The sequence below is a fragment of the Medicago sativa genome, chromosome 5 (genome assembly GCF_051527215.1).
Source record: "Medicago sativa cultivar Bolivia chromosome 5, Bolivia_mono, whole genome shotgun sequence".
Lineage (NCBI taxonomy): Eukaryota > Viridiplantae > Streptophyta > Magnoliopsida > Fabales > Fabaceae > Medicago > Medicago sativa.
Genome location: NC_140753.1, coordinates 77,905,524 through 78,049,702, shown reverse-complemented (window position 1 = coordinate 78,049,702; position 144,179 = coordinate 77,905,524). Strand labels below are relative to the sequence as shown.

Below are 144,179 nucleotides of genomic sequence, written 5' to 3'. Positions count from 1 at the left end.
TTAAGTAATTGCCTACACTCCTCCAACAACTCTTCTTCCCACGACCACAATCTTCTCCTCCAACTCCACGCCCCACCCCCTTCCTCCCAACCTAACTCAAACATGTCAGCCACTGAAATTAACTTATTGTTGAATTTGGAATGAATGTATGAAAGATATTTCCGCAATTCAGGGTTTATATAAAGATTCGAGAGGATTGTGAGTTGGCAAGGAAGCCTTAGCTGTTGATTAGAATTTAATCAAATGATGATCATCAACTTGCGTAAAATCAAATGCTCTAGCTGCATTTGTTGTTTACACACACTACAAAAAGAATTTGGAATATCATATATGGAGCAATAAATGGATGTGAATTCCACTTTGAACTCGAGGGATTGTCTTACGAGTACAATTATGTGTGACAAATTGTTTGCGTTAAGATGCTCACAAACTAATACCTATTATTCCAACAACTTTAAGATGATTCCTTCTGTCATATCTTTTGAATAAATTATTGGCTCTGGTTACTTTGTTCCTGACTACAACAAACCATTTCGGTTTGAAGGGGATCACTTCAAAAGATGGTATTAAAAGATGTTATTTTTCTTAACAATGAAAAATAATGTTGCTAATGTTTTGAAGGATGATATTCATGTACTTCTTGAGACAGATGAACAACCAATGAAGGATAAAAAGGTTAAAGAAATCCTCCGATGAAATGAAAATGACTACCTCTGTAAGAATTTTATTCTTGATGGTTTAGCTGATGATTTATATATGTTGGAACATGTGTGAAAATTGAGTTAAAAGACTAAACACAAATTCCCATGTTGGGTAGAACTAGTATTGTGTGAATTGAAAAAAGTGGAAGTCCCACATCGGATGGAACACACACATTAGTAGTGTTTATATAGTGGGGGTGTACCTCTAATTAATGGGGGTACATAAGCACTAGAGAAAAAATATATATTGATATATATTTTATTATTTGGAAATGATAAATTTAATCATTATTAGAAAGTGCTTTCTTAGTCCCCAAGTTTTGCTAAAATATTTTGGTGCATAATATAATATATTTTTGTACTAAATTTAATATATTTTAGTACTCAATTAAGATATTTTTGTACTAGATCTAATATGTGAATTACTTAATCGCAAAGTAATATGTTACTTGTTTCCAAAGTTTCTCATATTACTTGTTCCCAAAGTTTCTTACTTATTAGTTGTGAGTTTTCCCTATAAATAGAGAACTCACATAGTGCATTCCACACATCGAAAAGAATTTCATTGAGTTGTCGGGAATTCTTTTCTTCTCTTCTCCCTCCGACTTGTGTTAACAAGTTTCTTCTGCTTCTACTCCTTTCTGTCCCTTTCGGTTTCAAATAGAGCGGTTACGTACCGTATCGAGTGGCTTCGATCAATCGATTGAACCGTACCGTATCGAGTGGCTTCGATCAATCGATTGAACCATATTTTTAAGAGTGTTCTTAAGACCATAATCCCTTTTCGGTTTAATGTCCCTTCGGAATTAAGAGTGGTCTTAAGTTCATAGTCCCTTTCGATAATATATGTCCCTTCGGAATAAAGAGTACTATTAAGATCATAGTCCCTTTCTTAATAATAATGTCCCGTCGGAATTATGAATGATCTTAACAGTATATAAATTATTTAAATATTTTTCTATTTGAGGAGAAATGGTGGTATCACCATATTTGAGTGGTCGTAGTACCATATTGAAAGTTTGGAGAACTTAAAGGTTAGAATGGTGGAAACACCATATTTGAGTGGTCTTAGCACCATAATAGAATGGTAATAATACCATATTAAAGTGGTTTCAGTATTAAAGAGTGGTCTTAGTACCATATTTGACGGTGTAATTCTCGAACGATTTTCTACAGTGCAGTAGTTAATCGAACAGTTGTAGCTGGGCTTGTTTTATCCTGGAGGCGGCGTGGTTGATAGTCTACCTTGCACAATTTTGGGTAGTGCCACGAAACGTCTTAAAGAGAGCGACCTGGTCGTGACTCAACCTAGTAACAACTTCGGTAGATAATAGAATTTGGAAATCCAAATACAACAGTTTGGAAATCCAAAAACAACAATATATACTTACACAAAGTCGCAAAAGACAAAAAAATGCAGGAAGACACCAAAATAAATAGAGAGAAAAACTCCAACCCAGAACAGATAGAAGTCCACTACACCCCCATCACCACAAAACCAAATAACAAACAACCCTGATGACCAAATAGGCCAAGTTGCATGCACTAGAAACTCAGCTGCTACGATACCAGATGAAGACAAACCAAAATTGGGACAAGTTAATTAGTTCACTATGAAAAAAAAGTCAAACCAATAGTCCGAGAAACTGCAGCCACCTTAAGACAAAAACACAATTGCCGACTACGAAGCACGAATACAGACACAGACAACGGACACGACACAGACATTGTCAAGCCAACACCGATAACAATTTCAGAAAATCACATAATTCAATAGAATCATATGTGTTGGTATCATATCAGTCTCAAACACCGACGCGTGTCCGACACCGGGGCAGGCCTAATCTAAGAAGTGTCCATGCTTCATAGACTGCCGACTGAGCTATTGACCACAAAAGTGGAAGAATACCTTTCAACAACTGCATGTCCTTCAGAGTATGCCACTTAATTAGCAAAAACACACCACACACCAACCTGAGACTAAAACTAACAGTACAAGGTCCACAAATGAAGCCTCCGCAAATAAAAGGCACAACAAAAAGTCGCTCCCTGAATAATAAACTCATAAACCATGACTTCAAGACGCAAACTGTGCGACTAAAGAACTCCAAACAACAGATAAAGAGTACTTTCTTTGAACATGGAGGTTTTTCAACATTGCATTTTTTAGGAGTGTTCAAAATATCATTAGAAAAGTGAAATATATTCAAAATACAATTATATTTCAAAAGTGATAGAAACAGAACAAGTTTGGAGCAGAACAACGTGTTAGGAAACATAATAAACACCATATATTGATTAAGCATAAGCTAGTAAAAATAACAAAAATAAGTGCATAAGAAAATATGTTAATCAACAACGATTTGAAAAGGCGAAACATAGAATGAGTCTGTAGCCATTATTTTGTGAAAAATGAGAAGCCAAACACACACAACCCAGAACAATAGTCATTATTTGAATAAATGATGAGAACAAAAATCAAAGAGTGAGATGTAATTTAGAGATAGCAAAACAAAAATTGATACAATTGGTCTACTGACGATGTAATTTTCACATGATCACGATATATTATGCCGTTTTTAAATGCAGAAACCTCAATTCGACAAAGATAGTGTAATTTGCCAATTGCATCCGTGACGGTTAAAGCTTGCGTGACTTCATTGTTCTGTTTGTTAGCGTCTTCATTCTTATCAATATAGTGATATACTTGAGAAGTAAAATCAGATGAAATGTTCTCTAACACTCTGCAACTTTCCCTCAATTGTTTCCTGTGACATTATCTGGCTTTCTCTTATTTTATAATAGATTGTATACTACTTATGATTTTCGATATTTGTGGGTATATTGAACCTTGTTTTGATAATTAGGTAGCATGTTTGATTGCATATAAATCAAATAAACCAAACTATTGTTCACCAAAACATCTCAGTTGAGAAAGCGATCATTGTCATTGATAACAAACTAAACAGAAAAGCTCCATTTGTTCACGAAAACTATTATTTGACTTTAAAGAACTGCACACAATTTTTTATGCATTTCAAATACTACCATTTGTGCTGGTATGCATTGATTTTATTAGCTAATTTGGAATATAAAAGAAAAATAAATAAATTAAGCATAGTGGCTTAAATATTCATGTGAAGTTCAATGAAACTCAAAGTCTCAAACAAAGATAAGTTGCTCGTTAGACTATCAACCTTCTCAAATACTTAAAATCAGAGGCGACTGAGTAAAGGTAAAAAAATCATTCTTACAACTGAAATAGAAAGAGAGTAAACCATCAAAATATAACTAATAATTCATACACTTAATCATAATTATGATATGAGCATTTGACAAGCCAATGTGTCTACAAGGTAAAATCCTAATCCTAATAGCCATAATCGTATATCTCTTGGCTGAGAACAAGAAAAAAAAAATTAATCATATGTTCCCTCCAATTGGTAGAATGCTTTCTTTATGGAATAGTATGTCACATCTCTCTCCTGTAACACCAATCTTATCAATCATTCCGGTCCTTAAATCAAACAAGGCTAGTTTATCATTTTTTCTTCTAAACAACATCTTGCCTTTCTCCCCCCCTCCGATAGGATATCCAAGATCATAAGGTAAGGGCCCGATAATGAAGAGTTTAGTCCACGATTCTTTTATTCCAAGTTCCCCTAAAACTGAAATGTGAAATATAGATCCCTCCTGATAAGCTAAGATGAAAGCAATATACCCATTCCATATCACCAAGTGTGTTTTTCCCTTAACACTATCATCATCTATGTAAGAGGGTATGGATGTTATAATGCAAGATTCACTGCTGAAGTCAAACGACACCAAATAAGTACGTGTTCTACTTTCACCTAACCAATGAGACGCTCCATCCATGTACACTTGTTCATCAATCCTATAACGGTGAGGAATACCAACCTTCAATTTCTTCCAAGAGTTACTGTTAAGGCTATAAATCTCCCAAAAGAAATTATCTTCGATTTCGTCGTCATGTGAGTCATGTGGTATCTCATGTACGAACTGAACAAACTATATAGTCCTTTTTAACACGGTCATAACCAAATAGATGATTGGTTGTGTAAGGCCGCCAATAAAATTCAGGAAATTCAAAGCTGGAAGGAATGACCTTGAATTCGTCTGTAGTTGGGTTCCAAATTATAAACATCACAGTACCACCGTAGGAAGAATGGATACAAAGGGTGCCATTAACACTAGCACAACTTAACAATTTAGAAGAAAGAACAGTACCATATGGTGATGGGTCCCCTCTAGTCTTTACAAATGGATTTGGCCAATCTAATTTGACTCTTTTCTCAAATCTCTCTCCAGAAACAGAATACAAATCATATGGAGGGTATTCTCCATACTTTTCATCTCCTCCTTCTACATGTAAAAGGAGAGATGTATGATCATGATAAAAAGAAGAAACCTTTGATAAGAAATTGTTGCGGTACATATTCATAAAATAATTGTCATCAAACAAGAGGGACCATGATTTACTCACACATTCAAATCGCTTAAAAGATTTAACAGGAAGTTTGGAGAGAATGGAGAAAACAATATCATCAGGCACATAACTGCTGCTAACCTGAACAGTTGTTGCAGTCGGTGATATCGCCATAGGAATAGGAAGTAGAGAAGGGTTGTTGCAGAAGGAGAAGAAAGAAACCGCTATTGATTAGTTTAGTTGAGAGAGCAAGTGACTCTGTTAGGGTTTTGGCGAGCTTTTATATGATTTCCTAGTTTTATGTATTTGTTAAATCTTTTATACCAATTTCATAAAAATAACAAAAATCTTCTATGCCAATATATAAATTATTGAACAATTTTTTTAAGTCATGCTTAGAACATTATGAAAAATTTCACCGCTAAAATAAGCTCAAGATTTTAGTTACCTTTATCTTGAACTTTTAACAATTAAAAAATTTATGGATTTGGCCATATTTCTTTATAAGGTTTTGGTGTAGCAAATTGTGTTTTCTCCATATTTCTTTATAAGGTTTTGGTGTAGCTTCTTGCGGGTGTCCTTGCCTTCCTTTACTTTGTGTTGGTGCAGTCATTCTCTTTAACCTATACAAATGTATAGCAACTACACATAATGGCTTTTTGGCACAATTTACTAATATAAACAAGGGTCTTGTTAACAAGTGCCCTAAGGGCATTGTTTAAGGAACCCACAAAAAGAAAATATGTCTTGAAAATATAAGTCAAACACTTGTTAAAGTCATACTCGTACAATTCCAATGCAAAAGTTGCTATTTTATATGCATAAACAATGCCCTTAGGACACTTGTTAACATTTTCCTATAAACAATAATCATATCAAATTCAGGATTTTTATGATCTATTTCTTGCAAAACAAGTTAATAAATGCTATAGAAAATAACGGTAATTTGCCACTTATCAACTCTCCACAACTTAGAACTTTGTTTGTCCTCAAACAAAAGTCCTCAAAAAAATGATTAATTGAATGCGAGAAATGATTCACAAGGATGTCTAGTGAATCAATCAGTTTTGAAAGAAAATTATACGGGCAAGTCTTATGTGTACCACTAACCTAGAATAAAATCATGAATATAAAATTTATTCAAAACACAACATTCATTTCATACATTCCAAGCCAATAACGCAATTGATAATGAATTTCACCTGACACACCTCTTTGTAAGTAGATTATAACATCCTGAATACAATCATCTAGAATATCATATCGAACCGACATTTGATACTTGGATATTTATTATTATAGACTCAAACATCAACAACATACAATTTGTAACGGCTAGATTCACAATACTTAACTTGACTAGTAAAGTAGTTCAAGTCTAATTTGATATCTTACATTATTCGTCTCAAAACATAATAACCTAACATACAAGATTCTTGACTATCAATAATTCAAGACTTATAGTTATACATTATATATAAACAAAAGTATGTCCTCGTGAGCTTAACTCAGCTGGTTGGGACAATGCATAAAATATGCAAGGTTTGGGGTTCAAATCCCGGTCACTGCCAAAAAAAAATATAAACAAAAGTATACGCTCAATGGCACATTTTGTGCTCAATGGCACATTTTGTCTGAAACTTCAAAAAAGATTATTATATACGCTCAATGGCACATTTTGTCTGAAACTTCAAGGGGTTCAAATCCCGGTCACTGCCAAAAAAAAATATAAACAAAAGTATACGCTCAATGGCACATTTTGTGCTCAATGGCACATTTTGTCTGAAACTTCAAAAAAGATTATTATATACGCTCAATGGCACATTTTGTCTGAAACTTCAAAAAAGATTATTATAATATAAACATCAGACGGTAGTCCATAGCAGATTATTCATTTGCATCCTTACCATTGAATACATGTTCATCTAAAAAATAAATGGGGATGAGATTTACTTATCTTAGTGAGTTTCTACTAATCTATATTTCTTATCACTTAATCATCATATTACAATATAATCATATTTCAGGCTGGCAAGATCATTAAAGCAATAAAACTTAAGATATTCATACAACTTTACTTGATGATAATTCGTACATACAAAAGACAATTCTTTTCTTCTTTGATGTTCTCTTAACGTGGATAAATCAGACGTGCCGATCCTACTTAGTGGAATAAGGTTTGGTTGTTGTTGTTGTTGTTGTTGTGGATAAGTCAGACGTGAGGGTATTCAACTTATCCATCTTTGTATAAACCCTGTAAAAGGGTGCCAAAAAGGAAACTAATAAAAGCTCGTACAATAAGTTTCCCCTAAAACTTAAACCAAGGGTAAGGGCGTTGGAACTAGATTCTAAGTGCAAAATCAAGGCACATTTCCAAGCTTCAAATTCTTCTACTTTCGTATAAAATTACAAAAAATGAGAAGCCAAACACGCACAACCAAGAAATGATTAATTGATACGGGAAGGAGGACAAATACAAGGAAAAAAAAAACCCAAATTTGATTGGGGAATATAATCTTGAAATGAATAAGTGATGAGAACAAAAATAAAAGAATGAATGTTTGTGTCAACAAATACATCTGATGAAGTACTCATGATATATCTGACCAGAAATCTGAAAATTTCCTTTTCAAGATTATACCGTTACTTGGCTTCTTCTTGGCAGTCAATGTAAGAAACATATTTTTTTTGCATCATTGACGCTTTGTATAGTGCCTATGCACAATCCGGAAAATCGAACATTAGGGCCTAACTTAGGTAAGGAATCAATGAGACGATGTATTGTTCACATCATCGCACTATACCATGCCATTTTTTAAATACACAAACCTCAATTCCAAGCAGACAAAAATTTGACATTGCATTCGCTGCAGTTAAAGCTTGTACTACTTGATCGTAATTATGAAATAAGCATCTCAAGTAACTCTGTATGAAATCCTAATGGGCTAATAGCCATAATCATATATCTCTTGGGTGAAAATGGGAATAGAAATCAAATATATATTCCTCCAATTGGACAAATGCTTTCTTTATGCAATAGTATGTTATGTTACAACCAAATGCCGATGTTGTAACACCTATCTCATCAATCATCCCGGTACTTAAATCAAGCCAAACTAGTTCCTTGTCTTTGTTAATCAACAATATCTTGCCCTTTTTCCCCACTCCAACAGGATAACAAATGCGAGGTGAGGGCCCAATAATGAAGAGTTTAGTCCATGATTCTTGTACACCTAGTTCACCCAAAATTGAAATATGAAATGTATATATCTTTGTACTATCATTTAAGATGAAAGCAATAGACTCATTCAATATCACCAAGTGGGTTCCACAATATAAGTTTCACATTGAATTCGTTGGTGATCATAACCAACTAGATGGAATGACCTTGAATTCGTTGGTAGTTGGGTTCCACAATATAAGTTTCACATTGCGATGGTAGAAAGTACGGAAACAGAGTGCTATTAATACTCGAACCCAAAATTTCAAAACCAGATTCATCCTCATCCTCCTTTTGAAATAATAGTTGGTTTTCTTCATCAAGTAAGACTTTTTTTTTTCTGAAGGAACTTTTTTTTTTTTTAGATTTTGCTCATAACATTTTTTTTTGAGGGAAGATTTTGCTCATAACATTATTAGAATATAAAATATTCATTGTATAAATTATTAGATATTATTAGAATATAAAATATTCAATGTATAAATTATTAGATATTATTTAGAGATAAGTGAGGACCAAGTTAAAGATACTTGATGGCTAAGATACTTGATGCCCAAGTTAGAGATGAAAATTGCTTTTCTGACATAGAATACTTCCTGTTGACACAAGTAAATGACCAAATTACCCCCAGCGGTAGTTAACTACCTCTAGCATATGCGCCGGCAGTTAACTGCCGCTGGCTCCTCCAGAGGTAGTTAACTACCTCTGGCTTTGCTGCTTTTTATTGTGATTTTACGCGTTTCGGTCGAAAAATCAAAATAAATTGAAACTTATTCAAAATTCTACGAAACTTTACAGACACCACTATAAAAATACATATAGATGATGTGCAAAGTTTCGTAAAATTCCGAATAAGTCTCGTTTTTTTTTATTTTTTCGACCGAAACGCGCAAAATCGCAATTGAAAAAATAAAAAAAATCGAAACTTATTCGGAATGTTACAAAACTTTGCACATCATCTCTATCTATTTTTATAGAGGTGTCTATAAAGTTTCGTAGCATTTCGACTAAGTCTCGATTTATTTTGATTTTTCGACCGAACCATGCAAAATAGCAATTTTTTTCTAGTGCGAGTCTGAAAAAGTGTCCTAGAGGTTGAGCCTTTACATGCTTTTTTGCACTCATGTTTAGAACAAAAAAATAACATCTCCCACAAAAAATTTGAATTTTTAGACAAAGGACGGATTAAATATGAATTTTTAACGCGCCTAAAATTTAAGACACGAAAACATCAACCTAAAAATTGAATTTTGAGCTGTTTTTTTGCAGATACCTCTATAAAAATACATATAGAGGATTTGAAAATTCTCTTAGTATTTCGAATAATCCTTAATTTATTTTGAATTTTTTTACTGAAACGCTTAAATTGCAATATTTTTCCAACTGCGAGTCCGAAAAAGTTATATAGAGGTTGAATTTTTTCATTATTTTTTGTACACATATTAAGAACATAAAAAAAAACATTTCACACAAAAAATTAGAATTTTTCGACAACGGATGGATTAAATATTAATTTTTAATGCGCCAATAACTCAAGAAACCAAAACATCAAAACGTCGACCTAGAAATTGAATTTTGATCTGGTTTTTTGCAGACAGCTCTAAAAAATATATATAGAGGGCTGTTTTATCTTGGTTTTCGGGTGTCAAACATTGATTACGTTTGAACCTTTTAAACCGGTGATATCTTATTTTTTCTTGGGAAGGGAAAAAGTAAGCAAAACCCTTGAGAATCGAGGTCCGGGAGTTGTTTTCGCTACGGGAAGGTGTTAGGCACCCATAACGACTATAGTACCCTATAGGAACCGTCTTTAATTTCTACGCGCGCGCTTTATTTTTAAATGCTATTTGAAAATGTTATTAATCCTAAGAGTTTTCTAAGTGAAGAATTGGAGGGAGAAGAATGTTTTTGGATTTTTATTTTAGTTGAATTGAAGGAATTTTGTTCCTTGCCTACGTACCCGATTAAGGGATCAAATCCACCGTAGTTCTCTCTCAAAAAATGTTTTTGTTTTTGTTGATTGATTTTAAGTTTGAAAATGGATTTTGAAAGAATAGAAAGAGGCCTCAAAGGGCATGAGATTGGAAAATAGTGAGGTTGAATTAGTGAATTGCAAAATATGGTCAAAGTAGGATTAGAGTTCATTGAAATTTGATTAAGAAAATGGAAAAGAAAATACAATGGGATGTTGGATCCCAAAGGTTTATTTAGAAAATAGTTTGAGTGAAGTTGTTCACATTTGTTTGGAAAATTGGGTTTTTCTAAGTATAAGTCCTAGGCATTCATCTAAACATACAATCCTAAACATACATCTAAACATGCATATTCTAGCTATAGTGGTGTGTGTGCATGTGTCGGTGCTTGTGTCGGTGTACATCATTAGAGTCCATTGTCCTTTACATTATATCCTAGATACATTCTATGGCCTCTTTGCCAAGAAATTAAAATGACATGAAAGTAAAATATTACAAAATCTCCTAAGTGTTTACATTCTAACTCTTGGTACAAATTAAGTTGCAAGAAAGTTAAACTAGAATATGAAATGAGATGAGCTTATGGGATACATGAAACAAGAAACAAAAGGGTTAGTAGCACATGACAATATCAAGAAGTAAAATCAAGTAAAAATTACTATAACAAAAGCAAAGAAATTACCACAAAAACATAGCGAAAATGATGCAAAATAGAGCTAAAATCCTACTACAAAATGCAAGATTCACATGACTTATAATCCTCACATTTTAACACATTTTAAAGACATGAACTCAGATTGTAAAATGGGAATCAAAGGGATGTGATAGACCATGCATTTTAATAGTGAATTTAAGCATATTTTACATTATTTATTCACGAACAAATCTTGCAAAGCAAGCAGCTAGGCACAATACACGAACATACAACAAAAACACATTCAAACAGCAGAAAAACCTTCACAAAATTTATATATCATGAATCAAGAATATCCATCAAGAATTGGCATCGAAGTCATACAATTTTCATAGGTTTTTTTACATAAAGTCTCACAATTAAAGCAAGAAAGCACCATACTATTTTTATATCAATTTTCCAACACAACTACTATCATAAAAGAGTCACAAAAAATAAAGAAACACACAGGAATTTTTATGGAATTTTTCAAGAAAATATGGGCATAGCAGGGGTGCACACAGCAGCACTGGGGGGGTGCAAATAACAAGACTGTAGTGATTTTTTTTTAAACACAAGAACAGAGATGGGCCTGGAGCGGTATCCATGGATAGTGGGTAGAGGAAAACGGGTTTGGCTTAATGTATGGAAACGTGAAGCTTATGTTACAGGAATTCATTCATAAAAAAAAGAACCCATTTCTCTCTTCTTCTTTCCAAAAACACGGCCATACCTTACTCCCTCTCTAAGATCACTGCTCTCTTCTTCTCTCAAGCATGCATTCGGATTCATACAATAACGAAAAACACAGTGCAGATTCAACAAAGAGGAAATATGGAAGGAATTAAAATCTATTTCATGAACTCAGATTCACATAAGAGCAATGGCAGCAGCGCAGATCGGAAAAGGAAGAAAGCATGTTACCTCTTGAATTCACGTGCAGCCTCGAAAGTGTCGCGCACAACCTCAAGAACAGCTTCACGAACAGCCTTGACAGTGCTATGTACGATTCACGCACAGCCTTGAAAGTGCCACACACAATCCGAGTTCGTTACCGTTGTTACGAGTTCAATTTGCTTGCTTCGGTCTCCTCTCGAATTCACGTACGGTTCCGTTGTTTCTACAGCTGCGTTTCAATCGGAGAACGGAGGTGGAAATGCGGTTTCGAATCATCCGAACAGATTCGCTTTTGCACCGCTTACGTTGCCGTTTCGTTCTCGGATTTGAGCTCCGATTGATGTGTCGAGAGGTGCTTGGTGAATCCTGATGTGTGAGGATTTGCGAGAGTTTTGTGAGCTTGCGGATGCAGCCACTCCGAAGGAAGCAGCAAGGTTGTGACGATCTTGAAATTGAAGCTTGTATTTGGATCAATGGATCGGTTATGGTGGTTGTTGTGGAGATTTTGTGGAGGTTATGGTGGTTAGAGGTGAATTGTGGTGGTGGTTTAGGGTGGTTATGGAGGTTAGAGGAGTTAGTTAGGGTGGTTTTGGTGGTGGTGAAAGATGAGAAAAAAAATGGGAAAAAGAAAATGAGAGAAAAACTTTTGTGAATTTTTGTGGAATTTGTGAAAATAATTAATGTGTAAAAAAAATGATTAGTTTTCTCTATTTGACCATGACCTTGACTTATTTATAGGTGATGTGGGAGTGCTTGGACCAATGAGGAAATGCCACATGGACTTGACTTGTAACAAACTTTTAAAGACCAATAACATTTGGACACATGGCACTTGGACTCTAACAAACTTAAAAGGGATTAAAACGTAAATAACAAAAGTGCGCGGACTAAAATGAAAATTAAAACTAAAATTGAATTGAAAAAGTAAATTGAAAATTAACGTAAAATGAGACGATTAAAAACAACAAAGCAGATTAAAACGAATCAGAAATTTTATGTGAAATGACCAAAACGCCCCTAGGGACTAAAATGACTCGAAACGACTCAAATGCAATTTTAAAATGATTTTTCTAACAAGGGATTAAAGCAAGAGTTTATACAGGCGAATTAAAAGACTCAGAGACAAATTTTAGAATTTTAAACAGGGTTTTAACACATGAAAAGACTAAAATGCCCCTAGGGGCAAAACTGACTCAAAATGACTTCAAACGCAATTTTTGGAAAGGGTTTTGACATAGAATGAAACAAAGACTTATTCAAACTACTTGAAAAGACTCAAACAAAATTTTAAAAGACTGAAAGAACTTTGACATAGGAAATGACTAAAATACCCTTGCATGTGAATTTTGCAAATAATATTGAGATAAGATGCAGAGAAAGATGCAATTGATCAGAGACATATCAAATGACTTAAAATGCAAGAAAAGAAGAATTGAATTAGTATTTTTAGGTCCAAAATTAGGGTATAACAGCTGCCCCTATTTAAGTTTCTTTGTCCGGAGAGTCAAGAGACGAAGTCTTAGAATTGACGGGACGAAGATACTTAAATATTACATTTGCACTGGTTTTGGACATAAAAATACGTTTTCAGATTTTCAAAAAAAACATGAATGCCATGCAACATTTCATTTATGAATGCAAGACAATCGAACCGGAATCTACGGGCTGTGTCACACCACCAAGGGATTTATAGACATCAAGGTAGAAAGAACGGGCAACAAATAGACAGGTACAAACTGTTCTTTGGATCGAACTTGCCACTTGACCGAGAGACACAAACAAGAGATGGGTACAAGCTGTTCTTTGGATCGAACTTGCCACTTGACCGGAAACATAGACATATAGGCAGATACAAGCTGTTCTTTGGATCGAACTTGACACTTGATCGGAAACATAGACATATAGGCAGATACAAGCTGTTCTTTGGATCGAACTTGACACTTGATTGAAAATACAAACAGATAGACAGACACAAACTGTTCTTCGGATCGAACTGGCCGTTTGGCTGGAGCTATAGACAAAAAGGGTTGACACAAGCTGTTCTTTGGATCGAACTTGCTTGTTGGATGATCACCACGTCACGTGGGAAGGTGCAAACTGTTCTTTTAGATCGAACTTGTCGTTTGACCGATAACAAAGCATAAGCTGGGTACAAACTGTTCTATCGAACTTGCCGTTTGACCGATAACAAAACATAAGCTGGGTACAAACTGTTCTTCAAATCGAACTTGCCGTTTGTCCGGAAGCATAGGTATATAAGCAGGTACAAGTGGTTCTTTTTTGGATCGAACCTGGCGCTTGACCAGTAACAAGATACAAATTGAAAGTCTGGTTTAACAAGATACCAATTGAGGGTAAATTGTCATTGACTAAATTTGAAAGTAGACATGACCATTTTTGTTGGCCCAAGAGTAAATTGACATTGATTTGAATTGAGAATTGACATCGACATTGACATTGGCTTGGAAATTGAAATTGACATTGACATTGACATTGGCATTGACATTGACATTGGCATTGGATATTGACATTGACATTGAAATTGACATTGACATTTGACATTGGCATTGGCATTGACATTGACATTAACATTGACATTGGCATTGGATATTGACATTTGACATTGACATTTGACATTGACATTTGACATTGATATTGGCATTGGATATTGACATTTGACATTGACATTTAACATTGACATTTTGACAATGACATTTGACATTGACATTGACATTGACATTTGACATTTGACATTGGATATTTGACATTGACATTTGACATTGACATTTGACATTGGATACTTGACATTGACATTTGACATTGACATTTGACATTTGACATTTGACATTTGCATTTGACATTGAAATTGGATTGAAATTGGATTGAAAATTGGAGATTGGAAATTGCTTCGAATTTGACAGTTGAAATTGAAATTGAGATTGGAAATTGCTTCGAATTTGACAGTTTGACATTGAATTGGATTGAAGTTGGAGAGTGGAAAATTGCATTGAATTTGGCAGTTGAAAGTTGGATATGCAACATGTATGTATGGTATAGCAAGATTATTGGATGTATAAGCACATAAAATGCATGATTATGCATGTATGAATGCTTGAAATGCATGATTGGTTTGCAACTTGACAGAGAAGTTTCACAAAGGCAGACGAAACATTGGAAGATTGGGCACGTAGTGGCTCGTGCTGCGACATATTCACAGGGGAAAACCTCTTTGGAGAGACCGTCGTTGAGAGACGTATTGAATCCATGGCTGAGGGCAATAAACTTGTAGAGGAGGGACCCTTGGAAGGTTCTTGGATACAGGTCGCCGTTGCTAGGCGTGTCAGTGCTGAGTAATCATTGGATGTTCGCATCTGTGGTCAATGCTTTTTCAATATTTCATTCTTTCATTTTTCATTTTCAAACCCCATTTTTGCCTGAACCGCCCTTTCGGGTTTTCGATTCACCGGGGAATAAATTCTTTTCATTGCCCCATTTTTGCCTGATTTGCCTTCATAGGTTGTCAATCAGCGGGGTGCTCATTTTTGCCTAAGCCGCCCTTGCGGGTTTTCAACTTAGCGAGCTTTTTATTTGTATTTTTTCATCATTTTCATTTTCATTCTGTTTTTTCATTCTTGCCATTGACCACAGATCATCCTGGGGAGTAACCTGCTTGTAACATGTATTGAAATAGACATTGACACTCATTCATTCATGCATGATTCATTGAAATGTACCCTATTGCTCAGGTTTGCTTTCAAAATAGACAGAAAAAGATTTTTCAATTTTCAAAAGATGTTTGTTTCAGACATTAACATTATCAAAATAGAAAGAAAATGTTTTGCATATAGCATTGACAGTAGGAAGAAAAATAGAGTTTCAAACAATAGAAAGGCTCAAAATGATGTAGAAGAGTGAAAGTCAGCCAAGGGCATGCCTCCACGGATTTACAAAGCTTGGAAAATGGTAATTTTATTGGTTGGTGATACATTGAACACGATGACCGCTACATTTCATAGAAACTTTGAATTCACAAGTACAGAAGCCTCTGATGAAGACGACCGTTGACAGTTGCAGATGCCCCAAGGGGTGATGGTGATTTGCCAGATATAGTTACTTGTCTTTTATTGTCAACCTCATTTTTGCATGAACCGCCCTTTCGGGTTTTCGGCTCATCGAGGCGCTCATTCTTGCCTGAGTTGCGTACAATCTCAGCGAGCTTTTTCATATTCATTTTTTTTGTCCCTAACTTTTGCCTGGATCGCCCTTTCGGGTTTTCGATCCACCGGGAAGCGCATTTTTGCCTAGGCCGCCCTTTCGGGTTTTCGACCTACCACGCTGTTCTTTTCTTTCTAGACAAAGTATTTCTTGACTATATCGGCATTAACAGGATTTGGGAGTTCAACACCATCCATGTGTGTAAGAATCAAAGCACCACCAGAGAAAGCCTTCTTGACAACATAAGGACCTTCATAGTTAGGTGTCCACTTGCCCCTTGGGTCGGGTTGCTGACTTATCCTTCTTTTCAATACAAGTTCGCCTTCCTTGAATTCTCGAGGTCGGACTTTCCTGTCAAAAGCATTCTTCATTCGCACTTGATACAACTGTCCATGAGTCATGGCATCCATACGTTTCTCTTCAATCAGATTCAATTGATCGTACCGACTTTGACACCATTCAGCCTCAATCAACTTTGCTTCCATGATCACTCGAAGAGATGGAATCTCCACTTCCAGAGGGAGAACTGCTTCCATACCATACACAAGAGAGAAAGGAGTTGCCCCGGTTGAACTGCGCACTGTAGTACGGTAACCATGCAAGGCGAAAGGTAGCATTTCATGCCAGTCTTTGTAAGTAGTGACCATCTTCTGAACAATCTTCTTGATGTTCTTGTTAGCGGCCTCAACTGCACCATTCATCTGAGGTCTATAAGGAGAAGAGTTATGATGTTCAATTTTGAATTCTTCACATAAAGCTTGCATCATGCTATTGTTCAGATTGGAACCATTGTCAGTGATGATCTTGTTGGGAACACCGTATCGACAGATGATGTTATTCTTGATAAACTTGACAACCACTTGCTTGGTCACATTTGCATAGGAAGCAGCTTCAACCCACTTGGTGAAATAATCAATTGCCACTAGAATGAAACGATGTCCATTGGAAGCTTTTGGTTCAATTCTTCCGATCATGTCAATGCCCCACATAGAGAAAGGCCATGGGGAAGAGATAACATTGAGGGCATGTGGAGGCACATGAATCTTGTCAGCATAGATTTGGCATTTGTGGCATCTCTTAGCATGTTTGTGGCAGTCACGCTCCATAGTTATCCAGTAATAGCCGGCTCTTAATAGTTTTCTTGACATGGTGTGGCCCGAGGCATGGGTCCCAAAAGTACCATCATGTACATCATGCATCAATTTCTCAGCTTCTTGCTTGTCAACACATCTCAACAAGACCATGTCATAGTTCCTCTTGTATAGGATTTCTCCGTCCAGAAGGAATCTACTAGCTCATCGTCTCAAAGTCTTTTTATCCCTGTTAGAAGCACCAGGTGGATATTCACGATTTTGCAAGAATTGTTTGATGTTGTAGTACCAAGGCTTTTTGTCATTCACATCTTTGTTAGCTTGATCTGGCATATTTTCAATGGTAAACACATGAGCGGGTCTATCAAGACGCTGCACTTTGATTACGGGCACATCATTCCAGTGATTGACACGAAACATGGAAGACAAAGTAGCAAGAGCATCAGCCATCTGATTTTCATCCCGAGGGATATGGTGCAGCTCAACCTTGGTAAAGTATGTCAACAGACGTCTTGCATAGTCACGGTAAGGAATCAGCTTCTCATGATGAGTCTCCCATTCACCTTTTATCTGGTTAATAACAAGTGCAGAATCTCCATAGATGTCAAGGTGCTTAATTCTCAGATCGAGGGCTTCTTCAATGCCCAAGATGCATGCTTCGTATTCAGCTATGTTGTTTGTGCAGTCAAAGGTTATTCGAGCGGTGAAAGGAATGTGGTGCCCCTGCGGAGTTACAATGATGGCTCCAATTCCTTTACCATAAACATTAACAGCTCCATCAAACACCAATCCCCATTTGCTATTGGGATCTGGCCCTTCATTGATCAGTGGCTCTTCACAGTCTTTTGCTTTCAGATACATGACCTCTTCATCAGGGAAATCAAACTTAATCGGCTGATAATCATCAAGAGGCTGACAAGCAAGATGCTCAGCAAGAATACTTCCTTTGATTGCTTTCTGAGCTTTGTACACAATATCATATTCAGACAACAACATTTGCCAACGTGCGATCTTTCCAGTAACAGCAGGCTTTTCAAAGATGTACTTGATTGGATCCATTCGGGATATCAACCAAGTTGTATGATTCACCATATAATGACGCTGGCGTTTGGCAGCCCAGGCTAAAGCACAACATGTCTTTTCAAGCATCGTATACCGAGTCTCACAGTCGGTGAACTTCTTGCTCAGATAGTAGATAGCATGCTCTTTCTTACCAGTCTCATCTTGTTGACCGAGAACACAGCCCACTGAATCGTCTAACACTGACAGATACATAATCAAAGGCCTCCCTTCCGCTGGCGGGACAAGGATAGGTGGTTCCAACAGGTATTCTTTAATGCTATCAAAAGCTTCCTGACATTCATCATTCCATACAACAGGCTGATTCTTTCTGAGCAATTTGAAAATTGGACCGCAAGTAGTAGTCATGCGAGATATGAATCTTGAAATGTAATTCAGACGTCCGAGGAAACCTCTGACTTGCTTCTCAGTTTGAGGGGCCGGCATCTCTTTGATGGCTCGGACTTTGTCAGGATCAACTTCGATGCCTCTTTGACTGACAATGAAGCCTAGCAACTTTCCAGATCTCACACCAAATGTGCACTTGTTAGGATTCAACCGCAGCTTGTACTTTCTCAGTCTTTCAAACATCTTTTTCAAATACACAACATGCTGCTCTTCATCACTTGACTTCACAATCATATCATCAACATATACTTCAATTTCTTTGTGAATCATATCATGGAACAAAGTTGTCATACCTCTTTGATAGGTAGCACCAGCATTTGTCAAGCCAAACGGCATTACTTTATAACAGAATGTTCCCCACGGAGTAACGAAGGACGTCTTTTCTCTATCTTCAGGTGACATTCGTATCTGGTTATAGCCAGAGAAACCATCCATAAAGGAGAACACTTTGGATTGAGCAGTACTGTCAACAAGCACATCAATATGAGGTAATGGGAAGTTATCCTTTGGACTGGCTTTATTCAGATCTCTGTAATCAACACACATTCGAACTTTCCCATCTTTCTTTGGTACTGGTACAATGTTGGCAATCCACTCAGGGTATTCAGCTGTCATGAGGAAGCCTGCATCAATCTGCTTTTGCACCTCAGTCTTGATCTTAAGAGCCATGTCTGGGCGATACCTTCTCAATTTCTGTTTGACAGGAGGACATTCAGGTCTTGTCGGTATCCGATGTTCCACAATCTTGGGATCTAGACCCGGCATATCTTCATAGGACCATGCGAAGACATCTGGATAATCATGGAGAAGCTGAATGATTTTCTTTTTCACCTCTGGCTCGAGTGCTGCACCAATCTTGATCTCTCGCTTATTCTCTTCAGTACCCAGGTTGATAAGCTCAATCTCTTCCTGGTGAGGTTGAATGGCTCTTCTTTCTTGCTCAAGCAGTCGAGTGATCTCATATGGTACCTCTTCATAATCATCATCCTCATCTTCAGCTTCATATACATGGGATTCAAAATTTGGATGAACCATAGGGTCACTGTGTTCAACGGGTTTATTATGGTTCAATCTGCATAATATGATTGGGATGATTTTTAGAAAAAGTTTTTCATGCAGATTTTTGAAATTAATAAGAAAAATACAGATGTTTTGGTTTTTTCTGGCATTACCATTATTTCCAAGAAAAAAGGCACTAAAAAAGTAAAAAACAAAGAGTCGTGAGAAAAACGACAACTTTTTATTGATTAACGGCAATGCCGAAACAAACATGCCCTTACAAAGATATCACTTTCGCCTTGGGCAGAGCGAAAGGATTGTTATTTTGAAAACAAAAAAACATGAGCAACAAGACACATTACATGGAAGCATGCATGACTAAGGGAACATCAATGGCCTCCCAATTTCTCACAGTGCCTCCTGGTATAACAAATGCAGGCACGTGACCACCTTCAGCAGCATCTTCAGTAATAGCATTGATGAACCCAGCACTGTAGAAGGTTCCCTTTGAAACAGCAGATGTTGGAGAGAATCCAAGGCCCTCTTTACGCTTGTTTTCCAGGATCTGAATCACTTTGCCCCAGCCAGCAGCTTGCCCTGCTTGAACAGCCTTCTGGGCGTCCTTTAGTGAAGCCATGCTAGCACCAGCCCTCCGGGGCTCTGCACCCTCAACAGTCAATCCTTGAAACGACGTCCCTTCAGCGGACCCTGCTTCAACACAAGAGAACGATGATACCTGGCTAACTAGATATGCTTCCTCACCATGCACAGTGACAATCTTACCATTCCTCATGAACTTGAGCTTCTGATGCAAAGTGGAAGTTACCGCTCCAGCGTCGTGGATCCACGGTCTTCCGAGGAGACAGCTGTAAGAGGCATTGATATCCATGACTTGGAAAGTTATTTGAAATGTCTCGGGACCAACGGTGATTGGCAGGTCCACTTCCCCGAGAACATCCTTGCGAGATCCATCAAAAGCTTTAACCAGATAGCTGCTACCCCTCAGGGAAATTCCATGATGACTCAATTGCCTTAGTGTGGACTCAGGCATTACATTCAGAGACGATCCAGTGTCCACCAACACATTGGATATCATGTCAGATCCACAATGTACTGAGATATGCAGAGCCAAGTTGTGGTGCTTCCCTGCTTCGGGGAGTTCATCGTCACCGAATCCCAAGTTGTTGCAGGCAGTAATATTACTCACTATCCCAACGAACTGATCCACAGAGACCTCGTGGTCAACATAAGCTTGCTCTAGTATCTTCATTAACACTTTCCTATGAGCCTCTGAGCTCATGAGCAGAGACAGGATGGATATCTTTGACGGAGTTTGCAGCAGCTGGTCAACAATCTTATAGTCACTTCTCTTGATAAGCCTCAGGATTTCGTCCAGATTGGACTCTTCAATGGGCTGGCCCGAGGGGCTGACATTCTCTTCCTCAAGGTTAGCCATGTTTCTTCTCTTGTACAATCTTGTCTGATAAACTCTATCTGGTTGGTGAATCTTGCGAGCACGAGCCACCTTTCAGACTGCGGCAGAAGAACCAGGAGACAATGAGCACGGGAAGCCATTTGTGACCGATGAATGATGCATATGATGCATGATATGCAAATGCAAAAAGACTCTTTTTTTGTCAGAGGACTTGTCAAAGTGGTTGTGAACATCACGGAGAAACACGGTTTTATTTGAAAATCTTGAGCAAAACTAAAAGTTTAGTTGAGATGATATCACTTGGCGTTCACATCCGTGATGTTCAAAAATGACTTGTCTAAGTCCTCCGATAACAATGCATGGAAAAAAGGTTTATGCATGTATGCATGTATGCATGAATGCATGATTATGTTCAAGTTCGGAGAAAACATGGTGGGTTGAAGTTCAAAGTCGAGGAGTCATGGGTGGACACGGTGTCCGGTGAAACTAGGGCTTTAGGAAATAGTAACCGGGTTCTAAAAAGGTTCCCAAGTTGCAACCTCTCCGACGTATATCACGGTGTCACGAGACAACACTCGCTCCATGATTATACGTGGAAGGTCTAACTTGAGTGTAGTATCGCGTGACGACTAAAACTCGAGACAACACCCGGTTTAGCCTCCGCACTACGTCCTAGAAAATGGCCATGGATGGGTTTGGTCATCTACGGTTCATAGCGTCATAGAACAATTAGAAGCAAAGTGCCTAAACGCGACAAGTCGCGCCGACAACATCACCCCCAAAATGCCTCAGCTATGTGGGATTGATCGCATAATCCAAAACACGAGGCAACCCCCGGAATGAATTGTCGATTATATCCCTCCTAAATCCTAAGTTCACTCAGCCCGGGTGCAGGACTTTTGATATTCTCACCCCACACGTTTGCAAGAAATTAAACATTTATTCACATAGGAAAGCAAGTAAAAGAAGCAAGTAAAAATACAAGCGCAAACGTGGAAATAAAAACTAGGCGTAACTCTCGAATCTCCCCAGTGAAGTCGCCAGCTGTTTTATCTTGGTTTTCGGGTGTCAAACATTGATTACGTTTGAACCTTTTAAACCGGTGATATCTTATTTTTTCTTGGGAAGGGAAAAAGTAAGCAAAACCCTTGAGAATCGAGGTCCGGGAGTTGTTTTCGCTACGGGAAGGTGTTAGGCACCCATAACGACTATAGTACCCTATAGGAACCGTCTTTAATTTCTACGCGCGCGCTTTATTTTTAAATGCTATTTGAAAATGTTATTAATCCTAAGAGTTTTCTAAGTGAAGAATTGGAGGGAGAAGAATGTTTTTGGATTTTTATTTTAGTTGAATTGAAGGAATTTTGTTCCTTGCCTACGTACCCGATTAAGGGATCAAATCCACCGTAGTTCTCTCTCAAAAAATGTTTTTGTTTTTGTTGATTGATTTTAAGTTTGAAAATGGATTTTGAAAGAATAGAAAGAGGCCTCAAAGGGCATGAGATTGGAAAATAGTGAGGTTGAATTAGTGAATTGCAAAATATGGTCAAAGTAGGATTAGAGTTCATTGAAATTTGATTAAGAAAATGGAAAAGAAAATACAATGGGATGTTGGATCCCAAAGGTTTATTTAGAAAATAGTTTGAGTGAAGTTGTTCACATTTGTTTGGAAAATTGGGTTTTTCTAAGTATAAGTCCTAGGCATTCATCTAAACATACAATCCTAAACATACATCTAAACATGCATATTCTAGCTATAGTGGTGTGTGTGCATGTGTCGGTGCTTGTGTCGGTGTACATCATTAGAGTCCATTGTCCTTTACATTATATCCTAGATACATTCTATGGCCTCTTTGCCAAGAAATTAAAATGACATGAAAGTAAAATATTACAAAATCTCCTAAGTGTTTACATTCTAACTCTTGGTACAAATTAAGTTGCAAGAAAGTTAAACTAGAATATGAAATGAGATGAGCTTATGGGATACATGAAACAAGAAACAAAAGGGTTAGTAGCACATGACAATATCAAGAAGTAAAATCAAGTAAAAATTACTATAACAAAAGCAAAGAAATTACCACAAAAACATAGCGAAAATGATGCAAAATAGAGCTAAAATCCTACTACAAAATGCAAGGTTCACATGACTTATAATCCTCACATTTTAACACATTTTAAAGACATGAACTCAGATTGTAAAATGGGAATCAAAGGGATGTGATAGACCATGCATTTTAATAGTGAATTTAAGCATATTTTACATTATTTATTCACGAACAAATCTTGCAAAGCAAGCAGCTAGGCACAATACACGAACATACAACAAAAACACATTCAAACAGCAGAAAAACCTTCACAAAATTTATATATCATGAATCAAGAATATCCATCAAGAATTGGCATCGAAGTCATACAATTTTCATAGGTTTTTTTACATAAAGTCTCACAATTAAAGCAAGAAAGCACCATACTATTTTTATATCAATTTTCCAACACAACTACTATCATAAAAGAGTCACAAAAAATAAAGAAACACACAGGAATTTTTATGGAATTTTTCAAGAAAATATGGGCATAGCAGGGGTGCACACAGCAGCACTGGGGGGGTGCAAATAACAAGACTGTAGTGATTTTTTTTTAAACACAAGAACAGAGATGGGCCTGGAGCGGTATCCATGGATAGTGGGTAGAGGAAAACGGGTTTGGCTTAATGTATGGAAACGTGAAGCTTATGTTACAGGAATTCATTCATAAAAAAAAGAACCCATTTCTCTCTTCTTCTTTCCAAAAACACGGCCATACCTTACTCCCTCTCTAAGATCACTGCTCTCTTCTTCTCTCAAGCATGCATTCGGATTCATACAATAACGAAAAACACAGTGCAGATTCAACAAAGAGGAAATATGGAAGGAATTAAAATCTATTTCATGAACTCAGATTCACATAAGAGCAATGGCAGCAGCGCAGATCGGAAAAGGAAGAAAGCATGTTACCTCTTGAATTCACGTGCAGCCTCGAAAGTGTCGCGCACAACCTCAAGAACAGCTTCACGAACAGCCTTGACAGTGCTATGTACGATTCACGCACAGCCTTGAAAGTGCCACACACAATCCGAGTTCGTTACCGTTGTTACGAGTTCAATTTGCTTGCTGCGGTCTCCTCTCGAATTCACGTACGGTTCCGTTGTTTCTACAGCTGCGTTTCAATCGGAGAACGGAGGTGGAAATGCGGTTTCGAATCATCCGAACAGATTCGCTTTTGCACCGCTTACGTTGCCGTTTCGTTCTCGGATTTGAGCTCCGATTGATGTGTCGAGAGGTGCTTGGTGAATCCTGATGTGTGAGGATTTGCGAGAGTTTTGTGAGCTTGCGGATGCAGCCACTCCGAAGGAAGCAGCAAGGTTGTGACGATCTTGAAATTGAAGCTTGTATTTGGATCAATGGATCGGTTATGGTGGTTGTTGTGGAGATTTTGTGGAGGTTATGGTGGTTAGAGGTGAATTGTGGTGGTGGTTTAGGGTGGTTATGGAGGTTAGAGGAGTTAGTTAGGGTGGTTTTGGTGGTGGTGAAAGATGAGAAAAAAAATGGGAAAAAGAAAATGAGAGAAAAACTTTTGTGAATTTTTGTGGAATTTGTGAAAATAATTAATGTGTAAAAAAAAATGATTAGTTTTCTCTATTTGACCATGACCTTGACTTATTTATAGGTGATGTGGGAGTGCTTGGACCAATGAGGAAATGCCACATGGACTTGACTTGTAACAAACTTTTAAAGACCAATAACATTTGGACACATGGCACTTGGACTCTAACAAACTTAAAAGGGATTAAAACGTAAATAACAAAAGTGCGCGGACTAAAATGAAAATTAAAACTAAAATTGAATTGAAAAAGTAAATTGAAAATTAACGTAAAATGAGACGATTAAAAACAACAAAGCAGATTAAAACGAATCAGAAATTTTATGTGAAATGACCAAAACGCCCCTAGGGACTAAAATGACTCGAAACGACTCAAATGCAATTTTAAAATGATTTTTCTAACAAGGGATTAAAGCAAGAGTTTATACAGGCGAATTAAAAGACTCAGAGACAAATTTTAGAATTTTAAACAGGGTTTTAACACATGAAAAGACTAAAATGCCCCTAGGGGCAAAACTGACTCAAAATGACTTCAAACGCAATTTTTGGAAAGGGTTTTGACATAGAATGAAACAAAGACTTATTCAAACTACTTGAAAAGACTCAAACAAAATTTTAAAAGACTGAAAGAACTTTGACATAGGAAATGACTAAAATACCCTTGCATGTGAATTTTGCAAATAATATTGAGATAAGATGCAGAGAAAGATGCAATTGATCAGAGACATATCAAATGACTTAAAATGCAAGAAAAGAAGAATTGAATTAGTATTTTTAGGTCCAAAATTAGGGTATAACAAGGGCCTGTAAAGTTTCGTGAAATTCTGAATAAGTTTCGATTTATTTTGATTTTTCGACCGAAACGCGTAAAATCACAATAAAAAGCAGCAAAGCCAGAAGTAGTTAACTACCTCTAGAGGAGCCAGCGGTAGTTAACTACCTCTGGAGGAGCCAGCGGCAGTTAACTGTCGGCGCATATGCCAGAGGTAGTTAACTACCGCTGGGGGTAATTTGGTCATTTACTTGTGTCAATAGGAAGTATTCTTTGTCAGAAAAGCAATTTTCGTTAGAGATACTTGAGGCCCAAGACAATATCATTGTATAAATACACATTATAGCATAATGAAACATATGAGACAGAATTCCATTGTATAAATTATTAGATATTATTTAGAGATAATTAACGTGATATAATTTTTTAGGTCAATATGAGAGTTTTGGTCTATTGTGTCTTTTTTTAAGTCAAATCAACCTTTGATGTGGTAAATAGGCATGGCAATGGAGCGGTGATGGAATAGGTTATACCTTCCTCGTCCTTCGTTTTCGATTCTCATATGCTTATCTGTTACCCTACTCGTATCTAACGGGGATAAGAAATTAAATCTCAACTCTGTATCCGTTATGAAATCAACCTTTTTTTAGAGGACACCGTAATTTTGTTAAAACTTTAAAATATAGTTTTTATCAAAATCAAAGTGCCTCACTCTAATCTTAAACGGTCAATCCAAAAATGCACCAAGTAAGTCAAATGTTAAAAAATAATTCATGATCGTATAGATATATGTAACCGTGACTTACGATAAATTTTAGGTTAAATTGTTTTTATTTTCACTACAAACTCTAAATCATAACTAGATCGTTTACCCGTGCTACCGCACGGGTCATAAACAATGAAAAAGCTGGTATATTGCAATATGATCCATTACATAGAATAAGTTTTCTACAATCGTCAAATAAATTAAAACAACGTGAAATATAATATAATTGAAACTTCATTCCAACATCACATGGGTAGTAATAAAGTTAAGTACCAAAAATCTAAAACACTTTTTTGTAAACTACATTAGATGTAACCTTTGTATCTTCGTCTTTCTCATCAGTTAACAATATGTCTAACCATTTTCTTGAAGTAATTATGGACTTTTTACCTGTACATAATAAAAATCATTCTAAAATTTCTTTCCAACGTGGAAGTTAAATTTGTTGAGTGAAACTTCTGGAAAAATTCTTCATAGATAAGTGAGCATGTACTTAACTAAGACTTAGACCATCCACAATGGTAGGGTCTTAACTATTTAAGACCCGGTATCTAATAGGTACCCCATTGTGGAGAAATTTTTTGGGGGTCTTCTAAGACCCAGGGTCTCACTTAAGACCTCAATGCTTAAGTGGGTCCCACATTACTTTTGCTTAAAATAATCAATGTCATTGTACTATTGCTTTTCAATTGCAATTTACCTTGGTTTTTTAATGTTATTGGTGGGTCCTATTTAGACCTTTTGTTGGAGGATCTCCATTGTAGTGGTTGAGTACCTATTAAGTACTATTATTAAAAAATAATAAAAAAGTGATGTGTCAATGTGGGACTCATTTAAGACCTCAAAGTTGAGGGTCTCCATTGTGGATGCTCTTATGTTCTCTCACACATTTGTTGCATTTACTTATGTCTTTACTGCAATTCATTGTGTAACTTAAAAAAAAAAAATAATAATATCATTATATGTTAGAACAAATGTCAATAATAGTAGCATACAGCAAAACCAATTGCATATAGATGTGAGCAGGAGTGACCTGAAGTATGAAGTAGTGTAATAGAAATGTGATTAATGGAGATGGTGGGAGGTTGACTGATTTATGTACCGTTTCTAAAGATAAAAAATGACCATGTAAAATTTCTAGTTAAGTTACCTATCATGACAATTAATTAATAAAAGGAATATATTTAAAATGGGATAAATCGCAACTTAACATAGTGCAAATGATAGGTTTCAAAAACATTAAACAAAATGAAACATCAAAATCCAAAAAATAGTCTAGCACCAAATCAAGTATAACACCACCACAATCTGTGTTGCTAGGCATTATTTTATCCGTCAAATTTCATCTTCATTCAACACTTTCAATTTTCACACGGACCAATTTGGTTGGCTTATTGGCAGAAGCATCTCCATCTTCCATACAGACATTGTCACTTGAATTGGCACTGTTGGATGACCTCTTTAGACTTGGTTTGCTCATAGGAGTTTCCACCACTTCATCATGGCTGCACGAATCTGCATGTCATGTTGCTTCCTACAAACGGGGAATAAAAGAAAGGCATCAAAACAATTTACCAGTCAAGCAAACATAGGACAACAAAGTTTCGGTGTTACGTCCAGCCATTGATACTTTGAGAGGAAAAAACACGATAACAGATTTGAATGAACATATTTGGATGAAGGGGAAACGTATTCCATGTACATGTATATATAGAGGGAAAGAGTATAGATAGTTTAGCGTGAGAATATGTGTGGAAATTTGCATGTTTTCCATGCAAAAAACCAAAGGCCGCAATTAAGGGATTAGAATCTCTAGCTTCCAAAATTGAAAACTGAAATAAGCATAAATGATATTAAAGCACGATAAACAAAAATTGCTTTGAAAAATAACAAAGTAGTTACTATATGCAATAGTGGATTTTGAATTTCGAATTTGCAAATGAAAATTGAATTAGGAGGGAATAAAATTAGGGTTGGGAAAAAGCAGTTAATGCAGAGTGATTAGAGGGAAAATATAGGGTTAACAATAACATTTCGTAATAAGCTTTACAATTAAGGGATTTATCTCAATGTCAACTCTATAATCACTTTTATCTCTCACAAAAGTGAGTCCAAATATACAATCAATTGACTACTCTCATGTAGAAATTTGTAGGATTCAAATTTTAGTTCACCTCAATATAGGAGACTAGTCATTTTAACTAGACTCAACCTTTGGTTGGTATTATCGGTCTAAGACTAATAATAGAAAATGTGATGTAAGGATTTTTTTTTTTTTTAAATAGGGATAGTTCAAAATATTGTGGTAGCAAGATTAGTACTAAAATTCTCAACAACAAAAAACGATCTTAGCAAAATTGACCGGTCCTAATGCTCTACATAAATGGTCCTTTAGTTACCATGTAAATAGGATGCCTTGAAACTATCCCAAAAAGGGTGATGGATAGCAAGCACAAATGAGAAATTAACTTCTACTTAACTGAGATATTGATTCAACAATGTGATGTTGAAGCAAGGGTTGTATAGACTAATAATCTTTTAAGCAAATGAAATGCTTCATTGTTGAGTAAAATACAAACGGTGGTTTCATAAGTTTATACAGTGCCAATAAATTATGAGCCATGATATAGTTCATCAATGTTAAAGAGGTGTTTAATTTCATTATTTAGAATCTGAATACAGCATTCTTAAATCTTTCTCAAAAGCGGACTTGAACTGAGAGAGGAGAGACAGTAATCAAAGAGGAAGGGAGGAGAATAAGAATGTGTAAATGGTGCACCGTACTATTATGTGGATGGATGAAGCAAGGTTAAAATTATTGATACACCATGCACCATATCTCTTACTTGTGAATATTAGCCAAGGCCCACAAAAAGATTTAATGAAATCGGTTATCTGTAAAGAATTTGTGATATGGAAAAGCAAATAAAAATTTCTGGATAACAAAGGACATGTGGTTCAATCAAACCTTGATTTAATTTATGTATTCTGATAAACTTAAGTACAATAAATCCCAAATTATATATTAATAATAACTTTTTTTAAGACCATTGAACGTGTAGAATGAATCAGTGTGCTTCCCTTCCTTTAGTGTGCTACTACAAATGCACTAGATGAACCTGTAAAGTGACGAATTGACCCTAATAAACCCTTTGCAGCTCCAAAATGTTTTATTCTGTATACACCAGGAGCTACATCCTGTGGTATTCTCCATTCTATTGTGGCTTTACTATGAGTACTGAGTTTGAAAGGCCTTGACCATTTGAAGCGCACACAAAAATCATCATCGTCATAAGCAGGAACCCAAGTATCCTTCCCTTGGAGATATTCCACCAGAGAAAATGTACCTTCGGTCATAAGGTCATTTCGAGGGCAAGCAGACCAAAAAGTAACAGAAACCGTATCACCTCTCTTAAAGGTGGAATTTTTTGGCACATCAGAACTACAATCCCCAAAACTTGCACCAAGAGGGGTTCCATCCATCACTACTGGTGTTAGTAAGCCTATTTGCTTGTCCAGGAGGTCTGGTGGTTGCGGGCCTGATTCTACAGGCTGGCCGTTGATGAGAGCGTGTGCAAGCTTCTTGAACTCCTGAATGTATGCACTCAATGTGTGTGGACCATAAAGTGTGGAAGCACCCTAACAATATGAATAATTGAAGTTAGAAAGTTGCACATAATAGTCATGTGCTAGAAGAACAGTATTTTCATCTTAACAGAGTTTTGAAAAAAAGGTCTGCGGCTATGATCTTTGTCGAGACATCAACGTATAATATAACATTTCAATATGCCTCCCAATATTGCTTCATGGGCAGCACAAGGATGTAGAATCATGTAGAACTAGGATAGACAGAAGTAGACAAATACAAGTACTCTATATGCTAGGAAGGTCTGTCATTTCTTTTAGGTCTCCATCTCTGTGTGCCAATACAAAGATACTTATTTGATATTAAAAATAAGCATCACTCAGAGTAAACTTCAACAAATGTTTCATTTTCTCTTGCTACTGCAATCTAAAAAAGGTTCATGTCGCTTTCCACAAAAGTTACAACTGACCTCATATCTTTGCACCTCGTACTCCTCGTATGTGGTCACATACTGTGAATAAGTATTGGTCAACCCTGCTATAACAACATGAATGTTGCTACCTAAGCTTTTGTCCCCGCTTAGCACTGTCTTCACTGCATCACGAAGCCGCCTCCCAGCCATTGTTGTGAATTCTGTCAGAATTAAAACAATTACAACAAGCATGAAGCACCCAAAGAAATACATAGGTGATAGGACAACTTGGATTATCTCGCAAACACTTGTATGCATACATAGTAATCACGAATTTCCAAGGAAAAGAAAAATGACCATATAATAGAACTGCAATGTATTAAACAAGACATTTGGAGTACATTGGATCTTAGAGAAATTTGTTTGCACATAAAAAATTGAAAAAGACTCGAGCAACTAACAAGAAGCTATGATTTGAATTGCACAAAGTAGTGCTGGAACCCAAATAGTCAAAATATCGTGATCAGGAATAGTTCACTCTTCATTCTTTAAGACGTTCAACAGCTAAGAATGTATGATACACTATTTTTCATTGATTCGGTTTACAGACTACTCATTAGACCAAGGTCGTTGACACTTGAAACTTAACATTTTAAAATGTTAAGGACAGAAATTACAAAGTATCATAATTACAAGAAATTAAGAACCATACCTCCTGGTACACTAAGAATAAAAAACTGCCCAATTCGGAGGATTTGGATTGGAAGTATAGTAGGCTGCAAGGAACACAACGAAAGAAATCAGAATAAGTAAATGTTATCATAAATTATATCGTACCACAGAAAGAAAGAAAAAATGTAGACATACATATGGAAGTCATCAAATACATGTCTTGGAAAATATTCATAATAACTGATGTATAGTACTCTCCAAAAAAAAAAAAAAAACTTCGTTGAAATTAATTGAATTTACTAAAGTGGACAAGCCAAGAAGATCAGGTCATGCAATGCTCTGCCATTACAAATTTACTAAAATGAATATTCATGTTGAGTGAAAGTTAACAACCTCTTAAAAACAGCCTCTATACCATTAATCTTCCCTCTCTTTTTTTCCTAATTAACCATATAACTAATCTGAGCCTGGAGTGGAGACTATAAGACATAATATTCAGCATAAAAGGGTAACTTACAGCCCAATCATATGGAAGCTTCATTTCACCAGTATCAAGCAAAATAGGCTTTGGCTGCTGACAGGCTATTTGTTCCTTGTCAGGCGTTTTCAGTAAATTACGGACCAGTTTCCAGAAAGGGTTCCCCTGATACACACAAAAAAGTAAGCATATATAAGAATACAAGTCTAGGATAATGGGTAAGCATATGGTATAAAAACATTTCTTACCTGATCATCACCTTGCTTAAAATCAAATGCTCCGGGTCCATCAGTTGTTCCAGCAGCAAATCCAAATCCCATTGCAGCAGGGCATGTCTTTACTACCTTAGAAGCTCCACTGCTAGAAACATTTACCTCGAGCTTGGAAAAATCTAGGAAGGCATGTCGAAAATCCACCTTTCCTTTAATCTGTTCAGATGCTCCATTGAATAGCTCCACTGCTTTTTTAAACTGTCTCTCCCCTATAATACGTGTACTTTCAAATTCATCTGGGTAACTGCAATATTAGTTACAACAAGAGGTAATTTATAGTAATCGCTGGAAATTAGGTATATTTGCAAAAACTACAGAAAACAAAGTATGTAATAAATAATTACCCGGGTCCCCGGCCATAGCATAACTCATTCTTCCCCCCACATGTGCTGTGATTGAAGTCACAAGGTAATCCAGTGTCTGTACAAAAGGCTCCAAGTACATTCGGACTAACATCACCACAATTTGATTGACAAAATGCAGATACAAATCTAGGTTTGTTAACCTGTCTAAGGGCACCTCTTACACGTCTAGCAACACTTGAAGTTTTGGTCGCTGGTCTACCGGGAGGAGATTGGAATGATGCAGCAAGTTCCAGTAATTCATGATCTGTACCAATAAATTTCATGTGAGATTAAAAAATCATTTATTAAATATTGACATCAGATATCCCCTAAATCATATCCAAGAAAATATTACTCATTAAATATTATCACTTATATAAAGTAAGGTATCATTCAAGTATGTTTTGCCGACAATTCCATGGAAGTCAGCCTACATTGAGACTTTAAGAGGATAAGTAAACTTAAAAACACCAACGCCAGAACTGTGAAGTTGTGTAACTATATGATGCAACACAACACACCACCAAAGAACAAAATTAGTGCAAGTTGATGCACATTTCCAATGCAACAAAGACAGATAGATAGTTATAACTTATGGGCATCAAAATACCAATAGAACAGCTATACTATATTTTAAACAATTTATCACTGCATAAATATGATTCTACCACACTGCTTATCACCCCAAAAAAAGAATCGGTGTGTGATTGGTTTTCTATGTTTTCACGATATTTGCTCACATCGAATGAAGCTCAAACTATTAGCGTACATCTCACTATCCGTTGATTTGTTCACACGGTAATTCCAAACCTACTATCAATTAATAATTGAACAATTATTTTAGCAAGACTGAAGAATTGCAGCCAAATACATTAAAGAAAGCTTACGATTATTATGAAGACTGGGAATTATGTTTGAAATTCTTCGAGGTAAGCCATCATCTTCAAATCCAACAGAATCCTTTCTTACAGAACTTTTTCGCTCAAACCAGTCTTCCATAAATCGTGCAGCAGCACCCTTATTATCCCCACTAATTAATGAATTTGTACGACTCATTGAAGTACCATGAGTAGCAAACCAGTTGAAGCTTCCCGAAGGACCCCATTCATCATCAACAAACTTCAAAAGAGACATTTCTTTATCAACATTATATTTGTATTTGCTTCTCTCTGCAGCCGGATTGTTGAGGTAAGCGCTGGGACTGCGATTAACACCAGCATCTAAAAGCTCTCCTGCAAGAAGAAGATGAAATATTTACAACCATGAAATATCACCAAAGGGGGGAGAAATTTAACCATCTCGTAACACTCATTTTCTTTGTCTTTGTATAGTTTTTCAGGGTATCTCAATTTCTATGATACAAGCAGGGGGGCTATGAAGCACTGACACTGATACATCCACCAGACACTAACACGTCGATACTGATAATAATTTAACGTAATGACATGTGTCGGTGTCGTATTGGTCTTGGACACCAGACACACCTTTCATCAAAAGGGTTAAGTGCTACAGAGGTCGGGGGAACATCAATTTCTTATCTGGTTTTAGTCAAGACTGTGGCATCATTTTTTCATCTCTTACATAAAGATTATGAAAGAACAAAAAAGGTAAAGAATGCACACATCATAGACAATTGAAACCAAAAGGTAAAGCTAAAACTGAGCAACTTGCTTCCTACAGATTTTCATCTTTTTCTGAAATGTTTCAACAGTATGCAAAACTCCCACAATTAAATAACATTGAAGTTATCCATTATAAATACCTAAGGGAAGAAAACAAATGCTAAGTCATCCCTTACCCTTATTGACAAATATTGATCCTGGGCGGAGATTTTCATGTGCCTGAACAATGCTTTTCTCAATGCCATCAACAAGGGCATCAAATGACTGGCGAACGAATCCCAGAGATGTTACAATATACACAACATACTGAAGATACCCCCCAGGACCAGCATGGGTGTGAATTCCACTAATCGCTACATTATTTTCTGTATATACATCACCATATCTGTCAAACAAAATAAAATGCAATGTCAGGACTGTAAAAACAGGGGCAATGTCGTGCTACAGAACTCCCACAATAATGGGATTCAGGAAAAGGTTGGACCAAAATTCGCTGCATCAAGATAATCATGAAGTCAAGCTCACGTAGGCATGGGATAACGGTTGTTGGATGAAAATAAGATGGCTCATATTCTACTTCACGAAATCAGCTATAATTTGGAATATAAGCCGTCTAATCTTCATCAAACGACTAAGATAGGCAATTGCGTGAATACATGGAATCCTATTCTGAAAAGGTCAAATTCTTATGGGTTTATCGTAAAGAGATTTACCTTGTATTATATATGGGTCAATTGCATGTTACTCAAAGCATTAACAACTATATTACTAGCAGAAATTATCAAAAATCTCCTTGATAGTCAATCTATTGTAATAATATATAAAAGTAACTATCATTGTACCTTGCTTTAAGCCTCTCAAGTACTTTGATAGTAACAAGCTGTGCACCCATACAAGCATCGAGATTAACAAACACTAGCCTATTACCCTTAGGCTCGGCAACAATAAAAGCACGAGACCGCAACCTAAAGTGAACCCCAGATGCAATCTGCTCTGTGTTAGCATAGCCCATCATGTTAACATCAGCTGCAGGACCGGTAATGTCATAGCTTCCAAGACCAATCAAGTAGTTACAATATGCAACATCACTCTTCAGTAGTAGTATTGTGAGCAACAAAAATGTCCAAACTGTCATAGTTGCAGAAACCCTCCAAACATTCAAGTTAGAGAGTGAAGGGAACTGCATCACACACTCACACCCAAGTTCAAATCAACCAAGAAAGACCAATTTTCCAAGCTTAGCCGGTTCTTCTCATTTCCCTTCACAAATCAAACACACAAAGCTTTCAATTACTATTAAAGAACAAAAAAAAAAAAAAAGGAGTAAACCCCAATTTGGTCCTCAGAAATTTCTCGCTGCTCAATTTAGTCGCCTACAAAAAATAACACTCAAACTAGTCCACTAACATTATTTTTAGAATGGAGACAAATTAGTCTTTCATAATGAATCAAAGAGTCAATGTCCGCGACTAATTTGGGTATTACGTTTTGTGAGTGACTAAATTAGGCGCGAGAAAATTGTGAATGAGCAAATTGCTTCACTCAAAAAAACATGAAAGGTAAACAAGGAATTCCAATTTGGGAATTCATCAATCATGGTTATGGCAAAAAATAACTGTATTTATTTCAAAAAAAAAAAGTTCAATTTTCCAAGTTTAGCTAGTTCATCTCATTTCATAACACAAATCAAACCCACAAAACTTCCCAGTTCCCATTAAAGAACAAAAATAAAAAACATGAAATATAAATAGAAATTTGGGAACTTTTTTTTTATAATCAGAAATTTGAGAACTTTAAATGCAGAGAATTCTAATTTGGGAGTTAATTAATCATGGGTGTGACATAAAATAAAGTGTAAGCACAGATTAGATTAAATTAAATTACACAAACATAAACACATAATTAACAGAGGGTAATCGAGTTTTTCTTACCACCCAGATGTAAAGTTGTGATCTTTACACGAAAATGAACATGCAAAGATGAAACCAAAGCTTGCAGCAAGTGTGGGTTGTAATAGTTAGATATATAGATAGATATAGATAGAGAATGTACTAGAGAAAGTGATGATGAAAGGGAAAGAGGAGTGGAGGAAGGGGCACGAGAAGACAGACAGAGTTGTGGAGTAATGAAACAACTACCCTTCCTCCTATTTATTTATTTATCGTATTTGAATGAAGGTTCCTAATTTTGGAATTGCATGCTTCAAACACAATAAATTACCAAAATTGACAATAATACAAACAGTGTCAGATAAGCATGACTTTCTTTATTTATTATTTTCCTTAAATTTAAAGATACTACTTTTTGTCTTATATATATTCCACATGTATTATTCATAATTCATAATTAAATACTCATCCGTTTCACAATAAATGTCGTTTAAGGTTTTAACACATTTTTACTAAATTGTCCTTACTTTATAAGAAAAATAGAAACTTAAAGTTGCATTGGAAATTGTGTGAGAGAAAAGTTGGAGTATTTATTGAGGATAAAGTTGAAGAAAAAAATTAAAATTGTGTTGAAAATGTAAAGTGACATTCATTCTAAAACAATTTTTTTTTATTAAAGTGACACTCATTGTGAAAACGGAGGGAGTAATTTTTAGTGTTAGTCCCCCAGATAATTTGGTGTTTGATACGAATATAAGTAAAGTTATATAAATATATAAAAATACTATGAGTGTTATTCTTTTCCCCAAAAAAAAAAAATACTATGACTCTATGAGTGTGTTTGATATGCAAAACAGAACATCACATTATAATATAAAACGAAACAATACAACACAAAACAGAATAGCACATGATAAAATTTTATGATATGAATATATAATTTTTTGTGGATAAAATGTTATTTTGATATTTTCGACAAGTTATACGTAAGATAAAAAGTTGTGTTGTAGTTTGATGAAGGACAAGAATGTCGGTGTTTGTCTTGTCACTTGCCTCTAGTTTGTCATGTCCTAAAACAGTTTTACAAATCAAAAACAAACACTGTAAGATTGAAGTTGTCCTGTCAAATCATTTATTTTTTAGCAAATCAAATCCACCTATAACATTAAATATGATATAAGTATATAAATTTTGATTATATTTAAGACCAATTAATAAATATTTTTGTTGTTTATAGATGAAATCGAGAGGGATATTTTTTGACAAATTAAATGTGAACATACTAAAAAAATCATTACCACCACTTTTGTCGGTTTATGACTTTTGGGGCTAATGCCCAACCAAATGATTTTTTTGTTTTTTAAAAATCCAACCATATGAGTCTTTAAATTTAAGTGTTTAATTATTGAGTTTAATTGTGGTGGGTTGACAGTTTAAAACAGTTTTGCACACACAATCAATCAAAACATTCTGAATCGCCACGTTTGACCCACATAAATTAAAATCATTAATTGACGTGACAATTCAGAATGTTTTGATTGGTTGTGTGTACAAAACTGTTTTGAACTGTCAAATCACCACAATTAAACTCTAAATTATTACTCTCTCCGATCACTATTATAAATTTATAAACAAAAGTTGACTAGATTCATTCTATAAAATGATGTATGTGGTTTATATAGACAACATACATTATTTATTGAATGAATTAAAAAGATAACTTTTGTTTAAAATAGTGACCGGAGGGACTACGAGTATACTAGATCTAAATAAAATCATGTGGAAGGGATACCATGTGTCATACGTGCAGCTGTAAGTAATGAAAGTGTTGAAGGTGTGACAAACTAATTTATTAAGCAATGCGTATGTGTGTGTAGGAGTATACATGTGGTGATGAGAATGAACTTCACAGTTCACACATGGCTCAAAGAAGTGGATTGAAGTTGGTGAAGAAACGATTAATGGGAAACTCTGATGATTATTTTGACTAATTATTGCTGCCATTTGGGGTTGGATATCTGATCTTGAGGTTTTTGCATTATTATTTTGTGTCTCCACTAAGTTGGTAATTTTTTTATTTTAGAGAATGTCTCCACTAAACTAGAGTTGTCTTTATATCTTTTACAAAAAACAAAAAGGAAGGACATTCATATGTTTGTCGTTCTGTACTTGGTAAAAATGTGTTGGATTTATTTTTCCCCTCAAAAAAGTATAATGTGTTTGACTTAAAAACCAATATTGCGTAACCTAAACTCAATAGCAGAATTTAATTTTCTTTCTAAGACTAGGCTTGAGATTTTTTGTGTAGTTTTCTCTCCTACGATTTTTATCCTTTGAGGGCAGTGTCTTTTGGGTGTTAGTTTTCTCTTTGGTGAGTAGTTTTTACTTTTTTTTTCCCGAGAGTCAAGTGCATACGCTAAGATATAGCTAGACTATTATAAGTACTATGCAATTGTAATAACTCTTGCTAGTTACCATTGCTTACATATTGTTTGGGTAAATACAGACTTTGGTCCCTTAATTTATTTTTGCGTTTCATTTTGGTCCCTTAACTTTAAACTGTCTCAAATTGGTCCCTTAAATCTTACACCGTTTACTATTATGGTCCTCTCCGTTAGTTTTTTTGTAAAAACTGTTAACCTTTGCCACATGTCAGTTTTGATTGGTGATCAATGGTTGGATTTGAAAAGCACACATGGCATACTGTGGACTCACAACATATGATAACTCCTATTTTCCTCTCACTCTCTCTATGTACCTTCTTCGTCCTTCTCTCTTCTCTTCCACCACCGCCCCCACCCAACCACCATTGCCTCCTCCACCATTACAAAACCACAGCTATCAAATCCCAACTATTCCAAATACAATTCGAACACAAAATTAAAGCTTTGATAGATTGCAAACTTAAAGAACACGGAAAAATTCGATTGCAAACAATAAATCGAAGCTTTTGATTTCTGGGTTCGATTTCATCAAATTAGGTTCGAGAAAGATGATGATGTTGGTTTTGGGGTTATTGGTGGTTGCTGGGATTTCTCTCGTCTTTGGTTTATGCCTTTCTGGTTTCATTGCTTCCCTTCTATGTGTTGTTGCTTTCTTCAACAACGCCGGAGGGATCGAGAGAGAGAAACCGAGAAAGATCAGGGATCGCCGAAAATGCAACGGCGGAAACGACGTAAGTGGTGCTGGTTTATGGTGGTGATAGTTTGCCGGCGGATCTAAAAGTTGATACGGTGGTGGTTGAAACGGCGGTTACCGAAGCAGCGGTGGCGACTCAGTAGCAACACCACACGTTAATTCAGCGGAATTGCTTCGCTTTTCGCCGTCCTGAAAATTGAAGAAGAAAAGTGAAGGTTGTAGCTATGGAGTTTAGAGAGAGAAAGAAAAAAAGGTGAAGAAGATTGTACTCAGTCCTTCTCTTTGTGTAACAGCTTGGTGTGATGCGGTGTTGTTTTGCTGAAGAAAACAACAACTCAAGTTACTTCTTCTCAATTTTATTTTCGACAAAAAAAAAGTGAAGCTTGAAAATATCATTTTCATTTTGCTTTTGCTGCTGGTTTCTGGTTTGTGTTGTGTCAGATTTAATGGGGAAGATGAATTGAGAAAGGGAGTGAAGAATTGAGGAAGGAGGAAGAGAGAGGAAGGTGCGTGAGGTGTGGAGAAGAAGAAAAGATGAAGTTGAACCAAGGGCATTTTGGTCATTTCACATACGTATGAATCAAGGAGGGAAGAAGATGAAAATAGGAGTTATCATATGTTGTGAGTCCACAGTATGCCATGTGTGCTTTTCAAATCCAACCATTGATCACCAATCAAAACTGACATGTGGCAAAGGTTAACAGTTTTTACAAAAAAACTAACGGAGAGGACCATAATAGTAAACGGTGTAAGATTTAAGGGACCAATTTGAGACAGTTTAAAGTTAAGGGACCAAAATGAAACGCAAAAATAAGTTAAGGGACCAAAGTCTGTATTTACCCCATATTGTTTACATCTTAAAATTAATTATTATGTTAACTTTCAAGCGAAGAGACCTCCAATCGATAGAAGTGTAGACGATGTTAGGACAACTGACGAGAAGAGTTGAATTTTTTTCTCTCAAGGTCATTAAATCAGTACGCGGGTCGAGGATACTACAAACTGAGTCAAAACGTAGAAGGGGTGAAGAAAGCAATATAGGATAAGAGAATTGATAGATGGTGGCTTAGTTGATACTTTAAGTTAGGAGAGTGAACATGTGTGGATGGTAAGGGCATGACAATGTCGGAAGGACTATGGTGATGTGGAAGAGTTAGGAATAGATGTAAAAAACGGTGATGGAAAGTTTCAGGTTGACGGAATAATAGGGATTGAAGCATGAATAAATAGGTTTTTTTTTTGACAAAATGAACAAATAGGTTATATGAAGATGAAATGTATGTTTACAAAAAGATAGAAATATGTAAACTTCATCTCATTAAAGAGAGATCTAGAGAAAGATAGAAATATGTAAACTTCATCTCATTAAAGAGAGATCTTTGAAGATGTAAAGTCTACTAGTAGAAGATAAGAATTTGTAGATAAAATATCCTAGAAAAAGTACCCTCTCCTAAAAGTGTAAATCCACTGTTTGCTTACTAGACTGTCAGGTTGGAAATCGAGACACTTGTCCTTGGGTGGCCGCTTGGTTTTACTGAAGTCTGTCTTGTCGTCCCTGCTTGTTTATGCTCTTTCTTTTTTCAAGGCTCCGTCAGGTATTGTTTCCTCTATTAAACCTATTTTAAATATTTTTTTTTGAGAGGGAGAGGGGGGGGAGTGCAGACCACAGGAAAATCATTTGGGTCGATTGGAAATCTATTTGTCGGAGTCAGGAGGTTGGAGGTTTGGGGGTGAGGAGAATAAAAGAATTTAATTTAGCGTTGTTAGGGAAGTGGTGTTGGTGGAAAGGGAGAGTTTGTGGTTTAAGGTATTAGCGGCGCAAAATGGGTTGGAGGGTGGTCAGTTGTGTGTTGGTGGTCGTGCTGCTTCCGCGCGGTGGCGGAGTATCTCGGCCTTGCGATTGGAGGGATGGTTTCATAGTAATGTTAGTCGTTCTTTGGGTAATGGAACAAATACGTTGTTTTGGACAGATGTTTGGGTGGGAGACATGACGTTAATGGATATATTTAGTAGGTTGTATGAGTTGTCATTACTGAAGGAGGAGTCAGTGGCAGCGATGAGAGCCTTAGGTTGGGGGGATGAGCGCGAAGCGTGGAGGTGGAGGCGTGGTTTGTTTGTGTGGGAGGAGGAGTCGGTAGGGGACCTTAGGTTTTTACTTCAAAATGTTTCTTTTCAGGTTCACAGGGAGGATAAATGGATGTGGAAGGTGGACCCATCTTCAATTTATACAGTCCGAAGCGCATACAATTCTCTCATTGCTCAGGTTCATGTTGAAAATGTGGTGGCAACCCCTCCTATTTGGCACAAGGACGTTCCATTAAAGGTGGTGTTGTTTGCATGGTGTTTGTTTCGTGATCGCCTTCCTACAAAATATAATTTACATAGGCGACACGTTTTAGACTTCAATGCACAAAATTGTGTTGGTGGTTGTGGATAGATCGAAACATCCACTCATTTATTTTTACATTGTAATTTTTCTACTTCGGTTTGGAATCACATTTTTCAGTGGCTTGGTGTTGTCACGGCTGTGCCTAATGATGTAATAGGGCTTTTTGATCAATTCAGCCTATTAGGTGGTATTACTAAGTCGCGACAATCAATTATTTAGGTTATTTGGTTCGCGACTGTGTGAGAAATTTGGAAGGAAAGGAACAACAGAATTTTTAATGCCTCATATAGCTTAATTATGCAGTGGTGGACAGGATTAAGTTGTTAACATTCAAGTGGTTAAAGGTGAAGTTTGCAACTCTTCCCTTCAACTATCATGGTTGGTGGCTTAGTCTGTTTACTTTACTAGGCATAGGTTAATTTCTATCGTGTTATGGGTTGTTTGGTGGTGCAAGCTCTTGCCATGTAATTATTGTTTTTTCTTTGTAATGACTTTGGTGTTTCTTCCTTGGCACGTTTTGTACTAGGAAGGCCTTTGATGTGGTAATATAATTCATTTTAGCCTCTTAAAAAAAACTTTATCTAAAAAAATTATTTTAACTTATAAAATGATTATTTTGAGAGTAGAGGACCTAAAAAAAACAAGAGTGTTGTTTCGTCTTTTTTATAAACTTCATTTTTTTTAATTTAAAGTCTAATAACATGTTATATTTTAATTTAATGTAATTATGCATGTTAATTAAAGAAAAGAGCACCAGGAGAATAAATATGCTTTTAAAATAAATATGTATTTTCAATTAAATTATTAATTTCTAAAAAATTAGTTATTAAATTATTAAAAACAATTTATATTCATAATTTAAGTTAGTTTTTCTTAAAAAGTTAGTTATTTTCAATTAAAACCAATATTAATTTCTAAAATACATATAAACTAAGTTGAAATATTAGAAATTTAAATTAAATATATATTAAGACGTTAAAAAACCAACCATTAATTTATTGAATGCTAAATAATTTTGATTAAATAGATATGAACTCAACACCTCCTTAAAAAAAAAAAAACTCAAATCAACGTAAGGAGGGAAAGAGATTCTATTCTTCCAATGACAAAAGTTTGAAACGAGTTTATACCAGCACCCTAAAATTATTTACATTGTTGGTTTTTAATCTTTATTTTTATTATACTAAAAGTGTTTGGAGGAAATCGAAATCAGTAGGAGTTGATAGCACTTCAATGCTTTTACCCTTAAGTTACTAGCGGAGTAATTAGCCAAATACCCCCCCGAAATTGCAAGGCGCGTCAATTACCCCCCTGCAGTTAACGAAATATCAATTACCCCCCGAAATTGATAAACGTTAGTCAATTACCCCCCTCCGTTAATTTCCTCCATCCAACATGCTGATGTGGCAGTTAACTGCCCACGTGGCACTGCCACATGGTAAAAAGGCATGCCACGTCAGAGGGGGGTAATTGACTATATTTTTCAATTTTTTTTTGAATTTTTTTTTTGAACAAAAATATGATTTTTCCTTGCAAATTTATGATAATTGATCACCACTATGAATCTTATTCCTTCTATATGCTAATTTATATGACTAATATATGTCACTGTCATTGTTATCACTACTATATAATGTGAAGTTGATGGTGTGTTTCGATTTGGACAGAAGAGGGGGAATTGAAGCTTGCTTTAGGGCTTAATAATGATGAAAATGATAATGGAAGCTTTGCATGTTGATTTTTATTGAAGTACGTGATAGTATTGTTGTGTATGTTGGTAGTTTTGATTAAAATTCTTGGTTCACAATAGTTATATGAAATATGTATTGTTGTTCTAAGTATTTTCTTATGTGTATTGGAAACAAATGTAAGAGGCAATTATGCTAAGCTGTTTGTGCTGCTATTGTTCTAAGTTGTTTGTGTTGTTATTGTTCCAACAAGTTCGTGTCAAAACCCCCCCTGTAGTTTATCAATAATGGTCAAAAAACCCCCTGTAGTTTATCAATAATGGTCAAAACCCCCCCTGTATTTGAATTATTTGGGCTTATGTTTTGACAGAACCTGTTATGCTAGTTCTGTTTGTGGCTGGTGGCGTGTTTCTGCGGCCTGCAGTGTCTGGGTGCCTGCAGTGTCTAGGTGCATGAGTGTCTAAGTTTATAATCTATGACTAAGGTATGCTACTATAGGACAGAATTATCTCTGTGAAATCATCATTTAAGTATGCTACCTATAATGACAGTATAAGCATAGAACATCTATATGACAGAACTATATGACATAATTATCTCTGTATAAGCACATTATATAGTAGTGATAATAATGACAGTGGCATATATTAGTCATATAAATTAGCATATAGAAGGAATAAGATTCATAGTAGTGATCAATTATCATAAATTTGCAAGGAAAAATCATATTTTTGTTCAAAAGGAAAAAAAAAAAATCATATTTTTGTTCAAAAAAAAAAATTCAAAAAAAAAACTTCAAAAAAAAATTAAAAAATATAGTCAATTACCCCCCTCGGACGTGGCATGCCTTTTCTGACCATGTGGCAGTGCCACGTGGGCAGTTAACTGCCACATCAGCATGTTGGATGGAGGAAATTAACGGAGGGGGGTAATTGACTAACGTTTATCAATTTCGGGGGGGTAATTGATATTTCGTTAACTGCAGGGGGTAATTGACGCGCCTTGCAATTTCGGGGGGGTATTTGGCTAATTACTCGTTACTAGCGCTTTCATTGTAGGTAACGTTTAGCATGGGAATGGATTCTTTTTTCCCATGATGGGAAAGTGTGCTTTAGAACCATAGATATAATAGTATTTTATTTGGATGGCTTGGATCAATTACCTGGTACTTGCTGTTACTTTTTGTAGAGTATAGCCATACAAAAACGTGGACCCCACTAAATGATTAAATAACATTTTTTCATTTGCTTGATATATTGGTTTTTTTTTATTAAATCATGGGCCTTTGCAGATTTTTTTCGGCTTTGTTGTTTCTAAGTGTTTCATCTGATTTTAATCCTACCATGTTAATTTGAATTAGAAAAGGAATAAGCAATTAATCAGCTGTTAAAATTAGATAAAAATGATAACTAATATCAATAAAATAAATTTATGTGGACTATTTTGTGTGTCATAAAATAAATTTATTTGGACCATTTTTTGTGACGTAAAATGATTTTTTTTTTTTGACAAATGTAAAATGCATTTATGTTGACCATTTTGTGTGACATAAAATAAATTTATGTGCACTATTTTGTGACATAAAATTAATTGATGTGGACTATTTTGTGTGATATAAAATAATTGTGTGCAGTGTTTATTTTATTTTTTTAAAAAAATATGTACTATTTTTAAATAGCATGCTTATCGTTTTTTAAAATTTTTTTGCAGTAAATATTTTCTTTTGGGAATTCGATCAACAAGAAAATATAATATTCCTTAAAAAAATATAAAATTAGTTAAGAGAAATTAATTGTGAATAAAACATTTAATTTTGTACATGGTTTCTTACTCTATGTGAAAAGAAAATTCTTCACTTTATTTTGTTACTGTATTTACTAAAAAAAGAATTATTTTTTTTTTTTGTGAATAAATCATCAGTAAAAGAGATACTGATACACATAAAAACCCAGTAGCAAATCATCAGTAAAAGAGATACTGATACACATAAAAACCCAGTAGCAAGTAAAAAAAAATCAACCAAAACATCTACAGTAAAAAATGATATAACTGAAAATTAAAAAAACAAATTATTTTTTGACTGGTTTGCGGCGGTGATCATCTTCATCGGGAGAGCTAGGGTCGTCGTCATCATCTTCAACATCAGATACAGTCGGCGACGGAGGAGAAGGATACGTACAACATCTTTAGCCCATTCAATCATTTTCCGAATCTGAACCTCTTCATCCTCTTCCTCTTCACTTTCATACCCAAATTCAGTTTCGATGCAGAGACAGTATAGCCGGGAGGATTCGATTTGGTTTTGAGAGCATCGAAACTAACGTTGATATCCAACCGTTGTTGAGGTTTGGATTTGTTTTGAGTGCTTGAAATCCACTTTCCAGATAGAGATCGAGATCGAATTCGGGATCGGGATTAGGGTTAGGATTGGGATTGGGATTGGGAATGGTTGATGAAGAAGGTGAAGGACGAGATGGGTGGGAATTAAGCGAGAGGTTTAAGAGGATTTCGTCTTGTGCCGGGAGCGTAGGATTTGTTCAGCTTCATCTTCTGGTTGTTTCTTCCGCGTTCTGTTTCCTCTCACTAGAGTTTTGGAAAGAAACAGATGATGTGAGTGAGAACAAAGTAAATGGGGGGTGCCACTGGAAGAAACAAAAAACATTAAAAATCAATTTTCAGTTTTTTTCTTCTCTCTCCCCAGCCGGTTTGCAATTGTCACCTGTCCTGGAAAAGGGAAACTTTCCCATCATGGGAAAATTCTTCACTTTCCCATGCTAAACGTTACCTTCATTGTATCTTCTTATAAATAAGATGGGAAAATATGTCTTGTATAAGTTTCTTGCTTTTACGCTTAAGTTACTAGCGCTTTCATTGTATCTTCTTATAAATAATAAGATGGGAAAATATGTCTTGTATAAGTTTCTTTTCAGAAATTTTTTTGCCACTCAACACAATTAGGTCCAATCTGAAAAATTAACGTATAAGAGGGGGTAATTGTTACTACCTCCGTCCCAATTTAATTGACACAATTTTGTTTTTCACACATATTAAGAAAAATGTATAAATAAATGGGAAAGTGGAATATACTCCCTCCGGTCCTATATATAAGAAAAGATTCTTTTTTTAGATACATTTAATAATCAATGCATCTAGTCTTCATTGTAAATGAGATACATTAATTATTCAATGTATCTAAAAAAAGAATCTTTTCTTATATATAGGACCGGAGGGAGTATTGTATTAGGAATGATAAAAGTAGTATTATTTAGTGTTATATTGTATTGGGAATGATGAAAGTTGTATTGAAAATTGAAATGGATCAGTTATTTTGGGACACTTTTTTTTAAAAAATGGGTCGGTTATTCCGGGACGGAGGGAATAGTAATTTTTTTAATTAATTAATTAAGAAAAGAAGAAAAAGCGGAAAGTTAAAGAAAAAGAGCGCCAGTTTCTAACCTTACCAAATTTCCAAATAAGTCAAAACTCGCGACTACCAATAATCCAATATCCATTCTCTAATCATTCTATATATAAAAGTTAACCCGAAGCTAACTTTTGCCCTAATTTTAACCTAACCCTAAAGCTTGCTTTTACTGTATTACCCCTGTTTAAAATATCAAATTGCAGAAATCTCCTATTTCCCCAAAACAAGGTCACGCGTTTCTTCTTCTTCTTCCTCTTATCATCATCACCACCACCAACCCTCTCCCCCCATCCATCGGCGGCGACCACCAAACCTCTCCATCAGTCCACCGACGTTTCCCCCTTCTGCTCCACACACGTCCTCACACAACTTAACCACTCTCTTCTTCCCACTTTTCACCTCCCACCGCAACAACAACCTCATCCTCTCGGCATGCCGCCTCCACTTCTGGCAACAGTACTACCGTCTCCTCCCTCCACTCTCTTTTCACCATTGTTGTTTCTAGAACTGATAGGGTTTAAAGTTCTTCTTCCCACTTTTCACCTCCCACCGCAACAACAACCTCATCCTCTCGGCATGCCGCCTCCACTTCTGGCAACAGTACTACCGTCTCCTCCCTCCACTCTCTTTTCACCATTGTTGTTTCTAGAACTGATAGGGTTTAAAGTTGTTGAAAAGATAGGGCTTAAACGGCCGCGACAAAGGTCACAACCGCGATACTGGTTGTCGGAGCAGAAGGGGAGAACGCCGGTACATGAATGAATTTTGTGATTAGTTTTGAATGAATTTTTTGTTTGATTTTGCAAAAAAAAAATCAAACATGTTTAATTTTGCAAAAAAAAATCAAACATGTTCAACGCAAAAATGTTTTGAATGAATTTTTTGTTCAATTTTGCAAAAAAAAAAAATGATTTATCAGTTTGTTCTCTGAATTAGGGTATGCTTGAATTTTGGGTCTTTTTCATATTCTTGCAATTATGGGAAGGTACAACCAAATCATTTGTATAAAAAACAAAAATTGCTTTTTGGTTGACTTTTATGAAGATGGTATAATCGTGATGAACCTGTAAATTTTAAATGCTCATGTTACACTCATTTTGTGTTCAGATCCAGATGGTTGAGTGCGCTGATTCATCCAAGTCTGCCCTTAATCAAAAAGCAGGTGTTGTTAACCAAGTGAATGAGAATGAGGATGAACAAACAGACACCTTCAGCAAAGTTGTGGGGAAAATGTCCGCTGAGAAAGGAATTTCTGAACTGACGGTCTATGAGCTGGATGGCGAGGAATCCGCCACGAAGCCGGTCAAGCTAAAATGTGTGAAGATTGAGCCTAAGGATTCTGAAATGGTTCACCTACTGTTTTGTTAATCGCCGTTTCAGGTGTATGGTAATTCGTCGAACGGGTCAATCATTTCCAATATATATTTTTTATATTTCTTCTATTATTCTTCTCTTGATATTTTAGATCGATTTTATCATTGGAATTTGAAAACCTATCACATTGAATTTTACTCTCCATATGTTGGTTTCAATCTGTGGTAGCACATTGAATTTTTCTCTACAAGTACTCAATCTATCAACCCTTTTTGTTTTGTTAATCAAGTGTAATTAATTTGTTTTAGTTTTAATTCAATGGCTCGAGGTTTTGTTTGACGTCCCTGTTTGTTTGTTTGTTTGGGTTAGCCACATTCCTCTAATCCCCAGTCGTGTAAGCCATCTTCCCCTTTAGCTATCCTATCTATTTCAATTTTCATTTTTTTCCCACTTTCCACTTATATTTGTTGTGAACTTTGGGGTTTAATTAAATTTTTTATTATTGTTACTTCAAAATTCAACAGTCAATAGGTTATTATAGAAGTAAACTGTTTATTGTTTATTTGTTTAACTATCATTGGAATTGTATATTGTGTGTATCTATCATTGGTATTTTATTTTATGCATTAGTCTCTGTTACTAATTCTTTGTTACTTTATATAACTGATGCAGCTAGATTGGTCATAAATTCATTGCATTTGGGTTGCATTTTTCTGCGATTTGATATCAACTATCACTTCTTGATTTGATCTTAGTCATATAAGCTAATTGATCTATAGTTTATGAGAATTTTGATTTGGGGCTGGTGGCATAAATAAGGTGTTTTCACACAGAAAATTGTCAATGGACTTTCATACGTTGAAGGTAATACGTCTTCTTCGACTTTGTTGTCTCTGATTTTCTATCCTTTAAGTTTATGTTATCTTCGACTGTGTTGTCTCTGTGATTTGTTCACCCTTAACATATAAGCAAAGGTTTTACAAGGATGTTATATGTTCACCCTCAACATTAAAATTTAAGCTTTTGATTTCTAAATGTTTTTCACACTTTCGATTTCACAATTATATGTGTTATTGCACGTTTTGTTTTTAAGTACTTTCATGATCTATGTGAAATTTTTTCCTTCAAATGTTCTTCTTACTTAGGTATTGATGAAGAGCACAAGCACATCTAATAGGTTTACAGCTGACAACAAATGGTTTACTTATTGGATTATTTAATAGTTAAGTTTACTATTTGTTGTTATTCTCATTCTAGATGGCATTCACCTTTTAGTTAGTCTGCATTGTTAATATTTGAAACACATGTATAATTTCTATAGTTAGTATCACTTTTAGGTCACTGCTTTAGGCATTTATCTTCTAATGCAAATTAGGACAATAATGGTGAGCATTTCAGGGTCTATCTTGGTTCTTCGTCAAGATGTTTGAAGGCATATGATAATTTGGCTCTGCATTAAGGTTACTTGCTTACCAAAATTCTAAATAGTTTACAGCAGAGCTAGGATGAAGGTCGTTTTTCACATTCTCTACTTTGTGTTTTTTGGACCAACTATTCTTTACTTTGTGTTTTAAGATAGTTCATAATGAAAAATGAACATCTCTAAGAGACAATTGTAACAACTTGCTACTGCAAGAGAATAATAGACAAGGCAATGTGCAGAAAATTTCAGAAACTGAACCTTTGACCATCAGTGATTCAGCCAATAACAAAACCAAGGAAAGCTGTTATGGTAAGTCAGAATCTGTGAGCTAATGTGCCAATAAAGGAAAGACAAAATGGTTGATTTGATCAAAGCTGTTGAAGACAGCGACACTATCATCAAATACTCACTTCAAGAGCAATCATACGAGATGTCTCCATATTGATCAGATGATGATGAAGATGAAGATGTACCAAATAATAAGTTTATGCCATCATGGGCAAGTAAGCATAGCCTCTCAATGATTATTTCTTCCCAAAAAATGGACCAGAAAACTATTTCCTTGGCAAAGTTTTTGCGATATTGCAAAAGTTCTTTTGCCTCGGAGGCTTCTGTTATAGTACCAACTCAGGAATCAGGATGTAGTGATTCTCCCATTCATTTCACAGTAAGGGATTTTGTGTTAAGACACTTTGAAGACATGCTGTGGATATGGATTGAGATTGGCTAACTTTGAAGACATGTTGTTAATATAAAACTTATATATATTATTGTTTCTCACCTTAACTACTTACTATTTCATCTTTATCTCTCATGAAACACTAAAGTCACCGTGATTAATCCCAATTCACGTGGATAGTGTTCCAACTCTTAGCCACCACTTCAATTTTGTTGGACATTAAAAAGAGACATGGATGATACCAATTTTTTTTTATTTTTTGCAGTTCATCTGGCATAAAAAAAAATTGTAGCATATTTTGAAAATTCAAAATAAGATGTCAAATTACAACATGCTGTTTATTATATTTTCTTTGTGTATTATATTTTTTGTTTACAACATGCTGCATGTTTGTATAGCAGACATGCACATCACTCTTTACAAAGCTTATTAAAATTTATATCATCGGTCTAAAATATATGTAATGAAAACGGAGACAGTTTCCTACATCTGTATGTTTTGTAATGACTTAAAAAAGTCAAGGACATTCATTCAAACAAGTTGGTATATATCTTCCACAATTAGTGTTCTTGCATGGCCAACTGAATGTTGCGATATCAAGAGTTACATCAAGACATGGTCTGAAAATTTTGTTAACTGATGAAGATGGTGTTTGCATTGACAATACCTCAAATGTAGTATATAAAGAAGCTTCCTGAAATGTTTAATTATAAAAATGACATCACATCGTAATTGTTTTTTGTTTTTGTTACATATCACATCGTCGTCATTGTTACTGTAACTTTCTTATTGTCAATTGTGTTTGTTTATTATAATTTTGAAGTTATTTATTATTATCCAAGTGTCCTTAAAGGGTGTATTAGGAAGATTTTGATTGCAACATCGTCAAGGACAGACACTAAAACAAGTCAGCATATACCTTCTACAACCAGTGTTCTCGCATGGCCAATTTTTTTGTATCAATATCAAGGGTTACCTCAAGAAATTGACTAATAGTTTTGCTAATATATGAAGAAAGTGTTTGCATTGATAGTACTTTGAATGTAGTGTTTAAAGAAATTTTCAGAAATGTGTAGACACGGAAAACTTCCATTATTCTTAAATTTAAAGTTATGACATTTGAATATTAAGTTGGAATTATACCATGTATTTTTGTTTTTCCAAAATATATTTACATTGTATATGACCCGTGCGGCAGCACGGGTGAAAAGTCTAGTATCCAAAAATCAAAAGAAAACCCTCTTCTTACCTCTCTTTTCCTATTCCCGTCACAACAAAAACTCAAAACAATTAAAAAAAAAAAACAAAAAAAATTTAAAAAATAATCCAAAAACCCAAAAATATAAAACGAGATCTCGGAATCGTAACTGTTGAATGCGGAGGTTATTCCACCACCGTGCATGACCTTCCTCCGCCGCTGTAACCACCATGCCTTCATCTCATCCTTCCTCCGATCTAATCCTCCACCGTCTATCTTCCTCCGATTACGAAATCAAGCTCAAAGCTATCCGCGAAATTAAGAATCAAATCATCGGTAACCGCACCAAGAAACTCTCTTACATCAAACTCGGCGCCGTTCCCTCCGTCGCCGATACTCTTGCAACTGCAAATTCGGATTCCGATTTCGGTTCCAAGCTTATCGTTCAGTCCGCGGCGGTTTTAGGTAGCTTTGCTTGTGGCGTTGATCAAGGAGTTCGTGCTATTCTTGATGCCGGAGCTTTTCCGCATTTGATTAGATTCCTCTCCGCTGCCGATGAGAAGGTGAATTTGATTAATTAATTTTCAATTCGTTTAATTATTTTTTGTTTAATTAGTTTCATATTCGTTTAATTATATTTTTACCTATTGCGCTTAAGATGAAAATGAAATTGCAATGCTTAAAATCGGTAGGATTATTATTAGGTTTCGATGATTGATGTTCCTTTAAGATTATTAAGTAAAAAAAAAAATGTAGGTTATTTGATGCACTGTTCATTTTGGCGTTCATCATTAATATTAAATGCATTTACACTGTTATGGTAGAACAAAAACAAGACCGAATTCGTAGTACAAACGCTGAAGTTCCGACACTTTGATTGATGGCATATCCAGTTTTCGTCACCGACAAATGTGATTACATTTAATTATGTTTATTTCTTAAATTACTATCCGTGTCGATGTGTCAATGTCGTGTTAGGTGTTTGTATCTGTATCGGTGCTCCATAGCTTGCAAATTATTATTGTGATACTGATAAACCTTTCTTCCTTTGGTTTTCAGGTTGTGGATGCAGCGGCACGTTCTTTACGAATGATTTATCAGTCGAAACTGGCTCCGAAATTTGATTTTTATAAGGAAGAAAATATGGACTTTCTTCTTTCATTATTGAGGAGTGAGAATGAAAATCTTACTGGACTAGGTGCAGGCGTTATTATTCATTCCTGTGAGACGAGCGATGAACAGAATATATTATGCCAAGCTGGTTCTTTAGAGAAACTTATTAGTGGTCTTGATGGTTCTATAAACCAGAGAGATGCTAGTTTAGAGTCCTTAGCTACAATTCTTAAAAATAATCCAGAAGCTGTCTCTAAATTTGCGGAGCTTCAAAATGGAAGAGCGCTGCGTTCTGTAATTGAGTTAACCAAGGATAGATATTCTCGGACAAGATTACTGGCCTGCTTGTGTCTAATTTGTATAAAGAATTCTTCATCATGCCATTTGCAAGATATAGGAATCAAAACAAAATTGATATACATTTTGCTTGAGCTTCTTGACGATTCTAGTCAAGTTGGAGAAGAGGCTTCCTTTGCCTTTTCGAGTTTAGTATCAGGAAAGGAAGATTTGCAAAAGTTAGCATTTGAGGCAAACGCTGTAGATAAGTTTTACAATCACTTGCAGAACTGTGCCTTACATCCTAAACGTCTTGAAGGTATATTTCTAGCATTGGCCGAACTTTGCTCAAAATTGGAATGCTGCAGGTCAAAGTTTATTTCATTGCAGGTTGGTTCTTTCATGCATACTACTAGCAAATCTCATGTATCTGTTGCTAATAACATTTTTGTAACCCCCCTCATTTAATATACAACTGTGTTCTTTGTTGCAAAAATAACCGATGAATAAATAGAAAAATGGTTATTACCCTTTCTTATATCACCTTATGATAAGGTTCACACAATCATATCGAAGGATAAGAAGTAACAGGGGATGCATGATCTGAGATAATGAGAAGGGTTACAAGTTGGGGATCCTGATAGTCTGATACTAAATAACTTGAACTTAACTTTCTACAGAATGTTAGTATTGAATTTTTCTGTCTTATGCTCCCCTTCTTTGTTTCTCAAGAAATCCGCGCAGCAGAAGATCCATGAAGGGTTTTTAAGATTCAGTCTTGAATTAGACACTCCGGGAACTGTTATTAATTATTATTTTTCATTTTACTATGTTTTATACACAAGTACGCGGTTAAACTTTTTTTAATCAGTGTCATTTTGGCAAGTTGACTCACCATTTTCACAATCATGGAATGATCCTGCCACTCCCAATCCCATGTTCATTGCTACACCAAGCGGGCTTCAAAGATCGCTGGATTGTGCGATGTTACGAGGTAATTAATATAAAGTTTACATCTCGTAACATCGCACAATCCCGCAATCTTTGAAGCCCCCTTGGGGTAGCAATGCACATGGGATTAGGAGTGGTAGCATCATTCCATGATTGTGAAAATTGCAAGTCAACTTGCCGCTGTATTTCTAGAAATCTGACCTGGATTTTTTCTGCAAAAACCCCTATAAATTGAAATGGACCGGGGTCTGGTTTTGGAGGAAAACCTAAAACTATGTTTGTGCAATGGTGGTGACGGCTGAACTGTGTACTTCGTCTCTCTCCAGTCAGCAATCAGTACAATTAGGGTTTTCTAACTGGGTCAAGCAAGCCCAATTCTGCAGTTAAACTATATTTTTCCTTAACTACACCACTATCACTATTTTTAATTGTTTCCTAAGTCTCTTTTTGGTGAATTATTGTTTTGCGAGTCTTTGATGTTCTCTATTTTTTTTTTACTTCGAACTTAATTAATTCAACACATACACACACATATTGAATTCTAATATCTCTGTTATTATTTTGAAGTTTAGTTTAATACTATTATTTACAGAGTATTTCTTTATATATCTTATTTTTATGGTTATGAAATTAATTTGATAGTGTGATTTAGAGGTTATTTTATTCATCTATGATAATTTTTTTTTGAAGGAATCTATGATAATTTTTATACATGTATAATATATAATAATTATATATAATTATACTTTGTCCCGATTAGTAGGATCTTACTATCCGTGCTATGATCCTTGAGTAGACTCTAATATTTTTACTAGCAGCACTTGCTCAGATTATGCATAAAAAGTCCACATGTAAATAAAGTATTTACTTATATTTTCAGCAGAAACAACATAACTGTGATATCATGTTTACCTACACTTAGCTAATTACCTATCTATGAGTGTTGCATTGTAATGCAAAGTCTGGCATAAAGAGTTAAACTTGATAACATGTGACTGGATTGTTGACAAGGTGCTATGGTACTTAATTGAGTTATTCATAAATGGTAGTCAATATAGATGTTTATACTGTTGATGATATAATTTTTTTGTTGTATCTCATGCCACCAAAAACGTGTTTGTATTAATTCAATGTGTTTCTTCCAGACGCATGATAATTTTGTGGTTTTATAAGTATTCAATATTGCTTTGGTAAACCATGTACCCAGAGACTAAGTCAACTTGTAACTCCACTACATTTTTTGTGAATACAGGTTTTAAATATATTAATTAGTGCGTTAACCCATGATGAAGCCAATGTGCGCACAGCAGCTTGCATATGCTTAAAAAGTGTCTCACGCTCAATCAAGGTCTGCAACTTTTGACTAATAGGACGTCTTTAATGTTAATTATAGCTTAATTCTCATAAAATGCCATTCAGAATTTGAGTGCAGGTTATTTCATGAATGAAAGGATTGTCATTCCATTGGTCCGGCTTCTCTCTGATCTTTCAACTTCAGTCCAAGTATGTCTAATCATATTTATAATTTTTTTTTGTTGTATTTATGTTAAAGTGAGTGCTTTGTAGCTTTCTTTCATCCATAAATGCATAAATGAATCTGCCAATCGTGCTGAAAGATTGGAATCTAAACTTACAGAATCTGAAGGATAGATTAAGAATCAATTTGAGAAGTACCTTTTAGACGTATAATTTGGTGCTATTCTCTTGCCTGTTCATGTAGATTAAGCTTGACATTGAAATAGTTCAGAGATCAAGCTTTTTGCTTGACTAGTTGGTTAATTATTATGGTTGAGTGGTATGAGGAAGGAAAATATAACTGATGGTTTTTGACGTAATTTGAAAGACATGTTCAGTAAGGATTTCAGTGATATCTGCAATATCTGTGAGTTCCAATGTTTTTATTAATGAATTGTCATTATTTATCCACTCTTTAGCACTTGTTGATAGTCTATTCACGATAGTACATGCGTATATCAAGTTTTTTTGAACTATCCTTTCTTTAAGAAATTTGAATAATTTAGACTTAGTATTAGAGATTGAAAGCTTAGCATTGAATTTGAAATTATGGTATTGGAGATGTATTGTAATTGATGCTGAGTAGGAAGGGCCGAAGGACTGACTTAAAATGTTACTATTGGACTAAACTGTTGGACAATGATATTCATAATTCAGCATTCAGAAGACGGGTTTTGATTGACTGTATTTTTTTCTTTTAATGTTATTTGGATCTTGTCCTCAAATACAGAAATACAGATTTATTACAAGAAAATTTGGCATATTGTTGAATTGAACGAACTGAGCCATTAAGCACAAGTAGTAATGTATCTTGGGGTAAAAATGAGGGTATCACAAAGGCCATCTATGTTGTCCAATTTTTTATTTTATTAATGATAATCATAAGCCTACCCTTTAGTGGATTGAACATGAACTCTTCTCCCCGACACTTATTTTCTTTCTCAAAACGTTCTATTTCCTGCTTAATTGTATTCAAATAGACTTTGCCTCATTAGTTCTTAGTTTTGTTAAAGTTAGTAAGCAAAGCAATTTCTATGCTGTCTTCCAGGTTGCAGCGCTTGGTGCTATTAGTAACATAGTTGTGGATTTTACACCGGATAAGTCAACATTCATGCAATGTGGAGGCATTAAAGAGCTTGTCCAATTGACAAAGTCTATGGATTCGTCTTTAAGGTTGAATGCTGTGTGGTCCTTGCGTAACATGGTGTTTCTTGCGGATAGGATGTGTAAGGAAGCAATTTTTATGGAGTTGACAGTGTCTTCAGTAGCCAGCCTTATTTGTGGTAATTATCTTAACTGTCGGTCCATATCTTTTCTGATTAATTGGTGCTTGCCAAAAGAAAGTTTTCATTGGATCCGCTTACTCTGCAGATTCCGAGCCTTCTGTTCAAGAGCAAGCTTTGGGCCTTGTTTGCAATTTTGTTGATGGATGTATGGATTGTGTTGAATTTGCTTTTGCTGAAGATGGTATCATACTGGATGCTGTTGGAAGGCAATTGTGGAAGTTCTCAAAAATGGAAATCGGTATACAGGTGAGAAATAATTTCTGAAACTGATCAGACGTTGTTGCAAGTTTAGGCATTGATGTCAAAATTTGGAGAATGCATTATTCATTAAATATTTCCAGTATGCTTACTGATCCTTTCATATTATGTTTTAATGATACACCTAGCAAGCCATTAACATGTTGAATTTGTAAGATTTTAGGTAAAAGTAAGAGAGAAGAACAAGTGCTCTGAATATTATTTATAATGGCTGAATAGTAGGCGTAGTGTGATATCTATATATATATATATAAAAACTTTAAGGTTTTCCATGAAGCTATTCACCGAACAAAATAACCTCAAAACACTAGACTTGAAATTACAAAATACTCCTAATGTCTGCTATAACTAGATATATTTTTGGATTCTAAACAAACTTTTAACACATCTAAAAATTGACCGAGCTCTCGCAGGTTTGTCCAAATTGCCAATTGGAAGGAACAAGTAAACTTCAAAGCTTTTCGATCACTTGTTGTAACCCAAAATTACAAGTCTTTTCCAACCAATTTGACTCCAGTGTGCCAAACTTGTCCCCAATTATGTGTCATTGGAGCCCAATTAGTATTAAACCCTATGATTTACACACGTAAAATATCACCAGCATTGGCAACATTAAACACCGAAACCATTTACAAAGAAGGGATCATCCCAGTTGAATATCGATGTATTCCATGCCTGGTGCTAGATTTGAGCTGTGAGGAAACCCTTACTTTTTTGATGGTTTGGTGTACAATGTTACCAATGTTGGTGGTATTTTACGTGTGTCGATTAAAGGGTCTAATACTGATCTGGCTCCAATGACACATAATTGGGGACAAGTTTGGCACACTGGAGTCAAATTGGTTGGACAAAATTTGTCATTTTGGGTTACATCACATGATCGAAATGCTTTGAAGTCTACTTATGTTGTTCCTTCTAATGGGCAATTTGTACAAACCTAGCGAGCTTGGTCAATTTTTAGACGTGTTAAAAGTTTGTTTAGAATTCAAAAACACATCTAGTTATAACTTATAACCGACATTAGGAGTATTATGTAATTTCAATTCTAGTGTTTTGTTCGACGAATATCTTCGTGGAAAACCTTATTGATATTATATGTAATAATTCTCCTAAAATACCGATTCATATTTGATGTAAACAGATTCTTATTACTTTTATAAAGATATCACACTACTATTCAGCCATTATCAATAATACTCTGAGCTCTTGTTATTCTCTCTTCCTTTTACCTAAAATCTCACAAACTCAACAAATACACAATTATTGGGAAAAACCTGAGTCCCACATAGGATAAAGATAAGGCCTGGAATGAGTTTATAAAGAGTGGCATCCTTCACTTTACTAACCTGTTTTGTGAAGATGAGTTAGGCCCAACATAAAAACCTAATTGTATCAGAACCCATCCATCCAGGCAACACACCATTTATATCCATGCACCAATCCTAATAGTGCTAAAAAAAACTCAAGTCCCACATATGATAAAGATAAGGCTTGAAATGAGTTTATAGTGGCATCTTTCACCTTACAGGCATGTTTTGTAAGGATGCGATAGGTTCAATATAAAAACATGAAAAAAAAATATTATGATGTTATGGTAAAATATAAATTAAAACTATTGTTGCAGTCTCTTATTTAAAATTGCCTCATACATACAAGTATTCAAAGGGTGGTATAGAAAGTAAACATATTTTTCCCCAGCAGGGCAAAAATAACAAATGAATATGAAAACAGCCATTGTACTGAAAATTTATTCTCCATGCTGAATGTTATATTTTTTCTTTCTTTCTGTTCAGGGGATGTACGTACTCAGCAATATTGCAAGTGGAAATGAGTTTCATAAAGAAGCCATAATGCAGCTGCTCTTTCCAAAAGCAGAAAATGGATCTCACTCTCTATTGAGCCAGTATTTGCAGAGTAATGACAGTCGTCTACGCACATCTGCTGCTTGGGTCATAGTAAATCTCACTGTTCCTGCAAGTCCTGGTGCATTTGATAGGGTTGTAAAACTGCGAAATTTTGGCATTGTTTCTCAAATCAAGAGGATGACCAGTGACTCTTGCATGGATGTGAAGGTCCTTTAATCTTCATACTTGGTTGTTTTTGTTTTACACTTCCTCTTAGTCAATTTGTAAATTTTATTTTGTTGATGCAGCTTCGAGCACGACTTGCGCTTGGGCAGATTATTTCTTTTGGTGATAGTTAAATAACTTAAATCAAACAGTTCCTCCATTTGGGGCCCTTGGACCGCAGTCAGAGAGAAATCCTAATAGAATTTATTTTCTGTCACTTTCACATCTTCTAAGTAATGGGTATCTTGCCTTCTGCATCAGCTTCCAATACGGTATGCTTCAGTTGTTTACTTCAACAACTTTATCTGTCCTTGAAGTTCCTTTCTAGATGTTATTTTAATAGCAAAAAATATTATATATGCATTCGATAATGGATTTGTTGACAGTTATTAATATCTGTTTAAGCTTAAATGATAAATATGATAGTAAATATAAAGCTGGTTGTCTTTCAGTGTATGGGAATAATGGGATAAATATTTATTTTTCATCCATTCGCTTTGCTTTGTTTTTCTGAGTAGTATATGTTTCACTTGGAGGTTTTCTTAACATGTTCTCTTCTATTCTAATGTGTCCAATGTATTCATGCTTTTTAAATGCTTCCTTTTGCAGGTGTATCATATTTCTTCAATTTTTTTTTTAACCAGACAGAGCAGTGTTAAGCTTTTCAATTTTGTAAGCACTCCTGACCTGGTTACCATTACCCCTCCAAATTCTATATTTCTCATCTCTTGCGTTGTGTATTACTTTTTGTAAGTTGGAAGCTAAGAGTAGATTTACAGGCTTATAGTATTGTACCATATGAGTAGTCGGTGTAAATTTTAGAACTTAGTTTCAACTTCATTGGGGTTCTGTTCAGACAGTGGAGTTGTATGTGTAAGCTATGTGCCGAGGCGCTATGTTTGAGGGTGGTTCTGGTATCCGTGCATATTTTGTAATATTGTAAACTAACATTTGCGGTTCATTGGTCATTCTCTTTTCGGTAAAAACAGATGACTCTGTTTTGTTGCCCAGTTTGAGCCTAAATAATAATGTTTTGTTTCTTACAGCTAAATACCTTCTAAATGCGGCATGATACATTTTTGTCATGGATATATATGGCTAACATGGAGCTCTAGATTTTTTATGCCCTCCCTTTGTACTGAGCCTCTACTACACCACAGAGAATTAGTTTTGAATGCGAATGCTAGATAATGCAAAAACATCGATTTTATCATTATTTAAAAATTGTAGTCCTTATGTCCTAGCTCAATTGGCAAAAATGCCAAAATTGTTATACAAGTCTTATCTCAATTTAAAAAATACTGAAATTCTTAAGTTAGACGATGTGATCAAGAAGAGTAGATTTGTCATTTTGATATCATGGAATTTTGTCATTAATTTGATTCTTAAAATTCTTCAAGTTATTTTCATCTTTTTCTAATACTCTCATAATTAAAAATATTTTCTTATCAGTTTTTACATAAAAAACACTATCAAATAAGATTAAAAAATTTCTAATATTTTTTCTTCTCGTCCCTGCCCCTAAAAGCGTTTCATTCCCTCATTTCCAAACTCCTAAACTGATCTTAAAGGTCTCGAGATTTTTAACGGCGCCCCTCTTTAGGGTAGTCAAGTAGTGATTGTGGTTTAGCTATGTTAGTTTGAAATTTCAGGCAGAATACCTTTTCACAACTAAAATGAAAAGCATGCATTGGGTTGGTCTCTTTTTCCAAAATAAATATCACTTGGATTCTATATTTCACTATGATTGAAGAGGGAGTTACTTTTGTAATGTAATGTCATCTGCCTCCATAGACTAAGATATAATTTCATGAGGAATCATAGTTTGACTTCTCGACAAAACCCACTCACTTCTCAGTCATCAAATCAAGTATAATACACACATCATTTCAACAAATTAAAGCATCTACCAGTAGAAACTAAACTAACTTGTAAAAGCTTCAGGTTCTTCTTTGCTACTGCCACACAGGAATGAACACAATTTTTTAAAAGCAGGGATATCATATATCTCTTTCAACCATTGACTTATATATAGTTATAAAAAAATAGTAAATAATCATTTTGATTCTTTATTGAATGTTGCGTTGTCACTATAATATATGTGAATTTATTGAAATTACAAACACATTTTCATTGATGGAGAACAAAAATATATAGTGGAAAAACAATCTATAACATAATGCATCTCATTGGAAAAAAAACATAAATCCATCTCAATTGTTTTTTAGTGTATTATTTGCTAAACATTTATAATCGTAAGAAGATATTATTTACAAATAAAGTTTGATTCATTTGATAAGGAGTTAACTCATATCATGCAAGGGATATGTTGAACTCTCACCACAGACGTGGAGACCTCTTTAGAGGTTAATATTTAAATATTTTTGTAAGTACTCTTTGAACTTTGATGTTTGCTCTAATCCTGATGAGCCTCCAAAACTCAACTCATCTAAACTTTATTTTAAATAAAAAAAAGTTATTTATCCATTTCTGCTGCCACATCTTTTGTACACGCTAGTTTATTCTAACTTAAACTATACTCACAAAAGCTTTTAATTTTCTCACTATTTTACGTATAGTCCCTTAATTTATAATCCACTTTGCTACAAGGTGCAGTTCAAATACACGATACACACACAACTCCTAAAATGTTGAATACGTGGAGGTATATATAGTCAGCATTCTACTTTTTTGAAACAAGTCAGCATACTATTTGAGTTCGTGGTTTAACCAGTACGCTATCGATAATTTTCTATCTAAACCACTTAAAATAATAAACTACATGTAAAAAAATATAAAACATCATCCATGCAATTTGACTTTTTATTTTTATTTTTTGGTCTTACCATGAAATTTAACTTTTAATATTTATATAAAAATAAAGAGTGCAAGCATGAATATACAATTACAATAATTAACTAATTTGAAGTTTTTTACACAACACTAAGTCAATTAAACAAGTCAGAAGTGAATCAAAATTTCCTTTAATCAAGGTTATACATACTCAAATAAAATACAGAACAGATAATGTGGTGATCCAAGTTCAATCTCGATTCCACATAAAATGTCTCCACAACAAAACCATCATTTATATTTTTACTTATTCATCTGGGTTTGAACTTAAGACTTTCAACTCCTTATCACTTAGTTCAAACCACTTAAGCTTTCCAACCCCTCAATAGACACACAAGTAAATTTGCAAGTGAAGTAAAATAAGCTTGTGGATACCATTTACAAATTTGTTTTTTTTATTAGGTGTTGAATAAATTATGCACGATTCTTCAAAAAGAGAACAAAGGTCTCACCCAAAAAAATTATGCTAGGAACTTAATTCTATAAGACAATTTAATAACTCAAATAAGATAAGATATTTCTGTATCTTCTAACACCCTCAGCCTAAAAAGTTCACTAACCCACATATGTTGCTAACTAAAATTCCATTGAGTTTACTACAGATCTCAGATTTTGTTCAAAGGCCTCCTTAGGATAGTCAGAAAGTGATTGTGATTTAACAGTTTGAAACTTCAGCACAGCTCTTCGCAATTAAAATGAACAGTAATGATTGTAAAAAAGAAATGAACAGTAATGATTTCACACATATTTTTTTGTTAAAAAATGTTGTTAATTCAATTGAATAGAAGATTAATTCAATTTACGATCAAAATTGCAGTTAATAAAGGTTGACTCAGTTGATAAAGAGTTGATTCATCCACAAAGTTACGTGTTCAACTTCCGCTGTGAGCATGACGACTTCTTTGAGGGAGGAGATTGTCTCCGGTTTTGTTCTCTCATGTGTAATCTAAGCCCTCCATTAACCCTCCATTAAATAGGTGAGAGAATGTGTTTGTGATAATAAAAATGAGAGAGAGTATAATTAAAGGTGGATAATTAGGCACTGTAGAAAACTGTAAGCATTTCTACTGGAGGATTGACTACCCTTCTTTGATGGATGATATATGAGTACCTTTATTAACGGTCGTGAGCCTTGAAACCTGCCTCGAACCTAGTAAAATTTCGGAGTCCAACTCACCTAAACTTTCCCTACTCCTAACTAAATAAACAAAACAATTTTATATATGATTAATCATGAGCCTAGCGAACTCTCGGAGCTCAACTCACCTAAACTTTTCCTACTCCTAACTAAATAAACAACAATTTTGCATGTGATTAACCAGGTTGCAGTAGATTTAGGATAAATTGAGTGTGTATGAGACATGTTTTAAAAATTAAATAGGTGTTTGAAAAGCATACTTGGATTGGTCTCTTGGATTCCTTATTTCACTATGTTATAGTGGAGAGAGTTACTTTTGTAGTGTCACACTTACAAATATACTAAAATATTGTTTCACGAGGAATCAAAATTTGACTTCTCTACAAAACTCACTTTTCGGTCAAATATATATACACACAACATTTCAACAAATTAAAAGCACCCACCATTAGAAACTAAGCTACTTTGTAAAAGCCTTTGGACATGCTAGTATATTCTCACTATACTCACAAAAGCTTTTCATTTTCTCTTTGTTTCATCTCAAGAAATGGTCCCTTTAGGAAAGACAACACCAACAACATCAACAAAGAAGAAGACAAGAACAAGAGGAAGAAAACTCACAAGAAGCAACATCAAGAATCAACATCTACAAAGCAAAAAACAAGAAACATCCTCTGAAACATGTTCCTCAAACATGGATTCTGTTAAGGTTGTTGATGATGTCTCCGTCACAAGTAACAATTTATGCTCAACGCCGAAAGGTAAAAAATTTCGGATACCAGAAATTTCAACATGTCCACCAGCACCAAAGAAACAAAGGGTGCTTTCAAATTTCTCTCTTCGTCGATCATTTTTCGCAACACCAGACTTGGAGAAATTTTTGTGTGTTGCACTTCAAGATTCTCTAGCTTCATTTGTTTGCTAGTAGATATTTGTGTAACGAGGCCACAGTTGCAGCTGCGGACCACAATTTAGAACTGTGTTAGGAACTATGGATTTTGAAGTGATCATTGATGTGTTAGGAACTATGGATTTTGAAGTGATCATTGATATTAGGGGAAAGTTTTTCCATCCCTTAATTATTTATGATCATTTTAGCTTAGTAGAGTTTGTCAGCGACTAAATTTAGCTTGGTTACTCTCCGACTAAATTTAGATTTTAAGATTATTTTGTTTTTTCATATATTATACTAGTGGAAGATATATGTTATGACCTTGATATACTAGTACTAGTTAAAGTGTGGTGAGTGCAAATATTGTAATGGGTTTGATTTGAGGTTTGTGAGTGTTATAGTTAGGGTTTGCAGTTTTGAAGAAACTTGTACTGTTTGTTAAGTAGTCACCTTGAGAGAAAATAAAGTCATAAATATGCTTCCTTGTTTTCATTAAGTTTATCCTTCTTTTATTGATCTTTTTCTTTTAATTCTCTTTTGTCATGATGATTTTCAGTTTTGATTTGTGTTACCTTTTGTCTCAACTACCTATGTCTTATAAAAACTTGTTTGAATGACCAAATCATATCATTACTAACTGGTAATTTGACACAATATATTTTACATGAGAAATGATATTTCAACATCAACTAATGTGAGAAATCAATATACAATATATAAGATAAAAAAAAATATGAAAATGCTACTTATCTCGACAATTCTTTTCACGAGAACATCCAGATAGTACAACTTTAATATCTTTCTACACCACTTTATTTCCAACCACCCATGTATTCTTTCGCGATCAATAGGGGTTCAAAATCATTCGCGATGTTCTCGACATGTTTTCTTTCGCGATCAATAGCACTGCTGTAAAAAATAAGTGAGAAATAGGAATATGTGTACACATAAAACATATTGTCACACGTGAGTCTCAAATCTGATGTTCAAAAAACAAAACTGATTAATTAAATAAATGCTTAATTGAAATTAAGTAAAAAGAAGGCAAAGTACATGGTAAGTTACCAAACTCAATTAAGTGTCAAGATTGGATAAGCAGCTTAATTGTCTATAACTCGAGTGTTTATCATATAAGTGCTTATATATAACACATTTCTATAACAAAAGATAATATAAAGTTAAACCGTTTTCATAAACTTTTCAAAAGAGTTTATAGAAATAAGTTAATAACAGCTTACAAACATGTCATAAACTATTTTTAAATAAATTCTCCAAAGAGTTTCATAAGTGATAGGTTTCCAGTTCCACAAGGCAAGAGTGTGCTTATGGCAACAAATTAATCTTTTAATGTGTTTTAGAATCAAATTAACCTCGAGGGTCGAGATTTATTTCAGCAAAGATGTAGCTGCGGTTAAGTCAGTTAGTTTTATAATCTTTTTAATTTATGTCAACACAAGAGTGCTTTGATGGATGAATTTGTTTGTTTAGAGCAAAACAAAAGTTTAATCAAGAAAATGAAATCATTGTGTCAGATGTGTAGCTACATGCATGTGTCATTGTATTTAACCCCACAGATTTTTGAGAATCCAATGAAGAAACTCTCGTGCGGGTCTGTCATGTCTTAATAACATGTCATTAGTTGTAACTTGTAAGTATATGAAGTAGTAATATTTTTGAATTAGAATCTCAAGAATTATAGTGTAAAATATTTTACACGTCCAATGTACAAAATCAAACTCTAAATTTGTGATAAAAGAAATTTAATACTCCTTCTGTCCTAAATTATGTGACCTAGTTGACTCTGTCACGTATGTCAATACACAATTTTGAAATTAAATATCTTTAATAATTTATTTAAAAAAATTATGAAAATTTGATATTTTGAAAATATTTATCGAGACGAATCCAACATCTTATCTTATATGTTATATTTCATCTTTATATATTAGGAGAAAAATAAGGTCAAAACATACTATGTGAACAATACACAGTTTTAAATTAGGTCATTTAAAATGAATCGGAGAGTAGTTGCATATGGATTGATGATTTGGTTTTTTCAGTGACATCTTTACATCAATTTTGATTAAATAAATGCCTACTTTTCTAGGATCCGAGGTTACCCACTTTGTTCAATCACAAAAGGAAAATAATCAGCTTGTGTTTAATTTAATCTTCTCTTGGGTTTAACAACAACTTATCCTTGTAGTTAGATTGAGTGAGAGAAAACTTCTCTCTCTAGATCTAATGGTTTCTACAGTTTATACACTATGCAGCTATTGTAGAGAATCCAAACATCATCCAAATTAGTCATATTCCCTCCGTCCCATTTTAACCGAGTCTTTTGTTTTACACGTATTAAGAAAAATTAATTATTATTGTATTGAAAAGTGAAATGAATCAATTTTTTTGGGTCAATGTTTCTTTTGCAAATGTGTCAATTATTATTGGACGAGGGTGTATAAAGATTAGAAGAAAAAATTGAAAAATAAAATTCAAAATAAAAAACCAGCTTTAGTGAAAGACAAATAAAGCCGTTGAAGGCATAGACAATGGAATCTAAGGGGAATCCTATGAGAAATTCTCCAAACAGTTGATTACATGTGAAAGGATATCCAACTTTTTGTTCCTTAATGCGACAAAAGCTAAATTTGTTTGGTTATTAGTGCCCATCTTTCCCTCAATCACTCACATTTACATAAACTCCAATTCATTTAAATACTTAACGACTCTCACGTGTACACATTATTCATTTAATTTTTTTAAGTAATAATAATTAATAAACATTTAATCCCTCTAATCCAGGGACGAACCCACGTTGAAGGGTCTGTGTGTCATGACCCTCACTACATTTTGTAGTTTCTCAATACCATGTCCATGGAATTTGTTCACTAGCTAGCATAGTTATATTGTTATTGTTTTTGAAAGAAACTAGCATAGTCATATTTAATATTGTAAATGGGCTAAAATATGGTATTGATCCCTGCAAAATAGGTCAGTTTTGGTTTTAGTCCCTGCAATTTTTTTTTTTTATAGTTTTTGGTCCCTGCAAAAATAGGTCAGTTTTGGTTTTAGTCCCTGCAAATTTTTTTTATAGTTTTTGGTTCCTGCAAAAATTTTTGTTTTTGGAAATAGTCTCTGACCCCAGTTATGTGATGATTTGTCACTTTTATAAATTAAAAAATAATTATTGTATCTGTTTTATTATTATTTTTTAATTAAAAAATAATTATTGTTATATAAATTATAAAAAATAATATTCTTTTTATTAAGTAAGCACATATGCCACATATGCACAAAAGTGACAAATCATCACATAATTGGGGTCAGGGACTATTTCCAAAAAAAAAAAAATTGCAGGGATCAAAAACTATAATTTTTTTTTGCAGGGACTAAAACCAAAACTGGCCTATTTTTGCAGGGACCAAAAACTATAAAAAAAATTTGCAGGGACTAAAACTAAAACTGACCTATTTTGCAGGGACCAATACCATATTTTAGCCTTGTAAATGTAATAAAATATATATGATAATTCCATCAAAACATTCTAAATATATAATAATATATGTAAAAAAAATCTAACAGAATACATGGTCTATAATATAGACCACATACATCATTTATTGAATGAATTCAAAATGTTGATTTTGACTTATAATAATGATCAGAGGGTGTATGTAATATATTTATTGTTAAAAATATATATACACATGGCCCTCACTATACGGTATTTCTGGGTCCGTCCCTGCTCCAATCCAACAATTAAAGACTCAAATCCCACTAAATTTGTGTTTGGAACCACGGTAAAACAATTCTTCACCATGCATGCATTTGGCAAAAAGTCACGACTTCGCGTAGAAGTTATCATGGTTTGAATTGGACACATACACTCACTAAGTGCATTTATTTTTTTTAAAGTGATGAAATCACGGTGACACCGCATGTTCCCAAAGAAGCTACAGCTCGACATTACAGATGCGAGTATCCACACATTCAATCGTGTTTTCAGACATGGTCTAATAGACTGTTTGTTTTCACGTTCAGTAACAAATTGGGCGCACATTTTCCGGAAACTACAGTTTTAAGCTTCCGAAAATCACAGTAAGAGTGCACAGGAACGTGAGAAGGCTGATTTTCCAAACACACTGAATCCAGAATGGATATGAATTGCTGAGCTATTAGAATGACTATGACAAAACATTTAGCATAATCTCATTAATGTTTACTTTCAAAAAATATTTTACTTTCAAAATTAATCTCATTAATGTTATTTAGCATAATATAATATTAGTAAGACTTCAAACAAAATCAAACAGCTGAGATTTTTCACAAGTGATTATTTCATTAATTCCTGTGGTGGACACCTTCCACAGGTTCAACTTCAAGAACCTGACATGCAAAACATTGTAATGCCATGGGAACAACTTACATCTTAAAAGTTCCCTATCAATATTGTATATGAAACTAACTAGTTTCTCAAAAGATTGCACCAATGTATACTTTTGAATTTCAGCAGTGCAACAGAAATCGCGTCTTGCGGCTACAATCATAGAATAGGGCTCACATTCCTCAATATGAATCTGGTCTTAAAAATTCTTAGCCTAATTTTTCAGTTACTATTCCTCTAATGCATCCAATAAGAGTGAACAATCCAAATACAAAGCCAAAAACATTGAAAGCTTGAAGCATAACCCATTTCGCAGTCCATGCATCAGTATCGGACCTACTCAAGTATACTGTCACTGGAAAATATATGGTTAATGGCCAATAGCTTATGCTACCTAAAACTCCCAAAATCTGGTTGAAGTAGGGAAAGATCATTCCAATAACAACAGTTGATGCAACATAAGCCGTTCTGAATGTCAGGCTGAGAAAATTTAGTTTGAAAGCTGGAAGCAATGGGAGTTTCAAGGTATATGTGTGATTCACAAATTCACTGTCAGGGAAATTTAAACGGAACCAATTCTCAGCATTAGCAAAAAGGGGCTGGCAGTATACCTGCATTGAAACAAGGTAGATGATGAAGTTAACATCTGTGTTGTTTTGACACAGCTTGTTGACATCGTACAAACACCGTATGCCACTATTCCCAAATGCGCGTGATATTTATTACATGGTTAACGCAGCTCAAATACATAGTTAATTATATTTAGTAAATGGTTAATGGATATCATGTATCTATGAACACTGATATTTTGACCCAACAATGTTCATTTACTCATTACATGGTTAATGCAGTTCAAATACATGGATAATTATGTTCAAATTTCAATGGACGGTTAATGAGTTACAATACCTTGCTATACTCATTAACCATCCACTGAATGCAATTAACGGCATATTTGAATTGTGTTAACCATGTAACGAAGAAATCGACATTGTTGTGTGTCAAAAATGTTCAAATGTACATGATATCCATTAACTATCTACCTGCGTTAACCATGCAATAAACGATGAACAGTGCATACAGCATCGGTGTCAAAATAATTTTTTTTCTAGAGTTAAATGAACATGCATTCCACTGTTGTAGATAAAAGTAGACAACATACATATTACCCTTTAAGCAGAACATGCAAAATATCTAAGCTAAGATTTCATAACATTCTACTCTAGGACAATATAGAAATAAAAAAGATATTAAATATATGAGCACCATTATAAAATTTGAAGATGGTACATTCATTATATGTACCTGATATGAACCAACTAGGTGAACCACTATACAAGCATGAGCAAAGCCAACAAGCCAATAAAATTTGGAGGAACTGAACCCTGTTAAAAGGTTTCCTGGTGTATTATCACCAAAGGCAGCATATCCAGCCCATCCACAAACGAGGTAAAAGAATGTCGTGATAGCAACTGATATTGTTGAGGCCTTTTTCATGGTTTGGTTTTCTGGTGGAGGCGTCTTCAAAGTATCCTTCATGAATTACCACAAGTTATGTCAGGTTCTATAATTGTCAAGGTCTTGCTTGGTCTATTTTCATTTTAAATTACAAAATTGTCAAGGTCTTGCTTGGTCTATTTTCATTTTAAATTACAAAAAAATACTTTATTTCCTATTTTAATTTTTTATAGGGATAAGACAAAAACAATGAAAAAATTCTTGGTAAAATAAAGTGAAACAGGTGATGTGTTTGTACTTAAAGTGCCAATGAAAACATTCTATAAATTCTTAAACCAAAACAGCTCACATTTTTCCTTAGGTACGGTGTTAAAATTGCATTCCAGTTATCTGAGAATCAAGGGATAGATACCTGTATTTCCATCATAATTGTCGAGAAAGGATAGGAGAATGACACGTCACCAAGCGCTTGGGAAACCAGCCACAACTTCTCAGTTCCACTAGAGGTACTGACTCCTTCAATACTACCCTTGGTATATCCATTTTCTGAGAAAATGATTATCCAATAGTTATATGCATGTATTGACGTCAAAACTAATAATCGGTGCAATATATCTATCTATATATATAGGGGCTGTTAACTTGCACCCACCTAAAAACACTAAGGTGCAAGTTAACAAGCTGCACCTACTAGTTATTTACCAAAACACCCATGTTTTTCTATTATAAACAAATATTATTTATGCTATTTACAAAAATGTCCTTTTAATTAAAATAAAGTTTAATAGAGACAAAAGGGTGTTTTAGTAAAGTACAAGTAGGTGCAACTTGTTAACTTGCACCTTAGTGTTTTTAGGTGGGTGCAAGTTAACAGCCCCCATATATATATATATATATAAGCAAGTCCATGCACAAAGCCAGTCATGCTGAGCATAAGGAAATACCTCAAAAATCAGATTATTCAGATGGTGATGCATACCTATGATTTGCATGATGGAAAGTCCCATTCCTATGAAACAATAACCAAAGGATGTAATTGCAGCAACAACGGACAGCCAATGCATGTCATGTAAGTTTGGTATCTGGGAGAGAAGAATTTGGACAATTCCAAAAATCAGCATATAATATGCATCTGCAAATTCACTTGGTGTTTCATTCTCTTTGTTGTGTTGAGAAATTGAGATTTGGATTGCTCTGCATCCACATATACAGATAGTTGTCAAAATCAATACTGGCGATATACATAGGCATAGTGAGATTCTTGGGACAAACTTATTCTCAATTCAACAAACCTTAAGCTGATAGATGTTGTAATGACAAAGGCAATTCCAAAACCATATATACAGATATTCACAAGAAGGCCACAAAGTCTTCCATTCCCTGTTCCTGTAACCACCAAACCAAAATCTTACAAGGAGGAAAATATATCTAAACACACGTGAAATTGAGATGGCAACCGCTAAATCATGCGTGTCTCACTCTCTTATTGATGAGGCTAGCTCTCATTTTGGTAAAATGCACGTAAATTTTACCTAATATTAATGCATTGAAAAGAATGTGTGACAATGTTCGGTTAACATTTCCCAGAATAGCAGTCTTGCCGAAAGAAATGTATTGGCTACATATTTGCCTAAAACAGATGCAAAAGCAATCACTAGATAAAATATCACCAAATTATAAACACCTTGTTATGCTTAATGCAATGAAGGAAACCACCAGAATAACATTTCTCTGACTAAATAGCAGACCCTTCCCTTTAATTTCTTATCAAAATAGTCCAATTTGTTTTGATTCCTTCCTGATCCTCATTTCGTACCCTACCCTTCCTCTCTGAGTTTTATTACGCATGTATTTTTTTTTTTATTGCCCAAGGTATCCCTAGGCAGCCAGGCCAGAAGCTAGAAACTAATCCTTCGAGGTACAGAGATCCATTTAAGGGACAGACCTCTCCCAACAAGTGCTCTTCCAGACACATTGGCTAGGGATCATATCTATGACCAAATGTGCAAAGGACCCAGTTATCGGCCAAATGAGCTACACCATGTTCGTGTTACACATGTATTTTATTAAATTAAAATAAAATTTTTCATATAATCATTTGATTTTTTTTTTTTATCAATATGAAATATAATAAAATGTTCAATATTACTACTAAAATAATCTTTAATCAATTATTTCAATGTTCATATAGCTTGCTAGCAGGTACGAGCTATGAAGCATTGACGCATACATGGACATCTAACACGACATTGACACAAGTGAAAATTTGAATGTAATCACATGTGTTGGTGTCAGACATTGATACATGTCAGACACCAGACACACCTTCTATCAGAAATGTTGGTGTTACATAGGGTATAAGCCAACCCTATCAAGTTATGAATATCCCGAATTAAACAAAAGATGTTACTTAAACGTAACGATGCGAAATCAATGAAATTGAATTGAAAAATGAAAAGGGTCCTTAAAGGAAGTTACCTAGATTAAAATTGACAACATCAAGATAAGAAGCACTTCTATGAGGACCATATTCAGGATTGGGGGAACGATAAGTATTGCAAAGAAGAAAAGCAGAGTAAAGAGTTGAAGAAGCAATAAGGAGTATGGAAAAAGGTCCAACAATCCATCCAAGTTGTGCAATGCTCCATGGCAAAGATAACACTCCTGATCCTATCACCCCTGTCACTATGTGTGCCACTGCTGTCCATAGAGTCCCTAATATCATGTCATATCATAACATAAGATTGCATTATTTATCATATAATATCATATCAAATTCATTCAATTTCATTTCATTATTATTATCATTACACTTTCAATTCCAAACATAATAAAAAACAACAATTTGTATCATAAAAAAAAACATAAAACATGAACATTAAAAAAAAAAAAAGGATTCAGAATTGAGAAGAGAAACCTTACCTGTTCTTTTGATAGGATGAGATTGAGATTGAGTGAGTAACAAAGGGGTGTTGAGGTTATCACTTGAAACATCAGCAGATGATAATCCTCCCATCTTGATCAGAATGGTTTTCTGGAGCTGACAGTTGCAATTGGCAAAAAGGGTTTTTCTTGAATGAATGAATCAGAATCAGACAATCAAAGTTAGTTTCTTTTTTGCTTTATTTATAATATCTATTATCTCGTCATTTCTTTTTTTGCAGTTTTCGTCCAAAAGACAAAAACATGTGAGATTTGTTTGGTACGATTGATTGATTGATTGATAGTTTCAACTCAAATAATGTTAAACAATTCAACTCAATGGGCTTCACCAAAAAAAAGGAATGGTTTCAAAAATTAGTTTGATTCCTTAATGAAATAATGTTTTATCTATATTATATTAGTACTTATCTCATAATTGAACTTTATATTATTAAGAATTTTCTCTTATAATCTAGAGGATCGATCACTTTTTCTTTTCATCATAAATAATTAAATATTATTGTTAGGCCAAATGTTATTCACTTTTTTATGCGTTTTAATTTTTGAATAACTATTGTTATTTTGTTTATCTACGAAAATGTTTACATTTTTTATTTTGATTATAACAATAATTGTACTTCTTTAAAAAAAAAACAATAATTGCACTAAAACAATAGCAATCATTAATAATACATAGTAATAAGGATAATAATATTAACCTTGTCAAAAAAAAAGTATAATAATATTAACCTCTCAAAAAGTATAATAATATATTTTTTTGGGCTTTTATGTTTATAGCACCACTTAAAATAGAGTAGTATATTCCAAAATCAGGTAAGAAATACATATTAAAATATGATCCAATTATAAAGGAGATTAGTCACTTTAGTCCCTGAATAGAAAATGAATCGTCATTTTAGTCCCTGAATGCAGATAAATTGCAAAATAGTCCCTGAATGTAGACTTTGTCAGTCAATTTAGTCTCTGAATGTAGACTCTGCTGGTCACTTTAGTCCCTGAAATTGACTAATAGAGTCTACATTCAGGGATTGTTTTACAATTTCTCTGCATTCAGGAACTAAAGTGACACTCATTTTCCATTTAGGGACTAAAGTGACTAATTCCCCCAATTATAATTTATATCATACAACCACTTTGTCCCTCAAATAAAAATCACAACAAGAAGACAACATATGTGATCGTGATGGTTTATTTAATTAAAAAGATATGGCAGTGACCATGAAAGTAGCATATCCAATGGGGGGTCCTTACTTAACAAGGACAACTCCCCGTTATGGACTCTCCATTGGAGGAAGAAAAAATGAGTCCCTATTAAGGAACATGCAACTATATAAGGATCATCTCTCTCCTGGGTAACTAACGGGTCTCACGTTTAAAAAAGTAAATTGTGTACTAGTTGGTCCCACTTGCAAAAATGAGTAATAAAATGTGTACTACTTGGTCCCACTTGTAAAAAGGAGTAATATGTAAATTATTTTTGTTTAATGATGTAAAGATAGTGGGATATATTTAAAGAGAAATGATATTTTGACAACCATTTTTTGACAACTTTTGGACAACTTTCTCTCTCATACTCACATGATGTTGTTATCCTCTCTCTTCCTTTTTCTCTCTCCATTGTTTTTGACCAATAAGAAGTGAGAAAGACAAGGTTGTCAACAAAGTTGTCATCAAATGGATGTCAAAATATCATTACTCATATTTAAATACCTTTCATTGGAGTCCTTATTAGTGTATTGTCATTGGAGTCATTGAATCCTTAATAGGTACTTTTATTAAAAAATTATAAATAATGATGTGTCACGTGGGATCCATTTAAGGAGTCATTGTTAAAGAACTACCATTGTGGATGCTCTAAGTATCTGACTGGCACGTTCTACTATATTTTCTTTTAAAAAAAAGTTATACTATTGTTAAATATAATAAAATGAAGAAAAAAAATACTCAGTATCATGTAGGCCAAAGGACTCTTTCTAACATAATTTCAAATACCGATTTCATCCTTTTATCATCTTTTTATGTGGTGAATTTGTCATTTATCCGTTTGCATATGAATTTTTAAACATCCAATATAAAATTTATAAAAGTACATAAATAAAAGATTATAAATTTGAACTCTAAAAAGTTTATATTAAAATAAAATCATATGTTAGAAACTTGAAGACTTATATGCAATGATGAAAGTCATTTTACCTAATATCTAATAATAATCAATAGCAATAAAAAAACAAACTCCAATGGTTTATTCTAGCAACAAAAAATAGATCTTGACTATGAGAGATTACGAGTTCAAGTATGTTTTTTTTAAGGAAGATAAACGTAATTTTTTTTTTTTTGCAACACTTTGAGTTTGAAATTTTTTCCTTAACTAGGACACCATCTTCATACCTAAATTATTTAATAGCAAAAAGAAAGGAAAAAAAATGAGTACTTCAACCAATGTTTTGTTTTAAATTGTTGCAAAAGACAACCTAATGACACATTTTTTTGAAATTTTGATCTATGAAGCTCCCTAAATTAACTTCCTTCAAACCTCTCTTTTCCCCCGCTCGCAAGATGGAATGGATATGGAGTCCGAAGAGAAGGAGAATTAAAAGAGAGTGAAGTAATGTATAGTTAACGACCTCTATTTATTTTAAAAAATACTTTTGTTTTTTGTTAATTCTTCATTTGTTGGAACTCAGATGAACGCGTTCTATTAAATATGTGTGTAATTTTTGGCTAAACTTGATGTCTCATCAAACTTTGAGTTTCTTTGTCAAGAGTCTTCTTCGACGGATTTTTTAAATTTTCTTCGGAGTGATGCAGTTTTTCTGTTTTTTTTTCTCTCTTTTGTTTTAGCTTTGTAAAAAAAAAAGAAAGAATGGGCTCTATTAATTTAAGTTAGATAGGACAGAAATAATTGTGGTACAAAAATATTTTATTTTTGGAAAAAGTGGGGGCCTGCATCTAACGGAAACAAAGCTACGACGAAAATACGTGAAGAATCGAGACCCCCAAAACATAAAAAATCCAATAATTGGGTAATAATAGAAGTAGGAGAAGATAACATAAATAATTGGCCTAAATAATAGTATAGAGATATCTTCTTTAAAAAAGTAAATAATATAGAGATAGCTTAGTTTCAGCCCAAGTTAGGAAGACAAATCCACACACTTTTGCAACAAAATATGGGAATGGTTTGGATGGGCGAGAGATGTTAGTTGAGTTTAATAGCAACTGAATTTATAGAAATTTTAAAAATTGAAAATAATTTATAGAAATTTTAAAAATTGAAAATAACTAGTGAATATATACAATGAATGCATGTGGTGAATGTGCCCACATATTTTTTTTGGTGGTGGCCAGGTTTGAACCCCAAACCTTACATATATTATGCGTTGTCCCCTACCAACTGAGTTAAGCTCACGAGAACTGGCCACATATATTTAAATTTAGAATGAAGGGCTAAGTTAGTCGATGAGAAAATTCGTAAGATTTAATTTGATTTTTAAGAAAACAAAATAAATTTTTAGTTTCTAGGGAAAATAAATATAGAAAAGTTAATTAGTCCTTAGACTTTTTTTTCCACTTTGTTTGGTTATAAAAGAAAGATAAAGGAAAGGAAAAAAAAAGTTGAAAATAAGAGTTTTTTTTTTTTTTTACAAATAAAATAAGAGATTATTAAGTAGTTTCATTTGAGAAAAAATGAAAAAAAATAATATCTTTCTGACGTGTGATGAAAGGAAATATAAATATTTTGGTGTTGAGATATATGTTATGTGAGATAATCCAGAAACTCACATGGTGTCAATTTGTAACATTAAATAATCTTAACCAAAAAAAAAGTTCATAGATCTTTATTAATTTTATGATTATTTTTCTTATATTAAAATGAAGAGAGTAATATTTTAAATTGAGCAAAAATAGCATTTTAGTATTTCTTTTATGTCAGATATTTTCATCACGATCCTCGTGGGCTTAGCTTAATGCATAAAATATGCAATGTTCGAGGTTCAAACCCGGCCAACAAAAAAAATATTTTCATCAATCAACTCTAAAGATTAAGCTCTAGTTTTTTTTTTTATAAGGAAGATTAACCTCTAGTTAGAATTAGAAAGTACTGAAATAGTCCTCGTGAGCTTAACTCAGTTGGTAAGAACAATGCATAAAATATGCAAGGTATGAGGTTCAAACCCCAGCCACCACAAAAAAAAGTATTGAAATAATTTGTTTGACAAACATTTTTTGACAAACATTTTTTTATCGTTATTTTATTTTTGAAAAAAAGAGAGTCAAACATTTTTTTATCGTTATTTTATTTTTGAAAAAAAGAGAGTCTAATGAAAACAAAAAACTATAAAGAAAATAAACGGAGAATCCGGAGCTCAAAACCCAATAATTGAGTAATAATAGAAGTAGGAGAAGATAACATAAATAATACTAAGCCAAGTTAGCAGACAATCTACACATTTTTGCAATTTTATTTTTTAATCTAATTACAATGTTTGGAAAAAAATGAGGATAATGTGATTTAAAATCTATTCAACTAATTTTATGAAACTAATTAATTCAGTTAGTATTGAGTTTAATCGTTTCATCCTTCCTTGGCACCTTATGACAGTTCACTTGCCCACATCCACTTTCATCAAGACAAATGAGACCAAATAAGCCAGTTTCAATCGTGTTTTTATCACTTCATCCTTCAAGGCACAAGACATCTCTTGCATGCACGCATACCAAGTAAGGGACATAACAATGCACCAAATAAGCTACATAAGTCTCATTATCCTAACCGTGTGCATACAAAAGATCGCATGATGACCTAATTGATAGAGAATTGATTCATCTGCAATATGGTGGGTTTGACTCCCACTATTAGTGTAAGAATATTTTTGATGGGTGGTTTGTAAGTTGACCTGTTGACCTTAGTTGACCTTAGAGGTCGGTACTCAAAATCAAGCTCACTTAAATTTTCACCATAAATAGGTGGTTTATAAGTTGTACTACCTCCGTCCCTAATTATAAGACCCTTTTGAGAAATTTTTTTGTCCTTTTTTATAAGACCCCTTTGCTATTTCCAACTGCATTAATTATTTCTTTACATACATGCCCCTATTTATTATACTCCCTCCGGTCCTATTTATAAGAGAAAGTTAGGTTAACAAAAGTTAATGTATTTGAACTGAATTTTTAACTAGATACATCAACTTTTATTGACCTAAATTTCTCTTATAAATAGGACCGGAGGAAGTACATATTTTTCTTCAATCAGCAATAAATAGCATATGGAAAACATAAACTAACTCTCTCTCTTAAGGATAAAATTGTAAAAACAATAGTAATTACAAACAACTTTAATACAAATATCCACTTTCTTAATTCCCGTGATTTTAGCAAAAGAGTCTTATATATATAGGGACAGAGGTAGTATAAGAAGTTGTAGTTTTAAACTCACTAGTGTTTAAAATGTTTTTTTATACTCTCTCTTAAGGATAAAATTGTAAAAACAATAGTAATTACAAACAACTTTAATACAAATATCCACTTTCTTAATTCCCGTGATTTTAGCAAAAGGGTCTTATATATAGGGACGGAGGTAGTATAAGAAGTTGTAGTTTTAAACTCACTAGTGTTTAAAATGTTTTTTTATCCTGAATTTGAGGAGAAAGTCTTTCATGGGCACATACGTAAATCAACATTATTTGGGCACACTCAAATGAAATCAACAAAATTAAAAAATAATTTAGTCACATCAATCAATATCATTTAATTTTATTCTCTTTTAATTTTGTTGATATCATGTGTGTGTGTCTTTGTCAAAAAAAAAAAATCATGTGCGTGTCCAAATAATATTTATTTAGGTATGTGCCCATGCAAGACTTTCTCGAATTTGAGATCCAATTTCTGTTTTTTTTTAATGTTAATCTTCAATTTTTTCAGGAAAGAAGACTTTAGTAAACCAAAATCCAGCCACAAATTTAATAAAGTCAAACCAATAATTATTTCATCCAAAATCGACTCCGATTTTCTTTAATGATTCATCATTTAGTAAATTTTATTAACCACTTGAATCCAATTGTTTGGAGTGAGTTCGGGTTGAGTTTATAGGCTTCTTTTATTTCACCTCACCCAATACAAGACTTCCTTTTTCAACCATTATAGTATTGTTGTTATTTTCTAATAGAGTTGAGTTGCTATGTTTGTCTTTATAAACTTGGATATGATAACAACCCATTTTTGCATAAACAACTTGCATGTTATAACATCAACACTTATCATGATAAACATTTATATACAAGTAATTCCTATAGCATAATATCAAATAAAGTTAAATTCTTCTTATATAAATTATAAGTTGTTTTGATATACAAGTAATTCCTATAGCATAATATCAAATAAAGTTAAATTCTTCTTATATAAATTATAAGTTGTTTTGAAAGTCTTCTAAAAATCTTCCTAATCCTACCTGCTATATGGTAAACAGCTAAGGTTTTTTCCAGGCAGCAGAATACTTAGGTGTGCCTCTCCTAAAGAACTGTTCCATGAGCTTCACCTTCCAATAGCATGAAAAAAAGTGCAGTACAAATGTAATCGTTAATACTTTTCAAATAGCTGTTTATGAAAACATGAGTTTGCATAGTTGATAACTTGAGATCTCTACAATTAAAATTAACTACAGTGGCAATCTCCTCTTATAAAAGGTTTGAGGTCCATTCAAAATTACAAGGATTGAGATTAAAAAAAGGCTTGATTTCATGTTATTTTCTTACAAAGTTTCCACCGACACCGTCATTCTCCATTGACTAATCTCCGTCGGGGAACACATGTGACACAGAAGGTGAGTTCTCCCATTCCAACTGTATTTTCTCCTTATACAAGAGTCAGAGTCATGGATCGACTCCCCTAACCATTTGTTTAAGGTGTTCAAATCCCTTATCAATTGGACCAATCAACTGTTGCTCTAAAACATACCCTCTGCTAACATATTTCTATCATAAAGACCATTTTCAAAAATATCAAAAGAACACCAATTTCAAAAAACCTATAACAATATTTAAAAGATCATGAATGTAAACTCAATCATAATCAACATGAAATAAGAAACCAATAATGCTTATAAGGTGGGAGAATGCAAATAAAAAAATCATCTAAAGCAAGGTAGAAATTTGATATCTTCAGCACACACATAAGGTTCAAACCAAAGATTGGCATAACGATACACATTTTGATTTTTGACCTGTCTCAATGAATGATACTAGATCATATCATCTTAAAAATTAAACTGCAATATTCAAAATAAAAAAATCACAAAAATATTTAGTTTAGATCCCAAGTAGATGATTTGTGCACATCCTAGAAGATGCAAGTTTCTTTGACATTACAAAGTCAACAAGACACATTTTCCACCTTTTATAGAAGGAAAACATGAGCCCAAATCAAATTTGAATCAACTCTCTATGATTTATGTTTGAAGACTATATATCCCAAAGCAAAAGACCTTCACCAAGCACCATAATGAGCAAACAAAAAAATCACCTACAAGTTCACCAACGAAACAAGTCACGCAATATAAAAGTTTCACAACTCTAATAGAAATTCTAAATTAAGAGAAAAGGAAGATAGATGTTGAATATTGAATAAGAGTGGATGACCATTACACATAATCCTATATAACAAATTATTTGTGCATTATATATCCCCCATAAACCACCTCTTTTACCCCCTCAGGTGATCATACAAGAATTTAAGGGCACCACACATAGGAAATTGATTTGGAACAAAAAAGTAAAATCTAAAGCACAAAATTAAAGTGGCATAAATATTTCATGCATAATGTGATGACGATACTAGAAACCATATCAATTTGCAAATAGAACAAGAGTAAAACTTCAAAACAAAATTAATAAAGCACGAGTCATATCATCACATATGGCTTCATATTTTGCCATATACTTGATACTTGATAATAATTATGATATACGTATTGGCAAGCTACCTTGTAATACAAGGTAAAATCTTAATATCTAGTCACATACCTCTTGGAAGAAAAGAAGGAAAACAATTAATTATTTATTCCTCCAATTGGAAGAAAGTTTTTCTTGTACTTCCCTATATGACAACTAAATATGTCTCCTTTAAAACCATACTTAATCATGTAAATTCTCAAATCAACCCAAACTAATTTTTGATCTCTTTTGTGTAAGAGGACTATATCGTTCTTCCCATGTTCGACCGGCAACTCAACAAAAGGAAAGAGCGATCCGGAACATTGTAAGTGTTCGTGAAAGGGATCAACAATAAAGAGATTTATCCATGATTCTCTAACACCGACTTTACCCAAAATTGATATGCAAAATGTAGAGGTCCATGAATAAATTGATATCAAAGCAATAGATCCATTTAATGGCACGAAGTACCTCATCATGAATTTGACATCAAAACTACCATCCATGATTGAGGGCATGGGTGTTGTAAACAATACCTCACTACTAAAATCAAATGACAACAAACATTCTTCAAAAAAATTGGATTTACTTTTAGCTAGCCAATGAAACACTCCATCCACGTACGTTCCGATACCTCGCAATGACGTGTGGAAATAAAAATTACACAAATCAAAGTTAAGTCTCTTCCAAGAGTTACTTTTGAGAGAATATATCTCCCACGAGGGGTTGTAAGATCTATCTTCCAATATCAAATCTCCATCTTCATCTTCGTCGGCACTATCATAAGGGAAAAAATATTTCATCTGAATCACTTTATAGTCATCACTAACATGGTCATAACCAAATCCGTGAAGAATGAAGCAAGTGGTTCGATCAGGTGGTATGTTCGCAATAGGGCTGGAAGGAATGAGCTTTGATTCACCCGTAGTTGGATTCCACAATACAACTAGACGGGTACGTTTAAAACCTTGTTTGAGACAAAGAATGCCATTAATACTAACAGAACCCACAACAAAAATATCAGTATCATCGTTTTGAAATGGAGGTGGCCAATCTAATTTGACATGATTCTCAAACCGATCACCAAAGAGCCAATAAAACTCACAATGGTGGCCATAATTGTATGTCATAGGTAGTTTGTGTAGGACGAAAAATGTATCATCGTTGTAAGAATGGTTACCCTCTATGATATTGTTGCAATACAAGCTCATAAAATAAGGGTTTTCAAATAAGAGGGACCATGATTTACATACGCATTGAAACAGCTTCAATGATTTTAAAGGTAGTTTTGACAGAATGAAAAGCACAAGTTCATGAGGTAAATAGATGCTAACCTTTTCACATGTGATAACAACTGCCACTGATTTTTCCATCTCAAGTTGAGGATGAGTTTCGTGCGAGAAAAGTAATTGGGAAATCTAAAATAAACTCTAATAAAGAGAACCGTGACTGTGAAAATATTTATACGATACCCATTATTTTATTATTCAGCTAAGTTTTCCTTGTATTGTGCCTCAGCTTTACTCCGCGCCTCTTTGAACTCCGGAAAACGGTTTTCAGTTGAAACTTGTTTTTTTTCAAGACTTTTGTTTTGTTTTTTCTGGATTTTGTCTTGGTTCTTCAGTTGGGTTTATGGATTTTTTTTTTCTATTATACCCTCATTTTAATCCATGAATAAAATCATTGAACACATTTTCTCTTTCCAATAAATTTAATGTGTTATCTTTCTCTCATGTTGACAAATAAATTTTAGTTACTATTCCTTTCTTCAACAAATTCCTTTTTTTTTGCACACACTCTATTTCTTTCCCATAACAAACAATTGTCAATTATTTCTCCCATTTCTGGTTCTTTTTACTCCAATGAGTCTTCCACTATTTCGTGTTTTCGAACATTCGCGAAGCCTTTAATTTTTCTATAAAATTTGTTCTTTTAAACAACACTTCAAAAGAAACGGTAACTGAGGGAATACTAACTTACTTACATCAGGGCCAGCCCAACACTTGATGAGGCCTAAAGCGAACTCTAAAATGAGGCATTTTAGTTAAAAAAATATTATTTTTTTATTTTTTTATTTATTAATTTATCAATTTCATTTAACATTTATTTTTTAATTGACCGTAGAAACAATTCATTTAATCTTTGTTGAGACAACATTTATTTTTTTAATTGACCGTAGAAACAATTCATTTAGTCTTTGTTGAGACAATGTAAATGTGAAATTGAGAAAACCAAGTGAAGAAAAAAATTGAAGTAAACAAAGGGATGAATGATGAAGAAGATGTTGTTGAGCTACACTGGTTTCAAAGAAAAAGTCAATATAAAAAAAAAACAAAGAATACCAAGATTTTTTTGACTCAAAAAAATAAAATTAGTATCACAATTCTTTGGGATGGAACTTGGAAAACACATTTATTTTCTTTTGGAGGTATTTGTGTCTTTCTTTGAGGTCTTTCTCCAGAGACATCTGATCACTATGAACTATTGGACAAATCACTAATTAGAAGCCCTTTTTCTTAACAAAAATAAGAATTTTTTTTTTGAAGGACTAAAGTTCTTGCTTGGGTCGCCTACCACTTAGGCCGGCCCTGAATATCATAAGCACTTATTTCAAAAAGATCACAAACCAATAAAAATTTAAAAAAGATAATCAACGTGAAATAAGAAACCAACAATGCTTACAATAAATATTAATAAGGTGGGAGAAAACAAATAAAAATAATTCATATAAAGCAAGGTAGAAATTTGATATGATCTTCAGCACACACATAAAGTTCAAACCAAAGATTGGCATAACAATATACATTTTGACCTGTCTCATTGAATGATACTAGATCATATCATCTTAAAAATTAAACTACAATATTCAACATAAAAAAATCACAAATATTTAGTTTCGATCCCAAGTAGATGATTTGTGCACATCCTATAAGATGTAAGTGTCTTTGACATCACTAAGCCAACAACACACATTTTCCACCTTTTATAGAAGGAAAGCATGAGCCCAAAGAAAATTTGAATCAACACCTTATGAATTGTGTTTGAAAAAAAAAAAAAAATCACCTACATGTTCACAAACAAAACAAGTCAGTTTTGACCTATACTTGATAATAATTATGATATGAGAAATGATATTTTGACAATCATTTTTTGACAACTTTTGAACAACTTTCTCTCTCATACTCACATGATGTTGTTATCCTCTCTCCATTGTTTTTGACCAATAAGAAGTGAGAAAAACAAGGTTGTCAACAAAGTTGTCATCAAATGGATGTCAAAATATCATTACTCTTATGATATACGCAGTTGGAAGGCTATGTTGTATGCATGGTAAAATCCTAATACAGTAGAAACTCTTTAAATTAATACTCGGTAAATTAATAAGCTCTCTAAAATAATAAATTTGTCCGGTCCCGACTTGGGCCAAGGTAAAAAATTGAAAAACTCGATAAAATAATAAGATAATAATTTTTCGGGAGATCCCTTTATAATTTTCGGTCCCAAGAAAATCATAAATTAATAATTCATAGAAACTGAAAAAAATACATTGAACACATTTGTTCCTCTTGTTTACATTTACTGTACTTCAAAAGTCATTATTGATTTCCAATGCATATGAACACAGTGGTTACTAATTTACGTTGAGTCCCAAGGTTCGCTGCAACGTAATTCTAAGAGGCATAGACTAATTTGCCTTTTTGTTTGGTATGTACAGTATAATTACTTAAAAACTCTTTAAATTAATAATTATTAATTTATCGATAAATTAATAACTCTCTAAATTAATAAATTTCTCCGGTCCTGACATTATTAATTTATAGAGTTTTAACTGTATTCAATCACATACCTCTTGGGTGAAAATAAGGAAAGCAATTAATTATTTATTCCTCCAATCGGAAGAAAACTTTTCTTGTACTTCCCTATATGACAACCAAACCTGTCTCCTTTAACACCAAGCTCGTTAATAATGTAACTTCTCAAATTAACCCAAACTAGTTTTTGATCTCGTTTGTGTAAGATGACTGTATTCTTCTTCTTCCCAAGCTCGAAAGGCAACTCAACAAAAGGAAAGGGCAATCTGGTACATAGAAATTGTTCGTGATAGGGCTCAACGGTAAAGAGATTTATCCACGACTCTCACACCGAGTTTACCCAGGATTGATATGCGAAAATTAGTCGCCCCTAAGTAACCTGATATGAAATGGATCCATTTAGCGGCACCAAGTGTCTCTCCATGAAATTAACATCATCCATATTTGAGGGCCTTGGGGTTGTAATCAATAGCTCATTGCTAAAGTCAAATGACAACAAACATTCTTCAATATTTTTGGATTCACTTTTAGTCCACCAATGGAACACTCCATCCACGTACACTCCGATACCTCGCAATGACGTGTAGAAATAACAATTACGCAAGTCAAAATTAAGTCTCTTCCAAGTTCCAAGAGTTACTTTTGAGAGAATATATCTCCCACAAGGGGTCATAGGATCTATCTTCCCATATCAAATCTCCGCCTTCATTGTCATTATCACCAGGAAAATAATCTATCATCTGAGTCATTTTATAGTCATCACTAACATGATCATAACCAAATCCATGAAGAATGAACCAAGGGTTTCGATCAGGTGGTATGTTCTCAATAGAACTGGAAGGAATGACCTTAGATTCACGAGTAGTTGGATTCCACAATACAACTTGACGGGTACAACTAAAACCTTGTTTGAGACAAAAAATGCCATTTACACTAACAGAACCCACAACAAAAATATCGGTATCATCCTCTTGAAACGGATGTGGCCAATTTAATTTGACTCGATTCTCAATCCTCTCAGCATAGAGCCAATAAAACTCAGAATGGTAGCCATAATCATCTGGCATAGGCCGTTTGTGTAGGACGAAAAATGTATCATCATAACAAGAACGGTTATCATGTATGATATTGTTGCTGTACATGTTCATAAAATAAGGGATTTTAAATAAGAGGGACCATGATTTGCATACACATAAAATTCGCTTCAATGATTTTATAGGAAGTTTTGACAAAATAAAGAGCATGATATCATGAGGTAAATATCTGCTAACCTCTCCGCACGTGATAGCAACTGCAAGTGAATAATCCATCTCCAAGTTCTGAAAAATAATATACAACGAAAGTCCAATGAGCACTATAAATTGTAATGGTGAAGATATTTATGCTATACCAAACATGTTTCAGTTGCAATTGGATTCAGGCCCTATGGGTACCCGCAAAAAACACCCACAATGGGTAGGGTAAAACCCAACATTTATAGGTTTGGGCACGGGTCCGGGTAATACCCACAAATTTAAATGGGTATGGGCACGGGTAAGGGTATTATACTGCCGAGACCCGCAACTCCGCATATACATATCTATATAATATCATAAATAATTTATTTATTTTTGGTGTATAATTTATTTATTTATTTTTTTTGAAGGAATTTATTTATTTATTTATTTAGCCCATAATTTTTTTTTTGAAGGAATTTATTTATTTAGCCCTTTAAGCCTAAACCTAAACTTAAACCAAAAAACTTCTTAATACAATAACAACTCCATCATGCCGGTGTACAATTTTTTAGGGATATTTTGGATGTTTTTTATTTGACTAAATACTATGATTCGTACTATTTTATGAGTTAATTTTAAAAAAATTGGACTGTAGTTTTATTTCAATTGTGATGTTTTTATTGTCTTTTCATAGTTAAAGTGCGGATAATGGATGCGGGTATGGGCACTTAGGTACCCATAGGGTATGGGGAAGGGACTAAAGTTGTTGCCCACGAGGGTACGGGCACGGGTACGGGTATTTTTTACAAATGCGGGTATGGGAAAGGGCACTGTAGTACCCTACCCATAGGGTACCCATTGCCATCCCTTACACGTTTCCAGCCCTATATTGTGCTCCCTTCCCCTTACTATTGTTTTGTTTTGTTGACATGTTGTAGACAAAATCTTTAAAACTCAAACTAAATTGCGGAAAGACGGTTGTTGAATTTTTTATTCTTTTATACATGATTTTTTTTCTTCTATTGTTGAATTATATATGTCTAAATTGTGCGTCTCGAATTTTCTTGCATAACTCAGTTAGTAAGGACAATACATTGCAATATATAGAGCCGAAGTTCGAACCTCGTATTTCCTACTTATTCAATTAAGCGTGAAATTATAGTCATTAAGCTACTTAACAAATAAAAAGTAAGTAGGGACAACTTGAGTTTGAATTTGAAATTTTCATTTAGTTTGAATTTGGAAAAGAATAATGCTACATGTAGCGACAAAAAAATTCACGAGATTTCACGAACAGTGTATTTTACTCACATAACACCACCACCACCATGATTGCTGTGAAATCCGAGATTAAATTATTAAAACTGTTTTGCAACATGCTCTTACTTATATTGACGGCTTCGTGAGAGTTTCGGGAAAAACTCTTTCGCTACATATAGCAGCGCTGTTTGGAAAAATTGTTGTATATATAATTTTGAATAAACCAATTAATTTTGTCTCTAAACTGTCATCATCACTTCAACTTAGTTTTAAATTACATACATATAAAAAGTAGACCCTAAGAACGCAGTTTGGTTGGCCTCGTGGTGTTGGTGATTAAGATTTTTAGTGTTACAAGACTACAACTATTCTATGAAAAAAAATAGAAAACTTAGGTGAGTTGTAATACAAGTTATATAGTATGCGTAATACTACAGTTCACATTACAACAATACTCTTGACCCTCCTTAGTGGTTTATGCCAATACTCAAAATAATTGATAATTCATGTGAAGAGAATATGGCTATAATTTATCCCTAATAACAAATTTTTACAATGAGGAGTACAACCTTTTACATTATATATGTACAGTATTAATAACAAACTTAAACAAATGAATCACTTTTAAGGATATAGTATAAACCTCTCAGCTTAATTTCTCACTTATGATTCCTTCAAGTGATCCAACAAGACTCACAACTGTCACCAAAAGGCAAACAAAACTAAAAGTCTTAAGAACAATCCATTTTGTAGACCAAGCTTCAATTTTATTCTGTACAAAATACATCTCTACTGGGAAATATATGGTCAATGGCCAAAAACCTAATGCTCCTAGGACTCCTAGAACTTGATTGAAGTAAGGAAACATGATTGCAAGTCCAGTTGTGGAAATCACATAAGCTGTTCTAAAACATATCCTCAACATGTTCAGCTGAAAAGCCGGCAATAGAGGCAGTTTCAATTGGTAGAAATTATTCACAAAACCACTGTTGGGATATTTTCTTGAACACCATCTATCAGCAGCAGTATATGTTGGTTGACTATAAATCTGAATTGAAAAGAATAAAAATAAAATCATATAGAAGAATAACAGGTATGATTTTTAGGCAACATAAAAATACAGTTTATAATGTCATTCTTTTTGTTGCTTACGCACAAGCTATTCTCTTTAAGAAATATATTAAAGAAATTAAGATGTAAAAACATGATTGGTAATTCATAATTAGCAAATTAAGTCATTGAGGAATTCCTAGAAAAGATGCATTAGAAATTTTTTAAGTTAATAATCTTTTAGTCAGACTACACTTTATTATCTAATGAAATTATCACTAAAAGCTGGAAATTTTGATTAGTAGGACAATTACCTGATATCCTCCCACCAAATGAAGAACAATGCAAGCATTAGCAAAGTCAATGAGCCAATATGGTTCATAAAATCCAAAACCTGTCAAGAGGTTTCCAGGAGTTTGATTTCCAAAAGCTGCATATCCGAAGCATGCACAGCATAGGTAGAAGAATGTTGTAATCAAGATTGCGATCATGGAGGCCTTTTTCATGGTCTTGTTTTCTGCTGGAGGAGACTCCAGAGTGTCCTTTGTTTGTTCATTATAAAAAAAGAAAAATAATTCAATGCTGTAACTTGAGAAAATAAAAGTATTTGAATGTAACTCATTGTGTCGGTATCGAACATTGATATATGTCGGAACACATTTGGAATAATAAAGGGTACCTGTATCTCAAGGAGGATGGTAGTGTACGGATAGGCAAAAGCAATATCACCAAGTGCTTGGAACACTAACCATAACTTGTTTGCAATATTCGAAGCTGGTACTCCAGCTACACTCCCCATAATTCTTCCATTTTCTACAAGTTCAACCATGAGTCTTAGGAGCCATTGCCTTGTTGGAGGGACTAACTTGATTGGAGTTCTTTAATTCAAGGGAATACTTTGCTATTTCGTAAATTTGATGACTAAATTCATCGACGCTTACGTACTGAAATGCTGATCTACTCTATTCTAGATTTAGTATTGCATCATCTTGATGTGGCTAAAACAATTCTTGTTTCTTCATATTATTTGCCCTAATGATCAGAAGGCTTAACTTGATAAGAAAAAAGAACCTTAATAAATCAAAATGAACCTTACCTATAACGTTTGTGATGCCAAGTCCTAGTCCAACAGATGAGTATGTAAAGGACATAATAGCTGCAACAACTGAAAGCAATGCCATGTTGTGAAGGTCTGGTATGAATGACATTATGACCTGAACAAGTCCAAACAGGATCATATAGATGGCATCCCCATACTTGCAAGGTGCTTCATGCCCTTCCTTGTGATAACAGTTTGATTTCAAAATCGCTCTGTTTGTAGAAACACCAAGAATGTAACCATTACAGCATAAATAAATATGAAAATATCAGTATCACAGTCTCTCATGATGAAATGGCAAATATTACTTGAACAGATGACTAGCCAAATTAGTTTAATTAACTTTTGACTAAATTAACCAAAGTTTGACAGTCATCTAATTTAGGTAAACTTCTGGCTCACCTTAAAACATCTTATGGTTATTTATATTTATTTTATTCTAAAGATAAGTAAATAAATAAAAGGAGTTTACCTGATGCTTGTTGCAGATGTAATGACATAGGCACATGTAGTTCCATATAAGCTGACATGCACCAACACTCCACAGACCTTTCCCCTTATTGCTCCTAATTATTTTCATAATAAGGATATATTCTTAATCAAGCATTCCGTTTTTTATGTTTACAACTTAGTCATCACATTATCAATATTATAAAATAATGATTCAAATGTAAAATATTAATCAAATTTGTCACATTATAATAACATTAAGTTGGTGATGTCAAAGATGCATTTAAAACTAAATTGAATATATACAAATTAGACAGAGACAGAAACTGATTAAAATTTTGCAATTTCAAATATCATTTCAAAATATCAAAGATATCGGAGACTTGGTTGACACAGTCCTACGATTTTAGCTACTAAATTGAATATATACTCAAATATAAACATGCTGACTATTAGCATATTCACATTATGCTTGACCAACCTAGGTACAACTTGACAGCATCCATGTAGGAGGAGCACCTAATGCTCCCATGTTCAGGATCATGAAATCTATAGCAATCAGAAAGAAGGTATGTTGAAATGAAGGTAGTTGCTGCAAAGAGTAGAATACACAGAGGACCTGCAATCCATCCTAATTGTGCCACAGACCATGCTAAAGACAGTACACCTGCTCCTATCACTCCTGTTATTATATGTGCCACTGCGCTCCATACATTACCTGATAAAGAAAACTATTTGCGCACATTAAAAAAATATGTATTATTTAATTATTTTAAAAATATAAGTCATTTTTTTTCTTCTTCTAACTTTTTTTGATGTATAAATGATGCGTCTAAGTTTTGTGACCATATACAAGATTTTCTCAAACTGATCACATCACAAGCAAATAAAGAATGTCTAGTAGTACGTAATTCAAATAATTGAATTAACTAATATAAAAGCTTTGAATGGTACGTAAGCATCATAATCATTATATAATGATTAATCATTATGATGTTCCATGTGTATTTAAACAATTTTCCTTCTTTTATATGGAGATTAATTTGGAACCTTTGAAACTTGCAAATAAAATTAAATGTACTACTATAGCGACATGGTAGCCTACCATTCACACATATGCACCAACCGGTCCAACAATATTCACTGTTTTTATCTAATCAACATACTATCAACTGGTTGCAGACTAGAGCTTGTGCATGAAAAGTAGATGTAGAAGGACTTAAGAAGAAAATTAATCAGAGTACTCTTCTACATACAAAAGCACTTTTGAGGGAGGAAGTACAAATCATTAATCATCATATATTCATAATCATAATAATATAAAGAGTAGAATTATAAGCAAAGTTAATTACCACTTACCAGTTCTCCTAAAAGGCTCTTCAACTAACACATCAGTGGAAGAAGTGCAGTGATCAATCAAGGGAGTTTTGTCTATAATTGCTTCCTCACCCATTGATTTATATGATTCTTCCTTCGTTCAATTAATGGTGGATAAGTTTGCTTCTTGAACCAGTCACAAGTAATAATGAAAATAAGAGTGGTACGGTGTCAAGTATATTTAGACATATCAAGCAGAGTATATATGTATGTCAGTCTTTCACTTCTAGTCCTTAAAACATGTTGAAATTAAGTTGTTGACTGGTATAAAATATAATTTAAGTTTGATATGTTGATATAACTTAGTACAGTAGTTATGTAACATAAAGGATTCTGAAGTTTTCCTATAAAAAATAGAATCTGATGTTTAACATTTTTTTGGTTTAGTGGGATTCTGTAGTTTTCTTAGTGTATTGTATAAATGAGCTTTTTACTTGTAAGAAAAAACCACCCAATCTAGAAATAAAAAGAACACGTGAAGTTAACTAAAACTGAATGTTAGTTATGACTTATTTTATATTTTAGATTCCAATTTCCAACACGTAAGATTAAGGCATAGTAATAGGTAGTATCTGCATATCAACCTTGCTTGTACCAGAAATTTTCCCAAAGTGGAAGGAAATGAATGAAGTGTTTCAAAACCACAAGTTATCACATGTTAGAATTTTTTATTTATTCAACTTTGAGATTCCTATTTAAAACATTTCTGAAAAGTCAATTTCCAATCTGAATTACTCTTCTTGTTGCTGACACTGATGCTATCATCATGTTAACTATCATCAATAGTATTCAACTTGGAAAATTTTACTATGTGCCTTAAACAACCAGCCAAGACTTCTGTGCCTTGAAAATGTATTATTTTAAATTGCATAATGATTTACAACACTAATTTTCTGCATAAATAGGCATTATTAACAGATCAATTGCATCATCATGAATTTTGAGGCTTCAAATGTACAAGTCAAATATTCCGACAATGGACAACAAGGAGCTCAATACCAAGCTTAGCTTGAAAATAAAATAGTCTCAACTCCTGTAAATTAGTTTGCCTTGACAACCTGAGGTAGAGATTTTAGAAGCGACAAAGACGGCCTTCGAACAGTGTGATTAAGCAGTAACATAAACGTCAGAAGCGTTAAGGCTCCGGCTTGATGTGCAGTACCCAATGAAACAGGCACATATGAAAAAAGGGTCGAAATTCCCAAGGCAACCTGTGGCCATACAAACCAATTACTATATGTAAAGTATCCTAACAATATTTAATGATATTCAGCTTAGAATGATCCTAATTCCCAAAAATATTTAATGATACATGTAAAGATCATATAAAAATGAAAATTGAAATAATAACCTGAAGAGATGTGATGCCAAAGACACCTCCGATCACAGATCGCACTGCAGGATGTATGTCTAGCTTTCTTGTTGACAGCCATAAGGCACTCACTGAAATTAGAGTTGCAGTTGCAAGGATCCGGTGATTGAGCTGTTAAAACAAAACATGTATTGTATTCTTCCGTTAATTTCCATGCATAGGCAGAATGACAGTCCAGTTTAAGTGTCTAACAACAAAAAAGCTCATGGCTTAATGCGTGTTTCGTTACAGTTTTCAAAATATTTGAAGAAGTAAAGGAAAGAATTTCAGACATCTAAGATTTAAACTTAGTCTGCAGAATTGAAGAAGTAAAGGAAAGAATTTCAGACATCTAAGATTTAAACTTAGTCTGCAGAATCACAGATACGAGGATAAATACATTGTTAATTTACCACCCTAAAAAAAAGTACTTCTGAATACTTTGATTTAGTTGAAATTTCTCAACTCAACAACAACAACAACCAAGCCTTATCCCACTAAGTGGGGTCGGCTACATGGATCAAACGACGCCATAGTGTTCTATCCTCTTGAAAATAAAATAAAACGACACCCAAAAAACAAGTCAACTAGTCAAGAAACAAAGGGGCTGCAATTTTTTAACTTCTCAGGGAGGAATCAGCATAGATAGTACCTGTACAGTAGATGTATTCTCAAAGAAATTTCGAACCAGAGGTTTCATTTCAAGAATGTCTTCTGGGATCCATGTAAACATAATGATTATCTTCTACCCCCATCTTCGGAAAAGTATTAAATGCATGACCCTGGCAACCAACATGCAAACATAATGATTATCTTCTATCCTCATCAACGGCTCAATTATCATTTTAAAGTACAAATAAAATAGGCATCAAATTTGTTGAAGAAGCTAACGTACAGCATCATTTCCTGCAACAAATGCCCCAGAGACAGCAGTAAGACCAACGAGTAGGCTGACGGGCAATGCAAGTCTCTTCACTTTAGCTGCCCCACGGACCCATGTTAGTGATTCGGCAGGTGGTTCAGGCATAACAACAGAAAGTGCAGTCCAAAAGAGACCGCAGTAAATAGCAAATGCTGATGTAAGGTGAGCTGCGAGACGATAAGGGCTTACTCTTGGCTGAGAATATTCAGTTGGTGGTTCCTGAGGAAGGAAAATGCTATTAGAATGGGGATGTTCTGGTCAATTGGACTTGGAAACAAACAGATTATTTTCTTTATGCTCCAACCTCTAAACCACTTTTAACCATCCACCAGCCGATGAGACCCTGCCCGGCACCCAGGCCAAACAAAACAGACAGTCTCAGTCTGTAACACCCCTACTAGAAAATTTCCTAGGATATCTAGCATGAGTGTTAAACTCGGCATCGGGTACATTAAAATTACAATAAATAAAAACTCTCTGAACAAATCATAGAATTTCTCACCTGTTAACTCATAAATAGTACCACTGACGTGTACTTTATATTGTCCAGCTACTTCTGCTTCTTCATCACGAGCCATCCTATCGTATAATAACTTGTACATCTGAAATAAATAAAAGGGATTTGGGTGAGACAAGATGTCTCAGTGAGTTCCATCTATCCTAGGTTGTAGGCAACCTTGGAGAACCTAAGGATCGCCATCTGTTTTTAACCTCAACCCATTTTGGGTGTATACAATTTCATTATGCATAACTGAGCGATCAAGGGATAACTAAAATCGCTATCTGAAATACTATTTTGATCATATAATAAATATAGTCATACTTTAATCATAAACATAATAATCACAAACACATATATCAAATCTATCGTATTCTAGTATAGCTTATACTTTGACATATTTATTTGAGTATGTCTCTGGTTCCTTTCCGATAACAACTAGTTTCGGCTAGCCAAGCCGGAGTTCCATAACTAAAATTCCTCATTTCCAACGATTGGTAAGATGCCCATAAAATATTGCTTCGTAGCTAATTCATTCCAAACAAAATTTTCATATTGCTACACTTCTCTAAAGTACAAAGCTACTGAAATTTTGACACATTCTCGTATACTTTATCATCGCATCTCATGATATGAATTTACTATCAATAAAGTATATAAATTATTTTCTCATTTATACAACTCAATATAAATATCTCATCAATATAAATTATTTTCTCATTATTTGTACATAAACCGCATTATCTCTTCGTTGTGGCGAACGGAGATATATACCACATTATCTCTTCGTTGTGGCGAACGGAAATATATATACCACATTATCTCTTCGTTGTGGCGAACGGAAATATATATACCACATTATCTCTTCGTTGTGGCGAACGGAAATATACCACATTATCTCTTCGTTGTGGCGAACGGAAATATATATACCACATTATCTCTTCGTTGTGGCGAACGGAAATATACCACATTATCTCTTCGTTGTGGCGAACGGTAATATATACCACATTATCTCTTCGTTGTGGCGAACGGTAATTATTTCATTTTGTTACTATGAGCCGTACCTCATAGGCTACATTATCTCTTCGTTGGAGCAAACGGAGTTTTTCGTATTCGTTACTATGACCCGTACGTCATAGGCTACATTATCTCTTCGTTGTAGCAAACGGAGTTTTTCTCAATTTTCTTTTTTTTTTTTTTTTTTTTTTCTATGAGCATGTTACTCATTTCAATTTTTCTACTCATTTCCATTTTTTTTTCTTCTGAGATTTTCTATAATTCACTATGAGCATGTTACTCATAGGCTGCTTTTCAAATTTTCTTTCAAATCATTTCTATAATTATATACATCAATTGTCTTGATAGAATTTCACTCCAACATTTATACTAGCATAAACATACTTATTAACATAAAAGAAATTTCAGAATACACTAATAAGGATACCTAATTCGGAAATAATCATTCTACTATCTCATATTTATTTTGTTCAAATGTACCATTCATATGGCATAATAGTCATGCTATAATTATGTCAACTTATTCTAATAATTCATAATCACACATTAGCAACTTAATGATATAATTTACTACCCAAAGGTGGGTTTTCTAACTAAAAGAACTCACCTCAACCACTTTTAGCAACTTTATAACAGCTTAAGCATCCATTTTTATATCATTCTTCAGTCCTTAATTCCACTGCTAAGCTTCTGTTCTTCAGCCAACATCAAAACAACTTACAATTCATAGTTCGGCACAATTTATACTTCTGCCCCCAAACTTCAAAGTCACCTATAGACTTCAATACTGGTCTAAAATTCATGGAACTGGTGTCAAAACGTCCGGAATTTTGTTAGCTAACCATAGCATTAAAAATCACTTGATTCTAGGTTACAGAGAGAAAGTTCTTGCTGTTTTAGTGGAGCCCTGTCCCAAAACCCGTAACCAAATTCCAGCAGGATTTTACCAACTTCAATTGCATTTTCCGAATTCGTTTCTAATCCGAATCATACGAAATTTGTGTCCAAACTGTAGGAAATTGAATGAGGAATCCAAAAATCCAATTATTACCCGATTATGGATCATACAGCAGTATGTACAAGCCAGTGAAAACCATACGAATTTCGTCTCAAAATCATGAATTCAAGTGTAATCACTTATATCAACAATTACCATTCTAAATTCATCATCAACAATTCATCATCATAATCACCAACATAAAAGAGTCATTTAGGACAACAAGTGAGGGTACCTGGCTTATGACATAACTACACTAACTATGTCACAATTATTCTATGTCACATGTTAGCATGTCATATAGCATAATTCAACTACCCAAAAGGAAGAGTTATAACTATAAAGGACTCACAATCTTGTGGAGGTTCCTCTTGAACACTTTGTGGCACCTTCTCAAGTTCCAAACTTCTAGCCAAGCTCTTGTCTCTTCCAAAGGTACCAATGGCTTAATACTTCATGGTTACTCCTATAATCAAGCTTCCAAACAATTTCCCATGGATTGGAGTGAGAATTGATGATTTGGAAATTTTTTTTAAATGAAGGGCGGTTTACTTCTATTGGAGGGGAAGGATGAATTTTGCTTGCTAAACTCTTATAGTAGCACCACAAGGGACCTATTTATGGTTAAATTTGGATGATTTCATGAAGGATGAAAATTTTTGTGATGGTGGTGAGGAAGGATGATGGTGGCCGATGGTGTAAAGGGAGAAGGGGGAAGAAATTATGTTGGACTTTTGAGAGAGAAGGAATTAGAATTGTGTAGAATGTTGTGGTGAAATAATTTATAAAATGAATTTTTGTTGGCAAATACCAATTTTGCCCTTGGCTTAAAAAAATTTTCATGGAGGGATATTACATTCTACCCCCCTTAAGAAAATTTCGTCCTCGAAATTTTTAGGGATTTACTTGCTGATAAACATAAATAATTCCTTTTGCTAATCATGCAACCTTAAATTTGAACTCTGAATTATTTCTTCTTACCTAACATCATACTCCTTATACTGCGTCTTCTGTTAAGGTTTCATTCAATCCTAAATTTCTTACTTTTCTTGTATCCACATACGAAGTAACGTTCAATAATATTAAAGTACTCCGTCTTACCCATAACAATTCATATCCCTTCCTGAAAAAAAAATCCACCTTCATATAAATCACACACCACCTTGTGGCGTTGAAAACTTCCCTAACAAAATTCATTGTATACTTTACATCATGCCTTTCCTTCTTCGTACGCTTCATTCCTCCAAGGTCCTATTCAGCTCTCAGACATTTGTTCTGACTGTCATATACTAGTTTGAGTTGATCAGGCTCAGCCAGACATGACATTTGGAATAAATGTCTGGAACCCAATGGTCCCCACTGCATTTTATTTTTATTGAATTCTAATGACCCAAGGCACGATCTGAATCGACCTGCTCTGATACCAAATTGTAACACCCCTACTAGAAAATTTCCTAGGATATCTAGCATGAGTGTTAAACTCGGCATCGGGTACATTAAAATTACAATAAATAAAAACTCTCTGAACAAATCATAGAATTTCTCACCTGTTAACTCATAAATAGTACCACTGACGTGTACTTTATATTGTCCAGCTACTTCTGCTTCTTCATCACGAGCCATCCTATCGTATAATAACTTGTACATCTGAAATAAATAAAAGGGATTTGGGTGAGACAAGATGTCTCAGTGAGTTCCATCTATCCTAGGTTGTAGGCAACCTTGGAGAACCTAAGGATCGCCATCTGTTTTTAACCTCAACCCATTTTGGGTGTATACAATTTCATTATGCATAACTGAGCGATCAAGGGATAACTAAAATCGCTATCTGAAATACTATTTTGATCATATAATAAATATAGTCATACTTTAATCATAAACATAATAATCACAAACACATATATCAAATCTATCGTATTCTAGTATAGCTTATACTTTGACATATTTATTTGAGTATGTCTCTGGTTCCTTTCCGATAACAACTAGTTTCGGCTAGCCAAGCCGGAGTTCCATAACTAAAATTCCTCATTTCCAACGATTGGTAAGATGCCCATAAAATATTGCTTCGTAGCTAATTCATTCCAAACAAAATTTTCATATTGCTACACTTCTCTAAAGTACAAAGCTACTGAAATTTTGACACATTCTCGTATACTTTATCATCGCATCTCATGATATGAATTTACTATCAATAAAGTATATAAATTATTTTCTCATTTATACAACTCAATATAAATATCTCATCAATATAAATTATTTTCTCATTATTTGTACATAAACCGCATTATCTCTTCGTTGTGGCGAACGGAGATATATACCACATTATCTCTTCGTTGTGGCGAACGGAAATATATATACCACATTATCTCTTCGTTGTGGCGAACGGAAATATATATACCACATTATCTCTTCGTTGTGGCGAACGGAAATATACCACATTATCTCTTCGTTGTGGCGAACGGAAATATATATACCACATTATCTCTTCGTTGTGGCGAACGGAAATATACCACATTATCTCTTCGTTGTGGCGAACGGTAATATATACCACATTATCTCTTCGTTGTGGCGAACGGTAATTATTTCATTTTGTTACTATGAGCCGTACCTCATAGGCTACATTATCTCTTCGTTGGAGCAAACGGAGTTTTTCGTATTCGTTACTATGACCCGTACGTCATAGGCTACATTATCTCTTCGTTGTAGCAAACGGAGTTTTTCTCAATTTTCTTTTCTTTTTTTTTTTTTTTTCTATGAGCATGTTACTCATTTCAATTTTTCTACTCATTTCCATTTTTTTTTCTTCTGAGATTTTCTATAATTCACTATGAGCATGTTACTCATAGGCTGCTTTTCAAATTTTCTTTCAAATCATTTCTATAATTATATACATCAATTGTCTTGATAGAATTTCACTCCAACATTTATACTAGCATAAACATACTTATTAACATAAAAGAAATTTCAGAATACACTAATAAGGATACCTAATTCGGAAATAATCATTCTACTATCTCATATTTATTTTGTTCAAATGTACCATTCATATGGCATAATAGTCATGCTATAATTATGTCAACTTATTCTAATAATTCATAATCACACATTAGCAACTTAATGATATAATTTACTACCCAAAGGTGGGTTTTCTAACTAAAAGAACTCACCTCAACCACTTTTAGCAACTTTATAACAGCTTAAGCATCCATTTTTATATCATTCTTCAGTCCTTAATTCCACTGCTAAGCTTCTGTTCTTCAGCCAACATCAAAACAACTTACAATTCATAGTTCGGCACAATTTATACTTCTGCCCCCAAACTTCAAAGTCACCTATAGACTTCAATACTGGTCTAAAATTCATGGAACTGGTGTCAAAACGTCCGGAATTTTGTTAGCTAACCATAGCATTAAAAATCACTTGATTCTAGGTTACAGAGAGAAAGTTCTTGCTGTTTTAGTGGAGCCCTGTCCCAAAACCCGTAACCAAATTCCAGCAGGATTTTACCAACTTCAATTGCATTTTCCGAATTCGTTTCTAATCCGAATCATACGAAATTTGTGTCCAAACTGTAGGAAATTGAATGAGGAATCCAAAAATCCAATTATTACCCGATTATGGATCATACAGCAGTATGTACAAGCCAGTGAAAACCATACGAATTTCGTCTCAAAATCATGAATTCAAGTGTAATCACTTATATCAACAATTACCATTCTAAATTCATCACCAACAATTCATCATCATAATCACCAACATAAAAGAGTCATTTAGGACAACAAGTGAGGGTACCTGGCTTATGACATAACTACACTAACTATGTCACAATTATTCTATGTCACATGTTAGCATGTCATATAGCATAATTCAACTACCCAAAAGGAAGAGTTATAACTATAAAGGACTCACAATCTTGTGGAGGTTCCTCTTGAACACTTTGTGGCACCTTCTCAAGTTCCAAACTTCTAGCCAAGCTCTTGTCTCTTCCAAAGGTACCAATGGCTTAATACTTCATGGTTACTCCTATAATCAAGCTTCCAAACAATTTCCCATGGATTGGAGTGAGAATTGATGATTTGGAAATTTTTTTTAAATGAAGGGCGGTTTACTTCTATTGGAGGGGAAGGATGAATTTTGCTTGCTAAACTCTTATAGTAGCACCACAAGGGACCTATTTATGGTTAAATTTGGATGATTTCATGAAGGATGAAAATTTTTGTGATGGTGGTGAGGAAGGATGATGGTGGCCGATGGTGTAAAGGGAGAAGGGGGAAGAAATTATGTTGGACTTTTGAGAGAGAAGGAATTAGAATTGTGTAGAATGTTGTGGTGAAATAATTTATAAAATGAATTTTTGTTGGCAAATACCAATTTTGCCCTTGGCTTAAAAAAATTTTCATGGAGGGATATTACACAGTCCTAATCTCAATGTAATATACCCCTTATGGAGAAAATATGAATACGGTAAAACAAACATAATTCCAAGTGCCCTCCCCCACATACGATGTCCATATTCCATCCAATATATGAACTTGAATTCTTCAATCCTCATCCCTTTGTTAACACTGCAAGAAGTTTGCAACAAAGTATTATCATAACATTTATAAAAACAACAACAGTTCTTTTCAGACTAAGTGTCAATTCACTTCCAATCCTTTGATTTTTGTAACTGTTACATAATCAATACTGAAATTGTACCTAGCAGTCTACTTGTATAGGAAACAAGCTTGTTCATTTAGACAGTTCCAGAAAGTTGGTTACAAATGTCAATCAATTTGGTAAATCTTTATTCATTTTATATTACTAATTATCATCTTTATAGCATTAACAGCAATTAGTTACTCCCTTGTCCCTCCATCTCATTCTAGTCGTCTCTTTTGCAATATTTCTCTGTCTCACATTAATTGGCACTTTAGAATACAAATAAATCATTGATTATTTTTTCCACTAATATACTCCAGTAACTACAATTAATAAGGGTGTTTTAGTAAATGAAACTCATTTTATCACTAAAATTAACACAATCAATCATTTTGTTAAGAGTCGTGCACAGAACAAATGAGACATTTATAATGAGACGAAGGTAGTTAATTTTTTTTTTTCTTACAACGATCAAGTTTAGAAGAAACTTAATGAACAAATAGAGGTGTACAAAAATAAGTTTAGAACAAATGTTTGCCCTTTACCGCTTGTATTCCGGTGACTGCTGATATTTTTCAAACTCCTGCAACCATGCTTCATCTGTCAAAGGAGGGAACTCGCCCGTGAATTTCCAATCAGTCATTGAAAGACCGGATCTAGTGAGTCTGGTTAAACCCCCAAGTACCACCATACTAAACACCCACGCAGCAGAGCCAAATAGCCATATTCCAACAGCCTTCTGCGCACGAGAACCTCCTGTCACAAGCAGCTTCATCCCCTCCCTGTGTTCGGCCCCAGCAAACACCACCCTATAAAAGTTCCTCGTGAATGGCACATGATGACCCTGAACACAACTGTTTTCTCAGAACTCAGAACTAAACAAACTATACATATGAAACAGTCAAACAAAACATCAGTGATAAAATCATGAACAATAGAAGCTATTTTCCCATAATACCATTGACATTTCACACATAAATATCTATTTGAATAAACATCTCACAACAAACAATTATTGAAAAAAATGTATATAAAAGATATTTCAATGACTATAAGTTTTTAAAACATTAACATCTCATGAGTTTAAAATTGGAAATCAGGTCTTACACATCACTTTTATTTATGAAACCTCAGCTATTTGTCAATATCAAATGCCTAGATTGCGATTTTGTCCTTGAATCGTGTGGTCTTTGTTCTCAGCAATGGAGGCAAAATGGAACATTTAAACTCCCAAGTAATCTTTTCATACTAACCTAATTGTGGCAACTCGTACATATTTCTAATTGTGGCAACTCGTACATATTTTGTAGGATCTTTGATACTAGTGCCCGTTATATACGATTGTGCATGGAGATCCTGTTCATCCTCATTTCTTGTTTAAAACTTCTAGAAATGTAATTACTAATCAGTTAATATTTTTTTTTTGTCAAGTAGCCTAGTGGCTAGATGTTCACCTCTTAAAGACCAATAAGTGGGGTGTCTGAGGTTCAAACCCCGACACCTGAATATTACAATGCATTGTCCCTTCCAATTGAGCCAAGCACACGGGGACTAATCAGATATAATTTTAGATTTTACCTACTAGTCCCATGTTGGATCACCATTTGATAACCATCAGATTGAAAAGTAGATGCATGCTCACAAAAATATAATGCATATATGCCCAAAAGTTATATTTTTACATGATTTTGAACATGGGGGAATGTAATTGTACATCAAATTCACAACTCTACAATCTGAATCGACTAATGGAAGCATCTCAAATCACATGATCAACTTTTGGGTAAGTAGTTCAACTGAGTGTTTGTTTTTTGGGGCCAATAGACGGAGTGACAAACAAACAAACAAACAACTGAGGGTTCAATTAAACTAAAAATAAAAAATGAAAACTATAAATTGAATATATTACATAAATGCATACATAGAATAGAATGGTTATAAAAAAAAAAAAAAATAGAACAGACCTTAGGAATAGGATGAGATCGGAAAGTATGAAAGAAATGGGTGGAAAAAGTGGAAGGGTTAAAAAACTTGAATAATTGTTGTTCAATGGCAGGGTGAGAGAAAGGAATCGTTGTCGTGTTCCTCCCTACGAGCATCTGAATAAAAAATGCTTCTTTGCTGCGCTTTAAAATTGATCCAACAGCTCCTCTCCCAAACATTTATCTCTACACTTTGAATTGAGGGTTTAACTAAGGTTTTGCTTTGTGAAACCTTTCTAGTTGCTTATTGCTTCAACAGTGGTGGAGATAGGCCAGAAAGCTCGGGATGGCTACCAAAATAAACTCAAATTTATAAATCAAATATGCAAATAATATTCTGTACAAAACAAAACATTTAACTTGTAATAAACACAAAGTTGATTGTCAAAAATTAAACTATATGACTTAAAAATACCTTAAATAATGCTCCACACGTTATAAGTGACTTGATATCATCGATAATTGACTCGGAACTAATACTCTTTCAAATCACAAGGTTCCTTCTTGAAAAATAATCAATTTTCCTACGCTTCATTTTTACTTTTCTGATGCAAAAAATCCAAACATAACAGAATATCAACAAAACATAACCGAATGTCCATAACAATTGTGAGAAGAACACAACAACTTCAAGCAAAATAGAATAATCCTGGGATGGCCACAATTCACATAAGCGAAAACTTAAAAACAACACAGTAACAATAGCATAGAGGGACATATCAATTGTGACAACAATAGAAAAATGACAACAACTCACAATTCACATTTGAATTCATAAACATCCTCGATCATAGAAACATCATAAATCATAATGTATGAATGAAAGTGATTTATTTCTATAATTCATTCATTTAGATCAATTAATTCAATTACAATGTGAATGAGAAAAGCTTTGAATTCAGATATGAGTATTCACAGTGAAGAAGATGAACTTACAGGCCTTCGTGTGGCGGATTTCGCAGCGAATGCAGCAGTGGCGTGTTCAGTCACTGCTGTGGCCTGTGAGGGTACCGCAGGAATTTTAGTAGCGTGTTCAGCTTGAGTTAAGATCTCTCCATTTGTTAAATAAATGGACAATAATAATAATAAAAAAATGTATATGATGAATCCTACTACTATTAGTTGGGTCCCACTCCTATTAATTATTTTCAAATTTGTTTGTGTCTTTATCTCTAAGAAACAGAGAGACTAATAAATAGAGATGATCTAACTCGTTCAATTTTTTAAAATTAAAACTTTTTTTTAACAAGTAAAACTAACTCATCGAAATTAACAACAAATAATTCGACTCAGACTCATCGAGAAGAACGACACTCCAATAAATTCATAGCAAAGCAATTGGGTTCAAAATAGTCACACTTATCATTGTATTTGTCACTGTCATTGTCACTATCACTATCATTGCTATCATCGAAAATGGAATTATCAATACCGATTTCAGAACGAAGATAACCTTCAATACAACTATTAATGATATTATTCCAATGAATTTGACTTTTCAATTTCGATGACATGTAACTAGTTAAGTTATGTGGTATTAGAGCTTCTATAATGGTAGTTTACTAATATGAACTCCTTAAATAGACCCCACGCGTACACATTATTTATTTATAATTTTTTAATAAAAGTATCTATTAAAGACTCAATGACTCCAATGACAATACATTAATACGGACTCTGATGAAAAGTACTTAAATATGTCCCACTAACTTTACATCATTAAACAAAAATAATTTATTAATTCTTTTGCAAGTGGGACCAAATAATACATATTTTATTACTTCTTTTAAACGTGAGACCCGTTAGTTGTACATGAGAGAGAAGATCCTTATATAATGGCATGTTGCTTAATAGGGACTCGTTTTTCCAATGGGGTCCTTAACAAGGAGTGGTCCTTGTTAAGTAAAGACCCCATTGAAGATGCTCTTAGCAACATGGTTAAATGGAAACATGTCACAATTTGTTGTTTTTAAATTAAGAAAAACATTTCTTAAAAAAAAAAATTAAGTAAAATTAGACATGGCAACGGGGCGGGAGGGTTTTAACACACCCAACCCCGGCCCCGTTAGATGGTACCCAGCCCCGCCCCGTTAGATGGTACCCAGCCCCGCCCCCAGACCCGGGGGATAGAAAATTCACCCCAGACCTGCCCCCAACAGGGACGGGTTTCCCCGGCCCCGCACCCACCCCCACCCGCGGTACAACATAAGCAACACAAAAAAAAAAAAACTGCTACTGATACAAATTAAAACCGCAGCCACAGAAAAACAAAACTGCCAAAACTCTGCTTTCCTCTCTCAACAGTCCCAGCAGAAAAAACCATAGTCACATAAAATTCTAAACTAATTATTTGGACTTGGGAAGCACAACATCACTTTATTAATTAAAGAGATGAGCCACCACATGCCCCATCATCACTACATGACAGTAAGTAATGAGCAATAGGGCCCACCATACTAGTATTATTGCTTGTTTCTCAATGGAAGTGTTGAGCTTCTATATTTATAAGCACCCATTCCATTCAATATCTATGAAATGCCCGATGTGGGACATATTTTTACACTATTTTTTTCTTTGTAAATTCTCATGTACGGGTGTGGGGCGGGTGCGAGTATCCCCCGTCCCCGGCCCCGCCCCCGCATTAAACCTGCGAGTTTTCCCCAGACCCGCACCCAGTTAATTCGGCTTTTCCCCGTTAAAAATCGGGGCGGGGGCGGGAGACCCGGCGGGTGCGGGTTGGTTTGCCATGTCTAAGTAAAATATTTTAAATAACATTTTTTAATCTGAAACGGATCAAAACATAACAAAACATAAAAGAAGGTAGCAAACTAGAAATTTATTCTAGTTACATCCCATTAACATCTAGTTACACCATTTCTAATTGATTATAGTTCAATTGACAAAAACATTACATCTAGTATTACAACACATTGTCTTTTCCAACATCAACTTTTAGAGACGATGCTTCGGAGACTCTTAAGGAAGAAAACCCATCCGTTGAAAATGATCTTGAAAAACACAATTTTGCCATAAGTGTTGTTGCAGAAGAAGCTCATGCTTAAATTATGGCTAGAATAGTTTCTAAATTTGGTCCGGTAGTAGGTCACATGTAGCTACCAATTATCTTTCAAACAATGGAATTCTCTTTTGATTGCCTATGTTTTTCTTCCATCGTTGATCATTTTGAATTTATTAACACATAATTTTCTATTATAGTCCGAGAGGTAGAAATCATAGTTAGTTTAAATCTACAATAATTGATGCAATTAAGTAACAAATACTACATATATCTAAAATTTGTGTGATATATTAATTTAGAGGTGTTTATTTTGAACAACTATCTGTGTGATAACTTTTAAGATAACTATATAAAAAATAGGTATTGATACGATTAACATTAATCAAGTTCAATTTAACTCTACTTTCATACCGTTTATCCTTCCAAATGCACTTCATAAAAAAAATCACAATTTACATCTTTACATCTATCTATATATAAAAGTTGTCCCAAGCCAATTTTGAAGCCCTAATTTTTCCAAAACCCTAATGGCTACAATTACTGTTTTACGTACCCTAACTATGAGAATGATGCTTGATTATATTTTGCTTTCTTTAGTCTTTAGATATACATTGATGAATAATTTGGAGGCTTATTACTTATCATGTTTTTTGGTTCCTGTAGGAATTTTGGAAGTTGTTTTGATGTATTTTACTTTTTCACATGCCCTGAGTTTTTCATGTCTCGATAGAGAAAAGATATATGATAATAGAGTATGTTGTTTTTACCCTGACATATCACAACCAAAACCTGGCATAATGTGGTCAACTAAAGCTATATTTGATGAGATGCTCTACATGTTTTCTTTAATCTTATTGTTTTTGACATGTTTTCTTATCCATATCTATATATCTATCTATATATAAAAGTTGTCCCAAGCCAATTTTGAAGCCCTAATTTTTCCAAAACCCTAATGGCTACAATTATTGTTTTACCCTAACTAAATCGTTAATCTATTTATCTATAAAAGTTAACCCGAAAGCTTATCTATCTATATATAAAAGTTGTCCCAAGCCAATTTTGAAGCCCTAATTTTTCCAAAACCCTAATGGCTACAATTACTGTTTTACCCTAACTAAATCGTTAATCTATTTATCTATAAAAGTTAACCCGAAAGCTTATTTTAGCCCTAATTTTAACCTAAACCCTAATGCTTAAATTTACTGTTTTAACCCTAATGCTTAATTCCAATTTGTTTAATCTATCTATATATAAAAGTTGTCCCAAGCCAATTTTGAAAAGTTGTCCCAAGCCAATTTTGAAGCCCTAATTTTTCCAAAACCCTAATGGCTACAATTACTGTTTTACCCTAACTAAATCGTTAATCTATTTATCTATAAAAGTTAACCCGAAAGCTTATCTATCTATATCTATATCTATATCTATATCTATATATCTATATATCTATATATCTATATATCTATATATATATATAAAAGTTGTCCCAAGCCAATTTTGAAGCCCTAATTTTTCCAAAACCCTAATGGCTACAATTACTGTTTTACCCTAACTAAATCGTTAATCTATTTATCTATAAAAGTTAACCCGAAAGCTTATCTATCTATATATCTATCTATATATAAAAGTTGTCCCAAGCCAATTTTGAAGCCCTAATTTTTCCAAAACCCTAATGGCTACAATTACTGTTTTACCCTAACTAAATCGTTAATCTATTTATCTATAAAAGTTAACCCGAAAGCTTATCTATCTATATCTATATCTATATCTATATCTATATATCTATATATCTATATATATATATATATATATATATATATATATATATATATATATATATATATATATATATATAAAAGTTGTCCCAAGCCAATTTTGAAGCCCTAATTTTTCCAAAACCCTAATGGCTACAATTACTGTTTTACCCTAACTAAATCGTTAATCTATTTATCTATAAAAGTTAACCCGAAAGCTTATTTTAGCCCTAATTTTAACCTAAACCCTAATGCTTAAATTTACTGTTTTAACCCTAATGCTTAATTCCAATTTGTTTAATCTATCTATATATAAAAGTTGTCCCAAGCCAATTTTGAAAAGTTGTCCCAATCCAATTTTGAAGCCCTAATTTTTCCAAAACCCTAATGGCTACAATTACTGTTTTACCCTAACTAAATCGTTAATCTATTTATCTATAAAAGTTAACCCGAAAGCTTATTTTAGCCCTAATTTTAACCTAAACCCTAATGCTTAAATTTACTGTTTTAACCCTAATGCTTAATTCCAATTTGTTTAATCTATCTATATATAAAAGTTGTCCCAAGCCAATTTTGAAAAGTTGTCCCAAGCCAATTTTGAAGCCCTAATTTTTCCAAAACCCTAATGGCTACAATTACTGTTTTACCCTAACTAAATCGTTAATCTATTTATCTATAAAAGTTAACCCGAAAGCTTATCTATCTATATCTATATCTATATCTATATCTATATATCTATATATCTATATCTATATATCTATATATCTATATATATATATAAAAGTTGTCCCAAGCCAATTTTGAAGCCCTAATTTTTCAAAAACCCTAATGGCTACAATTACTGTTTTACCCTAACTAAATCGTTAATCTATTTATCTATAAAAGTTAACCCGAAAGCTTATCTATCTATATATCTATCTATATATAAAAGTTGTCCCAAGCCAATTTTGAAGCCCTAATTTTTCCAAAACCCTAATGGCTACAATTACTGTTTTACCCTAACTAAATCGTTAATCTATTTATCTATAAAAGTTAACCCGAAAGCTTATCTATCTATATATAAAAGTTGTCCCAAGCCAATTTTGAAGCCCTAATTTTTCCAAAACCCTAATGGCTACAATTACTGTTTTACCCTAACTAAATCGTTAATCTATTTATCTATAAAAGTTAACCCGAAAGCTTATTTTAGCCCTAATTTTAACCTAAACCCTAATGCTTAAATTTACTGTTTTAACCCTAATGCTTAATTCCAATTTGTTTAATCTATCTATATATAAAAGTTGTCCCAAGCCAATTTTGAAAAGTTGTCCCAAGCCAATTTTGAAGCCCTAATTTTTCCAAAACCCTAATGGCTACAATTACTGTTTTACCCTAACTAAATCGTTAATCTATTTATCTATAAAAGTTAACCCGAAAGCTTATCTATCTATATCTATATCTATATCTATATCTATATATCTATATATCTATATATATATATATATCTATCTATATATAAAAGTTGTCCCAAGCCAATTTTGAAGCCCTAATTTTTCCAAAACCCTAATGGCTACAATTACTGTTTTACGTACCCTAACTATGAGAATGATGCTTGATTATATTTTGCTTTCTTTAGTCTTTAGATATACATTGATGAATAATTTGGAGGCTTATTACTTATCATGTTTTTTGGTTCCTGTAGGAATTTTGGAAGTTGTTTTGATGTATTTTACTTTTTCACATGCCCTGAGTTTTTCATGTCTCGATAGAGAAAAGATATATGATAATAGAGTATGTTGTTTTTACCCTGACATATCACAACCAAAACCTGGCATAATGTGGTCAACTAAAGCTATATTTGATGAGATGCTCTACATGTTTTCTTTAATCTTATTGTTTTTGACATGTTTTCTTATCCAAAAAAGGGGAAGTCAAGTCATGATAGTTTGGTCATTTTGCCTTTGATTTAGCCTGTCTTCGAGTTGGAGTTGTTCTGTCTGAGTAGTGTGTTGTAGTTTTTGCAGTGTTGATATATGCATACTGTTTCAGGATTTTGGTTGCTGTATTGTATCTTCAGTGGGGAGTTGATGTATCAATCAAGAGAGACGTAGCTAGCAGACTATCCATATCACTGTTTTTCAGCTTGCCGAATTCATTTAGACTGTTGTATTTTGTGAGAGGTGCCTTATAACTGTGCAACTCATGCTTCTCTGTGGCAGAAGTTGCCTCTGTATAGTTTGCTGAGTATAAGTGATCAAGTTTCTTTCAATTGAGGAAAATAATGTGTCTTGATGAATTTTTTTAGTGGCTTTGGTGTTATAACACTCTTTTTCCCACATTGTAATGGTGTAAGTCCGTGACCAACTTATTGGTGTTGAATACTTATGTAAACTATAGTTATAGTTATGCTGAAATATTCTAATACATTAATTTTACTAACTATATAAAGAACAACCATCAATTCTCCTAAAAAAGTCAATTTTGAAGCCCTAATTTTTCCAAAACCCTAATGGCTACAATTACTGTTTTACCCTAACTAAATCGTTAATCTATTTATCTATAAAAGTTAACCCGAAAGCTTATTTTAGCCCTAATTTTAACCTAAACCCTAATGCTTAAATTTACTGTTTTAACCCTAATGCTTAATTCCAATTTGTTTAATCTATCTATATATAAAAGTTGTCCCAAGCCAATTTTGAAAAGTTGTCCCAATCCAATTTTGAAGCCCTAATTTTTCCAAAACCCTAATGGCTACAATTACTGTTTTACCCTAACTAAATCGTTAATCTATTTATCTATAAAAGTTAACCCGAAAGCTTATCTATCTATATATAAAAGTTGTCCCAAGCCAATTTTGAAGCCCTAATTTTTCCAAAACCCTAATGGCTACAATTACTGTTTTACGTACCCTAACTATGAGAATGATGCTTGATTATATTTTGCTTTCTTTAGTCTTTAGATATACATTGATGAATAATTTGGAGGCTTATTACTTATCATGTTTTTTGGTTCCTGTAGGAATTTTGGAAGTTGTTTTGATGTATTTTACTTTTTCACATGCCCTGAGTTTTTCATGTCTCGATAGAGAAAAGATATATGATAATAGAGTATGTTGTTTTTACCCTGACATATCACAACCAAAACCTGGCATAATGTGGTCAACTAAAGCTATATTTGATGAGATGCTCTACATGTTTTCTTTAATCTTATTGTTTTTGACATGTTTTCTTATCCAAAAAAGGGGAAGTCAAGTCATGATAGTTTGGTCATTTTGCCTTTGATTTAGCCTGTCTTCGAGTTGGAGTTGTTCTGTCTGAGTAGTGTGTTGTAGTTTTTGCAGTGTTGATATATGCATACTGTTTCAGGATTTTGGTTGCTGTATTGTATCTTCAGTGGGGAGTTGATGTATCAATCAAGAGAGACGTAGCTAGCAGACTATCCATATCACTGTTTTTCAGCTTGCCGAATTCATTTAGACTGTTGTATTTTGTGAGAGGTGCCTTATAACTGTGCAACTCATGCTTCTCTGTGGCAGAAGTTGCCTCTGTATAGTTTGCTGAGTATAAGTGATCAAGTTTCTTTCAATTGAGGAAAATAATGTGTCTTGATGAATTTTTTTAGTGGCTTTGGTGTTATAACACTCTTTTTCCCACATTGTAATGGTGTAAGTCCGTGACCAACTTATTGGTGTTGAATACTTATGTAAACTATAGTTATAGTTATGCTGAAATATTCTAATACATTAATTTTACTAACTATATAAAGAACAACCATCAATTCTCCTAAAAAAGTCAATTTTGAAGCCCTAATTTTTCCAAAACCCTAATGGCTACAATTACTGTTTTACCCTAACTAAATCGTTAATCTATTTATCTATAAAAGTTAACCCGAAAGCTTATTTTAGCCTAATTTTAACCTAAACCCTAATGCTTAAATTTACTGTTTTAACCCTAATGCTTAATTCCAATTTGTTTAATCTATCTATATATAAAAGTTGTCCCAAGCCAATTTTGAAAAGTTGTCCCAATCCAATTTTGAAGCCCTAATTTTTCCAAAACCCTAATGGCTACTATTACTGTTTTACCCTAACTAAATCGTTAATCTATTTATCTATAAAAGTTAACCCGAAAGCTTATCTATCTATATATAAAAGTTGTCCCAAGCCAATTTTGAAGCCCTAATTTTTCCAAAACCCTAATGGCTACAATTACTGTTTTACGTACCCTAACTATGAGAATGATGCTTGATTATATTTTGCTTTCTTTAGTCTTTAGATATACATTGATGAATAATTTGGAGGCTTATTACTTATCATGTTTTTTGGTTCCTGTAGGAATTTTGGAAGTTGTTTTGATGTATTTTACTTTTTCACATGCCCTGAGTTTTTCATGTCTCGATAGAGAAAAGATATATGATAATAGAGTATGTTGTTTTTACCCTGACATATCACAACCAAAACCTGGCATAATGTGGTCAACTAAAGCTATATTTGATGAGATGCTCTACATGTTTTCTTTAATCTTATTGTTTTTGACATGTTTTCTTATCCAAAAAAGGGGAAGTCAAGTCATGATAGTTTGGTCATTTTGCCTTTGATTTAGCCTGTCTTCGAGTTGGAGTTGTTCTGTCTGAGTAGTGTGTTGTAGTTTTTGCAGTGTTGATATATGCATACTGTTTCAGGATTTTGGTTGCTGTATTGTATCTTCAGTGGGGAGTTGATGTATCAATCAAGAGAGACGTAGCTAGCAGACTATCCATATCACTGTTTTTCAGCTTGCCGAATTCATTTAGACTGTTGTATTTTGTGAGAGGTGCCTTATAACTGTGCAACTCATGCTTCTCTGTGGCAGAAGTTGCCTCTGTATAGTTTGCTGAGTATAAGTGATCAAGTTTCTTTCAATTGAGGAAAATAATGTGTCTTGATGAATTTTTTTAGTGGCTTTGGTGTTATAACACTCTTTTTCCCACATTGTAATGGTGTAAGTCCGTGACCAACTTATTGGTGTTGAATACTTATGTAAACTATAGTTATAGTTATGCTGAAATATTCTAATACATTAATTTTACTAACTATATAAAGAACAACCATCAATTCTCCTAAAAAAGTCAATTTTGAAGCCCTAATTTTTCCAAAACCCTAATGGCTACAATTACTGTTTTACCCTAACTAAATCGTTAATCTATTTATCTATAAAAGTTAACCCGAAAGCTTATTTTAGCCCTAATTTTAACCTAAACCCTAATGCTTAAATTTACTGTTTTAACCCTAATGCTTAATTCCAATTTGTTTAATCTATCTATATATAAAAGTTGTCCCAAGCCAATTTTGAAAAGTTGTCCCAATCCAATTTTGAAGCCCTAATTTTTCCAAAACCCTAATGGCTACAATTACTGTTTTACCCTAACTAAATCGTTAATCTATTTATCTATAAAAGTTAACCCGAAAGCTTATCTATCTATATATAAAAGTTGTCCCAAGCCAATTTTGAAGCCCTAATTTTTCCAAAACCCTAATGGCTACAATTACTGTTTTACGTACCCTAACTATGAGAATGATGCTTGATTATATTTTGCTTTCTTTAGTCTTTAGATATACATTGATGAATAATTTGGAGGCTTATTACTTATCATGTTTTTTGGTTCCTGTAGGAATTTTGGAAGTTGTTTTGATGTATTTTACTTTTTCACATGCCCTGAGTTTTTCATGTCTCGATAGAGAAAAGATATATGATAATAGAGTATGTTGTTTTTACCCTGACATATCACAACCAAAACCTGGCATAATGTGGTCAACTAAAGCTATATTTGATGAGATGCTCTACATGTTTTCTTTAATCTTATTGTTTTTGACATGTTTTCTTATCCAAAAAAGGGGAAGTCAAGTCATGATAGTTTGGTCATTTTGCCTTTGATTTAGCCTGTCTTCGAGTTGGAGTTGTTCTGTCTGAGTAGTGTGTTGTAGTTTTTGCAGTGTTGATATATGCATACTGTTTCAGGATTTTGGTTGCTGTATTGTATCTTCAGTGGGGAGTTGATGTATCAATCAAGAGAGACGTAGCTAGCAGACTATCCATATCACTGTTTTTCAGCTTGCCGAATTCATTTAGACTGTTGTATTTTGTGAGTGGTGCCTTATAACTGTGCAACTCATGCTTCTCTGTGGCAGAAGTTGCCTCTGTATAGTTTGCTGAGTATAAGTGATCAAGTTTCTTTCAATTGAGGAAAATAATGTGTCTTGATGAATTTTTTTAGTGGCTTTGGTGTTATAACACTCTTTTTCCCACATTGTAATGGTGTAAGTCCGTGACCAACTTATTGGTGTTGAATACTTATGTAAACTATAGTTATAGTTATGCTGAAATATTCTAATACATTAATTTTACTAACTATATAAAGAACAACCATCAATTCTCCTAAAAAAGTCAATTTTGAAGCCGTAATTTTTCCAAAACCCTAATGGCTACAATTACTGTTTTACCCTAACTAAATCGTTAATCTATTTATCTATAAAAGTTAACCCGAAAGCTTATTTTAGCCCTAATTTTAACCTAAACCCTAATGCTTAAATTTACTGTTTTAACCCTAATGCTTAATTCCAATTTGTTTAATCTATCTATATATAAAAGTTGTCCCAAGCCAATTTTGAAAAGTTGTCCCAATCCAATTTTGAAGCCCTAATTTTTCCAAAACCCTAATGGCTACTATTACTGTTTTACCCTAACTAAATCGTTAATCTATTTATCTATAAAAGTTAACCCGAAAGCTTATCTATCTATATATAAAAGTTGTCCCAAGCCAATTTTGAAGCCCTAATTTTTCCAAAACCCTAATGGCTACAATTACTGTTTTACGTACCCTAACTATGAGAATGATGCTTGATTATATTTTGCTTTCTTTAGTCTTTAGATATACATTGATGAATAATTTGGAGGCTTATTACTTATCATGTTTTTTGGTTCCTGTAGGAATTTTGGAAGTTGTTTTGATGTATTTTACTTTTTCACATGCCCTGAGTTTTTCATGTCTCGATAGAGAAAAGATATATGATAATAGAGTATGTTGTTTTTACCCTGACATATCACAACCAAAACCTGGCATAATGTGGTCAACTAAAGCTATATTTGATGAGATGCTCTACATGTTTTCTTTAATCTTATTGTTTTTGACATGTTTTCTTATCCAAAAAAGGGGAAGTCAAGTCATGATAGTTTGGTCATTTTGCCTTTGATTTAGCCTGTCTTCGAGTTGGAGTTGTTCTGTCTGAGTAGTGTGTTGTAGTTTTTGCAGTGTTGATATATGCATACTGTTTCAGGATTTTGGTTGCTGTATTGTATCTTCAGTGGGGAGTTGATGTATCAATCAAGAGAGACGTAGCTAGCAGACTATCCATATCACTGTTTTTCAGCTTGCCGAATTCATTTAGACTGTTGTATTTTGTGAGAGGTGCCTTATAACTGTGCAACTCATGCTTCTCTGTGGCAGAAGTTGCCTCTGTATAGTTTGCTGAGTATAAGTGATCAAGTTTCTTTCAATTGAGGAAAATAATGTGTCTTGATGAATTTTTTTAGTGGCTTTGGTGTTATAACACTCTTTTTCCCACATTGTAATGGTGTAAGTCCGTGACCAACTTATTGGTGTTGAATACTTATGTAAACTATAGTTATAGTTATGCTGAAATATTCTAATACATTAATTTTACTAACTATATAAAGAACAACCATCAATTCTCCTAAAAAAGTCATATTGTTTTAAGCCAAGAGCACTCCCACGTGATTTTTTATAGTGAAGTGATGTCATCTTGGATCAGTGGCTTTCACACTCTTATAAGGGTTCTATTGTTGTCTGATGTATCAAATTATTTATTTTTTAACAGCAAGTGAAGTATCAATTTATTTCCAAGTTTTCAAAAACTACAGGTTTTGCATATTAGGTATGTTCCTAATCAATTGGCACACTTTTAGTAAAATTGAAAGAGAATAAAGAGTAAAATACAATTGTATTCCACTGAAGTGTGTTTATGTCACATTACTAATTCAATCTTAAAAATCATAAATCACTGATATTGAACAATGCATTAATAAGCTTCCTAGACACACTTTTGCGACAAGCTATTGGTTTTTTTTTTTTTTTTGAAACAACAAAATAAGCTATTGGATGTATAAAGAGTGAACTGAATTGGATCACAGAGGAAACAATCAAACATGTGGAGGACATTAATATGATTAAGTTGTGATCAAGTTGTCTAAAAAATATCAAGTAGTGATCACGTTCCTATTACCCCATCCAGCAAAAACTTATAACCTAGACTACTTTTGTAAGATAAAATCTTATATTAGTGTAAAGTTGTGATAAATTTATTTTGTTTCATGTCATTATATTCGATTGTCTTATTGCGAATATAATATAAATGTCATACATGTTAGTCGCAACTAGCAATTTAAAAATCATTTGTTCAAAAATAATCTTCATCTATATCAGACCCGTGCGATAGCACGGGTGAAAAGTCTAGTAAATATAATTTATTTGTAAGCAATTATAATGTTTAAAAATACCAGTTTTGAACCTTGCATGGTATCTTTTTAATTTCTAATGCATTTTTTTAAGAAAAAATCTATTCAAAAAATCATCAAGGAGAATCAAACTAACGTGCAAGATTGACAAAGGTTTTCTAACCACTAAAACACATCCATTTGGCTGTGTTATGATTGCTTTTAATTATTATATATATATATATATATATATATATATATATATATATATATATATATATCTAATATCATATCTCTCACTAAATGTTTGTGTGAATAAAGCACAATATATTTTTTCAATTAAAAACAATCCTTATCTTTGTAGTATATGTGTAATATTGATGTCAAAATATTCTTAAAATACAAGTTTAAATCATGTTCATTAGACACTAAATTAATAATCACTCGAGTTAACTAAAATATACATTTCACACATTAAACAAATTGGTCCACCCACAAAATTATTTCAAGTTCCGTCACCGTTCACTCTCTTCATTTTGTCTGCGCCTAGGAATGCACTGTTGAGATTATAACATACTTCCTTTGTTGATCTTGCATTGAAACACGTTCAAAGATTGAAGGATCTACGCATTGGTGAATCAAGAAGATCACTTTGTAATCTTTTTTCTTCAATTCTTTATGTTTGCTGCAAGTTCTTCCACGCCAAAATCAACAATCTCCAATACATCCTGCAAACTAAACAACAAAAATGTTTTTTCACATATATAAATCTAATTAGAAAAAATAAAATCACAATTAAAAAAATAGGCAAAATCATAAAAGAAAGATTCTTGCTATTTCTGTCAAAAAATCATATTATTTACTTCGTTACATGATTTCTCCATTTTTGAAGCAAGTTCAAGTTTATTTTATATATAAATTAACAAAAAGTAGGAAAACGTAATATTTGGTATGTAATATAAGTTAATTTTTATTATAGTCTCATTTAATTTAATAAAAGTAATTTAAAAAATGGTGTGTTTTGCAATTATTTTCGATACATTTTAGCGATATATTATTTTGGATGAAATATTTGTGGTCCCTCTAAGTTTAATTTTTAGTCCCTCTATTTTTTTTTTTGAATTTATGTCCCATTAAATTTTTTCCGCTACCAATGTGGATGCTCTTAGTCATACTTTTCAACAAAAGTTCATGTCGCATGTTAAGTGCTACTCCCTCCGTTCCTTTTTAAGTGTCACTTTTGGAGAATTTTTTTGTTCCTATTTAAGTGTCACTTTACATAGTTCAATGCAACATTAAATGTTATTTTACTAATATTACCCTTATTTATTATTGTGGAGAGAGAAATATATGTAATGGGATATTAAGTAAATAAGGTTATTATAGTAAAAATAGAAATTATTGTATCAAAAGTAGCAATATTTATTGATTGTCTTGGTTTGTGTAAAATATCAAAATGTGACAATTAAAAAGGAATGGAGGTAGTATTTTTTTCTACAACACATCCTTAGTTAGACCTTAAAATATCATTAGTTTAATAATTTAACTATATAATCTCTATTAATTTAACAATAATTTCAAATAAAAAATTAGAATGTTTAAATTCGTTCAGCTATCCAAATTACAATTCTCAATTCTGAATTAGATATTATCAATAGATTTTTTTTTTAAACACAATAAAGTACTATGTTTAATGCAAAATATTACACACAATATGTTAAAAAATATTACACACAATATGTTAAAAGGGAATAGACTAAATTACATAACCAATCCCTTAACTAATTATGAAGTTTCATGTTGATTCCATAATTAATTTTTGTTTAAATTTAGTCCCATAATTTATCTCTGTTAGTCAAGTTAGTCCAGTTTTATTAACTTTTAACCCCAGTTTCTAAGATGGACACTCATTTAAAGTGGTCCATTAAAGATCTCATTAATTTGTTTAATATTAATCGTTTAATCTTTCTTTCAAAAATACAAATCAGGCTGATCTATTTGATCTAACAGTGCACTGCTTACACCTATTTTTTTTTTCCTCCTTTCTTCATCATCTTCCCTCCACCTATTTGTTTGAGCAATACATTCTTGTTTCTCTCCTTTTTTATATGAGAAACAAGCACCCGTTGTAATAAACCCTAATTCGAAGCTTTTTTCAATCTTAATGAAATAGTTATTAGGATCAATTGATGCTTTTAACTTCTGATTTTATTTATAATAGCTTTTTTTTTTCTTTTCTTTCACGGATGAACTGCAAAAAAGATGCAACAAAACACATAGGAGTGAAGCATGACATGGTTGAGTAAAAACATAACATAATTTCACTAAAATTACAACAATTGCCATCTCATTATCATTTTCGATTTGAACTGCATTAAATAAATTCATTAAAATAAAGTCCTTAATCCTTGCTAATGTTTAAGCATTAACTTGAGTTTTGTAAAGAATTATTACTTGTACAATCCACCTCTACAATTCTAGAGTTTCACTCTCCCACCATGTCCAGATCCAAGTGTTTCAAGGATATTCTCAACATCAACATCCACAGTTAGTAGCATTAATGATGTCATTATCTGAAAAAATTAAATAAATGTATCTAATAATTTGAAATAAAAATTTATAGAGATGTCCACGAAATTAAATATCACAGTCGCAATTGCGGTTACATTTACTTGCATTTTAACCCAATATCAAATGCACAATGTAACTATGACTACAATTTAAAACCATGTAATAAACTGGAAAAACAAGATGAAAATCATGAAATACCTCGCAATACAAGTTACTATTAGTATATCTGTTGGAGAATTCTCAATCCAAGTTTTGGATATAACTATCTTTCCATTGGGTTGATTTAGCACACTTGGAGAAAATCTCTTTATTCTTGTAATGACCTGAACCTTTCTCTCTCTCTCTCCCCCCGTGTTTTCTTTGCATATTCATTCAACCTCACTCATTTCCGTAACCATAGTGGCATATGCATCTTCATAATCATCGCATGTACCTCCTCTATCATCTGCTCCGACTCCAATGACCAATCCATCCGTTGGAGTTGTTAACTCTAGTTTGGTTCTAACTCTTTGTAATGAGTCAAATAGTTGAAAGGGGCAATATGGGAAATGTGAATGTGGACTCTTATAAATAAGAGAAGGTCAAAGGGAAAAAGGCATGAAAATTGTGATGTCAAAATCTTCTTTTCTATCTGAACTCTCTTCTCTCTGATTCTTCCTTCTTTATTGTAATCATTCAAGTAGCTTTGAAACTTATTTTACTTCATCAATTCAATAAAACAGTTTAAAGATTCTACTTAGTTTTTAGGTACATTACACTCTTCCATCTCCAGCGATAGGAGAGTTAAAACCGAACGGTCAACAACTACGACAAATGGATTAGTGACAGGAGCCGAAGCGAGACGATGGAAGAGGTACTTGCAGCTATATATGATGAAGATGAATCTGCCCTTACGGTTACATGTTGCAGAGAGGTTATCTGAAAATGGAAAGTAAACAGGGAGAGAAAGAATAATGAAAGCCTCAAGTGCAATACAATTTATTCCTTTCAAAATAAGTGGGTGCAGCAACAAAAAAAGGTTCGATTCGTGTAAGAACAGTTTCGTAGGATTGTAATAAATGGATTGTGAAATTGATTATTTATTTCAACATTTCTGATGCTGATGAATTTATGAGAAATGGAATAGCACTAAGAAAAGAGCAAATTTTGTGGTTCTGTGAGGAAAAAATGAAGCTGTTTATGTCAGGGCCGGCCCATAGCCCGTTGAGGCTGCGCTATGCCACCGGGCCTCAAATTTTTGGGGGCCCGTATTATTTTTTTTGTATATAAGATTCTATAGTAAGCGTTATATAGAATTAAAGGCGAGAACTTAACAAACTGTTAACAATGCTTTAGTGGTAAAGCATTCTGCAGTTGTGCATTCTGCAGTTGTGCGTTGGGTCAGGGGTTCAACTCCCCGAGTGTTCTTTTTTTTTTTTTTTTTCATTTACGGTACCTCTTTTTTCATGGGGACAATATATTTGAACTTTATCATTCCATTACTTTTTTACCCAAACTAATCCATTTTGCTTAATGAAAAAGAAAATCCCTTGCTTAATCTATGAATTATCCGTCACAACACCCACAATTAGAAGTTAAAAACTCATAAATTGCAATTGGAAAAGACTAAAGAGTAGATATATGAAAGAAAAAAAATTCCATTTTTTTATTAGGGGCCCGATTTATAAGATTAAAACTGGGCCTACGAATTGTTTAAGACGGCCCTGGTTTATGTAATGAATGACTGGTGAAATGAATAAGAATGTTGAATAGGTAATGTCAAATTTAGTGGATCAAATTGAGTCCGGATCCTCTCCATTTCCTCTGAAAATGGGGATCGACATTTCCTTGCCTTGCGGAACGACACGTGGCATAAGTGGAAACCAACGGTTGAGATCTATTCTTTCTTTTAAAACCAATTAAAATTATTAAATAATTAAAGAATTCAATTTATATTAAACAAAATCAGTTACCAAAATTACGGGGACACTTGTTTCATGCCTTCAATGAATTAAACTTATTGTTTCTGGAAACATGGCTTTCATGAATTTCTTCATGTCAGATGAGGTCTGCGATGATTGTAGGACACTTGTTTTCAAAGCAAAACAACGCAGCACCATAATTAATTATATACTTAATCATGTCAGATGAGTTTGAGATGGTATCCAATTCGAACATCATAGACGTGGTGGATTGATAGAGAGGAACAGAGGTGAAGGAAATTGCTGGGTTTTGTCACCTGCGGTTTGCCCGCAAATTTGGAAACTGATTTAAATTGAATTCTTTAATTATTTAATAATTTTAATTGGTTTTAAAGAAAGAATAGATCTCAACCGTTGGTTTCCACTTATGCCACGTGTCGTTCCGCAAGGCAAGGAAATGTCGATCCCCATTTTCAGAGGAAATGGAGAGGATCCGGACTCGATCAAATTGTTTTGAGATGAAAATAGCTCAAATACACAAATGTAGGATCTGTAAGTTTACTACTCCCTCCGTTTCAAAATGAGTGTCGTTTTAGGTGTTTACACACATATTAAGAAATACAATGATTAAAAGAAAGAGAATGGTTATTTTACCAAATTATCCTTGTTAACTATTGGTTAGTTTTAAAAGTAATACTTTGGAAGTAGTGTGCAGAGTATTAATTGGAGGGTACAATTGAAAAGAAAAAGTTATTATTGCATTGGAAACTGAAAGCGACATTCATTTTGAAACAAATTTTTTTGGCTAAAGCGACACTCATTTTGAAACGGAGGGAGTAGTATTTTTTAACTTTTCTTTTTGCTATTTCTTTTGTTGGTGAGGACCATTTTGACTTTTTATTTATTGACTTTTTCTTTAACACCAATTATTGAGGGCCAATTGTTAAATAAAAAGTTTTTATTTAAGAAAATCAATTTTACAAAGTTTCTTTCCGACTATGGCTCAATTACTTGTAAATTGTTTCAGTTAAATTATTGTCCTCAAATTAATAACCACTCAAATCAAAGGCATGAGGCGTCAGTCTCCCATTGATTAAGTAAAATAAAAGTTTCCATTGTGGTACTTCAACCATGAAATTCTTTCATGAACGGACTTGTTTTTACAGAGCAGCGAGAAGAAAGTCCTAACATCATATTCATCACATTCAACTTGTCTTTTCTGACGTTCTTCTCAACAGTACATAAATTTTACAGAGCAGCGAGAAGAACTTCAGAAAAGACTAGTTGAATTTGATGGAGATAAGGCATACTGTTATTTTAGCGAAGGAAGTTCTTTATAATTGTTACCAAAGATACAAAAGTCTTTGGTGGCCAAATTTTCCCGACGAGTATTTGTTGATTCTGTACTTTATTATCACTTTTTGAACAATTGATCTTGGCTGTGAAAGTTGTTACATCTTTGTGTCTGCAAAGTTGGTTTTGTTGAACACTCCAATGTATGTTGAATAGTTTATTTTTGTGTTAATTTTCTTATCGAGTTTTTATTTTCTGATGTTTCATGTTCTGTAATGTAGTATTAATGTTATTTTTGGCTTTGAGCTTGGGATTGAGTCCATGACTGATTCAATACCGACTTTTGAATTTGTGACTGAATTGTATGCAACATTGCTAAATTGTTTGACTTTTTTGCTATTAAATAATTGCAGGTTATCAGAGAGTTAATATCATTGCTAGATCAACGGAAAGATGAATCAATAGAATGAACTTTCAAAGATGTTAATCTGGTTATGATGAAGAACAAGGTTTGTGAATATTAAATAATGTCTTAGCTTCTCCGATCAAATCTTGTGATTGCATTGGATAGGAAAAGATGACGATTTATAGCTTGTAATTTGTGTTTCATGTTGCATAAGTGTTGGAAATATTATAGCAAGAGGGAATTATTATTTCAATAAAAAAGAATTCCTTTTATAGGAAGAATACATTATGTCAACAACTGAGTTGAGGATCAATAAAAAAAAGGTTTCAATGTAGCTTTGCAATGATGTGACACAATTGAGTTGAGGATCTCGACGTGGAATTGTGCTACCTTCGCGAAAATCAAGCTTATGAGGCTCAACCGCAATGGGATTTCAGAGCTTCTTCAAGTGAATAAAATTGGGGCTGAAGCGTTAGGAGAGCTCAATGGGGCAGTGGAATTTGCAGAGTTCACCACAAGAAACTTGATATGTACTGACAGCAATAAATGTCTTTCACCATAGGTATAAAGTCAAATACCTATACCTATGGCAGATTTTTTCGTAGACAATTGTGGGGTTAGAGCATGTTGATAGAGGAAGAGGACAAAGGGATTTGAAGGTGGAGGGTTTGATAAATGATAATATGAAGAAAATCTGGAAGAAATCAAAGGAACACTATAGACATGTTCATAAAGGAAGATGAAGAGGCGCTACGATATCACATGTCATGTGACTTTTAATTGATTTTTTTATCGATCCCAAGTCTTGATTTTACGCTCCCTATATACATTCCCTATGGTTCAAAATTATCGGGATGTCTAGATTTCACTTTGATTCTTTGCACTTATCATGTTTACAAAAAATAAAAATTTGTCAAAAGAAAAGATAAAAACACCTCTTCAAGATACACAATTAATTACAGTATTCATTCATACATGCTGGAATCTCTTATTATTTTTATTTTTTTACCATGTCAGAAGTATGAAGTTTTCAACACCGTTTAACGATGACTAATATATGTCTGAGAACCTATTGGGCACACCAGGTAGGTCCTTCCACCCAGCAGAATTTTCTCATGGCACAAGAGTTCTAGATTGAATCACAGTCCACTTTCTTAAAGGGTCAAATCACTTATCACTTATACCAACCAATTATTGGTTGCATAATCTCTTTTAAACGAACTTAATTCAATTATTCAAGCTAATTATTAGAAGCTTATATATAATCTCATCTTCTAAACATGCTTACTTACCACATGCAAAAAACCAAACCATCAACAACTCAATAAAGAAGATACCCAATGGTGAGGTGAGAGAGTATGAAGATATAATGAGCACTTTTTCAATGTTTTCTCCCAATAAAAACATGCATCAAGCAGAATTGCATTTATTTATTCTAGCAAAAGATGCATAATCTATCGGTAATTTGAATTCAAAACTGTCATATACTTCAAAATTAAATTATTATAACTGCTTGGACTTGATAAATATTGATCAAATCTCTCTTCTCTCCATTAGCTAGCTAGCCAACCAGCCAACTGAGAGTTAGAAATATCTCAAAAATCTACTTGAAAATTGTTATATTCATTCATTTATTTCTAGTTATACACATTAGAAGAACTAGAAAATACATACATTTCCTGCTACAGGTCTACATAGACTCATCTAATTTCCATGACCAATCTAGAAGTATTTGATTTATAAATCAATGCAAATGTTCCATTGATATAACTCTTTCTTTGTCAGACTCAAATCAATCGTCACTAACAGTGATTCTTCCTCGTAACTGAATTCCAACCCTTCAAAATGAACAATAATCAACTTCGGCCGAGCTGATGAATAAGCACCGAACAGGCCACACCCGCGCACTTTCATGGAAAAATTTTCAACTCCATATCAAATCCAGAACTAAACTCTTTGAAAACCCCTCCCGAATTGAACGTCTTGATTAAACCAATAGGAGCGAATTTGACAACATTTTCATGCCTCCAATGCCTGATGATATTTCCTAGCTAGTTTCACCCTCCCACCATGTCCTGATCCAAGAGTTTCAAGGATATTCTGAACATCAACTTCCACAATTAGTAACATTAATTATGAGTTTTTCTGAATAAATAAATAAATGTATCTAGCAATTTGAAATAAAAATTTATAGATATCTCCACAAAAACATCACAATTTAAAACCATGTAATAAACTGAAAAACAAGGAGTTAGACAAAGCAAAAACTTTGAATACCTCATGTGTAATACAAGTTGATATTAGTATATCATTTTGGAGAATTCCCAATCCAAGTTGATGTAACTATCTTTCCCTTTGGGGTATGATTTAGGGCACTTGGAGAAAATCTCTTTATTCTTGTAATGAAATAAACTTCTCTCTCCATATTTCTTTCCATTTTCACCCAAACTCTCTCACTCCCTGCAACCATAATTTCAGAGGCATTTTCATCCTCACCACATGCACTTCCTTCGTTGTCTGCTCTAGCTCCAGTCCACTGATTCGTTTATCGCGGTAGCTGACAGAGCAATTGTCGCAGATGAATTCGTGACTGCAGCCAGAGCAGACGAGGTGCATGCGACAAGGATGACAATGGCTCCTAAATTATGGGTACATGTTTACAGAGAGGGTTTCGGTGAAAATGGAAAGAAAATATGGAGAGAAAGAATCACGAAATACTTCATGTGCAATACAATGCATTCCTTTCAGAACATTGTTTAAATTTTTAACACAGAAACAACAATTCAGTAAATGGATTGTGAAATGTATTGTTGATTTCAACATTTCTTATGTCTAATTTGTGAGAAATGGAATAACAATGAGAAAGAGCAAGTTCTGTTGTTCTGTGAGGTTATATTTATATAAAAAATATATATATAATGAATTATTTGTGAATCAGTTGAGTTTAACGGATCATGGTGGAGAGAAAATAGGATCTATTTGTTTCCTTTTGTTTGACTCTAAATTTGGGATTAAAATAACTAAAATACACTAATGTAGGATCTATATGTTTATTAGTATTTTATAACTATTTTTTAGGGACAATTTGACTTTTTCTTTAACACTGGCTGTTGAGAGACAATTATTAAATAAGAAGTTTTTATTTTAAGAAAATCATTTTGACAAAGTTTTGTCAATTGTTTCAGTTAAATTGTTGTCCTCAAACTCAAATCAAGGCATCAGTCTCACATTGATTAGGTAAAACAAAAGTGGTCAATGTTGTACTTAAAACATGAAACTTTTTCATCTAAGATCTTGTTTTTTGAATTGGACAAATTTATGGATTTAAGTCTTAACGATTGGTTTTTTCAACGAGAGTTGGATCAAGAAAATGGCTACATATTTGTGAAGGATTCAGATATTTAACTGAATACTAATTGTTGAGTGAAGTCGCAGAAAAACAAAGTGTTATTATGTCGGGTCAATACTAATAAAGAAAGATAAAGAGGTACAAGATCACATATCACGTGACTTTTTAATTGATGTTTTATAATCACATGTCTTAATTTTTCCAACAATTGAAACATATAGTTCTTGTTTCTCATAATTTTTAATTGATGTTTTATAATCACATGTCTTAATTTTTCCAACAATTGAAACATATAGTTCTTGTTTCTCATAATTAACATTAGTTCTCGTTGCTCATCTCATACGTTCTCTATATACAATCTATAAAGGTGTCAACATAGTTAGGAAGTCTAGATTTCACTTTGATGCTTTTCCCTTATCATGTTAAAAAGAAAATGACGTCAAAAGAAAAGATAAAAACACCGGTTCAAGATAAACAATTAATTATATTGTGTTCGTTCTTACATGTAGGAATCCATTCTTACCTTGCTGGACTCTTTCCTTTTTCTTCTTCTTCTTTTACCATGTTAAGAATACGGAGTTTTCAACACCGTTTAGTGATGACTAATATCTTGTCGGATAACCTATTGGGCACACGAGGTAGGTTCTTGCCTCCCAACAAAATCTTCTTCAATCACAAGAGACCTAGACCGAATAATTGTCCACTTATTTAAGGGGTCAAATCCCAGATCAGTTAGACCAATCAATTATTCTAGCTCTTGGCACATATGCAAAAAACAGCTTTAACTTAGGCGACGTTACATTTGGTGTCCTTTCTTTCTCAACTAATTATTCTCTCACATCTAAATAATTTATTTTATTCATTCTCTCTAATCATACACTAAAAGCACCAAGGACAACAAAAGTTCTCTAAAAAAAAAAAGGCTTAATAGCAGTTTTGGCCCCCTATGTTTTGCACCCTTTGCACTTTTGGCCCTCTAGGCAAATTTTGACCAAGTCAATGCTGACGTGGCGCCACATGTGTAATTTTTTTATTTTTTATTTATATTTTTTTAATTAATTTTTTTTAAAAAAAGTATTTTTTTATTTTTTAATTAAAAAAATTTTAAAAAGTATTTTTTTAATAATTAAAAAAAATTACACACGTGGCGCCACGTCAGCATTGACTTGGTCAAAATTGGCCTAGGGGCCAAGAGTGCAAAGGGGGCAAAACATAGGGGGCCAAAATCGAATTATTTTAGTTAGGGGGCCAAAATCACAACTTCTTGAAACATAGGGGGCCAAAACTGCTATTAAGCCAAAAAAAAAATGACAACAAAAGTCAATGGCACCCAAGTGAAACCCAAAAATAAACTAAACCACGAACAACTCGATAAAACTTTTCAATATTTTTTTCCTCAAAAAAAACTTTTCAATATTTTTGTAGTACAATACTCATATAGCAACTACTTTTTATTTGATAAATTTTTGTTTCTTTCTGGAAAAAAAACATATAAAAAAAAAGGAGAGTCCATATATATACCATATAAGTGCTCATGTATAAAAGAAGTTTAGTAAACATCTTTGCGATATTCATTCATTTGATTCTGGTTATTCATTCCCATAATCTATCTATCTATATATAAAAGTTAACCAATAATTTAGCCCTAATTAAACCTAAACCCTAGCAAATAAAATACCTGTTTTAACCCTTTACGAAACAGCTAGAAGAGAAAAAAAAGCCGCAAGAAACATACGAACAAAAAATGCTGATAAACGGATAAACATAAGCCGCAAACAAAAGCTAACAAAACAACACAACACACGCGTTTGCTTTTGCATATCTCTCTCCCGTCTCCTCTGCAACTTCTTTTCTTTCTTTCTCCCTCAACTTTCTTTCTCTCTCAACATGAGTTAAAAGAGAACAACCGTCAACGATCAAAATCAAAACTCAGATTTCTTTCTTAATGGAAAACAACCATAATCATAAGCAAGAAAAAAAATCAAAATCTATTTCGCATCTCTCTCTCTTTCTGCGACGTGCAGGGCTGAACTTGAGATGGCATTGACATCATAATGAAGCGAAAGCGAAGGAGATCGAGTGTTGTTGATCAGATTTCTTGATCCCTGGGTTTGAGGAAGCGAATGCGGTGGCTGTTCCTCTTCTCTATGAATGCGATTGTTTGATTGAGAAGAGAAATCAAAGGTATTTTTAAACTTCTCCTCTTTTATGTGACAAAAGGTTTACTGCCAACTGAAATTGTAGTTTATCTTTTTTCCCTTTCAATTCATTTGCTGTTCAAAATAGCTTTTTAGGTTTCTTTCGAAATCAAGGTAATTGTTGTTCATATGATTGTTGTGGTTTGCTCTGTTGATTTTGCGGTTTCTGAGTTTTGTAATTGGCCGGTGAAACAAAAGTAAGAGCATTTGTTTAATTTGATTTTTGGTTATGTGTAATCTGATGAGTTTTCTAATTGTGTTGTTATCTAATCTGAATCAATTAGAATTCTTTGAATGCTCAGAAGAATAAATTTGGCTTGGATTGACAGCGGAAGAAGTTTTAGAGGTAACAAACAGAGTATCAAATTTTACTATTGTGTATTGTAACAGGTTCTTTACTTGGTAGGAATGATGTTAATAAAATGATTGATACTCTTCTTCAAAAATAAAATAAAATGATTGATACTTTATAATCATGATTTACTATAACCACACATGGTCTTTTTTTAAAACACCAATATGTGAATTGATTGCTAACAATTAATGTAGTGAATAACATACTTGCTGAACCACTGCAGCTGAATATGGAAGTAGTCCATTGTTAGATGATGTTGTTGATGATGACTATGATGACCATGAATATGAATGAAAGCTATCGAGGAATAAAGGTAAAAGGTTTTCCACACGAATAAAGGTTTAATTTTACTTTCTAATTTTTTTTTTGCGAAAAGGACCCTTTGTTTAGATATTTAGATATTGATTTGTTGATGTTGATTATGTTTTGGTTTGATATATTGTTACTATCTTAAAAAATAAAGCATTGATTTATTGCTATGTATATAGGTGTTGATACCCTTTAACTCGAAGCCATTTTACATATGGATCCTTAGCTTTGGTTTATTGAAGCATGTTACTTTATAGGCATAAAAAACCTCTCGTATGTATCTAGCTAGCATGCATATGAATATCTTCAATTTATTCCTTATTCAGTATGATTTTAATTATTGGAGTTTTTAAGATCTTGCTTTGCATCCATCCTTACTGTGCAGGTTTATTGGTATTGGTTGGTGTTCAATACTTGGTTTTGCTGATACTCATGGGTGTTATTTGGGTAAGTAGAGTTGTTCTATCTATCAATTATTTCATGTATTTCACCCTTTCCATGAGACTATAATAAAATTGAAATCAGATTATGTCCACTACATCTTATCTTATTTCTTACTTACTAAAAATGAAATTAAGTCTGATAGGCATAATGCAGGCCCTTGCCCGCCAAATGCGTGCTTACTCCTCCACATTCACTTTAATTGTGCATGTTTAACATGTCATTGAAAAAAGCACATGCTTCTAACAAATGCCTACTTAAAAATAGTGTCATAATTGCTACAATTTTGAGCATGTAATCTTCCAATACAATAGCTTTAACCCTGGCCATATCAATACCTTTTACTTCAATATTTATTTCTGCACATGTTACTAACATTGCTTTAATGAATTGAGAGGCTCAAGGTTATCTCTATCTATGTAGAGAGTGCATGCATTAGCCAATTAGTAATAAATTGAGAGGCTCAAGATTACTCCCTCCATTTTTAAATATAAGCAAAAGTCACTTTTTAGGTTCATTCATTTAATGATGTATGTGGTTCATAATATGGACCACATACATCATTAAATGAATGAACCTAAAAAGTGACTTTTGCTTATATTTAAAAACGGATGGAGTATCTTTTAAGACAAAAATATAGTGTATGGCCAATTAGTAACACAGAGGGAGTATCTTCTGAGATTTTTTAGCTAACTAAATCCGTTCTCCATTTAATGTAACTAATACATCGTATAATCGCTCAAAGAAAACTCCAATGAAAATAGGCAGCACATTAATGAGACACGGTGCTCAACAGGTCTGTGAAGCTTTCTTGCTATACTATAAAGGAAATCCTTCGGAGGAAGAGAACTTACTTGCGGCTATAGAAAATATAGTTGAAAGGCCATCTGCCTAGAACTCAATTTGTTGTCAATGAATTCGGTTATGAACAATTTTATCATGGCAAGCAGGAGGATTGCTTAATTTAAAATGTTTGCAACTCACTTATTTTCTCCATTCATTCATGTTTTTTACCAATGTTTTTGTTGTTTTTTGTTCTGTTTGTGGACTTTTTCTTTATTTATGCATTCTGTCGAGACTGTTTGTGAGTTGGCTGATGAAAATGCTGTGGTATATTTTCATTTCCAATCCATTTACATTTCTTTCATCTATAAATGATTTGCGTACATATGAATCAACAGACTAATAAAGTGCACCCTTTTTTCTCTTATAGGAAAATGTTGAAGGAGTTGATTCAAGTAACAAGGACGAAGTTACTGTGGTTGATTCTGCTATGACTCCAACTAGCAAGGCATTGGGAAAGATGGTTGTTTGTGAGCTGGCTGATCAAAATTCAGCGGTATATATTTATATCAAATTATATCACATTATTTTGATTTGTTAAAGAATTTAGTAGCAGCAACCATCTAAAGGAATGCTCCATTTTTTTGTTTTCGGAAAAAATCCATGGAGCTGATTCCACTGATAAGGACGATGTCGCTATAGTTGATTCAATTGTGACTCCGACTAGCAAACCTTTGGGGAAGAGAGCTGCTGCTATGGTGGAATCATTGGATGACCTCTCTATTGATGGATTTGATGCATCCACAACAAAGGGGCCAAAACTGGTGCGCGTGAAGATTGAACCCAAAGATTGAGGCCTTTTACAAGATTGTGGGGTAGCAGTTCTGTTGTTGATGTCCAAGTCCGTTGCACTTTCATTTTCATTTGTTTTTTGGTTTTGTTTTGCTGTGTCGCACTTTTAAGTTGTGTTATGTTCTCAGACTTATGTTATTTATCTGTATGGTGTTGGGTGTATTGACCATGGAAAGTTCTGAACATGTCTATTGAGCATGGAAAGTTCTGAACATGTCTCAGACTTATGTTTTTTGTTTTTGTTTTGCTGTGTCGCACCTTATTATTATGTGTTGAACATGTCTATCGATCATGGAAAGTTCTATATCAATTGAAAAGTCATTGGGTGTTTTGATCTAATTATCGTTCCGTGTTGTTTGAAATATGAAATTAACAAAAAAAATGCTCAATTATATTTTTATTGGCATTGTGAATATGCGAATGAGACACTTAATCACTGTCTTCAAGACCAAGAAGATACCACTGATGCAAATGAAAGAACTCCCAAGATCTTATAGTGAAAGTTTTGATTTTTTTTTTTGAGAGAAAAGTTTTGATGAAATTATGTCTTTTTAAATGTGATACATGTTAATAATAATTTAAATATCATTTTTATAATAGACCCGTGTCAAAAGTCTAGAGTTTGTGTTCTGCAGATGTTCCAATCCATATATTCTGCAGATGTTAAAATCCATATATTCTTTTCATGTCCTAATCCATATTTTATGTAAAAACGACAGTTATCAAGAATATAGATTAAAAATGCAACATCTCATGTTCTATTGTATTATGAATGTCATTTTTATCTTGCCAATTTATACTCAAAAGTGCACATTAAGAGAGTCCTACTCTTTTTTAGGAATTGGAGAATTTTCCTGGTGGTATATCTGCACTTTTTTCATTTGAGCGGTCTGTTACTAATGCTATGTCATGTTTTACTGACTTGCGGTTGTAGAGTTTTTGGGCCATTTTTTCTGCTTCCGGTGTTGTTCTATTGCCGATTCAACTCACATTTTTCTGGTCTCGGAAGATAATTTCGAAGTCCGCTTTGGTATGAGGCAGCTAGAGTTTGTGTTCTGCTGCAGATGTTCCAAACCATATATTTTGCAGATTTTAAAATCCATATATTCTTTTCATGTCCTAATCCATATTTTATGTAAAAACGACAGTTATCAAGAATATATATTAAAAATGCAACATCTCATGTTCTATTGTATTATGAATGTCATTTTTATCTTGCCAATTTATGATAAAAAAGTCTCACCGTGGGATACTTTGAAAGGAAATAGGGTGGACTTCATGAGTTTAATTTCTTAATTGTGGGATACTTTTCTTCACCTACTTCATGAAGATGGTGTTTGCATTGATAGTACTTCAAATGTAGTGTTTAAAGAAATTTTCCAAAATGTGTAAACTCGAAAAACTTCAATTACTGTTGATTTTAAATAACATTTGAATATTAATTTGAACTATACAATGAATTTTTGCTTTTCCTTACCGCTTTTGCATTGTATATGACCCGTGCGGTAGCACGGGTGAAAAGTCTAGTTAGGCACTAAAAGTACAAAAAGAAACAAAGTATTTGACTTATCATGACTCGTTCAATATCCATTACCTAATTAACCAACTCTCACTATTCTGATGCCGTGAGAGAGTACAGTTCAGTTGTTCCTTTCCTATTCTTTCTCATGTGCACCCTCTATTCGGAAAAAATTAGGGTTAACCCCCCGGCTTGACCTAACAAACTTTTATTTATACATTAAACATTTGTTCAACGGATTTGCTTTTTCTTCCATCTATTTCTCTCTAGTCAATGAACTTATACTTCACCAATCTCTTCCCAGTTTCTTTACAATATCCACACACAAAAATTGTACCCACCCTTTATTGATTCCAATCTATATAGCATGGACACTCATTAGATTAGGCGTGTCCCGGTGTCCAACACCGACACGACACCTGTAATGACTCTGAATTATGTGATTTTCTTAAATTATTAACCGTGTCGACATGTCAGTGTCGGTGTCCATGTTGTGTCCGGTGTCCGTGTCCGTATCGTGCTTCATAGATTCCAATCTAGCTACCACTCCAACTCACTTTACTCAGAAACTTTAATCCCCAAATAAGAGCTCCAGTAATTTTTTTTGAAGGAAGAGCTCCAGTAAATTTTTTTGAAGGAAGAGCTATGATTTTATTAGAAAATCTAGATTTCGAACGTCAACGATGACAAAGAGAGCGTAACAAATCTAGATTTCGGAATTCCATAAAGGAAGTCTATGGATTCTTAGATATCTGGTTTTGAATCTTTGTGAAGAGAATTTGAGGAATGGAAATCTCCATCCTGATCCAACCATGAACCCTGGCCTTAGTTTTCCTCGGTGTCTCTCTCTTCTCAACCATAATTCTGTGAGTCTCTTTTTGGTTTTTCATCACTATCTCCGCTCATTCTCGTCTCTTTTCATTCACTATTGTTGGTAAAGGTGAGTTCTCTATTAAGTATGATTTGAATTTAGGCTGTGTTTGTTTCGAGTGTACCAAATTTATTGCTAGGAATAACATTCCTTGGAATATAAAGATAGAAATTTTATTCCAGGGTATTTAGAAAAAGGATGTTTGGTTAACATTATAATATTCCAATCAACCTTAAAAATAGGTAATATAATAGCTAATTACACACAATTTTATTCCCATCTCCATGAAAATTTTATTCCCACCATTTTCTTTGGGAAAACTTTTATATTCCAGGAACATTTTATACCAGCAATAAAATTTAGTAAACTTGTAACAAACATAGACATGCATTTCTATGATTTTATTCCCAGGAATCTACAAATATAACTTGAAACAAACACACCCTTAGTGTTAGGATAGAAAGTGAGGAATTGAGTGAGATGGCCATTGTAAATGAGTTTTTGCTATTTTGATCGATTTAAAATGTTTGAGCGATCTTTCATAGTTCCAATGGTTCTAAAACACTCTAAATGCTATTTTTCCCTTGTGTCGAAAGCATGTTTTAATTTTCTTTGTATTTTAACTCTAGTTTTCCAGTTATCCAGTATCAGATTATAACACTCTAAATGTTATTCTAGATTAATTATTTATGGTCTTATAACAATGTCTTTTGATTCTAAGTATTTTGCATTTGTTCTATGCATGTTGATAGGAATAATGAGTACAAATAGCATTGTGCATGCAGTCTAAGGAGTAAGTGAATTTCTAAAACAATCATAATTAAATAGCTATATTTATGATTTTTTTAATTTTATAATGTACCAGTTTCTTTATCTCCAATGGCCATACTAAATTGAAAAGTATGTTTCCTTTTTACTTGGTCCCTACAAAATTGGACTTCGCATTTCCTTTTTTTTTCTTTTTTCTTATTATTTTATTTATGAACCAGATTCTTCTTCCTTAATGATGTGACTGGATTTGAAATCAATTATCATATAAGGTATATCTTCCTAAATTTGAAAATTGAGAAATCATGGTTTATGAGAAGACTTTTCTTTGTAGTGAGCATTGGCTAGGACTTTTTTCCTTTTAATTTCCCCTCTCTTCCTATGTTATATCTATTATAAAGTATAGAGTAAAGAAGATGATCATCTCTAAGTCATTTTAATTTTTTGTTTTAGGACAACAAAGAGAATTACACATACTTAGATTCCCAAGTTCAAAACATCTTGGGAGAATTTGAAGCTTATTATGAATACTAAATAATCATTAGGTTATTTTATCTATTAAAAAAATATGAATTCTAAATAACCGATGTTAGTATTAGTGGTCTGCATATTGAAGAATTAGAGATATATCAGGTTACCTAATCAATGCTTATATTGGACAGCTGTATGTATGGTGATGATAGCAAATATGCACCAAACTATATGCTACTTAGAACTAGAAATATTGATTGTATGTGAAATGGTGATACTTCTTCTTGGTTGTATTTTGATTTTATAATTAATATTTTTTATTTGCTATATAATAAATCATTCATATATAGATATTTAAATGTGTAAATGAATGAATACTGCAGAATGGAGAATTTGAGGATTGGAACATTGGGTGGTAAACCAAAATGTATTGTTAGGGTGTAATTTGAAGACTTAGCCGCAACAACATGGGTATTGTCTGGAAATTTGATCAGTTTATGTATGATTATTCTTTGGTATATATTTGTCACCTTTACCCTTCAAATTTTTACTTAGTCTCTGGTATCTATACTTCAGATAGAGAATTTGTAAAACATGATGTAAATCATAACATATCAAGAATGTTGGGAATGTTAATTAAGTACTTAAACCTAGTTACAAGCTCTCCATGACGAACACTTTTTGTCATCCAACTCCTCAGCATTTTATTATTCTCATGGGAATTATCTGACAAACTATGTGTATCATACAGACAGATAGATTTTGAGTCTCTTGGAATCATATACTCGCGGAGGAAGTATGTTCAATTCCCTCCAAGTGAATATCTAGCATCAAAAGAAAAATATAATGGAAATTTCTTTGGTCAATGAACAAAGATATATAGATGCAGTGAAATCACTTCCTCATTATTCAAGTTGATATCAAAGTTAAATTGCTAAACCACATACATGATACTTGTCGTACGGATGCAAATTTATCGTCACCGAACACCTTAGAGATTCTATTTATTAGACTACTTTTCTCTGATCCACTTGGACCAACCAATATGAGGCATATTGTCCCTGGTACATCATAAATTATGATGTTCAAGAGACAACATGCCTCATATTGGTTGGTCCTAGAAAATTAGTGAAAAGTAGTAAATAGAATCTCTAAGGTGTTCGTCGACGACAAATTTGCACCCGTAAGAGCACAAGTATCATGGATGCTTTTAAGTACTTTAAATTTGATACTGGCCTGAATAATGAAGAAGTGATTTGATTTCATTCCATCAATATATCTTTTTTACATCAAGATAAATAATTGTTCATTGTCCTACATTTATCTTTTGACGCCAGATAATCCACTTATAGGGGATGGAACATACTTCCTTTGCGAGTATATGATTCCGAGAGACTCAAAATCTATCTGTATGTTTGATACACGTAGTTTGTCGGATAATTCTCATAAGAATAATAAAATGCTGAGGAATTGGATGACAAAAGGTGTTCGTAATGGAGAGCTTGTTGTGAGGTTTGTATATTTAAGTACTTAACATTCTCAATATTCTTGATATATGCTATGATTTACATCACGTTTTACAAATTTTCTATCTGGAGTATAAATAATCAAAGATTGAGTAAAAGTTTGAAGGGTAAAGGTGACAAGAAAGGCTTCTTTTCTGGTAAGAGCAGAAAAGTTAATCATGTTATACGTGTCCTTAATGGTCTTTCAGTACTTTGGAGTTACAGTATATTGAAGCAATTGTTACTACTTTGGAGTTTCAGTACTTTGGAGTTACAATTGCTTCAATATACTATAAATCCAAAGCACCGCCAGCATTCTCCATCACATTCCGAGCCATAACACCATTAAGGACACATATAACAGAATTAACTTGAATGCTCTTACTGGAAAAGAACCTTTTCTTGTCACCTTTACCCTTCAAACTTTTACTTGGTCTTTGATTATCTATACTCTAGATAGAGAATTTGTAATGTTAATCTTCATATATGAGAATATTAGGAATGTGTACTTAAATAGACAAACCTGGCAAAAAGCTCTCCATGACAAACACCTTTTGTCATCCATTTCCTTAACATTTTATTATTCTCTTGAGAATTATCTGACAAACTATGTGTATCATACATATAGATAGAATTTGAGTTTCTTGGAATCATATACTTGTGAAGGAAGTATGTTTCAGAACAATGAATAGTTATTTATCCTGTGAAAAGGATAAATCAATGGACTTAAATAAAATCACTTCTTATTTGGAGAAAATCAAGTTGGTGACTGCTCAATCCAAGTTGTGGAGAAAATCATGTGCAATATAACTATCTTCCCACCGATGTAAGATTGAGCATACTTGGAGAAAATCACTTAATTCAAGTAATGACCTAAATTTCTCTCTCTCCCACTCCATATTCTCTATCCATTTTCACCCAAACTCTCTTCCGTAACCATTAGGCCAGATCAATCATCATACTCAGTACATGTAACTCCTATGGAGTATTTGTTGCATTGTTGGATTAGGAGCGAGGTAATAAGTATGGAGTATTTGTAGGAATTTCTCGCATTGTTGGATTCTCCTTCTTTTACCATGGGTACGAAATTTTTAACACTGTTTAGCGATGACTAAAATATTTGTCAGGTAACCTATTGGGCATACAAGGTAGGCTCTCACCTCCTGATAGAATTTTCTCCATGCACAAGAGTTCTAGATCGAATTATTTGTCCACTTACTTAAGGGTCATATCCCTTATCACTTAAGACTAGTCAATTGTTGGTTGCATAATCTCTTCTAAGCGACACTTTATAGAGCAACTTAATTCAATTACTCTAGCCAATTCTTAGATGTTTATATATAATTTCATCTTCAAAACATACTTACCATATGCAAAAACATTCATTTGTTTCTGGTTATTCATTACTAGAATTAGGCACTAAAACTACAAAAAGAAACCAAAGCATTTGACTCATCATGGCTCATTGACACAGTCCTACCTCTAGCACTTTCCATTCGGTTGTGACCAATCAAGATTCTTCATCATAACTAAATTCAACTCTAGTGAATCAATTGTTATCAACTGAGGCCTAACTGATGAATATGCAGAATATTTATCACACCCTCTAACTTTCATTGTAACATTTGTTCCTCAATTATTAGATACAGAACAACCGAACTCTTTGATATTGACACCCCCATCTGAATTTATCAAACCAATAAGAGCGAATTTGACACCACCCTCTTTATTCCTTCACAGGGACTGATGTAAAAACTTCATTACTCTATGAGTGTATGGTTTATGTCTAACCAATTTCATTCAATGCAGGATGAAAATATGATACAAATGGTGAGGTGAGAGACAAAGATATATTGCTAAATCCTCAAAAAGAATGAGATATTTAAATAAAATATCTTCAACAATAAACATGGTGGCATGGCTTCATAATATATATTTTTAGTGCAACAGAATTTGAAGTGAAGAACAAATTTTTAATTTAGATAAAGTTCCCTACTTTATGATTCCCTTCAAAGAAATAATAACTACACTTTCAATTCTTTCTCTCAAAAATATATGCATCAAGCAGAGTTAGTGCATTTATTTCCAAAAGGTACATACTCTTTAGTAATTTGATTTCAAAACTATCATATACTTTAAAATTAAGTTATTATAACTGCATGGACTTTATAAATATTGATCAAATATCTCTTCTCTCCATTAGCTAGCCAGCCAGCCAACTAAGAGTTACAAATATGTCACACAGTTTAGAAGTTTTTGCTTGTAAGTTCTGTATGGGGCAGAGACAGAAATGAGTCATAGTGATTGATAGAAAAGATTGTGATATTCATTCATTCATTTATTTCTAGTTATACATTAGAAGAACTAGAAAATACAAACATTTTCTTGCTACATGTCTACATAGACTCATCAAATTTTCATGACCAACCTATAAATCAATAGAAATGTTCCATTGATATAACTCTTTCTCCGGCACACTCAAATTGATAGTCACCAATCCCGATTCTTCCTCGTAACTGAATTCCACCTCTTCCGAATCAGCAGTAATCAACTTTGGTCGAGCTGATGAATAAGCACCGAAAAGGCCACACCCGCGCACTTTCATGGAAACATTTGCAGTTCCATTAAAACCAGAACTGAACTCTTTGACTGCCCCTCCTGAATTGAACATCTTGATTAAACCAATAGGAGCAAATTTGACACCATTTGGTAATTCCGTCACAGGGACTATGGTAAAAACTTCATATTCTCGGGATTTCATGGTAATTGGAATAGAAACATCCTTTGGAAGATAGACTAATTCACCTGCAAACAAACATCGTAAACAAAGAAACAATTATATAGAAGAAAAATTGGTGTAACCTTTTTAGGAGTGTGGTGTAAAGCCTTAAAACATACCACAAAGATGGGAAAATATGATGGCGTCTCCTGTCCATTTATCATCTGCCACTGTCGATAAATGGTCGATATCTTTAGCCCTAATGATGTCAGTGACTGTGCCTGGATTCTCGTCGTGGATAAGGTTCTTCTTTCCAACTTTGCACCAACCAGCTCCTTGACAATTGAATACCCCAACAACTCCAGAATAGTCATTCATGTTCCATATCTTTAGGAGACTGCAATAACAAAGTCCATGAGCAAAGAACAAGCTGATATATCAATTTGTCAAGTAAGTAAGTTAGGTAGCTAGAGAATTATGAATTTTTTACCTCTTTCCATCTCTAGCAGGATCAGAAAATAAGCAATCCTTGGTTGGTCTTCCTGGAAGTTTAGCTCTTAATATAGAACCGTCAGGAAGTACAAGCTTCTTCAAAAGATTGAAGTCGTGGTGTCCGGGCTTGTCGCTACACAACATTACAAAATCAGAAGGTAAGACATCATCTATCTAATTCAGTTACGTGTGTAATATTAACAAAAAAAGATTTAAGGATATGCAATATCAGCGTAAAATTGTTTTAAACTGACAATCGATCATAACTCGCCAAGACAACAAACAATTACATAACTGCTTTTTAGTTAAAAGAGAATAACTTATGGTAAGATATCATTACCTGACATAAATAGGACATCCTCCAACTGCTCTTGCAGCAGCATGATATTCAGCCATCGGATGAAGACTCTGAAATGCATACAAAATTAAAAACTAGTTAGCGCCTGAAATCCTAGCACATTTTCTATGAACCAAAATATATTTAGGATCCTATATTTAACAACTTACATGAAACATATCCCAATCTGGCTGCATAAATTCACCAAGGAAAATAGTATTGTAAGCAACCGATGCAATGTGAATTGTGTGAGATGCAGGGTCTCTTGGCCAGAAATCATCTGAAGCTCTAATAACAGCCGAACGCTTTGAACTGCATCAAGTAAATTAATTAAAATAAAGTCCTTGTTATTGAATAAATCTAGAGTAGGTTTCATAAAAGCATTCGCTTGAGTTTTTGTAAGCAATCCTACCTATACAATCCGTCTGTATTGTGACTCATGCAACAAATGATTCCGTTATCAGGAAAGTTCCTAGAGATCGATGCCTCCAATGCCTGATGATATTTCCTTGCAAGTTTCACCCTCCCACCATGTCCTGCTCCAAGAGTTTCAAGGATATTCTGAACATCAACTTTGACACCATCAATACCAGCGGATGCTAGATATGAGTGGAGTTCATCATAAAAGTGAAAAACTTTCTCAGGATTCACAAGGCCGAGTCCATTAATTGCAATGGTATCTAATGCTTCATCTGGTTGGTTGGACTTGACTCCAGGAGATGAGATAGGGAAAGCCATCTTTGACTCATAATGTTCCATGCCACTAATCCCAGGTTTAACACCACCCCAATATCCTGTTATTGCGTGCCACACATACACATGCCTATAAACAAAAACGACGAAAAATTTGCAACGGTCATTAGTTGTTGAACTGAATATGTTGTGAAGTTTGAAAAAAAAAATGCAAATAACATACTTTATAGCATGTTCTTTTTTGATTTCATTGGTAATATGATGAATTCCCATGGCAGGGTCCTCTATCCGATGACCTTCCTTGCCGTCTTTCTGGAATTTGTGATTCTCTTTGATATGAGTTAAGCGATTCGCAAAACTGTTAAAGAAGATATCAACAAAATTAATTTTGCGTATTCGACATTATAAAAATGCATGGAACTATAATATATTTGACAATGAAAGTTGGGTAAAAATCTACTCACTTTGCTGCACAATCATGTTTCCATTCAACACCATTGGGGTCCATGCTAACAGATTGCCATCCATCATCAATTATGACAAACTTAGCAGGAATTCCACCTTCCTCAAAACTGTAAATAACGTAAAATTTAAATCAGAAACTAATCTCTATGACTATGTGTGTGATGCAAAAATCTTGTAACTTAGACCACTTTTAGTGGAAATAGATAACACCTTTGTAATCCTTCTTTCACATTCTCTGAAGTGACGTTGGTATAGAAAGCATCCCATGTACACCATCCAAACCAGTTCAACATATCTGGCATCTGAATAATACAAATAGGTAAAACACAAATATATTAGAGGTAATGAACTTTAAGCTGCAACAAGGCCATCAAATTTTTACTTTAAAAATGGAAAAAATAAAGATATTAACCTTCTTTCTCTCGCGATGACAAAATGTCTTCAAGTGTTTCTCAACAGTCCTGAACAAAGAAAAAAATTGATGGTTCTAGTTAAGAACACATTTATAAGAAGCTCAAAAAGTTCATCACTGCAAATTAGGACTTGTCTAATTAAGTTATAAGTTAGTTAAGTCCTAATACTGAACTAATGGAACATGATTTAGTTTAGATCACTTCAGATGATTGAAACTTGAAGTCTAATCCTAGTAATTGAAAAAACTCAGAAAAGAAGAATTGAAAAGATAAAACAAGTATTGTGAAACTCACTTGACAGCATTTGTTATGATTTCATAAGGATCTGATCCAGCCCCAATAAACACCAAATGAGTCCCATCAAATTCCTCCACATCAGGACATCCTACAATCATGCACACGGCAAAAATTCACAATGCATACATTAGTCTCAGCACTGTGATCCTAGGCAACTTGACGGTTTAGTTTTTACGGTTACGTGTGGAGGATACCCGATTTACAAACACAAAAAACATTAACAAATTTATGAAGAGTGCGTACCACTTTCGACACAAATCTCAATTTCATTTTGATCATTCCCTTGAAGAACAGACCTGAAATCTCCTTCCAAAAGAGGTAACAAAACCGCGTAGGTAGAACCATCTTGGTCTTCTTCTCCACTGTCAACCCCTCCGTCAATATCACGACCCTTATGTGCTTCAATAAGCAAAAACTGTGTCTCAAAGGGGATTTCTTGTCCACAGTTACCCATTCTCTGAGTCATCCACCACATTTTGAAGCGGAAAAGACTCATAAATCTCAACCCCCTAAAACAAAAACATAATAAAAATCAAAATTTGAGTCACTCACCTTCAATATTAACACTTGCAAAGATAATAAACATCAAAAACCAAAAGGGGTCACCTTAATCCTTAAACAAACACAGTGTCAACACAACAACATCAAAATAATCAAATTACAACATCCATGTTTTTATCATGATGATAGTATAAAACAAAAATATAACAATCACACAAAAAACATACAAAAGGAATAAAACAAACATTCTAAACATAATTTGAACTAAAGTGTTCTTTCAACACAATTTTGAATTTATAAAATAAAAATAATTAAAAAACAGAAATTTTGCAAAGAGAGACATGAACATACTCAAGCTTGCCAACAGGAAAGACTCTGCGACTACCCTTTTGATCAGAAGAAACACCAAGAAATGCACCATTGATCAAAGAACCACCAGAAGCAGGAGTAACAAGAACATTGTCACGAACCTGACTCAGAACCTTCTTCCCTAACACCATCAAGTTTCCATCAGCAACAGATATTCCTGCCCCTACAGTCATCTTTTCTTGAAAATTCAAAAGGTTTCAACAGTGGCAAATGAATCACAGAACAGAGAAAGGGAATGAACCCTTCAGCAATGCTCTTTGTTCCAAATGCAAATGAGAAAGAAACAGAGAAGGTGTGAGGTTTGATGAAGGAGGGGAAGGGTATATATAGTGATCTAGAATGTACTACATTACAAGTGTATGGTTTTTTATATTATCATATCATTATCATCCTACAAATTTTTGTGGTTACATGTGAAAAATATCATCTTTGTTTTGTATGGTAAGCTAACCTGTATTAATAATTTTTTATTAATGCTAATTATTGCTTAAATGATTGATGATTTCCTTTATTAAAATCAAGTCATAAGTCCATTGTCACACTCAACTCAATTTGATAAGCCTTATTGTGTTACGCATATTTCTTTTAGAAAATCTTATTATCTTAATATTATAAATTTAATTAGTATAACCAGTTAATGTACAATTATTTTACACATACATCTTATGATGTATTGTCATGTTAATTAATGAGTATGAAAACAAATAAGTTGTCATATTTATTCATTGAGGTGACAATACATCATTGGATATATGTGTAAAATAATTGGACACTAACATAACATATTAATAAACTCTAATATTATTGCTAGGATTTAATGGAGATGCAATGACAATGTAAAAGTTTTACACCATCATCTAATAAAAACACATCAGCTTATCTTGTAAGCATATCTTATAATTGTTTTTTTAAATATAATGTTAGATGCTTAAATTTTATTCAACGTCAATGTAAAATTAGTTTATAACTACGGTGTATGTCTCTTCTCACATAGCACTAATGAAACATGAAAAATATATATATATATATATATATATATATATATATATATATATATATATATATATATATATATATGAGGATGTATAATATGAGAATGACTATCTTATATGAGAATGGTGAGAATAATTATCAACCATTTGATTAAAAGCTAATGGTTGAGATTTAAATGCTTAATTAAAACATTACCATATTCTATCAATTCTCATAAACACATTGCACCCTCCATCTTCTCTAACCCACCATCATCAATTTGTTCCTTCTCTGTGTGTTCCACCCTTGGAATTCACATTCACCACATAGTGTTACCTTTCATCTACTTTTGTAATGGATTTTTGGATCTCAATTTCAATCGGTTCAAGCATGTCTATTCCACTGCAATGAAATTGAAAATATTGAGAAGTATGGCATTTCATTTCCAAATCCAATTCACTCAATTGATATGTATTTGAATTTAGTAAAAAAATATTGCTTTAACTTTTCGATCACTATCTCTGGTTTATTGTAAATTAAACGTTACCTGAACCAATTATTTCACAAAAAGCGAAAAAGAAAAAAGAAGAAGCATTATTTCTGGTTTATGTTGATGGTGATGAATAGCGACGTTAACAAAAATGGCGGTGGGTAGACATGAGCAATGGCGTTGCTGGAGAAGATGAGTGGAATGAGTTTATGAGAATTGATAGAATATGGTAATGTTTTAATTGAGCATTTAAATCTCAACCATTAGCTTTTAATCAAATGGTTGATAATTATTCTCACCATTCTCATATAAGATAGTCATTCTCATATTATACATCCTATATATATATATATATTATGTATTAATTAGCATATTTTTTTCCAAAAAATAAAGACTAACATATTTAATAAACAAATTAATATAATATACTTTTGTTAAAAAAATTACCATACTTTGATTGCTATTATCTATTATAAAATGTAGGCTAAAATATGGTTTTGGTCCCTGCAAATATGCCTCGTTTTAGTTTTAGTCCCTGTAATTTTTTTTGTTGTTTTTGGTCCCTGCAAAATATTTTGTTTTTGAAAATAGTCCCTCCAGGGACTATTTTCAAAAGTAAAATATTTTGCAGGGACCTTTTTAAAAATCAAAAGATTTTGCAGGGACTATTTTTCTAATAAATAGGTTCAGTCATCATGTGCCACGTGTGCAAATCATCACAAAAGTGGATCCAGGGACCAAAACCAAAACGAGACATATTTGTAGGGATCAAAAACAAACAAAAAATTACAGGGACTAAAACCAAAACGAGACATATTTGCAGGGTCTAAAATCATATTTTAACCTAAAATGTATGATGATTTTAGAGAAAAAGTTATAATAAATGTATATATTAGTGACACGTAATGTTGTGTCAGCTGGGTTGGGTTGGGATTGTGGTAGTGGTACCCAACTCGGTAACACCAAAAAAGAGCTTTTAGTTTTTAGCTCATAGCTTATAAGCTCGTCTGACAAAAAATAGCTCTGTTTGGTAACGCTTTTTACAACGAGCTTATAGCTTATTTCAGGAGCTTATAAGCTATTTTTCAGAAGCTACTTCAAGTAGCGTTTGAGCTTATAGCTTCTAGCTTATTGTTTTTTCTTCCACTTTTACCCTTATCATTTTAATTAAAACCCACATTTACCCTTTATATATTAAAGCCCACTTTATTGTTATGTTTTCAATGTGTTGCTCTATTTCTTTTGTTCCTAGTTTTCCAGTTGCTACGTATATCACGTTTTCAAAGCTTTGCATGTAGATGATGATTTGTTTTTAACTTTTTTTGTTCTGGTAACAATTTTTATTTTCAAAATAAAATTTTATACTTTATTTTTTTTTAAAAAAAAATTATACTCCCTCAGTTTCAAAATGAGTGTCCTTTTGGTTAGTTTTAAAAGTAATACTTTGAAAGTAGTGTACAAAGTATTAATTGGAGGGTACAATTGAAAAGAAAAAGTTATTATTGCATTGGAAACTGAAATCGACACTCATTTTGAAACAATTTTTTTTTGCTAAAGCGACACTCATTTTGAAACGGATGGAGTATTTTTTATGTAAAGTATAAAAACTGAAATGGAATAAATTTAAAATGAAACTTCAACAAAAAAATAATATTTTTTTAAAAGAGTAAAAAAAATTAGTAATATATAAAATATAGATTAAGAACATAATTTAATAATTTTATTAGAATTAAAAATGTCCTTTTATGTCATTTTATATTTATCAGCTAGTTGAACCGCTAATTTTACCAAACAGTTTAATTAGCTTATCAGCTATCAGTCATCAGTCATCAGCTATAAGCTATCAGCTAAAAGCTATCAGCTAGCTTATCAACTATCCGCTATTTTTACCAAACAGAGCATGTTAGGAACTTTATTTTTTTCAACAAAAAGTGAATTTTTTATTAACATCATAATGTTTACGGCAACCAGTGGTGCCACTTTACGACCCATGAATGAAGGAATGATTTATGAATTTTTAATCCAGAATAGATTGACTGT

The 144,179-nt window shown here is 33.6% G+C and overlaps 9 protein-coding genes, 3 long non-coding RNA genes and 3 pseudogenes across 18 annotated transcripts; 4 read left to right on the top strand and 11 right to left on the bottom strand.

Annotated features, from left to right (window-relative positions):
* Window positions 1-3,945: 3,945 nt before the first annotated feature.
* On the bottom strand, window positions 3,946-6,351 carry LOC146925317 (F-box protein At1g11270-like; annotated as a pseudogene).
* A 22,898-nt stretch (window positions 6,352-29,249) lies between these two features.
* Window positions 29,250-35,805, bottom strand: LOC146925316 (neutral ceramidase 2-like). 2 transcript variants are annotated; one of them, XM_085710273.1, is made up of 10 exons: window positions 35,613-35,805; window positions 34,524-34,941; window positions 33,858-34,066; window positions 32,947-33,291; window positions 32,060-32,324; window positions 31,692-31,959; window positions 31,483-31,608; window positions 31,006-31,069; window positions 30,351-30,514; window positions 29,250-29,934 (listed from the first exon to the last, which is right to left on the bottom strand). In XM_085710273.1, the coding sequence occupies exons 2-10, from the start codon at window positions 34,865-34,867 to the stop codon at window positions 29,383-29,385; spliced, it is 2,337 nt and encodes a 778-aa protein (XP_085566399.1). In that variant the 5' UTR covers window positions 34,868-34,941; window positions 35,613-35,805; the 3' UTR covers window positions 29,250-29,382. The 2 variants fall into 2 exon arrangements, with proteins under 2 accessions (XP_085566399.1, XP_085566400.1); XM_085710274.1 differs by having other exon boundaries at window positions 34,524-34,869; window positions 35,611-35,675.
* Window positions 35,806-40,695: 4,890 nt separating this feature from the next.
* LOC146925315 (uncharacterized) lies at window positions 40,696-41,316 on the top strand. Its single transcript, XM_085711955.1, has 2 exons — window positions 40,696-41,031; window positions 41,215-41,316. The coding sequence occupies exons 1-2, from the start codon at window positions 40,696-40,698 to the stop codon at window positions 41,314-41,316; spliced, it is 438 nt and encodes a 145-aa protein (XP_085568081.1).
* A 3,385-nt stretch (window positions 41,317-44,701) lies between these two features.
* Window positions 44,702-45,564, bottom strand: LOC146925314 (uncharacterized; annotated as a pseudogene).
* An 801-nt stretch (window positions 45,565-46,365) lies between these two features.
* Window positions 46,366-49,940, top strand: LOC146925313 (uncharacterized). The gene is made up of 4 exons (XR_015010472.1): window positions 46,366-46,959; window positions 47,317-47,596; window positions 48,196-48,387; window positions 48,922-49,940. It is a non-coding gene; the product is annotated as an uncharacterized LOC146925313 (long non-coding RNA).
* Window positions 49,941-50,997: 1,057 nt separating this feature from the next.
* On the top strand, window positions 50,998-59,342 carry LOC146925312 (ARM repeat superfamily protein). The gene is made up of 9 exons (XM_085710269.1): window positions 50,998-51,386; window positions 51,883-52,602; window positions 54,416-54,511; window positions 54,583-54,666; window positions 55,727-55,961; window positions 56,050-56,210; window positions 58,016-58,294; window positions 58,375-58,563; window positions 58,901-59,342. Exons 1-8 carry the CDS (start codon window positions 51,054-51,056, stop codon window positions 58,423-58,425), a joined length of 1,959 nt encoding a protein of 652 aa, XP_085566395.1. The 5' UTR covers window positions 50,998-51,053; the 3' UTR covers window positions 58,426-58,563; window positions 58,901-59,342.
* Window positions 59,343-67,493: 8,151 nt separating this feature from the next.
* On the bottom strand, window positions 67,494-72,117 carry LOC146925311 (putative amino acid permease 7). Its single transcript, XM_085710268.1, has 7 exons — window positions 71,939-72,117; window positions 71,495-71,731; window positions 70,309-70,402; window positions 69,996-70,210; window positions 69,429-69,562; window positions 68,864-69,091; window positions 67,494-68,169 (listed from the first exon to the last, which is right to left on the bottom strand). The coding sequence occupies exons 1-7, from the start codon at window positions 72,030-72,032 to the stop codon at window positions 67,768-67,770; spliced, it is 1,404 nt and encodes a 467-aa protein (XP_085566394.1). The 5' UTR covers window positions 72,033-72,117; the 3' UTR covers window positions 67,494-67,767.
* A 7,886-nt stretch (window positions 72,118-80,003) lies between these two features.
* Window positions 80,004-81,260, bottom strand: LOC146925310 (F-box protein CPR1-like). The gene has a single exon (XM_085711004.1). It carries the CDS (start codon window positions 81,258-81,260, stop codon window positions 80,004-80,006), a length of 1,257 nt encoding a protein of 418 aa, XP_085567130.1.
* Window positions 81,261-83,725: 2,465 nt separating this feature from the next.
* On the bottom strand, window positions 83,726-85,009 carry LOC146925309 (F-box only protein 8-like; annotated as a pseudogene).
* A 1,676-nt stretch (window positions 85,010-86,685) lies between these two features.
* Window positions 86,686-90,540, bottom strand: AAP7 (amino acid permease 7). Its single transcript, XM_085710266.1, has 7 exons — window positions 90,135-90,540; window positions 89,257-89,493; window positions 88,798-88,891; window positions 88,323-88,537; window positions 87,906-88,039; window positions 87,541-87,768; window positions 86,686-87,224 (listed from the first exon to the last, which is right to left on the bottom strand). Exons 1-7 carry the CDS (start codon window positions 90,226-90,228, stop codon window positions 86,823-86,825), a joined length of 1,404 nt encoding a protein of 467 aa, XP_085566392.1. The 5' UTR covers window positions 90,229-90,540; the 3' UTR covers window positions 86,686-86,822.
* Window positions 90,541-90,968: 428 nt separating this feature from the next.
* LOC146925306 (heme A synthase COX15-like) lies at window positions 90,969-104,036 on the bottom strand. The gene is given in 11 exon segments (XM_085710267.1): window positions 90,969-91,363; window positions 91,504-91,635; window positions 92,156-92,251; window positions 92,253-92,285; window positions 92,399-92,644; window positions 92,730-92,809; window positions 99,358-99,503; window positions 100,125-100,423; window positions 101,544-101,851; window positions 101,977-102,106; window positions 102,498-104,036. Coding segments are annotated over 9 exon segments (1,401 nt in total). The 5' UTR covers window positions 101,742-101,851; window positions 101,977-102,106; window positions 102,498-104,036; the 3' UTR covers window positions 90,969-91,192.
* Window positions 98,239-99,252, bottom strand: LOC146925307 (uncharacterized). Its single transcript, XR_015010471.1, has 2 exons — window positions 98,848-99,252; window positions 98,239-98,507 (listed from the first exon to the last, which is right to left on the bottom strand). It is a non-coding gene; the product is annotated as an uncharacterized LOC146925307 (long non-coding RNA).
* Window positions 104,037-115,190: 11,154 nt separating the features above from the next.
* On the bottom strand, window positions 115,191-118,524 carry LOC146925305 (uncharacterized). Its single transcript, XR_015010467.1, has 3 exons — window positions 117,569-118,524; window positions 117,254-117,372; window positions 115,191-115,534 (listed from the first exon to the last, which is right to left on the bottom strand). It is a non-coding gene; the product is annotated as an uncharacterized LOC146925305 (long non-coding RNA).
* Window positions 118,525-125,933: 7,409 nt separating this feature from the next.
* On the top strand, window positions 125,934-130,030 carry LOC146925304 (uncharacterized). 6 transcript variants are annotated; one of them, XM_085710260.1, is made up of 7 exons: window positions 125,936-126,503; window positions 126,802-126,863; window positions 127,096-127,185; window positions 127,361-127,454; window positions 127,567-127,628; window positions 128,836-128,961; window positions 129,035-130,030. In XM_085710260.1, the coding sequence occupies exons 5-7, from the start codon at window positions 127,614-127,616 to the stop codon at window positions 129,257-129,259; spliced, it is 366 nt and encodes a 121-aa protein (XP_085566386.1). In that variant the 5' UTR covers window positions 125,936-126,503; window positions 126,802-126,863; window positions 127,096-127,185; window positions 127,361-127,454; window positions 127,567-127,613; the 3' UTR covers window positions 129,260-130,030. The 6 variants fall into 6 exon arrangements, with proteins under 6 accessions (XP_085566390.1, XP_085566386.1, XP_085566388.1 ...); XM_085710264.1 differs by lacking the exon at window positions 127,361-127,454 and having other exon boundaries at window positions 125,934-126,503; window positions 129,092-130,030; XM_085710262.1 differs by lacking the exon at window positions 127,361-127,454 and having other exon boundaries at window positions 125,937-126,503; window positions 126,820-126,863.
* Window positions 130,031-136,695: 6,665 nt separating this feature from the next.
* LOC146925303 (seed imbibition 1) lies at window positions 136,696-140,973 on the bottom strand. The gene is made up of 13 exons (XM_085710265.1): window positions 140,660-140,973; window positions 140,051-140,316; window positions 139,805-139,895; window positions 139,510-139,558; window positions 139,308-139,399; window positions 139,097-139,204; window positions 138,856-138,990; window positions 138,352-138,762; window positions 138,110-138,251; window positions 137,943-138,010; window positions 137,601-137,735; window positions 137,290-137,507; window positions 136,696-137,196 (listed from the first exon to the last, which is right to left on the bottom strand). Exons 1-13 carry the CDS (start codon window positions 140,848-140,850, stop codon window positions 136,820-136,822), a joined length of 2,283 nt encoding a protein of 760 aa, XP_085566391.1. The 5' UTR covers window positions 140,851-140,973; the 3' UTR covers window positions 136,696-136,819.
* Between the last annotated feature and the right edge of the window lie 3,206 nt (window positions 140,974-144,179).

Excerpts from the sequence above, each read along its gene's own strand:
- LOC146925316 (XM_085710273.1), bottom strand. The coding sequence starts at position 34,867 with ATGCAGTTCCCTTCACTCTCTAACTTGAATGTTTGGAGGGTTTCTGCA. Across the intron at positions 31,609-31,691 it reads TTAAGCAAGGTGATGATCAG|GGGAACCCTTTCTGGAAACT; the intron begins GTAAGAAATGTT and ends TGTGTGTATCAG. Across the intron at positions 29,935-30,350 it reads ACGAGGTGCAAAGATATGAG|GGTGCTTCCACACTTTATGG; the intron begins GTCAGTTGTAAC and ends TCATATTGTTAG.
- LOC146925315 (XM_085711955.1), top strand. The coding sequence starts at position 40,696 with ATGACGTTAATGGATATATTTAGTAGGTTGTATGAGTTGTCATTACTG. Across the intron at positions 41,032-41,214 it reads ACAAGGACGTTCCATTAAAG|TGGCTTGGTGTTGTCACGGC; the intron begins GTGGTGTTGTTT and ends CACATTTTTCAG.
- LOC146925312 (XM_085710269.1), top strand. The coding sequence starts at position 51,054 with ATGCCTTCATCTCATCCTTCCTCCGATCTAATCCTCCACCGTCTATCT. Across the intron at positions 52,603-54,415 it reads CAAAGTTTATTTCATTGCAG|GTTTTAAATATATTAATTAG; the intron begins GTTGGTTCTTTC and ends TTGTGAATACAG. Across the intron at positions 58,295-58,374 it reads ACTCTTGCATGGATGTGAAG|CTTCGAGCACGACTTGCGCT; the intron begins GTCCTTTAATCT and ends TTGTTGATGCAG.
- LOC146925311 (XM_085710268.1), bottom strand. The coding sequence starts at position 72,032 with ATGGGAGGATTATCATCTGCTGATGTTTCAAGTGATAACCTCAACACC. Across the intron at positions 70,211-70,308 it reads ACAACATCTATCAGCTTAAG|AGCAATCCAAATCTCAATTT; the intron begins GTTTGTTGAATT and ends ATGTGGATGCAG. Across the intron at positions 69,092-69,428 it reads CAATTATGATGGAAATACAG|GATACTTTGAAGACGCCTCC; the intron begins GTATCTATCCCT and ends TAATTCATGAAG.
- LOC146925310 (XM_085711004.1), bottom strand. The coding sequence starts at position 81,260 with ATGGAAAAATCAGTGGCAGTTGTTATCACATGTGAAAAGGTTAGCATC.
- AAP7 (XM_085710266.1), bottom strand. The coding sequence starts at position 90,228 with ATGGGTGAGGAAGCAATTATAGACAAAACTCCCTTGATTGATCACTGC. Across the intron at positions 88,892-89,256 it reads TGCTGTCAAGTTGTACCTAG|GAGCAATAAGGGGAAAGGTC; the intron begins GTTGGTCAAGCA and ends GAAAATAATTAG. Across the intron at positions 87,769-87,905 it reads CCATCCTCCTTGAGATACAG|GACACTCTGGAGTCTCCTCC; the intron begins GTACCCTTTATT and ends GAACAAACAAAG.
- LOC146925304 (XM_085710260.1), top strand. Across the intron at positions 128,962-129,034 it reads TGGCTGATCAAAATTCAGCG|GAATGCTCCATTTTTTTGTT; the intron begins GTATATATTTAT and ends AACCATCTAAAG.
- LOC146925303 (XM_085710265.1), bottom strand. The coding sequence starts at position 140,850 with ATGACTGTAGGGGCAGGAATATCTGTTGCTGATGGAAACTTGATGGTG. Across the intron at positions 139,559-139,804 it reads ATCATAACAAATGCTGTCAA|GACTGTTGAGAAACACTTGA; the intron begins GTGAGTTTCACA and ends TTCTTTGTTCAG. Across the intron at positions 138,011-138,109 it reads CAGATTGGGATATGTTTCAT|AGTCTTCATCCGATGGCTGA; the intron begins GTAAGTTGTTAA and ends TATGCATTTCAG.